This window comes from Apostichopus japonicus, chromosome 18 (genome assembly GCF_037975245.1).
Source record: "Apostichopus japonicus isolate 1M-3 chromosome 18, ASM3797524v1, whole genome shotgun sequence".
In the NCBI taxonomy this organism is placed as follows: domain Eukaryota; kingdom Metazoa; phylum Echinodermata; class Holothuroidea; order Aspidochirotida; family Stichopodidae; genus Apostichopus; species Apostichopus japonicus.
In genome coordinates this window covers 10783072-10927250 of record NC_092578.1, presented here as the reverse complement: position 1 = coordinate 10927250, position 144179 = coordinate 10783072, and the positions used below count along the sequence as shown (strand labels likewise).

Below are 144179 nucleotides of genomic sequence, written 5' to 3'. Positions count from 1 at the left end.
ATTGGATTGATCGGCACCGAACATTCGATTGTTCGGTATCGCACATTCGATTGATCGGTACCGAACATTCGATAGATAGGTACCGAACATTCGATTTATCGGTACCGAACATTCGATTGATCGGCACCGAACATTCGATTGTTCGGTATCGCACATTCGATTGATCGGTACCGAACATTCGATAGATAGGTACCGAACATTCGATTGATCGGTACCGAACATTTGATTGATCAGTACCGCACATTCGATTGATCAGTACCGCACATTCGATTAATTGGTACAGAACATTCGATTGATCGGTATCGCACATTCGTTTGATTGGTACCGCACATTCGATCGATCGATCGGTACCGCCCATTCCATTGATCGGATCCGCACATTCGATTGATCGGTACCAAATATTCGATTGGTGGCAACGCACATTCCATTGATCGGTAACGCACATTCGATTGATCGGTATAAAACATTCGAAGATCGGTACCGAACATTCGATTGTTCGGTTCCGAACATTCGATTGATCGGTACCGCACATTCGATTGATCGGTACCGCACATTCGATTGATCGGTACCGACCATTCGATTGGTCGGTACCGCACATTCGATTGATCGGTATCGCACATTCGATTGATCGGTAACGCACATTCGATTAATCGGTACCGAACATTCGAATGATCGGTAACGCACATTCGATTGATCGGTACCGCATATTCGATTGATCGGTACCGCACATTCGATTGATCGGTACCGCACATTCGATAGATAGGTACCGCACATTCGATTGATCGGTACCGAACATTCGATTGATCGGTACCGAACATTGGATTGATCGGCACCGAACATTCGATAGATAGGTACCGAACATTGGATTGATCGGTACCGAACATTCGATTGATCGGTACCGAACATTGGATTGATCGATACCGAACATTCGATTGATCGGTACCGCACATTCGAATGATCGGTAACGCACATTCGATTGATCGGCACCGCACATTCAATTGATCGGTACCGCACATTCGATTGATCGGTACCGAACATTCGATTGATCGGTACCGCACATTCTATTGATCGGTACCGCACATTCAATTGATCGGTAACGAAAATTCGATTGATCGGTACCGAACATTCGATTGATCAGTACCGCACATTCTATTGATCGGTACCGCACATTCGATTGGTCGGTACCGAACATTCGATTAATCGGTACCTCACATTCTATTGATCGGTACCGCACATTCGATTGATCCGTACCGAACATTCGTTTGATTGGTACCGCACATTCAATCGATCGATCGGTACCGCCCATTCCATTGATCGGATCCGCACATTCGATTGATCGGTACCAAATATTCGATTGGTCGGCAACGCACATTCCATTGATCGGTAACCCACATTCGATTGATCGGTAACGAACATTCGAAGATCGGTACCGAACATTCGATTGTTCGGTACCGAACATTCGATTGATCGATACCGCACATTCGATTGATCGGTACCGCACATTCGATACATCGATTCCGTACATTCGATTGATCTGTACCGGACATTTGATTGATCGGTACCGCACATTCGATTGGTCGGTAACGCACATTCGATAGATAGGTACCGAACATTCAAATGATCGGTACCGAACATTCGATTAATCGGTACCGAACATTGGATTGATCGGCACCGAACATTCGATTGTTCGGTATCGCACATTCGATTGATCGGTACCGAACATTCGATAGATAGGTACCGAACATTCGATTTATCGGTACCGAACATTCGATTGATCGGCACCGAACATTCGATTGTTCGGTATCGCACATTCGATTGATCGGTACCGAACATTCGATAGATAGGTACCGAACATTCGATTGATCGGTACCGAACATTTGATTGATCAGTACCGCACATTCGATTGATCAGTACCGCACATTCGATTAATTGGTACAGAACATTCGATTGATCGGTATCGCACATTCGTTTGATTGGTACCGCACATTCGATCGATCGATCGGTACCGCCCATTCCATTGATCGGATCCGCACATTCGATTGATCGGTACCAAATATTCGATTGGTGGCAACGCACATTCCATTGATCGGTAACGCACATTCGATTGATCGGTATAAAACATTCGAAGATCGGTACCGAACATTCGATTGTTCGGTACCGAACATTCGATTGATCGGTACCGCACATTCGATTGATCGGTACCGCACATTCGATTGATCGGTACCGACCATTCGATTGGTCGGTACCGCACATTCGATTGATCGGTATCGCACATTCGATTGATCGGTAACGCACATTCGATTAATCGGTACCGAACATTCGAATGATCGGTAACGCACATTCGATTGATCGGTACCGCATATTCGATTGATCGGTACCGCACATTCGATTGATCGGTACCGCACATTCGATAGATAGGTACCGCACATTCGATTGATCGGTACCGAACATTCGATTGATCGGTACCGAACATTGGATTGATCGGCACCGAACATTCGATAGATAGGTACCGAACATTGGATTGATCGGTACCGAACATTCGATTGATCGGTACCGAACATTGGATTGATCGATACCGAACATTCGATTGATCGGTACCGCACATTCGAATGATCGGTAACGCACATTCGATTGATCGGCACCGCACATTCAATTGATCGGTACCGCACATTCGATTGATCGGTACCGAACATTCGATTGATCGGTACCGCACATTCTATTGATCGGTACCGCACATTCAATTGATCGGTAACGAAAATTCGATTGATCGGTACCGAACATTCGATTGATCAGTACCGCACATTCTATTGATCGGTACCGCACATTCGATTGATCGGTAACGAACATTCGATTGATCGGTAACGCACATTCGATTGATCGGATCCGCACATTCGATTGATCGGTACCGAACATTCGATTGATCGGTAACGCACATTCGATTGATAGGTAACGAACATTCGATTGATCGGTACCGAACATTCGATTGATCGGTACCGCACATTCGATTGATCGGTACCGCACATTCGATTGATCGGTAACGAACATTCGATTGATCGGTAACGCACATTCGATTGATCCGTAACGCACATTCGATTGATCGGTACCGAACATTCGATCGATCGGTAACGCACATTCGATTGATCGGTACCGCACATTCGATTGATCGGTACCGATCATTCGATTGATCGGTACCGCTCATTCGATTGATCGGTAGCGAACATTCGATTGTTCGGTAGCGAACATTCGATTGATCGGTACCGCACATTCGATTGATCGGTACCGCACATTCGATTGATCGGTACCGAACATTCGATTTATCGGTACCGAACATTCTATTGATCGGTACCGATCATTCGATTGATCGGTAACGAACATTCGATTGATCGGTAACGCACATTCGATTGATCGGATCCGAATATTCGATTGATCGGTACCGAACATTCGATTGATCGGTAACGCACATTCGATTGATCGGTAACGAACATTCGATTGATCGGTACCGAACATTAGATTGATCGGTACCGCACATTCTATTGAACGGTAACGCAAATTCGATTGATCGGTAACGAACATTCGATTGATCGGTAACGCACATTCGATTGATCGGTACCGCACATTCGATTGATCGGTACCGCACATTCGATTGATCGGTAACGCACATTCTATTAATCGGTACCGCACATTCGATTGATCGGTACCGCACATTCGATTAATTGTTACCGAACATTCGATTGATCGGTATCGCACATTCGTTTGATTGTTACCGCACATTCGATCGATCGATCGGTACCGCCCATTCCATTGATCGGATCCGCACATTCGATTGATCGGTACCAAATATTCGATTGGTCGGCAACGCACATTCCATTGATCAGTAACGCACATTCGATTGATCGGTAACGAACATTCGAAGATCGGTACCGAACATTCGATTGTTCGGTACCGAACATTCGATTGATCGGTACCGCACATTCGATTGATCGGTACCGCACATTCGATTGATCGGTATCGCACATTCGATTAATCGGTACCGAACATTCTATTGATCAGTACCGCACATTCGATTGATCGGTATCGCACATTCGATACATCGATACGGTACAATCGATTGATCGGTACCGCACATTCGATTGATCGGTACCGCACATTCGATGGGTCGGTACCGCACATTCGATAGATAGGTACCGAACATTGGATTGATCGGTACCGAACATTGGATTGATCGGTACCGAACATTGGATTGATCGGTAACGAACATTCGATTGATCGGTACCGAACATTTGATTGATCAGTACCGCACATTCAATTGATCGGTATCGCACATTCGATACATCGATACCGTACATTCGATTGATCATTACCGGACATTTGATTGATCGGTACCGCACATTCGATTGGTCGGTACCGCACATTCGATAGATAGGTACCGAACATTCAATTGATCGGTACCGAACATTCGATTGATCGGTACCGAACATTGGATTGATCGGCACCGAACATTCGATTGTTCGGTATCGCACATTCGATTGATCGGTACCGCACATTCGATTGATCGGATCCGCACATTCGATTGATCCGTAACGCACATTCGATTGATCGGTACCGAACATTCGATCGATCGGTAACGCACATTCGATTGATCGGTAACGCACATTCGATTGATCGGTACCGATCATTCGATTGATCGGTACCGCTCATTCGATTGATCGGTACCGCACATTCGATTGATCGGTACCGCACATTCGATACATCGATTCCGTACATTCGATTGATCTGTACCGGACATTTGATTGATCGGTACCGCACATTCGATTGGTCGGTACCGCACACTCGATAGATAGGTACCGAACATTCGATAGATAGGTACCGAACATTCGATTTATCGGTACCGAACATTCGATTGATCGGCACCGAACATTCGATTGTTCGGTATCGCACATTCGATTGATCGGTACCGAACATTCGATAGATAGGTACCGAACATTCGATTGATCGGTACCGAACATTCGATTGATCAGTACCGCACATTCGATTGATCAGTACCGCACATTCGATTAATTGGTACCGAACATTCGATTGATCGGTATCGCACATTCGTTTGATTGGTACCGCACATTCGATCGATCGATCGGTACCGCCCATTCCATTGATCGGATCCGCACATTCGATTGATCGGTACCAAATATTCGATTGGTCGGCAACGCACATTCCATTGATCGGTAACGCACATTCGATTGATCGGTACCGAACATTCGAAGATCGGTACCGAACATTCGATTGTTCGGTACCGAACATTCGATTGATCGGTACCGCACATTCGATTGATCGGTACCGCACATTCGATTGATCGGTACCGAACATTCGATTGGTCGGTACCTCACATTCGATTGATCGGTATCGCACATTCGATTGATCGGTACCGCACATTCGATTAATCGGTACCGAACATTCGAATGATCGGTAACGCACATTCGATTGATCGGTACCGCATATTCGATTGATCGGTACCGCACAATCGATTGATCGGTACCGCACATTCGATAGATAGGTACCAAACATTCGATTGATCGGTACCGAACAGTCGATTGATCGGTACCGAACATTAAATTGATCGGCACCGAACATTCGATAGATAGGTACCGAACGTTGGATTGCTCGGTACCGAACATTGGATTGATCGGTACCGAACATTGGATTGATCGGTACCGAACATTCGATTGATCGGTACCGAACATTCGAATGATCGGTAACGCACATTCGATTGATCGGTACCGCACATTCGATTGATCGGTACCGCACATTCGATTGGTCGGTACCGAACATTCGATTAATCGGTACCGCACATTCTATTGATCGGTACCGCACATTCTATTGATCGGTACCGCACATTCGATTGATCGTTAACGAACATTCGATTGATCGGTAACCCACATTCGATTGATCGGATCCGCACATTCGATTGATCGGTAACGCACATTCGATTGATCGGTACCGATCATTCGATTGATCGGTACCGCTCATTCGATTGATCGGTAGCGAACATTCGATTGTTCGGTACCGAACATTCGATTGATCGGTACCGCACATTCGATTGATCGGTACCGCACATTCGATTGATCGGTACCGAACATTCGATTTATCGGTACCGAACATTCGATTGATCGGTACCGAACATTCGATTGATCGGTACCGCACATTGTATTGATCGGTACCGCACATTCGATTGATCGGTAACGAACATTCGATTGATCGGTTACGCACATTCGATTGATCGGTACCGAACATTCGATAGATAGGTACCGAACATTCGATTGATCGGTACCGAACATTCGATTGATCAGTACCGCACATTCGATTGATCAGTACCGCACATTCGATTAATTGGTACCGAACATTCGATTGATCGGTATCGCACATTCGTTTGATTGGTACCGCACATTCGATCGATCGATCGGTACCGCCCATTCCATTGATCGGATCCGCACATTCGATTGATCGGTACCAAATATTCGATTGGTCGGCAACGCACATTCCATTGATCGGTAACGCACATTCGATTGATCGGTACCGAACATTCGAAGATCGGTACCGAACATTCGATTGTTCGGTACCGAACATTCGATTGATCGGTACCGCACATTCGATTGATCGGTACCGCACATTCGATTGATCGGTACCGAACATTCGATTGGTCGGTACCTCACATTCGATTGATCGGTATCGCACATTCGATTGATCGGTACCGCACATTCGATTAATCGGTACCGAACATTCGAATGATCGGTAACGCACATTCGATTGATCGGTACCGCATATTCGATTGATCGGTACCGCACATTCGATTGATCGGTACCGCACATTCGATAGATAGGTACCAAACATTCGATTGATCGGTACCGAACAGTCGATTGATCGGTACCGAACATTAAATTGATCGGCACCGAACATTCGATAGATAGGTACCGAACGTTGGATTGCTCGGTACCGAACATTGGATTGATCGGTACCGAACATTGGATTGATCGGCACCGAACATTCGATTGATCGGTACCGAACATTCGAATGATCGGTAACGCACATTCGATTGATCGGTACCGCACATTCGATTGATCGGTACCGCACATTCGATTGGTCGGTACCGAACATTCGATTAATCGGTACCGCACATTCTATTGATCGGTACCGCACATTCTATTGATCGGTACCGCACATTCGATTGATCGGTAACGAACATTCGATTGATCGGTAACGCACATTCGATTGATCGGATCCGCACATTCGATTGATCGGTAACGCACATTCGATTGATCGGTACCGATCATTCGATTGATCGGTACCGCTCATTCGATTGATCGGTAGCGAACATTCGATTGTTCGGTACCGAACATTCGATTGATCGGTACCGCACATTCGATTGATCGGTACCGCACATTCGATTGATCGGTACCGAACATTCGATTTATCGGTACCGAACATTCGATTGATCGGTACCGAACATTCGATTGATCGGTACCGCACATTGTATTGATCGGTACCGCACATTCGATTGATCGGTAACGAACATTCGATTGATCGGTTACGCACATTCGATTGATCGGTAACGCACATTCGATTGATCGGTATCGAACATTCGATTGATCGGTAACGCACATTCGATTGATCGGTACCGCACACTCGATTGATCGGTACCGATCATTCGATTGATCGGTACCGCTCATTCGATTGATCGGTAGCGAACATTCGATTGTTCGGTACCGAACATTCGATTGATCGGTACCGCACATTCGATTGATCGGTACCGCACATTCGATTGATCGGTACCGAACATTCGATTTATCGGTACCGAACATTCTATTGATCGGTACCGCACATTCGATTGATCGGTAACGAACGTTCGATTGATCGGTAACGCACATTCGATTGATCGGATCCGCACATTCGATTGATCGGTACCGCCCATTCGATTGATCGGATCCGCACATTCGATTGATCGATACCAAATATTTGATTGGTCGGCAACGCACATTCCATTGATCGGTAACGCACATTCGATTGATCGGTAACGAACATTCGAAGTTCGGTACCGAACATTCGATTGTTCGGTACCGAACATTCGATTGATCGGTACCGCACATTCGATTGATCGGTACCGCACATTCGTTTGATCGGTACCGAACATTCGATTGGTCGGTACCGAACATTCGATTGATCGGTATCGCACATTCGATTGGTCGGTACCGCACATTCGATTAATCGGTGCGGAACATTCGATTGGTCGGTACCGAACATTCGATTAATCGGTACCGCACATTCTATTGATCGGTACCGCACATTCGATTGATCGGTACCGAACATTCGATAGATAGGTACCGAACATTCGATTTATCAGTACCGAACATTCGATTGATCGGCACAGAACATTCGATTGTTCGGTATCGCACATTCCATTGATCGGTACCGAACAATCGATTGATCGGTACCGAACATTCGATTGATCAGTACCGCACATTCGATTGATCAGTACCGCAAATTCGATTAATTGGTACCGAACATTCGATTGATCGGTATCGCACATTCGTTTGATTGGTACCGGTACCGCACATTCGATTGATCGGTACAGTACATTCGATTGATCGGTATCGCACATTCGATTGATCGGTACCGGAAATTCGATTGGGCCGTACCGAACATTCGATTGATCGGTACCGCACATTCGATTGATCGGTACCGCACATTCGATTGATCGGTAACGCACATTCTATTAATCGGTACCGCACATTCGATTGATCGGTACCGCACATTCGATTAATTGTTACCGAACATTCGATTGATCGGTATCGCACATTCGTTTGATTGTTACCGCACATTCGATCGATCGATCGGTACCGCCCATTCCATTGATCGGATCCGCACATTCGATTGATCGGTACCAAATATTCGATTGGTCGGCAACGCACATTCCATTGATCAGTAACGCACATTCGATTGATCGGTAACGAACATTCGAAGATCGGTACCGAACATTCGATTGTTCGGTACCGAACATTCGATTGATCGGTACCGCACATTCGATTGATCGGTACCGCACATTCGATTGATCGGTATCGCACATTCGATTAATCGGTACCGAACATTCTATTGATCAGTACCGCACATTCGATTGATCGGTATCGCACATTCGATACATCGATACGGTACAATCGATTGATCGGTACCGCACATTCGATTGATCGGTACCGCACATTCGATGGGTCGGTACCGCACATTCGATAGATAGGTACCGAACATTGGATTGATCGGTACCGAACATTGGATTGATCGGTACCGAACATTGGATTGATCGGTAACGAACATTCGATTGATCGGTACCGAACATTTGATTGATCAGTACCGCACATTCAATTGATCGGTATCGCACATTCGATACATCGATACCGTACATTCGATTGATCATTACCGGACATTTGATTGATCGGTACCGCACATTCGATTGGTCGGTACCGCACATTCGATAGATAGGTACCGAACATTCAATTGATCGGTACCGAACATTCGATTGATCGGTACCGAACATTGGATTGATCGGCACCGAACATTCGATTGTTCGGTATCGCACATTCGATTGATCGGTACCGCACATTCGATTGATCGGATCCGCACATTCGATTGATCCGTAACGCACATTCGATTGATCGGTACCGAACATTCGATCGATCGGTAACGCACATTCGATTGATCGGTAACGCACATTCGATTGATCGGTACCGATCATTCGATTGATCGGTACCGCTCATTCGATTGATCGGTACCGCACATTCGATTGATCGGTACCGCACATTCGATACATCGATTCCGTACATTCGATTGATCTGTACCGGACATTTGATTGATCGGTACCGCACATTCGATTGGTCGGTACCGCACACTCGATAGATAGGTACCGAACATTCGATAGATAGGTACCGAACATTCGATTTATCGGTACCGAACATTCGATTGATCGGCACCGAACATTCGATTGTTCGGTATCGCACATTCGATTGATCGGTACCGAACATTCGATAGATAGGTACCGAACATTCGATTGATCGGTACCGAACATTCGATTGATCAGTACCGCACATTCGATTGATCAGTACCGCACATTCGATTAATTGGTACCGAACATTCGATTGATCGGTATCGCACATTCGTTTGATTGGTACCGCACATTCGATCGATCGATCGGTACCGCCCATTCCATTGATCGGATCCGCACATTCGATTGATCGGTACCAAATATTCGATTGGTCGGCAACGCACATTCCATTGATCGGTAACGCACATTCGATTGATCGGTACCGAACATTCGAAGATCGGTACCGAACATTCGATTGTTCGGTACCGAACATTCGATTGATCGGTACCGCACATTCGATTGATCGGTACCGCACATTCGATTGATCGGTACCGAACATTCGATTGGTCGGTACCTCACATTCGATTGATCGGTATCGCACATTCGATTGATCGGTACCGCACATTCGATTAATCGGTACCGAACATTCGAATGATCGGTAACGCACATTCGATTGATCGGTACCGCATATTCGATTGATCGGTACCGCACAATCGATTGATCGGTACCGCACATTCGATAGATAGGTACCAAACATTCGATTGATCGGTACCGAACAGTCGATTGATCGGTACCGAACATTAAATTGATCGGCACCGAACATTCGATAGATAGGTACCGAACGTTGGATTGCTCGGTACCGAACATTGGATTGATCGGTACCGAACATTGGATTGATCGGTACCGAACATTCGATTGATCGGTACCGAACATTCGAATGATCGGTAACGCACATTCGATTGATCGGTACCGCACATTCGATTGATCGGTACCGCACATTCGATTGGTCGGTACCGAACATTCGATTAATCGGTACCGCACATTCTATTGATCGGTACCGCACATTCTATTGATCGGTACCGCACATTCGATTGATCGTTAACGAACATTCGATTGATCGGTAACCCACATTCGATTGATCGGATCCGCACATTCGATTGATCGGTAACGCACATTCGATTGATCGGTACCGATCATTCGATTGATCGGTACCGCTCATTCGATTGATCGGTAGCGAACATTCGATTGTTCGGTACCGAACATTCGATTGATCGGTACCGCACATTCGATTGATCGGTACCGCACATTCGATTGATCGGTACCGAACATTCGATTTATCGGTACCGAACATTCGATTGATCGGTACCGAACATTCGATTGATCGGTACCGCACATTGTATTGATCGGTACCGCACATTCGATTGATCGGTAACGAACATTCGATTGATCGGTTACGCACATTCGATTGATCGGTACCGAACATTCGATAGATAGGTACCGAACATTCGATTGATCGGTACCGAACATTCGATTGATCAGTACCGCACATTCGATTGATCAGTACCGCACATTCGATTAATTGGTACCGAACATTCGATTGATCGGTATCGCACATTCGTTTGATTGGTACCGCACATTCGATCGATCGATCGGTACCGCCCATTCCATTGATCGGATCCGCACATTCGATTGATCGGTACCAAATATTCGATTGGTCGGCAACGCACATTCCATTGATCGGTAACGCACATTCGATTGATCGGTACCGAACATTCGAAGATCGGTACCGAACATTCGATTGTTCGGTACCGAACATTCGATTGATCGGTACCGCACATTCGATTGATCGGTACCGCACATTCGATTGATCGGTACCGAACATTCGATTGGTCGGTACCTCACATTCGATTGATCGGTATCGCACATTCGATTGATCGGTACCGCACATTCGATTAATCGGTACCGAACATTCGAATGATCGGTAACGCACATTCGATTGATCGGTACCGCATATTCGATTGATCGGTACCGCACATTCGATTGATCGGTACCGCACATTCGATAGATAGGTACCAAACATTCGATTGATCGGTACCGAACAGTCGATTGATCGGTACCGAACATTAAATTGATCGGCACCGAACATTCGATAGATAGGTACCGAACGTTGGATTGCTCGGTACCGAACATTGGATTGATCGGTACCGAACATTGGATTGATCGGCACCGAACATTCGATTGATCGGTACCGAACATTCGAATGATCGGTAACGCACATTCGATTGATCGGTACCGCACATTCGATTGATCGGTACCGCACATTCGATTGGTCGGTACCGAACATTCGATTAATCGGTACCGCACATTCTATTGATCGGTACCGCACATTCTATTGATCGGTACCGCACATTCGATTGATCGGTAACGAACATTCGATTGATCGGTAACGCACATTCGATTGATCGGATCCGCACATTCGATTGATCGGTAACGCACATTCGATTGATCGGTACCGATCATTCGATTGATCGGTACCGCTCATTCGATTGATCGGTAGCGAACATTCGATTGTTCGGTACCGAACATTCGATTGATCGGTACCGCACATTCGATTGATCGGTACCGCACATTCGATTGATCGGTACCGAACATTCGATTTATCGGTACCGAACATTCGATTGATCGGTACCGAACATTCGATTGATCGGTACCGCACATTGTATTGATCGGTACCGCACATTCGATTGATCGGTAACGAACATTCGATTGATCGGTTACGCACATTCGATTGATCGGTAACGCACATTCGATTGATCGGTATCGAACATTCGATTGATCGGTAACGCACATTCGATTGATCGGTACCGCACACTCGATTGATCGGTACCGATCATTCGATTGATCGGTACCGCTCATTCGATTGATCGGTAGCGAACATTCGATTGTTCGGTACCGAACATTCGATTGATCGGTACCGCACATTCGATTGATCGGTACCGCACATTCGATTGATCGGTACCGAACATTCGATTTATCGGTACCGAACATTCTATTGATCGGTACCGCACATTCGATTGATCGGTAACGAACGTTCGATTGATCGGTAACGCACATTCGATTGATCGGATCCGCACATTCGATTGATCGGTACCGCCCATTCGATTGATCGGATCCGCACATTCGATTGATCGATACCAAATATTTGATTGGTCGGCAACGCACATTCCATTGATCGGTAACGCACATTCGATTGATCGGTAACGAACATTCGAAGTTCGGTACCGAACATTCGATTGTTCGGTACCGAACATTCGATTGATCGGTACCGCACATTCGATTGATCGGTACCGCACATTCGTTTGATCGGTACCGAACATTCGATTGGTCGGTACCGAACATTCGATTGATCGGTATCGCACATTCGATTGGTCGGTACCGCACATTCGATTAATCGGTGCGGAACATTCGATTGGTCGGTACCGAACATTCGATTAATCGGTACCGCACATTCTATTGATCGGTACCGCACATTCGATTGATCGGTACCGAACATTCGATAGATAGGTACCGAACATTCGATTTATCAGTACCGAACATTCGATTGATCGGCACAGAACATTCGATTGTTCGGTATCGCACATTCCATTGATCGGTACCGAACAATCGATTGATCGGTACCGAACATTCGATTGATCAGTACCGCACATTCGATTGATCAGTACCGCAAATTCGATTAATTGGTACCGAACATTCGATTGATCGGTATCGCACATTCGTTTGATTGGTACCGGTACCGCACATTCGATTGATCGGTACAGTACATTCGATTGATCGGTATCGCACATTCGATTGATCGGTACCGGAAATTCGATTGGGCCGTACCGAACATTCGATTGATCGGTACCGCACATTCGATTGATCGTACCGAACATTTCGATTGATCGGTACCGCACATCAGATTGATCGGTACCGCAGATTCGATTGATCGGTAACGCACATTCGATTGATCGGCACCGCACATTCGATTGATCGGTACCGCACATTCGATTGATCGGTACCGAACATTCGATTGATCGGTAACGCACATTCGATTGATCGTTAACGATCATTCGATTGATTAGTAACGAACATTCGATTGATCCGTATCGCACATTCGATACATCGATACCGAACATTCGATTGATCGGTATCGCACATTCGATACATCGATACCTAACATTCGATTGTTCGGTATCGCAAATTCGATTGATCGGTAACGTACATTCCATTGATCGGTACCGAACATTGGATTGATCGGTACCGAACATTGGATTGATCGGTACCGAACATTGGATTGATCGGTACCGCACATTCGATTGATCGGTACCGCACATTCGATTGATCGGTACCGAACATTCGATTGATCGGTAACGCACATTCGATTGATCGGTAACGATCATTCGATTGATTAGTAACGAACATTCGATTGATCCGTATCGCACATTCGATACATCGATACCGAACATTCGATTGATCGGTATCGCACATTCGATACATCGATACCTAACATTCGATTGTTCGGTACCGCACATTCGATTGATCGGTAACGTACATTCCATTCATCGGTACCGAACATTCGATACATCGATTCCGAACATTCGATTGATCGGTACCGCACATTCGATTGATCTGTAACGAACATTCGATTGATCGGTATCGCACATTCGATTGATCGATACCGAACATTCGATTGATCGGTATCGCACATTCGATTGATCGGTACCGCACATTCGATTGATCGGTCAGTACATTCGATTGATCGGTACCGATCATTCGATTGGTCGGTACCGCACATTCGATTGATCGGTATCTCACATTCGATTGATCGGTACCGAACATTCGATTGATCGGTACCGCATATTCGATTGATCGGTACTGTACATTCGATTGATCGGTATCGCACATTCAATTGATCGGTACCGAAAATTCGATTGGGCGGTATTGAACATTCGATTGATCGGTACCGCACATCAGATTGATCGGTACCGCAGATTCGATTGATCGGTACCGCACATTCGTTTGATCGGTACCGAACATTCGATTGGTCGGTACCGCACATTCGATTGATCGGTATCGCACATTCGATTGGTCGGTACCGCACATTCGATTAGTCGGTGCGGAACATTCGATTGGTCGGTACCGAACATTCGATTAATCGGTACCGCACATTCTATTGATCGGTACCGCACATTCGATTGATCGGTACCGAACATTCGATAGATAGGTACCGAACATTCGATTTATCAGTACCGAACATTCGATTGATCGGCACAGAACATTCGATTGTTCGGTATCGCACATTCCATTGATCGGTACCGAACATTCGATTGATCGGTACCGAACATTCGATTGATCAGTACCGCACATTCGATTGATCAGTACCGCAAATTCGATTAATTGGTACCGAACATTCGATTGATCGGTATCGCACATTCGTTTGATTGGTACCGGTACCGCACCTTCGATTGATCGGTACAGTACATTCGATTGATCGGTATCGCACATTCGATTGATCGGTACCGGAAATTCGATTGGGCCGTACCGAACATTCGATTGATCGGTACCGCACATTCGATTGATCGTACCGAACATTTCGATTGATCGGTACCGCACATCAGATTGATCGGTACCGCAGATTCGATTGATCGGTAACGCACATTCGATTGATCGGCACCGCACATTCGATTGATCGGTACCGCACATTCGATTGATCGGTACCGAACATTCGATTGATCGGTAACGCACATTCGATTGATCGTTAACGATCATTCGATTGATTAGTAACGAACATTCGATTGATCCGTATCGCACATTCGATACATCGATACCGAACATTCGATTGATCGGTATCGCACATTCGATACATCGATACCTAACATTCGATTGTTCGGTATCGCACATTCGATTAATCGGTAACGTACATTCCATTGATCGGTACCGAACATTGGATTGATCGGTACCGAACATTGGATTGATCGGTACCGAACATTGGATTGATCGGTACCGCACATTCGATTGATCGGTACCGCACATTCGATTGATCGGTACCGAACATTCGATTGATCGGTAACGCACATTCGATTGATCGGTAACGATCATTCGATTGATTAGTAACGAACATTCGATTGATCCGTATCGCACATTCGATACATCGATACCGAACATTCGATTGATCGGTATCGCACATTCGATACATCGATACCTAACATTCGATTGTTCGGTACCGCACATTCGATTGATCGGTAACGTACATTCCATTCATCGGTACCGAACATTCGATACATCGATACCGAACATTCGATTGATCGGTACCGCACATTCGATTGATCTGTAACGAACATTCGATTGATCGGTATCGCACATTCGATTGATCGATACCGAACATTCGATTGATCGGTATCGCACATTCGATTGATCGGTACCGCACATTCGATTGATCGGTCAGTACATTCGATTGATCGGTACCGATCATTCGATTGGTCGGTACCGCACATTCGATTGATCGGTATCTCACATTCGATTGATCGGTACCGAACATTCGATTGATCGGTACCGCACATTCGATTGATCGGTACTGTACATTCGATTGATCGGTATCGCACATTCGATTGATCGGTACCGAAAATTCGATTGGGCGGTATTGAACATTCGATTGATCGGTACCGCACATTCGATAGATAGGTACCGAACATTCGATTGATCGGTACCGAACATTCGATTAATCGGTAACGCACATTCGATTGATACATATCGCACATTCGATACCGAACATTGGATTGATCGGTACCGCACATTCGATTGATCGGTACCGCACATTCGATTGATCGGTACCGAATATTCGATTAATCGGTAACGCACATTCGATTGATCGGTACCGAACATTCGATTGATCGGTAACGCACATTCGATTGATCGGTAACGATCATTCGATTGATTAGTAACGAACATTCGATTGATCCGTATCGCACATTCGATACATCGATACCGAACATTCGATTGATCGGTATCGCACATTCGATACATCGATACCTAACATTCGATTGTTCGGTACCGCACATTCGATTGATCGGTAACGTACATTCCATTGATCGGTACCGAACATTCGATACATCGATACCGAACATTCGATTGATCGGTACCGCTCATTCGATTGATCGGTACCGCACATTCGATTGATCGGTACCGAACATTCGATTGATCGGTAACGCACATTCGATTGATCGGTAACGATCATTCGATTGATTAGTAACGAACATTCGATTGATCCGTATCGCACATTCGATACATCGATACCGAACATTCGATTGATCGGTATCGCACATTCGATACATCGATACCTAACATTCGATTGTTCGGTACCGAACATTCGATTGATCGGTAACGTACATTCCATTCATCGGTACCGAACATTCGATACATTGATACCGAACATTCGATTGATCGGTACCGCACATTCGATTGATCTGTAACGAACATTCGATTGATCGGTATCGCACATTCGATTGATCGATACCGAACATTCGATTGATCGGTATCGCACATTCGATTGATCGGTACCGCACATTCGATTGATCGGTCAGCACATTCGATTGATCGGTACCGATCATTCGATTGGCCGGTACCGCACATTCGATTGATCGGTATCTCACATTCGATTGATCGGTACCGAACATTCGATTGATCGGTACCGCACATTCGATTGATCGGTACCGAACATTCGATTGATCGGTATAGCACATTCGATACATAGATACCGAATATTCGATTGATCGGTACCGCACATTCCATTGATCGGTACCGCACATTCGAGTGATCGGTACCGAACATTCGATTGTTCGGTACCGAACATTCGATTGATCGGTATTTCACATTCGATTGATCGGTATCGCACATTCGATTGAACGGAACCGCACATTCGATTGATCGGTACCGCACATTCTATTGATCGGTACAGAACATTCCATTGATCGGTAACGCACATTCGATTGATCGGTAACGATCATTCGATTGATTAGTAACAAACATTCGATTGATCCGTATCGCACATTCGATACATCGATACCGAACACTCGATTGATCGGTATCGCACATTCGATACATCGATACCTAACATTCGATTGATCGGTAACGCACATTCGATTGATCGGTAACGCACATTCGATTGATCTGTAACGAACATTCCATTCATCGGTACCGAACATTCGATACATCGATACCGAACATTCGATTGATCGGTACCGCACATTCGATTGATCTGTAACGAACATTCGATTGATCGGTATCGCACATTCGATTGATCGATACCGAACATTCGATTGATCGGTATAGCACATTCGATTGATCGGTACCGCACATTCGATTGATCGGTCAGCACATTCGATTGATCGGTACCGATCATTCGATTGGTCGGTACCGCACAATCGATTGATCGGTATCTCACATTCGATTGATCGGTACCGAACATTCGATTGATCGGTACCGCACATTCGATTGATCGGTACCGAACATTCGATTGATCGGTATAGCACATTCGATACATAGATACCGAATATTCGATTGATCGGTACCGCACATTCCATTGATCGGTAACGCACATTCGATTGATACTTATCGCACATTCGATACCGAACATTCGATTGATCGGTACCGCACATTCGATTGATCGGTACCGCACATTCGATTGATCGGTACCGAATATTCGATTAATCGGTAACGCACATTCGATTGATCGGTACCGAACATTCGATTGATCGGTAACGCACATTCGATTGATCGGTAATGATCATTCGATTGATTAGTAACGAACATTCGATTGATCCGTATCGCACATTCGATACATCGATACCGAACATTCGATTGGTCGGTATCGCACATTCGATACATCGATACCTAACATTCCATTGTTCGGTACCGCACATTCGATTGATCGGTAACGTACATTCCATTCATCGGTACCGAACATTCGATACATCGATACCGAACATTCGATTGATCGGTACCGCACATTCGATTGATCTGTAACGAACATTCGATTGATCGGTATCGCACATTCGATTGATCGATACCGAACATTCGATTGATCGGTATAGCACATTCGATTGATCGGTACCGCACATTCGATTGATCGGTCAGCACATTCGATTGATCGGTACCGATCATTCGATTGGTCGGTACCGCAGAATCGATTGATCGGTATCTCACATTCGATTGATCGGTACCGAACATTCGATTGATCGGTACCGCACATTCGATTGATCGGTACCGAACATTCGATTGATCGGTATAGCACATTCGATACATAGATACCGAATATTCGATTGATCGGTACCGCACATTCCATTGATCGGTACCGCACATTCGAGTGATCGGTACCGAACATTCGATTGTTCGGTACCGCACATTCGATTGATCGGTACTGTACATTCGATTGATCGGTATCGCACATTCGATTGATCGGTACCGAAAATTCGATTGGGCGGTATTGAACATTCGATTGATCGGTACCGCAGATTCGATTGATCGGTACCGCAGATTCGATTGATCGGTAACGCACATTCGATTGATCGGTACCGCACATTCGATTGATCGGTACCGCACATTCGATTGATCGGTATTTCACATTCGATTGATCGGTATCGCACATTCGATTGAACGGAACCGCACATTCGATCGATCGGTACCGCACATTCTATTGATCGGTACCGAACAATCCATTGATCGGTAACGCACATTCGATTGATCGGTAACGATTCGATTGATTAGTAACGAACATTCGATTGATCCGTATCGCACATTTGATACATCGATACCGAGCATTGGATTGATCGGTATCGCACATTCGATACATCGATACCTAACATTCGATTGATCGGTACCGCACATTCGATTGATCGGTAACGTACATTCCATTGATCGGTACCGAACATTCGATTGATCGGTACCGCACATTCGATTGATCGGTATCTCACATTCGATTGATCGCTACCGAACATTCGATTGATCGGTACCGCACATTCGATTGATCGGTACCGCAAATTCGATTGATCGGTAGCGCACATTCTATTGATTGGTACCGAACATTCGATAAATCGGTACCGCACATTCGATAGATAGGTACCGAACATTCGATTGATCGGTACCGAACATTCGATTAATCGGTAACGCACATTCGATTGATACATATCGCACATTCGATACCGAACATTCGATTGATCGGTACCGCACATTCGATTGGTCGGTTAGGCACATTCGATTGATCGGTATCTCACATTCGATTGATCGCTACCGAACATTCAATTGATCGGTACCGCACATTCGAGTGATTGGTACAGCACATTCGATTGATCGGTACCGAACATTCGATTGGTCGGTACCGCACATTCGATTGATCGGTATCTCACATTCGATTGATCGCTACCGAACATTCGATTGATCGGTACCGCACATTCGATTGATCGGTACCGCAAATTCGATTGATCGGTACCGCACATTCGATTGATCGGTACCGCACATTCGATTGATCGGTACCGCACATTCGATTGATCGGTAGCGAACATTCGATTGATCGGTAACGCACATTCGATTGATCGGTAACGATCATTCGATTGATCGGTATCGCACATTCGATACATCGATACCTAACATTCGATTGATCGGTATCGCACATTCGATTGATCGGTAACGTACATTCCATTGATCGGTACCGAACATTCGATTGATCGGTACCGAACATTCGATTGATCGGTACCGAACATTCGATTGATCAGTACCGCACATTCGATTGATCGGTAACGATCATTCGATTGATTAGTAACGAACATTCGATTGATCCGTATCGCACATTCGATTGATCGATACCGAACATTCGATTGATCGGTATCGCACATTCGATACATCGATACCTAACATTCGATTGTTCGGTACCGCACATTCGATTGATCGGTAACGTACATTCCATTCATCGGTACCGAACATTCGATACATCGATATTGAACATTCGATTGATCGGTACCGCACATTCGATTGATCGGTACCGCACATTCGATTGATCGGTACCGCACATTCGATTGATCTGTAGCGAACATTCGATTGATCGGTAACGCACATTCGATTGATCGGTAACGATCATTCGATTGATCGGTATCGCACATTCGACACATCGATACCTAACATTCGATTGTTCGGTATCGCACTTTCGATTGATCGGTACCGCACATTCGAGTGATCGGACAGCACATTCGATTGATCGGTACCGAACATTCGATTGGTCGATACCGCACATTCGATTGATCGGTATCTCATATTCGATTGATCGGTATCTCATATTCGATTGATCGGTACCGTACATTCGATTGATCGGTAACGCACATTCGATACATAGATACCGAATATTCAATTGATCGGTACCGCACATTCCATTGATCGGTACCACACATTCGAGTGATCGGTACCGAACATTCGATTGTTCGGTACCGAACATTCGATTGATCGGTACCGCACATTCGATTGATCGGTACAGTACATTCGATTGATCGGTATCGCACATTCGATTGATCGGTACCAGAAATTCGATTGGGCCGTACCGAACATTCGATTGATCGGTACCGCACATTCGATTGATCGTACCGAACATTCGATTGATCGGTACCGCAGATTCGATTGATCGGTAACGCACATTCGATTGATCGGCACCGCACATTCGATTGATCGGTACAGCACATTCGATTGATCGGTACCGAACATTCGATTGATCGGTAACGCACATTCGATTGATCGGTAACGATCATTCGATTGATTAGTAACGAACATTCGATTGATCCGTATCGCACATTCGCTACATCGATACCGAACATTCGATTGATCGGTTTCGCACATTCGATACATCGATACCTAACATTCGATTGTTCGGTATCGCACATTCGATTGATCGGTAACGTACATTCCATTGATCGGTACCGAACATTCGATTGATCGGTACCGAACATTCGATTGATCGGTACCGAACATTCGATTGATCGGTACCGCACATTCGATTGATCGGTACCGAACATTCGATTGATCGGTACCGCACATTCCATTGATCGGTACCGCACATTCGAGTGATCGGTACCGAACATTCGATTGTTCGGTACCGAACATTCGATTGATCGGTACCGCACATTCGATTGATCGGTACAGTACATTCGATTGATCGGTGTCGCACATTCGATTGATCAGTACCAGAAATTCGATTGGGCCGTACCGAACATTCGATTGATCGGTACCGCACATTCGATTGATCGTACCGAACATTCGATTGATCGGTACCGCAGATTCGATTTGATCGGTAACGCACATTCGATTGATCGGCACCGCACATTCGATTGATCGGTACCGCACATTCGATTGATCGGTACCGAACATTCGATTGATCGGTAACGCACATTCGATTGATCGGTAACGATCATTCGATTGATTAGTAACGAACATTCGATTGATCCGTATCGCACATTCGCTACATCGATACCGAACATTCGATTGATCGGTATCGCACATTCGATACATCGATACCTAACATTCGATTGTACGGTATCGCACATTCGATTGATCGGTAACGTACATTCCATTGATCGGTACCGAACATTCGATTGATCTGTACCGCAAATTCGATTGATCGGTAGCGCACATTCTATTGATTGGTACCGAACATTCGATAAATCGGTACCGCACATTCGATAGATAGGTAACGAACATTCGATTGATCGGTACGGAACATTCGATTAATCGGTAACGCACATTCGATTGATACGTATCGCACATTCGATACCGAACATTCGATTGATCGGTACCGCACATTCGATTGATCGGTACCGCACATTCGATTGATCGGTACCGAATATTCGATTAATCGGTAACGCACATTCGATTGATACGTATCGCACATTCGATTCCGAACATTCGATTGATCGGTACCGTACATTCGATTGATCGGTACCGCACATTCGATTGATCGGTATTTCACATTCGATTGATCGGTATCGCACATTCGATTGAACGGAACCGCACATTCGATTGATCGGTATCGCACATTCGATTGATCGGTACCGCACATTCGAGTGATTGGACAGCACATTCGATTGATCGGTACCGAACATTCGATTGTTCGGTACCGAACATTCGATTGATCGGTACCGCACATTCGATTGATCGGTACCGAACATTCGATTGATCGGTACCGCACATTCGATTGTTCGGTAACGATCATTCGATTGATTAGTAACGAACATTCGATTGATCCGTATCGCACATTCGATACATTGATACCGAACATTCGATTGATCGGTATCGCACATTCGATACATCGATACCTAACATTCGATTGTTCGGTACCGCACATTCGATTGATCGGTAACGTACATTCCATTCATCGGTACCGAACATTCGATACATCGATACCGAACATTCGATTGATCGGTACCGCACATTCGATTGATCGGTAACGCACATTCGATTGATCTGTAACGCACATTCGATTGATCTGTAACTAACATTCGATTGATCGGTATCGCACATTCGATTGATCGGTATCGCACATTCGATTGATCGGTACCGCACATTCGAGTGATCGGACAGCACATTCGAGTGATCGGACAGCACATTCGATTGATCGGTACCGAACATTCGATTGATCGGTATCTAACATTCGATTGATCGGTATCTAACATTCGATTGATCGGTACCGAACATTCGATTGATCGGTACCGCACATTCGATTGATCGGTACCGCACATTCGATACATAGATACCGAATATTCGATTGATCGGTACCGCACATTCCATTGATCGGTACCGCACATTCGAGTGATCGGTACCGAACATTCGATTGTTCGGTACCGAACATTCGATTGATCGGTACCGCACATTCGATTGATCGGTACTGTACATTCGATTGATCGGTATCGCACATTCGATTGATCGGTACAGAAAATTCGATTGGGCGGTATTTAACATTCGATTGATCGGTACCGCACATTCGATTGATCGGTAAGGCACATTCGATTGATCGGTACCGCATTTTCGATAGATCGGTACAGCACTGCCGATTGATCGGTACCGAACATTCGATTGGTCGGTACCGCACATTCTATTGATCGGTATCTCACATTCGATTGATGGGTAACGATCATTCGATTGATTAGTAACGAACATTCGATTGATCCGTATCGCACATTCGATACATCGATACCGAACATTCGATTGATCGGTACCGCACATTCGATTGATCGGTACCGCACATTCGATTGATCGGTACCGAACATTCGATTGATCGGTAACGCACATTCGATTGATCGGTAACGATCATTCGATTGATTAGTAACGAACATTCGATTGATCCGTATCGCACATTCGATACATCGATACCGAACATTCGATTGATCGGTATCGCACATTCTATACATCGATACCGAACATTCGATTGATCGGTACCGCACATTCGATTGATCGGTAACGTACATTCCATTGATCGGTACCGAACATTCGATTGATCGGTACCGCACATTCGATTGATCGGTACCGAACATTCGATTGATCGGTAACGCACATTCGATTGATCGGTAACGCACATTCGATTGATCTGTAACGAACATTCGATTGATCGGTATCGCACACTCGATTGATCGGTACCGCACATTCGAGTGATTGGTACAGCACATTCGATTTATCGGTACCGAACATTCGATTGGTCGGTACCGCACATTCGATTGATCGGTATCTCACATTCGATTGATCGCTACCGAACATTCGATTGATCGGTACCGCACATTCGATTGATCGGTACCGCACATTCGATAAATCGGTACCGCACATTCGATAGATAGGTACCGAACATTCCATTGATCGGTACCGAACATTCGATTAATCGGTAACGCACATTCGATTGATACGTATCGCACATTCGATACCGAACATTCGATTGATCGGTACCGCACATTCGATTGATCGGTACCGCACATTCGATTGATCGGTACCGAATATTCGATTAATCGGTAACGCACATTCGATTGATACGTATCGCAGATTCGATACCGAACATTCGATTGATCGGTACCGCACATTCGATTGATCGGTACCGCACATTCGATTGATCGGTATCGCACATTAGATTGATCGGTAACGCACATTCGATTGATCGGTATCGCACATTCGAGTGATTGGTACAGCACATTCGATTGATCGGTACCGAACATTCGATTGTTCGGTACCGAACATTCGATTGGTCGGTACCGCACATTCGATTGATCGATACCGAACATTCGATTGATCGGTACCGCAAATTCGATTTATTGGTAGCGCACATTCTATTGATTGGTACCGAACATTCGATACGTCGGTACCGCACATTCGATAGATAGGTACCGACCATTCGATTGATTGGTACCGAACATTCGATTAATCGGTAACGCACATTCGATTGATACGTATCGCACATTCGATACCGAACATTCGATTGATCGGTAACGCACATTCGATTGATCGGTAACGATCATTCGATTGATTAGTAACGAACATTCGATTGATCCGTATCGCACATTAAATACATCGATACCGAACATTCGATTGAGCTGTATCGCACATTCGATACATCGATACCTAACAATCGATTGATCGGTACCGCACATTCGATTGATCGGCAACGTACATTCCATTGATCGGTACCGCACATTCGATTGATCGGTACCGCACATTCGATTGATCGGTAACGCACATTCGATTGATCGGTAACGCACATTCGATTGATCTGTAACGAACATTCGATTGATCGGTATCGCACATTCGATTGATCGATACCGAACATTCGATTGATCGGTATCGCACATTCGATTGATCGATACCGCACATTCGAGTGATTGGTACAGCACATTCGATTGATCGGTACCGAACATTCCTTTGGTCGGTACCGCACATTCGATTGATCGGTATCTCACATTCGATTGATCGGTACCGAACATTCGATTGATCGGTACCGCACATTCGATTGATCGGTACCGCAAATTCGATTGATCGGTAGCGCACATTCTATTGATTGGTACCGAACATTCGATAAATCGGTACCGCACATTCGATAGATAGGTACCGAACATTCGATTGATCGGTACCGAACATTCGATTAATCGGTACTGCACATTCGATTGATACCTATCGCACATTCGATACCGAACATTCGATTAATCGGTACCGCACATTCGATTGATCGGTACAGCACATTCGATTGATCGGTATTTCACATTCGATTGATCGGTATCGCACATTCGATTGAACGGGACCGCACATTCGATTGATCGGTACCGCACATTCGATTGATCGGTACCGCAAATTCAATTTATCGGTATCGAACATTCGATTGATCGGTACCGAACATTCGATTGATCGGTACCGAACATTGGATTGATCGATACCGCACATTCGAATGATCGGTACCGAACATTCCATTGATCGGTACCGCACATTCGATTGATCAGTACCGAACATTCGATTGGTCGGTACCGCACATTCGATTGATCGGTATCGCACATTCGATTGATCGGTACCGAACATTCGATTGATTGGTACCGAACATTCGATTGATCGGTACCGAACATTCGATTGATCGGTACCGCACATTCGATTGATCGGTACCGCACATTCGATTGATCGGTATCGCACATTAGATTGATCGGTAACGCACATTCGATTGATCGGTATCGCACATTCGAGTGATTGGTACAGCACATTCGATTGATCGGCACCGAACATTCGATTGTTCGGTACCGAACATTCGATTGGTCGGTACCGCACATTCGATTGATCGATACCGAACATTCGATTGATCGGTACCGCAAATTCGATTGATCGGTAGCGCACATTCTATTGATTGGTACCGAACATTCGATACGTCGGTACCGCACATTCGATAGATAGGTACCGAACATTCGATTGATTGGTACCGAACATTCGATTAATCGGTAACGCACATTCGATTTATACGTATCGCACATTCGATACCGAACATTCGATTGATCGGTAACGCACATTCGATTGATCGGTAACGATCATTCGATTGATTAGTAACGAACATTCGATTGATCCGTATCGCACATTAAATACATCGATACCGAACATTCGATTGAGCTGTATCGCACATTCGATACATCGATACCTAACAATCGATTGATCGGTACCGCACATTCGATTGATCGGCAACGTACATTCCATTGATCGGTACCGCACATTCGATTGATCGGTACCGCACATTCGATTGATCGGTAACGCACATTCGATTGATCGGTAACGCACATTCGATTGATCTGTAACGAACATTCGATTGATCGGTACCGCACATTCGATTGATCGATACCGAACATTCGATTGATCGGTATCGCACATTCGATTGATCGATACCGCACATTCGAGTGATTGGTACAGCACATTCGATTGATCGGTACCGAACATTCCTTTGGTCGGTACCGCACATTCGATTGATCGGTATCTCACATTCGATTGATCGGTACCGAACATTCGATTGATCGGTACCGCACATTCGATTGATCGGTACCGCAAATTCGATTGATCGGTAGCGCACATTCTATTGATTGGTACCGAACATTCGATAAATCGGTACTGCACATTCGATTGATACCTATCGTACATTCGATACCGAACATTCGATTAATCGGTACCGCACATTCGATTGATCGGTACAGCACATTCGATTGATCGGTATTTCACATTCGATTGATCGGTATCGCACATTCGATTGAACGGGACCGCACATTCGATTGATCGGTACCGCACATTCGATTGATCGGTACCGCAAATTCAATTGATCGGTATCGCACATTCGATTGATCGGTACCGAACATTCGATTGATCGGTACCGAACATTGGATTGATCGATACCGCACATTCGAATGATCGGTACCGAACATTCGATTAATCGGTAACGCACATTCGTTTGATCGGTACCGAACATTCGATTGATCGGTACCGCACATTCGATTGTTCGTTACCGAACATTCGATTGGTCGGTACCGCACATTCGATTGATCGGTACCGAACATTCGATTGGTCGGAACCGAACATTCGATTGGTCGGTACCGCACATTCGATTGATCGGTATCGCACATTCGATTGATCGGTACCGAACATTCGATTGATCGGTACCGCACATTTGATAGATAGGTACCGAACATTCGATTGATCGGTAACGAACATTCGATTGATCGGTATCGCACATTCGATACATCGGTATCGCACATTCGATTGATCGATACCGAACATTCGATTGATCGGTATCGCTCATTCGATTGATCGGTACCGCACATTCGATTGATCGGTACAGCTCATTCGATTGATCGGTACCGAACATTCGATTGGTCGGTACCGTACATTCGATTGATCGGTACCGAACATTCGATTGATCGGTACCGCAGATTCGATTGGTCGGTACCGCACATTCGATTGATCGGTATCGCACATTCGATTGATCGGTACCGAACATTCGATTGGTCGGTACCGCACATTCGAATGATCGGTACCGAACATTCCATTGTTCGGTAACGCACATTCGATTGGTCGGTACCGAACATTCGATTGGTCGGTAACGCACATTCGATTGATCGGTACCGAACATTCGATTGATCGGTACCGCACATTCGATTGGTCGGTAACGAACATTCCATTGATCGGTACCGAACATTCGATTGATCGGTACCGAACATTCGATTGGTCGGTACCGCACATTCGATTGATCGGTACCGAACATTCGATTGATCGGTACCGCAAATTCGATTGATCGGTAGCGCACATTCTATAGATTGGTACCGAATATTCGATACATCGGTACCGCACATTCGATAGATAGGTACCGAACAATCGATTGATTGGTACCGAACATTCGATTAATCGGTAACGCACATTCGATTGATACGTATCGCACATTCGATACCGAACATTCGAATGATCGGTAACGCACATTCGATTGATCGGTAACGATCATTCGATTGATTAGTAACGAACATTCGATTGATCCGTATCGCACATTCGATACATCGATACCGAACATTCGATTGAGCTGTATCGCACATTCGATACATCGATACCTAACAATCGATTGATCGGTACCGCACATTCAATTGATCGGTAACGTACATTCCATTGATCGGTACCGCACATTCGATTGATCGGTACCGCACATTCGATTGATCGGTAACGCACATTCGATTGATCGGTAACGCACATTCGATTGATCTGTAACGAACATTCGATTGATCGGTATCGCACATTCGATTGATCGATACCGAACATTCGATTGATCGGTATCGCACGATCGATTGATCGATACCGCACATTCGAGTGATTGGTACAGCACATTCGATTGATCGGTACCGAACATTCCTTTGGTCGGTACCGCACATTCGATTGATCAGTATCTCACATTCGATTGATCGGTACCGAACATTCGATTGATCGGTACCGCACATTCGATTGATCGGTACCGCACATTCGAATGATCGGTAACGCAAATTCGATTGATCGGTAGCGCACATTCTATTGATTGGTACCGAACATTCGATAAATCGGTACCGCACATTCGATAGATAGGTACCGAACATTCGATTGATCGGTACCGAACATTCGATTAATCGGTACTGCACATTCGATTGATACCTATCGCACATTCGATACCGAACATTCGATTAATCGGTACCGCACATTCGATTGATCGGTACCGCACATTCGATTGATCGGTATTTCACATTCGATTGATCGGTATCGCACATTCGATTGAACGGGACCGCACATTCGATTGATCGGTACCGCACATTCGATTGATCGGTACCGCAAATTCAATTGATCGGTATCGCACATTCGATTGATCGGTACCGAACATTCGATTGATCGGTACCGAACATTCGATTGATCGATACCTAACATTCGAATGATCGGTACCGAACATTCCATTGATCGGTACCGCACATTCGATTGATCAGTACCGCACATTCGATTGGTCGGGAACGCACATTCGATTGATCGGTATCGCACATTCGATTGATCGGTACCGAACATTCGATTGATCGGTACCGAACATTCGATTGATCGGTACCGAACATTCGATTGATCGGTACCGCACATTCGATTGATCGGTACCGCACATTCGATTGATCGGTACCGAACATTCGATTGATCGGTAACGCACATTCAATTGATCGGTAACGATCATTCGATTGATTAGTAACGAACATTTGATTGATCCGTATCGCACATTCGATACATCGATACCGAACATTCGATTGATCGGTATCGCACATTCGATACATCGATACCGAACATTCGATTGATCGGTATCGCAAATTCGATACATCGATACCTAACATTCGATTGTTCGGTATCGCACATTCGATTGATCGGTACCGCACATTCGATTGTTCGGTACCGAACATTCCATTGATCGGTTCCGCACATTCGATTGATCAGTACCGCACATTCGATTGATCAGTACTGAACATTCGATTAATCGGTACCGCACATTCGATTGATCGGTACCGAACATTCGATTGGTCGGTACCGCACATTCGAATGATCGGTACCGAACATTCGATTGGTCGGTAACGCACATTCGTTTGATCGGTACCGAACATTCGATTGATCGGTACCGCACATTCGATTGTTCGTTACCGAACATTCGATTGATCGGTACCGCACATTCGATTGATCAGTACCGCACATTCGATTGATCAGTACCGCACATTCGATTGATCGGTACCGAACATTCGATTGGTCAGTACCGCACATTCGATTGATCGGTATCGCACATTCGATTGATCGGTACCGAACATTCGATTGGTCGGTACCGCACATTCGATTGATCGGTATCGCACATTCGATTGATCGGTACCGAACATTCGATTGATCGGTAACGATCATTCGATTGATTAGTTACGAACATTTGATTGACCCGTATCGCACATTCGATACATCGATACGGAACATTCGATTGATCGGTATCGCACATTCGATACATAGGTATCGCACATTCGATTGATCGATACCGAACATTCGATTGATCGGTATCGCTCATTCGATTGATCGGTACCGCACATTCGATTGATCGGTACAGCACATTCGATTGATCGGTACCGAACATTCGATTGGTCGGTACCGTACATTCGATTGATCGGTACCGAACATTCGATTGATCGGTACCGCACATTCGATTGATCGGTACCGCACATTCGATTGATCGGTACCGAACATTCGATTGGTCGGTACCGCACATTCGATTGATCGGTGTCGCACATTCGATTGATCGGTACCGAACTTTCGATTGGTCGGTACCGCACATTCGAATGATCGGTACCGAACATTCAATTGTTCGGTAACGCACATTCGATTGGTCGGTATAGAACATTCGATTGGTCGGTAACGCACATTCGATTGATACGTATCGCACATTCGATACCAAACATTAGATTGATCGGTACCGCACATTCGATTGATCGGTACCGAACATTCGACTGATCGGTAGTTCACATTCGATTGATCGGTACCAAACATTCGATTGATCGGTACCGAACATTGGATTGATCGGTACCGCACATTCGATTGGTCGGTAACGAACATTCCATTGATCGGTACCGAACATTCGATTGATCGGTACCGCACATTCGATTGATCGGTAACGCACATTCGATTGATCGGTAACGATCATTCGATTGATTAGTAACGAACATTCCATTAATCCGTATCGCATATTCGATACATTGATACCGAACATTCGATTGATCGGTATCGCACATTCGATACATCGATACCTAACATTCGATTGATCGGTACAGCACATTTGATAATCGGTACTGAACATTCGATTGGTCGGTTCCGTACATTCGATTGATCGGTATCTCACATTCGATTGATCGGTACCGAACATTCGATTGATCGGTACCGCACATTCGATTGATCGGTACCGCAAATTCGATTGATCGGTAGCGCACATTCTATTGATTGGTACCGAACATTCGATAGATCGGTACCGCACATTCGATAGATAGGTACCGAACATTCGATTGATCGGTACCGAACATTCGATTAATCGGTAACGCACATTCGATTGATACGTATCGCACATTCGATACCGAACATTCGATTGATCGGTACCGCACATTCGATTGATCGGTACCGAACATTCGATTGATCGGTAGTTCACATTCGATTGATGGGTACCGAACATTCGATTGATCGGTACCGAACATTGGATTGATCGATACCGCACATTCGAATGATCGGTACCGAACATTCGATTTGTCGGTAACGCACATTCGATTGATCGGTATCGCACATTCGATTGATCGGTACCGAACATTCGATTGATCGGTACCGCACATCTGATAGATAGGTACCGAACATTCGATTGATCGGTACCGCACATTCGATTGATCGGTACCGAACATTCGATTGATCGGTAACGCACATTCGATTGATCGCTAACGATCATTCGATTGATCGGTAACGAACATTTGATTGATCCGTATCGCACATTCGAAACATCCAAACCCCACATTCGATTGATCGGTAACGTACATTCGATGGGTCGGTACCGCACATTCGATTGATCGGTACCTACATTCGATTGAACGGAACCACCCATTCGATTGATCGGTATCGCACAGTCTATTGATAGGTACCGCACATTCGATTGAACAGAACCGCACATTCGATTGATCGGTATCGCACATTCGATTGATCGGTACCGCAAATTCAAAGGAGCGGTATCGCACATTCGATTGATCGGTACCGAACATTCGATTGATCGGTACCGAACATTGGATTGATGGATACCGCACATTCGAATGATCGGTACCGAACATTCGATTCGTCGGTAACGCACATTCGATTGATCGGTACCTAACATTCGATTGATCGGTACCGGACATTCGATTGTTCGGTACCGAACATTCCATTGATCGGTACCGCAGATTCGATTGATCAGTACCGCACATTCGATTGATCGGTACCGAACATTCGATTGTTCGGTACCGCACATTCGATTGATCGGTATCGCACATTCGATTGATCGGTACCGAATATTCGATTGATCGGTACCGAACATTCGTTCGATCGGTAACGATCATTCGATTGATTAGTAACGAACATTCGATTGATCCGTATCGCACATTCGATACATCGATACCGAACATTCGATTGATCGGTATCGCACATTCGATACATCGATACCAAACATTCGATTGATCGATACCGAACATTCGATTGATCGGTATCGCACATTCGATTGATACGTATCGCACATTCGATACCGAACATTCGATTGATCGGTACCGCACATTCGATTCATCGGTACCGCACATTCGATTGATCAATACCGAACATTCGATTGATCGGTATCGCACATTCGATTGATCGGTACAGCACATTCGATTGATCGGTACCGAACATTCGATTGATCGGTACCGAACATTCGATTGATCGGTACCGAACATTCGATTGATCGGTAACGCACATTCGATTGATCGGTACAGCACATTCGATTGATCGGTACCGAACATTCGATTGATCGGTACGGCACATTCGATTGATCGGTACCGCAAATTCGCTTGATCGGTACCGCACATTCTATTGATTGGTACCGAACATTCGATAGATCGGTACCGCATATTCGATAGATAGGTACCGAACATTCGATTGATCGGTACCGAACATTCGATTAATCGGTAACGCACATTCGATTGATACGTATCGCACATTCGATACCGAACATTCGAATGATCGGTACCGCACATTCGATTGATCGGTACCGCACATTCGATTGATCGGTATTTCACATTCGATTGATCAATATCGCACATTCGATTGAACGGAACCGAACATTGGATTGATCGATACCGCACATTCGAATGATCGGTACCGAACATTCGATTTGTCGGTAACGCACATTCGATTGATCGGTACCGAACATTCGATTGATCGGTACCGGACATTCGATTGTTCGGTACCGAACATTCCATTGATCGGTACCGCACATTCGATTGATCAGTACCGCACATTCGATTGATCGGTACCGAACATTCGATTGGTCGGTACCGAACATTCGATTGATCGGTATCGCACATTCGATTGATCGGTACCGAACATTCGATTGATCGGTACCGCACATCTGATAGATAGGTACCGAACATTCGATTGATCGGTACCGCACATTCGATTGATCGGTACCGAACATTCGATTGATCGGTAACGCACATTCGATTGATCGCTAACGATCATTCGATTGATCGGTAGCGAACATTTGATTGATCCGTATCGCACATTCGAAACATCCAAACCCCACATTCGATTGATCGGTAACGTACATTCGATCGGTCGGTACCGCACATTCGATTGATCGGTACCTACATTCGATTGAACGGAACCACCCATTCGATTGATCGGTATCGCACAGTCTATTGATAGGTACCGCACATTCGATTGAACGGAACCGCACATTCGATTGATCGGTATCGCACATTCGATTGATCGGTACCGCAAATTCAAAGGAGCGGTATCGCACATTCGATTGATCGGTACCGAACATTGGATTGATGGATACCGCACATTCGAATGATCGGTACCGAACATTCGATTCGTCGGTAACGCACATTCGATTGATCGGTACCTAACATTCGATTGATCGGTACCGGACATTCGATTGTTCGGTACCGAACATTCCATTGATCGGTACCGCAGATTAGATTGATCAGTACCGCACATTCGATTGATCGGTACCGAACATTCGATTGGTCGGTACCGCACATTCGATTGATCGGTATCGCACATTCGATTGATCGGTACCGAATATTCGATTGATCGGTACCGAACATTCGATTGATCGGTAACGATCATTCGATTGATTAGTAACGAACATTCGATTGATCCGTATCGCACATTCGATACATCGATACCGAACATTCGATTGATCGGTATCGCACATTCGATACATCGATACCTAACATTCGATTGATCGATACCGAACATTCGATTGATCGGTATCGCACATTCGATTGATACGTATCGCACATTCGATACCGAACATTCGATTGATCGGTACCGCACATTCGATTCATCGGTACCGCACATTCGATTGATCAATACCGAACATTCGATTGATCGGTATCGCACATTCGATTGATCGGTACAGCACATTCGATTGATCGGTACCGAACATTCGATTGATCGGTACCGAACATTCGATTGATCGGTACCGAACATTCGATTGATCGGTAACGCACATTCGATTGATCGGTACAGCACATTCGATTGATCGGTACCGAACATTCGATTGATCGGTACGGCACATTCGATTGATCGGTACCGCAAATTCGCTTGATCGGTACCGCACATTCTATTGATTGGTACCGAACATTCGATAGATCGGTACCGCATATTCGATAGATAGGTACCGAACATTCGATTGATCGGTACCGAACATTCGATTAATCGGTAACGCACATTCGATTGATACGTATCGCACATTCGATACCGAACATTCGAATGATCGGTACCGCACATTCGATTGATCGGTACCGCACATTCGATTGATCGGTATTTCACATTCGATTGATCAATATCGCACATTCGATTGAACGGAACCGAACATTCGATTGATCGGTACCGCACATTCGATTGATCGGTACCGCAAATTCAATTTAACGGTATCGCACATTCGATTGATCGGTACCGAACATTCGATTGATCGGTACCTAACATTGGATAGATCGATACCGCACAATCGAATGATCGGTACCGAACATTCGATTGATCGGTACCGCACATTCGTTTGATCGGTACCGAACATTCGATTGATCGGTATAGCACATTCGATAAATAAATACCGAATATTCGAATGATCGGTACCGCACATTCCATTGATCGGTAACGCACATTCGAGTGATCGGTACCGAACATTCGATTGATCGATACCGAACATTCGATTGATCGGTACCGAACATTCGATTGATCGGTATCGCACATTCGATTGATCGGTACAGCACATTCGATTGATCGGTTCCGAACATTCGATTGGTCGGTACCGAACATTCGATAGATCGGTACCGCACATTCGATAGATAGGTACCGAACATTCGATTGATCGGTACCGAACATTCGATTAATCGGTAACGCACATTCGATTGATACGTATCGCACATTCGATTGATCGGTAGTTCACATTCGATTGATGGGTACCGAACATTCGATTGATCGGTACCGAACATTGGATTGATCGATACCGCACATTCGAATGATCGGTACCGAACATTCGATTTGTCGGTAACGCACATTCGATTGATCGGTACCGAACATTCGATTGATCGGTACCGGACATTCGATTGTTCGGTACCGAACATTCCATTGATCGGTACCGCACATTCGATTGATCAGTACCGCACATTCGATTGATCGGTACCGAACATTCGATTGGTCGGTATCGAACATTCGATTGATCGGTATCGCACATTCGATTGATCGGTACCGAACATTCGATTGATCGGTACCGCACATCTGATAGATAGGTACCGAACATTCGATTGATCGGTACCGCACATTCGATTGATCGGTACCGAACATTCGATTGATCGGTAACGCACATTCGATTAATCGCTAACGATCATTCGATTGATCGGTAACGAACATTTGATTGATCCGTATCGCACATTCGAAACATCCAAACCGCACATTCGATTGATCGGTAACGTACATTCGATCGGTCGGTACCGCACATTCGATTGATCGGTACCTACATTCGATTGAACGGAACCACCCATTCGATTGATCGGTACCGAACATTCGATTGGTCGGTATCGAACATTCGATTGATCGGTATCGCACATTCGATTGATCGGTACCGAACATTCGATTGATCGGTACCGCACATCTGATAGATAGGTACCGAACATTCGATTGATCGGTACCGCACATTCGATTGATCGGTACCGAACATTCGATTGATCGGTAACGCACATTCGATTAATCGCTAACGATCATTCGATTGATCGGTAACGAACATTTGATTGATCCGTATCGCACATTCGAAACATCCAAACCGCACATTCGATTGATCGGTAACGTACATTCGATCGGTCGGTACCGCACATTCGATTGATCGGTACCTACATTCGATTGAACGGAACCACCCATTCGATTGATCGGTATCGCACAGTCTATTGATAGGTACCGCACATTCGATTGAACGGAACCGCACATTCGATTGATCGGTATCGCACATTCGATTAATCGGTACCGCAAATTTAAAGGAGCGGTATCGCACATTCGATTGATCGGTACCGAACATTCGATTGATCGGTACCGAACATTGGATTGATGGATACCGCACATTCGATTGTTCGGTACCGAACATTCGATTCGTCGGTAACGCACATTCGATTGATCGGTACCTAACATTCGATTGATCGGTACCGGACATTCGATTGTTCGGTACCGAACATTCCATTGATCGGTACCGCAGATTCGATTGATCGGTACCGCACATTCGATAGATAGGTACCGAACATTCATTTGATCGGTAACGCACATTCGATTGATCGGTAACGATCATTCGATAGATAGGTACCGAACATTCGATTGATCCGTATCGCACATTCGATACATCGATACCGAACATTCGATTGATCCGTATCGCACATTTGATACATCGATACCTAACATTCGATTGATCGATACCGAACATTCGATTGATCGGTATCGCACATTCGATTGATACGTATCGCACATTCGATACCGAACATTCGATTGATCGGTACCGCACATTCGATTCATCGGTACCGCACATTCGATTGATCAATACCGAACATTCGATTGATCGGTATCGCACATTCGATTGATCGGTACAGCACATTCGATTGATCGGTACCGAACATTCGATTGATCGGTACCGAACATTCGATTGATCGGTACCGAACATTCGATTGATCGGTAACGCACATTCGATTGATCGGTACAGCACATTCGATTGATCGGTACCGAACATTCGATTGATCGGTACCGCACATTCGATTGATCGGTACCGCAAATTCGCTTGATCGGTACCGCACATTCGATTGATCGGTACAGCACATTCGATTGATCGGTACCGAACATTCGATTGATCGGTACCGCACATTCGATTGATCGGTACCGCAAATTCGCTTGATCGGTACCGCACATTCTATTGATTGGTACCGAACATTCGATAGATCGGTACCGCACATTCGATAGATAGGTACCGAACATTCGATTGATCGGTACCGAACATTCGATTAATCGGTAACGCACATTCGATTGATACGTATCGCACATTCGATACCGAACATTCGAATGATCGGTACCGCACATTCGATTGATCGGTACCGCACATTCGATTGATCGGTATTTCACATTCGATTGATCAATATCGCACATTCGATTGAACGGAACCGAACATTCGATTGATCGGTACCGCACATTCGAGTGATCGGTACCGAACATTCGATTGATCGATACCGAACATTCGATTGATCGGTACCGAACATTCGATTGATCGGTACCGCACATTCGATTGATCGGTACAGCACATTCGATTGATCGGTTCCGAACATTCGATTGGTCGGTACCGCACATTCGATTGATCGGTATCTCACATTCGATTGATCGGTACCGAACATTCGATTGATCGGTACCGCATATTCGATTGATCGGTACCGCAAATTCGATTGATCGGTACCGCACATTCTATTGATTGGTACCGAACATTCGATTGATCGGTACCGCACATTCGATAGATAGGTACCGACTATTCGATTGATCGGTATCGCACATTCGATTGATCGGAACCGAACATTCGATTGATCGGTACCGAACATTGGATTGATGATACCGCACATTCGAATGATCGATACCGAACATTCGATTCGTCGGTATCGCACATTCGATTGATCGGTATCGAACATTCGATTGATCGGTACCGGACCTTCGATTGATCGGTACCGAACATTCGATTGATCGGTACCGCACATTCGATTGATCGGTAATTCACATTCGATTGATCAGTATCGAACATTCGATTGAACGGAACCGCACATTCGATAGATCGGTACCGCACATTCGATTGATCTGCACCGCAAATTCGATTTAACGGTATCGCACATTCGATTGATCGGTACCGAACATTCGATTGATCGGTACCGAACATTGGATTGATCGATATCGCACATTCGAATGATCGGTACCGAACATTCGATTTGTCGGTAAGGCACATTCGATTGATCGGTACCGAACATTCGATTGATCGGTACCGGACATTTGATTGTTCGGTACCGAACATTCCATTGATCGGTACCGCACATTCGATTGATCAGTACCGCACATTCGATTGATCGGTACCGAACATTCGATTGGTCGGTACCGCACATTCGATTGATCGGTATCGCACATTCGATTGATCGGTTCCGAACGTTCGATTGATCGGTACCGCACATTCGATAGATAGGTACCGAACATTCGATTGATCGGTACCGCACATTCGATAGATCGGTACGGAACATTCGATTGATCGGTAACGCAAATTCGATTGATCGGTAACGACCATTCGATTGATTAGTAACGAACATTCGATTGATCCGTATCGCACATTCGATTGATCCGTATGGCACATTCGATTAATCAGTACCGAATATTCGATTGATCGGTACCGCACATTCGATAGATAGGTACCGAACATTCGATTGATCGGTACCGAACATTCGATTGATCGGTACCGCACATTCGATAGATAGGTACCGAACATTCATTTGATCGGTAACGCACATTCGATTGATCGGTAACGATCATTCGATTGATTAGTAACGAACATTCGATTGATCCGTATCGCACATTCGATTGATCCGTATGGCACATTCGATTAATCGGTACCGAATATTCGATTGATCGGTACCGCACATTCGATAGATAGGTACCGAACATTCGATTGATCGGTACCGAACATTCGATTGATCGGTACCGCACATTCGATAGATAGGTACCGAACATTCATTTGATCGGTAACGCACATTCGATTGATCGGTAACGATCATTCGATTGATTAGTAACGAACATTCGATTGATCCGTATCGCACATTCGATACATCGATACCGAACATTCGATTGATCGGTATCGCAAATTCGATTGACACTCATCGCACATTCGATACCGAACATTCGATTGATCGGTACCGCACATTCGATTGATCGGTACCGCACATTCGATTGATCGGTACCGAACATTCGATTGATCGGTAACGCACATTCGAATGATCGATACCGAACATTCGATTGATCGGTAACGTACATTCGATCGGTCGGTACCGCACATTCGATTGATCGGTACCTACATTCGATTGAACGGAACCACCCATTCGATTGATCGGTATCGCACAGTCTATTGATAGGTACCGCACATTCGATTGAACGGAACCGCACATTCGATTGATCGGTATCGCACATTCGATTAATCGGTACCGCAAATTCAAAGGAGCGGTATCGCACATTCGATTGATCGGTACCGAACATTCGATTGATCGGTACCGAACATTGGATTGATGGATACCGCACATTCGAATGATCGGTACCGAACATTCGATTCGTCAGTAACGCACATTCGATTGATCGGTACCTAACATTCGATTGATCGGTACCGGACATTCGATTGTTCGATACCGAACATTCCATTGATCGGTACCGCAGATTCGATTGATCAGTACCGCACATTCGATTGATCGGTACCGAACATTCGATTGGTCGGTACCGCACATTCGATTGATCGGTATCGAACATTCATTTGATCGGTAACGCACATTCGATTGATCGGTAACGATCATTCGATAGATAGGTACCGAACATTCATTTGATCGGTAACGCACATTCGATTGATCGGTAACGATCATTCGATTGATTAGTAACGAACATTCGATTGATCCGTATCGCACATTCGATACATCGATACCGAACATTCGATTGATCGGTATCGCACATTCGATACATCGATACCTAACATTCGATTGATGGATACCGAACATTCGATTGATCGGTATCGCACATTCGATTGATACGTATCGCACATTCGATACCGAACATTCGATTGATCGGTACCGCACATTCGATTCATCGGTACCGCACATTCGATTGATCAATACCGAACATTCGATTGATCGGTATCGCACATTCGATTGATCGGTACAGCACATTCGATTGATCGGTACCGAACATTCGATTGATCGGTACCGAACATTCGATTGATCGGTACCGAACATTCGATTGATCAGTAACGCACATTCGATTGATCGGTACAGCACATTCGATTGATCGGTACCGAACATTCGATTGATCGGTACCGCACATTCGATTGATCGGTACCGCAAATTCGCTTGATCGGTACCGCACATTCGATTGATCGGTACAGCACATTCGATTGATCGGTACCGAACATTCGATTGATCGGTACCGCACATTCGATTGATCGGTACCGCAAATTCGCTTGATCGGTACCGCACATTCTATTGATTGGTACCGAACATTCGATAGATCGGTACCGCACATTCGATAGATAGGTACCGAACATTCGATTGATCGGTACCGAACATTCGAATAATCGGTAACGCACATTCGATTGATACGTATCGCACATTCGATACCGAACATTCGAATGATCGGTACCGCACATTCGATTGATCGGTACCGCACATTCGATTGATCGGTATTTCACATTCGATTGATCAATATCGCACATTCGATTGAACGGAACCGAACATTCGATTGATACGTATCGCACATTCGAGTGATCGGTACCGAACATTCGATTGATCGATACCGAACATTCGATTGATCGGTACCGAACATTCGATTGATCGGTACCGCACATTCGATTGATCGGTACAGCACATTCGATTGATCGGTTCCGAACATTCGATTGGTCGGTACCGCACATTCGATTGATCGGTATCTCACATTCGATTGATCGGTACCGCACATTCGATTGATCGGTAATTCACATTCGATTGATCAGTATCGAACATTCGATTGAACGGAACCGCACATTCGATAGATCGGTACCGCACATTCGATTGATCGGCACCGCAAATTCGATTTAACGGTATCGCACATTCGATTGATCGGTACCGAACATTCGAATGATCGGTTCCGAACATTCGATTTGTCGGTAAGGCACATTCGATTGATCGGTACCGAACATTCGATTGATCGGTACCGGACATTTGATTGTTCGGTACCGAACATTCCATTGATCGGTACCGCACATTCGATTGATCAGTACCGCACATTCGATTGATCGGTACCGAACATTCGATTGGTCGGTACCGCACATTCGATTGATCGGTATCGCACATTCGATTGATCGGTTCCGAACGTTCGATTGATCGGTACCGCACATTCGATAGATAGGTACCGAACATTCGATTGATCGGTACCGCACATTCGATAGATCGGTACGGAACATTCGATTGATCGGTAACGCAACTTCGATTGATCGGTAACGACCATTCGATTGATTAGTAACGAACATTCGATTGATCCGTATCGCACATTCGATTGATCCGTATGGCACATTCGATTAATCAGTACCGAATATTCGATTGATCGGTACCGCACATTCGATAGATAGGTACCGAACATTCGATTGATCGGTACCGAACATTCGATTGATCGGTACCGCACATTCGATAGATAGGTACCGAACATTCATTTGATCGGTAACGCACATTCGATTGATCGGTAACGATCATTCGATTGATTAGTAACGAACATTCGATTGATCCGTATCGCACATTCGATTGATCCGTATGGCACATTCGATTAATCGGTACCGAATATTCGATTGATCGGTACCGCACATTCGATAGATAGGTACCGAACATTCGATTGATCGGTACCGAACATTCGATTGATCGGTACCGCACATTCGATAGATAGGTACCGAACATTCATTTGATCGGTAACGCACATTCGATTGATCGGTAACGATCATTCGATTGATTAGTAACGAACATTCGATTGATCCGTATCGCACATTCGATACATCGATACCGAACATTCGATTGATCGGTATCGCAAATTCGATTGACACTCATCGCACATTCGATACCGAACATTCGATTGATCGGTACCGCACATTCGATTGATCGGTACCGCACATTCGATTGATCGGTACCGAACATTCGATTGATCGGTACCGCACATTCGAATGATCGATACACTGTAAACATTAGTTAGTCACGAATGGCAAAAATCTAGTCACAGTGACTAGAGTTAGCTAGTCATTACCAATTCGTTAGTAGCAGACCAATTTGCATGGTCGTTCTACTAACATAAATTAGTCACATAAATTTGTATGAAATTTTTTGACACTCACTAAGCATGTCATGTATGTAAGCGTGACGAGAATGTTCTAGTCTTCTGTTTGTTTACTTTCTTTAACCTTCAGCTTTGACCAATGACGTCATTTTTTTTATCCAATCATCGTACCGTAGAATACCGTGTGCTCAGCTGATCAGAGATCAAAAATTCAGACGACGGCCGGCGATTATATATACGGTATGCACGTACGTGGTACGTCGTACGTCGTACTTGCGGCCATTGCCTAACTGCAGATAGAACAGGGCTATCAACAAAATGAGAAGATTCTTAATCATTTAGCAAACTGTCAGAAGCAGTTTCAAAATGTCGTCAGTTACGTAAGTTCAATCACAACTGAAATTCTTATAAATAATAATTGACACAATTGACATAATGTTCAAGGAAGGTTTGAATATCCGCGATATTTTTGGCTGGAAAGTATGGGTAAAGTTATAACGTTAGGCCTTAGTAAGCAAAACTGTTGCTAACGCTAGGACGAAGCTAGGCTAGGAGTTTAGTCTACCTGGTGTAGCCCACATGCCCTCGTAGATGTATAGTACTATAGTAGCAGTAATACACACTTATTTGACATATTTTATATAAATGTGTATTATTAGCTAGTATACTAGGCCTATATTCTTAGTATAATGTTAAGAGCGTCTGTGGTGTAGGCTAGCATACGTCAAGTTTCTAGACACTTCGTCGACCACCAACCCCGTCTGCATTTCGTGCACTCTGAACTGAAGATCTTCGGAGTGGGACTTACCTTCTGCTCTTGTAGGCTAAAGTACATGGTACTCATATTTTAGGATATTTTTGCTAAAGTTGGAAGAACCTGGTGTTTAACTAAGGACAAAAACTCAGTTTCAATGCATGAAATACCAATAATGTTGTTAGCTTAGGCCTAGGCCTCAGGTTCATAGTGGCGCTATGTTAGTATCCTACTTCCTACTCCTAGACCAAGTCTACACCAGCTGTAGCAATGTTGTAGGGTTCTGTATCCTAAGTGGAGTGGCTGCTGGGTGCTAATACCCTGAACAGAGAATGTTTTGAGTCTTATTTAGCAAATATTCCACAAAGGTATGCATTTTCTGCTCCTGCATATGTGCATCAAGGGGGTTTGAGCCTACTCAGCCTATCATTAATTTTCTGTTGTTTGTCTATTTGCAGAGAAAGTTGATGTGCCAAGTCCTCAGCATTCACAGCTATATACTTTGAATGGCTGTGGTATCAATGGACTCAACTGGTTAGATGAGGTAACAACAAATTCCAAACAACTCTGACAGCAGAAATAGATATCCTGATACTTCCATGGGAGATCTACTGTAGTAACTATAGGAACCAGTGCTTGCCACCCATGGAGATTAAGGTATAATTTGACGAGCAACAAATTTGAATGTTTTATCACAAATTATGCCCCCTATCTATCTCTTGTCCCCTATACCTGTCTTTAATACAGTGTAACAACCTATGCATAAACCTTTAAATGGACTGGATATGTAGTATTGAGGTGAACTGTGTACCTAGATAGCATTTCAGTAAGCTTTCCTTTAGACTAAGTATATACTGTTATAGTTAGGCTGTGGTTTACAAATCCCAATGATCCAGTTTTGGCAAAGAACACCTTCAATTCTATTCTCTTATTCTGAGTAACTTAACAGTTGCACTGGAGTGACAGGCAATATCAGTTTAACATGTTCGAAACAGATCAGGAATACATTGGGGTATGTCCTGTGGGTCAGTTTGGGAGGAATCAGCTGAGCTAAACAAAAATGGTTTTCATCACATTTCAGAGCCAGAGACGAAAAAGCCCTCCCGCTGACCCTTCTCTGGATGATGTTTCTGCAGTATGGCAAGCCAGACCAAGTGGACTGTGATCCGGATACCAATAAAACCTGCAAGAATCATAAATGCAACCAACTTGGTCAAGCTTATCAAAATTGGTGACTAGAAATGTTGCTGCAGACGTAGACCTGGTTAATGCTTACACAGTATTACACACACACTGCACAGTGCATACTGAAATGTCTGAAAAGACATCTTTATGGACCAAAAATGATAATTGCATAGAATTCTGTTCTGGTTTATATTGTAACGACTATGAAAAGTATCATTTTGGTATGAAAAAAAATTAATCTCTCACTTAAGGTGGCATACTCCTATTAGAGTCTATATCCATTCTCTCGATTGTTCTCCTTCAGGAAAAGTGCCAAAAAGCAGCGGGAGAACATCTTTTATTGACCTGTTATTAATCATAATTTGGTTTTTTGTGGCTTGCATGTTGAAGAGCATATATGGAAGTACATGTGGTGGGTAAATTGGGTCAATTAAGCCTTTAGACCCCTTTAGGCTTCACAGGAGCAGCGTAGGAAAATTGTTTACCACTGAGTGAAGAGGTTTGTTTACAAGTGACGAAAACTTCCGTGTCGAATAACAAAATATCTACATGGTCATGATACAGAAAATTGTTAGGGCCTTGAAAGGCCAACTTGTCAGCTATCCGGTGATAGGTAGCATTCAGCTAGTGAAAACTTCTATCTAGACTTAGAGACCACATTACTTTTGTGATTTAGTGTGTAAGTCAATGGGGCTTTTAATAGGCGTATGCTACCTTAAATATAAGGAACAATCTGTGATATACAGTGAGCATTATGCAATCAGTGAAATAACCACAGTATGTAAAGACATAGAGAAGTTGTGGCGGAATGGTTAGGGCACTGAACACGTGATTCCATGATCGTGGGTTCATGTACCAACCTGGTCCATAAGTATGTATCTTTAATGAAGACACTTAATCTCAATTGCCTCTCTTTACCCAGGTGTATCGGGTACCCTGGGAGGTATAACATTTGCACCACTTTATGGCTGCAATGATATGGGATGTCCCCTGGGGAACATGTAGATGTATCTCAGCATAGTGAGCATAATGTCTGATATGTGTTACCAAGGACCATAGATAGTGTTCCGTAAATACTGTGCCAATGTTGCAATATAAATGGCTAATTTACATTACATTTACAGAGTGCGGCTAGCACAAATGTTACATACTTAACCAAATGTCTTTAGGCCTTTGTTACTTTGCAACAACTGTATGTCAAAAGTGAAAAAGGAAGGATATTTTTTTGTGTAATGCAAAGAGATAGTTCACTTGAGTATTCATCATTGATTTATAGAAAAACTGTGGTGAGTCATAAACCAAACTTATGACAAATAATTTCTCAGCAGAAATTGTAGCATATACGTACACATAATACTGCACACCGGTTATATTAAATAATGTACACCGGTCATACTACTAGTATGCTATATATATTGCATGCCTAAGCCCCCACCCCCCCCCCCATAAGTGTAGTGTATAAGATCATTGTTTGTGTACTTGCGCACACCTTGGGGATCAAGCAAAGTTCAGATTATCAGCAAATGATGTTCGATATATCGGGCAAGTCTTTAACATGGACTTCAGTGTACTTGGCAAAAATTACAATCATTACATTAAATGAGGTTAGTGTGATTGAATGTGGGGACCTCATTTAAAATGTACCCCAAAAATTGACTTAAAAGGTAAGTTTCTACCATTCAAGACATAGCTTATAGTTTGTGAAAAAGTACTTTTAGAAATATTTTAACTACTTTGTTTTCTGTTCCACCCTAATGTTGCTTCAAGGATAATAACATATTCAACTTACATGTTCTGCATTAATATTGTACCATCACATCCATGGTCAGAAACTCATAATAATATCACTTCCAACTTCCTAATTCGAGATGATGATTATAAGGATATTTTCGGGCCCTTTTTAACAGCTAAGGTCATAAAGAGCTACTCAAGGCCTTTTTATACCATTTGATTTGACATGGGGTATTATTTTTATAAATAAATTTATAAATATGATATATTATTTTGTGTATATTTAATATATGTTATGTATATTTATATTTAAATATTAATTAAGATAATTTATTTGGCTAAACTTCTATTTTTGTATTTGAGCTGTGTACTTGCATTTTTCCCTTGTTCTGTCTGTCCACATCTCTTCCATGCTGCTATTTTGATGAAACTGATGGAGCCCATAATGATGCATAGTCAGTGGACAATGAGGGTCTTTAAGAAATTTATAGGTATAGGTCACCAGGGGTTCTAATTGTTTGAAAACTGTTGAACATTTCCAACTTAATGGCTTAGGAGCATTTCAAAGTAATACCATAAGTATTCTCAAGATGTTTTGTCAGAAAAGATTTTGACAATTTTGTAAAAATAAGTTTTCCCAATTGTCCCATAAACATTTATTTTAGTTTTAAATGTTCTTTAACCTTTAGTGTTTGTTATTGTTCTTTATGAAATGACTTTTAAATGAAATGCTTATTTGTCACATTTTGCATTAATACTGAATGTTAATAAAAATTACCATGAAACTTACAATGTGTGTCACTATCTCATTTCTTAACTAAAAAGTACTTAATCTTAAACTAGTCTTGTGACTTAAATAAGTAGTCACAGTTGCAATGACTAATATTTTTGGTCACTGGACTAAGCTTTGGTCGATAGAGGCATCGTAGAAGGACTAGTTTTAATTAGTCAGAAAACTCGATTTAATTAGTCACAAAACTAAGGTTGTATAGTCAAATGACTAGAAGAAACTGGTCGATAGAGACATCGTTGTGACTAATTTTTTTTAGTCATATTGACTAACTATTGTTTACAGTGTACCGAACATTCGATTGATTGGTACCGAACATTCGATTGATCGGTACCGCACATTCGATTGTTCGGTATCTCACATTCGATTGATCGGTACCGAACATTCGATTGATCGGTATCGCACATTCGATTGATCGGTATCGCAAATTCGATTGATCGGTAGCGCACATTCTATTGATCGGTACCGAACATTCGATAGATCGGTACCGCACATTCGATTGATCGGTACCGAACATTCGATTGATCGGTACCGAACATTCGATTGATCGGTACCGCACATTCGATTGATCGGTTCCGCACATTCGATTGATCGGTATTTCACATTCGATTGATCAATATCGCACATTCGATTGAACGGAACCGCACATTCGATTGATCGGTACCGCACATTCGATTGATCGGTACCGAACATTCGATTTAACGGTATCGCACATTCGATTGATCGGTACCGAACATTCGATTGATCGGTACCGAACATTGGATAGATCGATACCGAACATTCGATTGATCGGTAACGCACATTCGATTGATCGGTAACGACCATTCGATTGATTAGTAACGAACATTCGATTGATCCGTATCGCACATTCGATACATCGATACCGAACATTCGATTGATCGGTATCGCACATTCAATACATCGATACCTAACAATCGATTGATCGGTAACGAACATTCGATTGATCGCCATCGAACATTCGCTTGATCGGGACGGAACATTCGATTGATCGTTACGGCACATTCGATTGATCGGTACCGCACATTCGACGGTACCGCACATTCAATTGATCGGTACCGCACATTCGATTGATCGGTACCGCACCTTCGATTGATCGGTACCGTACATTCGATTGATCGGTACCGCACATTCGATTGATCGCCATCAAATATTCGATTGATCGAGATCGAAGATTCGATTGATCAATACCGCCCATTCGTTTGATCGGTACCGCAAATTCGATTGATTGGTACCGCATATTCGATTGATCGGAACCGCACATTCCATTGAGCGGTACCGCACATTCAAATGATCGGTACCGCACATTCCATTGAATGGTATTGCACATTCGATTGATCGGTACCGCACATTCAACTAAACGTTACCGCTTATTCGATTGATCGGTACTGCACATTCGATTGATCGGTACCGAACATTCGATTGATCGGAACAGCACATTCGATTGATAGATACTGCACATTAGATTATTCGGTACCGCACATTCGATTGATCGGTTCCGCACATTCGATTGATCGGTACCAAACATTCGATTGATAGGTACGGAACATTCAATTTATCGGTACTGCACATGCGATTTATTGGTACCGCACATTCCTATGATCGGTGTACCGCACATTAGATAGATCGGTAAGGAACATTCGATTGATCGGTACCACACATTCGCTTGATTGGTACCGCACATGTGATTGATCGGTACCGAACATTCTATTGATCGGTACCGCACATTCCGCAATTTGATCGGTACCGCACAATCCGCACATTGATCGGTACCGAAAATTACATAGTTCGGTACCGCACATTTGATTGATCGGTAAGGCACATTCGATTCATCGGTGCCGCACATTCGATTCATCGGTACCGCACATTCGAATCATCGATACCGCACATTCGAATCATCGGTACCGCACATTCGAATCATCGGTACCGCACATTCGATTGATCGGTACCAAAATTAGATAGTTCGGTAGCGCACATTCGATTCATTGGTAAGGCACATTCGATTGATCGGTACCGAACATTCGATTGATCGGAACCGCACATTCGATTGATCGGTATCGCACATTCGATTGATCGGTAACGAACATTCGATTGATCGCCATCGAACATTCGCTTGATCGGGACGGAACATTCGATTGATCGTTACGGCACATTCGATTGATCGGTACCGCACATTCGATTGATCGGTACCGAACATTCGATTGATCGGTAACGAACATTCGATTGATCGCCATCGAACATTTGATTGATCGGGATCGAAGATTTGATTGATCGGTACGGCACATTCGATTGATTTGTATTGCAAATTCTATTGATCAGTACCGCACATTTGATTGATCGGTACCGAAGATTCGATTGATCGGTACAGTACATTCGATTTATCGGTACCGAACATTCGATTGATCGGTACGGCACATTCGATTGATCGCTACTGCAAATTCGAATGATCGGTACCGCACATTCGATTGATCGGTAACAAAATTAGGCAGTTCGGTAGCGCACATTTGATTCATTGGTAAGGCACATTCGATTGATCGGTACCGAACATTCGATTGATCGGTACCGCACATTAGATTGATCGCTACCGCACATTCGATTGATCGTTACCACACATTCGATCGATCGGTACCGCACATTCGATTGATCGGTGCCTCAGAATCCATTGGTCGTTACTGCACATTAGATTGATCGGAACCGCACATTCGATCGATCGGTACTGCACATTCGATTGATCAGTACCGAACATTCGATTGATCAGTACTTCAAATTCGATTGATCGGTATCGCACAGTCGATTGATCAATATTGCAAATTCGATTTATCGGTACCGCACATTCTATTGATCGGTACCGCACATTCGATTGATAGGTACCGAACATTCAATTGTTCGGTACCGTACATTCCATTAAACAGTGCCGCACATTTCATTGATCGGTACCGCACATTTAAATAATCGGTACTGCACATTCGAATGAACGGTACCGCAAATTCTATTGATCGGTACCGCACATTCGATTGATCGGTATATACCGCAAATTCGATTAATCGGTACCGCACAGTCTATTGATCGGAACCGCACATTTGATTGAGCCGTACCGCACATTCGAGTAGTCGGTACCGCACATTCGATTGATTGGTACCGCACCTTCGATTGATCGGCAGGGGCGTAGCGAGCGGGGGGGTGTGGGGGGTGTCACACCTCCCCAATAATTTGGTTGCTGTCGGCAAATTTTGGGTCTGTCGGCAAAAGGAGAAAAGGTGAAGAGAGCGGAAGGGGAAGAAAGAAGGAAAGCTGAATAGAGAAAAGTAGAACGGGAGCTTCTTCCGTGCTAAATTTGACTTAAAATATGCACCAGATTGCATCTAAGGACGTTTCAAAACTAAAAAATTTCCAAAGGGGAGGGGTAGACCCCCTACCCTTAGACCCCTTCCCCGATTTCAGTCACCACTTCCAGATCCGTCGGCAAATCAAATTTGACTTAAAATATGCACCAGATTGCATCTAAGGACGTTTCAAAACTAAAAAATTTCCAAACGGGAGGGGGACACCCCCTCCCCTTAGACCCCTCCCCCATTTCAGTCACCACTTCCAGATCCGTCGGCAAATCAAATTTGACTTAAAATATGCACCAGATTGCATCTAAGGACGTTTCAAAACTAAAAAATTTCCAAACGGGAGGGGGATACCCCCTCCCCTTAGACCCCTCCCCCATTTCAGTCACCACTTCCAGATTCGTCGGCAAATCAAATTTGACTTAAAATATGCACCAGATTGCATCTAAGGACGTTTCAAAACTAAAAATGTTCCAAAGGGGGGGGACACCCCCTCCCCTTAGATCCGTCCCCCATTTCAGTCACCACTTCCAGATCCGTCGGCAAATCAAATTTGACTTAAAATATGCACCAGATTGCATCTAAGGACTTTCAAAACTAAAAAGTTGCCAAAGGGGAGGGGGACACCCCCTCCCCTTAGACCCCTCCCCCATTTCAGTCACCACTTCCAGATCCGTCGGCAAATCAAATTCTCCACACCCCCCCAACAAAAACCCCTTCGCTACGCCCCTGTTGATCGGTACTGCACATTCGACTGAACGTTACCTATTATTCGATTGATCGATATCGTTCATTCGATTGATCGGTACCGCACATTCGATTGATCGGAACCGCACATTCGATCGGTACCGCACATTAGATTGATCGGTACCGCACATTCGATTGATCGTTACCACACATTCGATTGATCGGTACCGCACATTCGATTGATCGGTACCGCACATTATATTGATCGGTACCGCAGATTCGATTGATCGTTACTGCACATTAGATTGATCGGAACCGCACATTCGATCGATCGGTACTGCACATTCTATTGATCGGTACCGAACATTCGATTATCGGTACCGCAAATTCGATTGATCGGTATCGCACAGTCGATTGATCGATATTGCAAATTCTATTGATCGGTACCGCACATTCGATTGATCGGTACCGCACATTCGATTGATAGATACCGATCATTCAATTGTTCGTTACCGCACATTCCATTAACAGTGCCGCACATTTCATTGATCGGTACCGCATATTCTATTGATCGGTACTGCACATTCTAATGATCGGTACCGCAAATTCGATTGATCGGTATAGCACATTAACGTTGAGATTCTTCTTTAGGCGTTATACAGCAACAAATGTATAATTGTCGCGCGCCCTCCAATAACAAATACTTTATAGTAATTTTTTATGGGGGGGGGGGGGGTGATAAATCAACCCTGTTACACTAATATTAATAACGAAACTAATCTAGGCCCAACAAAAAGTGGATTTGACTGTATATGTGTTTCAAATAATGTCATGACATGCAGACCTTTAACCAAGTAGTTACTGTTTAGTATTCATATATTGATTAACATCCCTGGTTATTCACTGACCGAAGTACCCCATTTTAAGCCTAGCATAGGCAACATGTTTACAGCGTTATGGGGAAGGTTATAGGCATAGCATATGTGTATGCCTGGCCTAAGGCTGTACGCGTATTGTTTTCCCCCAGTATAGAGTTCGGTGTAATAATCATAAAGGGGCGTGTCTACTACAAAACATCGTAGTACCCATACTTTTCTTGGCGGTAAGATTTGACGCCGCATAACATATGACGTAACATAGTGTGTAAACAAACATTTACCCTAGTGTGTAAAACCATCGTGCGCGTATCTTATTCTTAATGCATGCCATGGTAAAACACTAGGTCTAGAAACCTGTAACATAAACAGTGTTAAGTACTGAAAATGGCGGAGATGGAGACCGAGGAATGCCTAGCTGCATTTCCACGATTACAGGTAAGCTTTAATGTACATTAAAAGAATTTTACCTTAGTATGACGTTCGACCGTTGTCAGATTATGATAATCGGCCTTTTATGATGTGGTGTTGTTGCGCTATCGCAACGAAGAATTCTCAATTTGGCAATGATTGCAACGTGCAGTCGTACAGGGTCATGGAAGTATGGGACGCGGAAAGGGTCAACGTGAGGCGCCGTCCACTCAGAAATGGTCGTTCACTCAGAAACCGTCCACTTAGAGATCGCCGCTCGAATACAGCAGCCGTCCATTTTCAAATCGTCGTTTAACGTGAGGCGCCGTCCACTCAGAGAGTGTCGTTGATACACAGACCGTCTACTCAGAGATCGCTGCGCAAACACAGCAACCGTCATCCTTTCAGGAACCGTCCATTCAGAAATGGTCGTAACTTAGAAACCGTCGCGACTGAGAAATTGTCGTTACTCAGAAATCGTCGATTCAGAGATGGCTGCCTCAGAGATCGTCCATTCAGAGATGGTCGTCTCAGAGTTCGTCCATTTGAGTGACAGCCTACTTGCATATTGATATCGTGGGCGGGGCGTGAACTTTTCAATCACATATAAGAGTCGACCGCGCGCACTCGACACTCGTACCCCGTACTCGTGTATGTAATTTCGATTACAAATTAAAATTGATCAAAACGATGATTTACAACTCGAGGAATTTGTTAAAATCGGTTTCACCAACAAAAGAGTGGCAGATTTACTTGATTGCAGTGAATCAACTGTTAAAAAGGAGGCGTGCTTTTTTAGGCCTCAGGAAAAAAGATGGATCTTCAGCAATACAAGGCAAGTAATAATAGTCGTAGGCTTATTGCCTAACGTTAGGCGTAAGAAGTGTTTGTGATGAGTAAGATAAGACTAACTTTAGTATGATGAGTATATACTACTAGACTAATAGTATTACTAATAGTAATACTAATATATACTAGTAGTATCATACTAGATTTGACCCTCATACTTGGTTGTGTTGACCCATTTCCTTCAGTATCGGTTCTCACTCAATCTTTGGGAGTTTAGGCATGTTGAGCTGACGCCCAAGAAAGTCCATATGTCCCACCAAAAAGAATTTATAATTATTAACTCGTAATTACGAGTTATAATTTTCAAAACAAAATAATTGATTTGTTAGTACGAGCTATTATTTTGCAGTAATGAAACACTGGTTCGTTATAGTGAAATATTAGTTGGTAAAAGTGAGTTATTACTTCATAATGATGAATTATTAATTGTTTAAATTAATATCTTATTAATAGTACCACACATGAAGAATATTTAACATGCAATTATACACAAACTTTTTTTTTCATCATAATGAATTGCAATCTCTTAAAATGATTATTTATTGTTAATACAAATTATTTGTTTAATTAAATACTAGTACATTTATAATTAAAAGTTCATTGGTGACACTGAAAATACTTCATAATATGTAAGCGATCATTATAGTGTTTCCAATGTTTTTTTAAATTTGTAACAGCTACTGGAATTACTATTGTGTACTTATCAAATATGACTATGGTATTCCACAGTTACAATTAATTCATTCATTATTGTTAATTAAAGATTAAATTTTAACATATGGAAGGTCATTCATATAATACTTTATATAATGCATTTAAGAAATGCAATCTCTTATTTTCGTAAAGACTTCATCAATCGTATAAATTATTTTCATGTTATGTTCCTTTATAATTTATGCAACGTAAGAATGTTGAAATTATTATTTATGCAACGAAAGAATGTTGAAATAAATTTGGAAAAAAAAAAAAAAAAAAAACATATGGAAGGTCAAATCTCGGTCAAAATGATTAGGCCTAGGCCAACGGGGAAAAAACTGGGCCTTGTGGCGAATGTTACTACTTTCCAAATTAGTTATTCCTGCTTACGGTCTATGAGTTACCTGTTCCCTTTCGAAGTTACGGGTAACTTCTTCAGCATTTTCTATCCCCAACAGATGGATGATTTCTTCCATCTTAATTTCTTTTGAATTCTGGAAGTGGAAACTTTCATTGCATTTGGTCTTCCTCTTCGGTGTACCGGGTCGAAAAAAAGGGAAGGGACGCCGCAAGGGCGAGTTCAATGAGGCGGGAACAACAGCGTTCTACTATAACAGCGCTGGGTTCGGGGCGGGAGCACAGACGTGTACGGTATAATAGGCCGCGCCTACTTAATGTATACGTGAATAGCCATTGTAAAGGGGAGGACGAATTCTAAGTAGGCGGCAGCTCAGCATCGACCGGCGATTCTGAGTGGACGATTTCTGAGTCAACGGCCATTTCTGAATGAACGGTTTCTGCAGTTCAACGGCCATTTCAAAATGAGCGGCTGCTTGTATTTGAGCAACGATCTCTGGGTAGACGGTCTCTGAGTGGACGACCATCTCTGAGTGGACGGCGCCTCACGTTAAACAGCAATTTCTAAGTGGGCGGCTGCTTGCATTTGAGCGGCGATCTCTAAGTGAACGGTTTCTTGGTGAACGACCATCTCTAAGTGGACGGCGCCTCACGTTGACCCTTTCCGCGTTCCATATGGAAGATTGTGTTCTTCAGTGATGGCTATACGATCTTGGCATCTACAGTCGAGAAAACAAAAACAGGCGAACATGTTGGGGTGGGGTAGGCTGATAACTTGTAACTCCCAGTCATATATACATCCCATCTGCTCAGGAGAAACTTACTGGTACCAGTTGAGACTAGTCACCAATATCCAGTTACTTCACTGATTTTTCTCCTGGGGGGTACTGACAGGTAAGTCAACCCATATTGGGGTTCAAAAAGATAGATCACCTCTTCCTCCACCCGTGTTCTAAACTAGAATTTTCAAATTGGCAATGACTGCAACGTGCATCACAGTAACTTACTAGGCAAGTTATAAATCTAGAACTTATTTTTATTCCAATACTTATTATAAATCTATAATATTTCATCAAATTATAGTAAAATCAGTTCTAAGGAGGGTGTGACCATGTTACAATACCCTATTGACTCTGAAGTATGTATACCTTGTTAGACACGTCCCTTTATGATAATTACACCAAACTCTACTGCGAAAAAAATTACGCAGGCCGTACTTACTTAGGCTATACTACTACTACTAAGTAGTATTACTACTGTGTAAAGTAAGTTGACCTGACGTTTCGATCCTAGCAGGATCTTCTTCAGAGGCTAAACGACAAGTAACGGTAACAGAAGGGACAAAAACACGCACAGAATACAGACAAGTAGACAGGGGTGGAGAGAAGAAAGAAAGAAACCAATAGGGGAAGAGGAGAGGTAGGAGTTAAACAGAAGAGGGACAAAGAGAGGATTAAGGGAAGGGGTAAGGAATAAACTAGAGAAGGACAAAGACAGACAGATGAGGAGAAAAATGGGTGGAAGAGAGCTATGAGAAGAGGAGTGACAGGGTGAACAAGGGAAGATGGAAAGAGGGGGTGGGCAGAAGAAAAGTTAGTCATGTCCAGGGGCGTATCCAGGATTTTCTAACCCGGGGGCGCGAATTACTATCTAAGTGGAGCGCCACCATCGGTTGGCGCGCAGCGTACAAGAAAATTTCTGGTTTCGATACCCCCCCCCCCCCCCCCAGATCACCGGAAATGGCACATCTCGGGCTTGAAAATGACCAACCAGATGTACACTTTTGCCTGAGAACCAAGTTTTTCCCAATAGTGTTTTTTTCATCCATAACCTTTTTGAAGATTGTCACCAGTCACATATCATGTTCGACCTCATCGCATCTCCTTTGGGTCATTGCTTTTGTATGTGATTCTACGTCGTGGCCCACAATACCGGTCAGCACCACTTTTTAAGGTTTTAAGCCCATTATTTGTTCAGAATTTGAAAATTCACATTTCTCGTGAAATAAATTCACTTCAAAACATACCCATAATATTGCACAAATTTTCATCTGTGGACAACCAATATAGAAAAAACCTCCTTAAACCCCTAACAGACCGGTCAAAATTGCACAAGTAGAGGGAAATATGTTTAAGAATGTTGGTCAGGGAATTTTCGAAAATTCAGATACGGTTAATTTATTGGTACATGGGTGCAGATCAGTCTTGGATAATGGTGGGGACGCGTGTCTGTTCTCTGATACTATCAAAGCGGAGCGCGACCATGGGTTCGCGCGTAGCGTACAAGATTTTTTTGGCAAATATACTCCCAGATCGCCGGAAATAACACTTCCCAGACCCAATGATGCTCCCAAACCTCCTTGAGTTTTAGATCTCATGGCTTATAAGTTTAGTTTGGGGAAATACATGGGCGTCTGCAGAAAAAAAATCAGGGGACAAATAATCCAAGTAGACTTTTGTATACAATGGGTCTCCCAGAAAACAATTACTGACTGCCGCAAATGCGATTTCCGTCCTATATTTAACAACTGTGGATAAATATATAAAATGAAAACTGGACGTGAAGCTAGCTCAAATTGGCAACGATGTGTGAGTTGTTAACGATTGTTTTGTTCGCACTCAGTCCGTTAAGCTCACAACAATTTACCAGTCTCGTGTATAGATTATGTTTCTCGTGATTGAATGTTTTAAAACTTCAGCGGTAAAGTTACGCCTAACAACGTCAATAGTAAACATTCGCCTCTTTTATAGCATGTCATTTGCACAATGCGCCAAAGTTCAATACAAGGGAATTTTAAATGCAACGTTTGGTCAAGACAACTTGGTGGGGACACGGTATATCATATCCCCGCCACTGAAAAAGTTGATGGGGACGCGTCCCGCTGTCCCCGCCAGGATCTGAGCCCATGTATTGGTGTACAAATATTAAAACCTCTTATAACGGCTACTATAAAACTTTGTTGAAGGAAATGAAAAAATATCAGATATTTCCGAAACCGAACACTACACACATAGACAATTTGGAGGCTGTTCATCCTGGAATGCCATTTTCATGCTCACTTGTATGATGTGATAGGCCTATCTGCTGTTTGCTTTACAAATTCGAATAATTGAAATGAGACTGAAATAAATACTTTTTGTCTGTTTATTGGCAATGCCCCACATTCTTTTCATTTCGAAAGACGCACAGTTTTAAGTTTTTTACACACTAAAGATTTCGATTCTCTATTTGCCTTCAGTTTAGGGAAGATCTTGGGATTTTCATCCCTATAGATATCGCTAGATATTGCTAGATATCCATACAGTACAGTGTCCTTGGGATTTCTTGGGATTTTTTCGGGGCCTGATCTTGGGAAATTGCAAAATCGGGAGTGGTCACACAGTGGTCAGTGCACGACCTCTAGACGTCACTAAAACACAACCCGATCACTTGTTATCGATGAATTGGTGTGTTGCCGGAGTTTGTCAAAGTCTTGGTACTACGGGCGAAGGTCATTAATTAAGTTTCGTAACTCATCGGGAAGCGATTAGAGGGGTGGGCGTAGGGTTGTGGGCTTGCGTTTTCATGCAGATGGGAACAATCTCAAGAAGTGATGGGTGCGTCCGCTCCCCCCCCCCCGGCCATGATACGCCCTTGGACCCACTACATGATCTTCACAGGAAATGTGCTCAATTCTCAAATCGCATACGGAATTTAATTTTTAGATTCATTGTATGAGTAACGGTGTAGGTTTGGGGTAACAATTAGCATTCAAGTCGGGGTGTATAACATTTTATCCCTGGATGGCAGTGTTGCATCGACATATGTCTAGTGCAGTTCGCATGTAAATTCCTGGTCTAATACCGAAATGCGTCATGTTCCCCGACGACTCGGTCGAGTTCAAGACCAGCCACAGTTGGTTTCATAGCACAATTGTACAATTGTTTAAGGCGTCCATACACACACATGCGTCATGATATACTATATATAGTATATATATAATATATATTAGTGAGAGAGGAAACATGGAAACGTCAAAAATGGATTTGTCGGTGTAAGGGGTAGGCTGAGGCGCACGCCCCTTCCAAAATCCTCGATCCATCACTGGCTACCTTGTGTATATAATAAGGATCAGCGCTCACGGTAATTATGTCACTGTTCCTCTTTTATCTTCCCGGTATCTTGGCGTTTTTCTTGTACTCCCTCCTTTTCTCATTTTTCTCTCTTCCTTCTTTTTTTTCCCTTCCTTCCTCCTCTTTTCCCCCCTTTTTCTTTTCCCCCTTTTTCTTCTCCCTTTTTTTCTCTCCTCTTTTTCTTACCAGGGGGGCGCCCCCAACCCCCCTGGATACGCGCCTGATGTCCTTCCTGAATGTTGAGCCCATGAGGTTGAATGGTGCGAAGGCGTTGCATCCACAGTCTCTCTCTCTCTCTCTGCTGAATTGTACATGTCATTAATGGTATGGTTGGGAAGGTTAAAGTGTTCTCCAACTGGGGTCTCAGTCTTGTCTTGGTGTTGAATGTGGATCTGTGACCAAAGAACCGCTTCTTGAGGGTGGTTTTGGTTTCGCCAACATACTGGATGCCGCAAACTCTACAAGAGATCAGATAGATGACATAAGTGGTTGTGCAAGTGATGTGACCCTTAGTCTTGTGTGTGAGTTGTGTGCTGTGGGTGGTGATGGAATTGAATCCAACAATATGGTGGCTGCAGAAGATGCATCTCGCCAGTACGATCACATTTGAAAGTACCATGTTGAATGGGTGTATGGTTAGAAGTTAGAGGTGGAACAGCAGCACGCACAGGAAGGTCTCGTTGGTTGCGTGGACGTCTGTATGCGATGGTGGGTTTGAGTCTATCTGAAGCGAGGAGAATGTTGTGGTAGAGAGAGAACCGTGTTCCTTGCAAACAGTCACATCGATGAAGTTAACCTGTTGGTGAGAATTATCAGAGGTGAATTTATTGGTGCTGTGAAAAGAATTGATGTGGTTGATGAAGGTGAGCATGCTATCCTCATCACTGGTCCAAAAGAAGAAGATGTCATCAATGTAGCGTCACCAGATAAGAGGACGGCAGGGAGCTGCACGGAGAATGCGTTCTTCAAGGCTAGATATACACAGGCAAGCAAATGAAGGAGCCATCCTGGTACCCATGGCAGTCCTGTGTCTTTGAAGGTAATGCTTGTCCATGAACGTGAGGTTGTGTTTGGTGAGAACCTGTTGCATGAGAACTTTGATGTCAGAGATGGGTGGACAAGTGTGGACCTTCTTGGACAGGGCTGCACACGTGGCTGCGATACCTTCAGCATGAGTGATGTTAGTGTAAAGAGAAGTGAAGTCGAAAGTACCGATGATGCGTGCTGCACTGGGGATTTGATTCTTGATATCTTCAAGTGTCCTGAGGAAATCTGGAGTGTCATGGATGTAAGAGTTAATCTGAGGAACAAGAGGTTTGATGAAGTGGTCCACAAACAAAAATATCTTCTCGGTGTGGGACCAATTGCCTGAGATGATATGCATACCAGAGTTACCAGGCTTGTGAATTTTGGGCAAAAGATAAAACCTGGTGCCTTACAGTTCTGTGAGAGAAAGGAATGAAACAGCCTTCTTAGAGATCTGGTTCCGCTGGTACATATCAGTGATGGTCCGTTTTATCTGCTGGGAGAAAATATCTGTGGGATCAGAATCAAGAGGAGTGTAAATATCGCTGTTGGAGAGATGACGCATGGCTTCCTTGATGTAATTCTGTCGATCCTGGATAACAACTGCAGAACCTTTGTCGGCTGGCTTGATGATAATGTCACTGCGAGACATCAGTGAGGAGAGTGTTGTACGTTCATCTCTTGGAAGGTTGTCGTGTGTTCTGCGGAGAGGAGAGTTTGACTGGTTAGTCTCACAGCTGACGACTTGTGTGTAGGCTTCTAAAACAGGGACTCTGTTCTTAGGAGGGATCCAAAAACATTTCTTGCAGAAGGGTTCCCGATCAGTTTAAGGATAATCTAGGAAAAGTCACGAAGGCGAATTCTGCGAGAGAAATAAGAAAGAACTTGGCTCAGTTCCGCTTGGTGAAATGATGGAGGAATAGGACATAAGTTGAATCCTTTGGAGAGAAGCCTAAGTTCTGCACTGGTAAGGGTAGAAGAAGATAATTAACAACGGCGTTGAGGATGGTGGTTCGAACTCAGGTGGAGTCTAGGCCTTCTGAAACGGTTGCAAGCGGTACATTTGCGGCTTTTCAGAAGCTCAATCATTTTCTTATTTCTGTGAGATCAATTTTCTGCTGAGACAAACAAAAGTTAATTTTGTTAGTGTACTGAGTCCATTCGTCATCGGTGCAGCATGACTGTAATTCAAGCTTCAGCCTCAGGATATCATCGTTGAGGCTATCTAAGGACGATTGGCAGTGTTTGGTGAGGATGTTGATGAGACGGATGGAGGTGCTACGTAGGACTCGGTTGCACCCTCTCTGGAGTCCTGGAGGGAGTGTTCGTAGTACTGGTTGGTGTGTAACCTGCAGACCTGAGGGAATAATGGGGGAGAGAATAGAACCTGTAGTTGCAAAGATGGAAAGAATAGCGCTGGGATTTCTGCATCCATTTTATGAGCGTCTGAAACAAATGAAAATGGTGAGACATGGTGAAAACAGCGGGATGAGTAAATGATAAAATTTAAATGAAAAACTGAAACACAAGAACACAAATACAAGTACAAATACAGAGTAGATAAGGAGGATCACCCAACGGGATACAGTAACAGAGCAGCTGAAAATCAAAATCAAATAATACTGTTAGAAAAACTGCTTATCGACTAGAGAGCCTGTGTAGTTACTACTACTAGTTATAAACCTAGCCTAGGGGCCTAGGCAACTACTACTAGGGCAACAATTGTAGTATTCACAATCAAGTTAGCTTAGCCCAATGTTATTTCACCCCAAGTAACATATAGCCTAGGCTAGGCCTAACTGATTTATTTATAATTTTTATTTCCAAAATATTAGGATTAACTTCCAAGATGATAAAAATAAAAATAGGATTACTGTACTTCACGTTTCGTCCTCTTACTATCTTAGTCAGACTGCTGGACATGTATTGATGTACGTACGTACGTATATCCGATCGATTGTATCACGCTCACAGCTGATCGTACTACATGTGCTGTATATGCGATCGGCGTGTGGTCGTCTAGCGATAGCTCGTGATGCGATTTACTTTTGCGATCGACTCTAGGGATCGACTCTAGCGATCGACTTTTGCGATCGACTTTTGCAATTGCTCGTCATGCAAATGCTTTTCATGCTAGGTACACTAGTGCTTGTCATGCGATTGCTTCTTATGCGACTGCTTGTGGTACGGCAATTGCTTGTCATGCGATCAAATGCGTCTCGTGCAAATTGATCATTGCGCCAATGTTTCACGTGTCATTGCTCATCATGCGATTGCTTCTCGTGCGATTGCTTGTCGTGCGATTTACTTCTCTGTGATTTGCTCTCGTGCGATTGATCCTCATGCGATTGTGTCTCGTGTGTTTGCTCGTCATGCGATTGCTTCTCGATCGTGCGATTGTTCATTGTGCGATTGCTTGTTATGCGATTGATTATCGTGCGATTGCTTGCATGTGATTGCTCCTCGTGAGATTGCTTGTCATGCGATTGCTGGTCGTGCGACTGATACTCCATTTAGATTGCTCCTCGTGGGATTGCTTGTCATGCGGATGCTGGTCGTGCGACTGCTACTCCATTATATTGCTCCTCGTGGGATTGCTTGTCATGCGGATGCTGGTCATGCGACTGCTACTCCATTAGATTGCTCCTCGTGGGATTGCTTGTCATGCGGATGCTGGTCATGCGACTGCTACTCCATTATATTGCTCATCGTGTGATTGCTTGTCATGCGGTTGCTGATCATGCGACTGCTACTCCATTAGATTGCTCATCGTGCGATTGCTTCTAACGTGAATGCTTGTCATGCAATTGGCAATTGCTCCTCAAATGTGTTCGCTTCTCGTGAGGTTGCTTTTCATGCGATGACTCCTTTCCATCGTGCTCATACAACTTATACGATTTTTTCCCTTTCGGCGCTCCATAGGGGGAGAAGGGGACGGTCGATCGCAATGATAATCCGTTCGTTTGATGTGAGAACTTGCCAAATATGTCAGAATTATATATACGATATGTCGAAATTTCGACTGGATTAGATAACAATCATAACATCATCTCGAAATTGCCTCATAAACAGCCAAAATTACAACGTTGATTTTTAAAACATTCAACAGGAGAGCTAAAATAGTCCAGTGAAAATATCAATACGAAAACTCGAAATTTTTGACGGTCATTATTTCGAGGAATTAAAGTTCAAGTTACAAGAGAAAGGTCGAACTAAAACGTCGATAGTTTAGTACATTGAGTCGAAATTTGGGGGACAAACCTGTAATTTGGAGATAATTTCGAGAACATTATTGACAAAAGTGTGAGCAAAAATGTAGACTCACTACTTTGTCAAAGGAGAAAGTCCATTTTTTGGCATAAAATAGTAAAGATTTTGAGATATATAATCGAATTTTCGATGAGAAAAGTCGTAACTCCCGAGCAACGTGTCGCAATTAAGAGCATATTCTTACTCGAAACTGAGTTATATTTTCATGGAATGAGTCCAAACTTCGCTAGCAAAAGTTGAAATTTCGAGATACAGTGGCTTAATTCATCAGAAAAAAAACCTTTTGTACATAAAGTACAAATTTTTAGTAACAAGTCAAAATGTTGATGTTAAAAGCTGAATTCCGAGAAAACAGTAGAAACTTTGAGAGCGGTACAAACGTTTTGCTCTATTTCTCCATCGAAAAAAATCCAGAATTGGAATGACGAAATTTTTGGCCTAAATGTTGGAATTTCTAAATGCTAATGTTATTTACACACGGAAGATCCTCAAAACTTTCTCCGGCTATAGGGATGTCCAGTCCTTACGTCATATTTTCTCGTGTCGGAGCTATCTAGTGGCCGTGACCGGGTGTATTACGTGTGGATCAGTGGCGTAGGAAGGTACTTTTGAGTGGGGGGGCTGAAGACTGATGGCCAGCCTGGGGGAGGGGTCTAAGGGGAGGGGTGTCCCCCTCCCCTTTGGAATTTTTTGCATTTTCAGGTGGCCTCAGATGCAATTTGGTGCAATATAGCACACTTCAACACCCACTCCATTTTGTAAACTTAATTTTGTATTTTCACCTGGCCTTAGATGCAATTTGGTGCTCCAAATGAGATTTTTTTTCTCATTTGGAAATGAAAAAGGGGTTTTCTGACTTGCGAACCGGGGGGGGGCGGAATGATACTTCCGCCCCAGCCCCCCGGTTCCTACGCCCTTGGTGTGGATGATGTTTCACAGGTACGTACAAGGAGCACCCCTTTCGTTCCCCGCCAAGGACGGGGCTTAAAAGTGGGGGTATGCACCATTTCCCGTAGGGGTGTCTCCTCTTGCCAAGATGAGCAGCCCCGTTCGTTTTCGAACGAAACGGCCTGTTCCCCGCCAAGGACGTAGCTCAAACTGGGGAGAGGGGAAGGCACCGTTTCCCGGAAGAGTGTCTCCCTTCGCCGAGAGGAGGAGCCCCGTACGTTTACGACCGAAACGGCCTATTCGGCTATCCCCCCTCCCCCTCCAAGGACGAGGATTAAAACTGGAGTTAGTCGCCGTTTATAGGAGGGTATGTGCCTTCTCTATCCTAGAGGAGGAATCCCGTTTGTTTCGACCGCAACGGCCTGTTCCTAGCCAAGGACGGGTCTAAAACTGGGGTTAGCACCGCTTATCAGATTGGTGTCTCCCTTTGCCGAGAGGAGCACCCCGTTCGTCTTCAACCGAAACGGTCTGTCCCCGCCAAGACCGAATCGGCCACATCCCGGCCTCACGTGAAGCTTAAAACTGTGGCAACGTCCCATTTCCCGAAGAGGTGTCTCCTCTCGTGCGTTTTCGACCGAACGGCATGATTCCCGTCGCGCATTGGACTCAACTTGAACCCCCACGGGGTAGGCAACATACCAGTGGAAACTTTAAGGCGCGTAGCCAAGGGGGGGCGAAGGGGCAGCCGCCCCCCTCCCCTTGAGCATATATTTTGTATGTTTTTATGATATCGCTAGTAATTTCAAAAGAGAAAATGCTAAGATGCAACTTACAAGGCCTGGGAAGTGCCATTTCCAGCGATCTGAGAGGCATTTTCAGCTAAAACTTTCTTGTAAGCTTCGCGCCAACTTATGGTGGCGCTACGCTTAGATAGTTTGCAATGCCGTATCTACGACTTGATAGTTTGCCTACAGTTTCACCCAGGGGCGGCGATTTGTTTCAAATATTGGGGGGGGGGACATTTGCTTGGGTGCAGGCGAATAACTATCATAGCGGAGCGCCACCATCGGTTGGCGCGCAGCGTACAAGAAAATTTCTGGTTTTGATAGCCCCCCAGATCACCGGAAATGGTACATCTCGGGCTTGAAAATGACCAACCAGATGTACACTTTTGCATGAGAACCAAGTTTTTCCCAATAGTTTTTTTTTTCATTCATAACCTTTTTCAAGATTGTCACCAGTCACACATCATGTTCGACCTCATCACATCTCCTGTGGATCATTGCTTTTGTAGGTAAATCTACGTAACGCCCCACAATACCCGTCAGCCCCACTTTTCAAGGTTTTAAGCCCATTATTTGTTCAGAATTTGAATAATAAATTCGCTTCAAAACATACCCATAATGTTGCACAAAATGTCATCTATGGACAACCAATATAGAAAAAAAAACCTTCAATCCCTAACAGACCCGTCAAAATTGCACGAGTAGAGGGAAGTATGATGAAGAATGTTGAAGTATGATGAAGTGGGAAGTATGATGAAGTGGAGTGTTAGCTCAGTGGTTAACGCCGGTGCCTTTCAATCATAAGGTCCCCGGTTCGAGTCACTCCCAGATTAATGTATGTCGTCCAGCTACAGAGTTGTTGACAATTAACAATTCATAATCATGGACGTTTAATATGAATGTAAGAGACTGACTTCGGTCAGCTTGCGGCTTTGATAAGCCAATGAGGCTTCTTCGCGAGTTCCTGCTTGCAGGAGGATCTAATATACATACATACATACATAGAATACGTTGGCCAAGGAATTTTCGAAAATTCAGACACAGTTAATTTCTTGTTGTACAAATATTAAAACCTCTTATAACGGCTACTATATAACTACAACCCCCCTTGGCTACGCGCATGAGGTTAGAAATCTTGTAGGAAACAGGCCAAAAGGAAACCCAGTGAACCCATATCGATGTGGATCATATATATGATTTTACGTACTTACACTCATACACAAGAGTTGTACAGACATTATGATAATAATCATGAGTGACAACATATACGGTCACACAAACGAACACGAAGAGTCATTTACCTCATGCAGCATGTGTTGGATGCCACCGCCAAATATGATTTGGATAAATAATCTCACGCATTATTTTCTATTTATAGCTACACAAAACAATTTTACCACCAAATATTGGGGGGGGGGGGATATTAGATACTACCGTATATCCCCACCTAAAATATTGGGAGGACATGTCCCCCACCCCACCCCCCCCATCACAAAAAAATCTATTCGTGATAATTTTGCAGGATTCCCAGTGTCCGAACATTTCAATCTTCATGGTCATTCTCTAAAAAACCTAAAATGTATTTTAATTGCCTCGAACTTCAAATCAACTACTGAACGTAAACGTAAAGAAATCGATTGGATCTTTCGTATTAAGTCTCACATCACCGGCCTCAACAAAGACTTGGGACCCTTTAACAACTATCAGTTCTGCAAGCATATGTAATCCGTTCTTTGCTCCTTAATCCGCTTCCTGTATAGTCATGGTTTATTTGGTTTTAATTCCATCATTGCAACTTACACTTATCTAGCGTCATACTTTCATTGGGTCACATTTTGTACTTCTCATTCGACTGCCAAGTATTGCTGACGAAGGTCCCAGGGGGACCGAAAATTCCAATATATTTTCTAAAACTTACTCCTTATTTGTCAATTATAAGTCATATCTTATTTCTCTGGTTTTCTCTTATATATATATATATATATATATATATATATATATATATATATATATATATATATATATATATATATATATATATATATATATATATATATATATATATATATATATATATATATATATATATATATATATATATATATACTTTATGTTAATGCAATGGAGGTAAACGACAAAGGCAAATGAATATATATAAATGAAAATCGTAATGAGTTGGAAAATCAAGAACAGTGAAAAAACTTTCAGCCTCCACCGGGATTCGAACCACGGCCCGTGGTTCGAATCCCGGTGGAGGCTGAAAGTTTTTTCACTGTTCTTGATTTTCCAACTCATTACGATTTTCATTTATATATATATATAGTTGCTACAGCCCTATTTTCCTTTTTCATCGGCAAACCAAATTTCATTACGGATGCGGTCCGTCTAGCTATTCATTTCGAAAAAAAGTAAAAACTACGTTCGGTCATATATAGTAACAAATTGTGACACAGTTAGACAGGCGCCTTGCGAGGGATTTGCCTAGGGAGGGGCGAAGCTTGTTGGCAAACTATCTAAGCGTAGCGCCACCATAAGTTGGCGCGAAGCGCAAAAGAAAATTTTGGCCGAAAATGCCTCCCAGATCGCTGGAAATGGCACTTCCCAGGCCTTGTAAGTTGCATCTAAGCATTTTCTATTTTGAAATTACTAGCGATATCATAAAAAAAGACAGAAAATATGCTAAAAACAAACAAACTATGCCACCAAATATTGGGGGGATATTAGATACTATATCCCCCACCTAAAATATTGGGGGACATGTCCCCCCGCCCCCCCCCCCCCATGATCGCCGCAAATTCCTCGCTACGTGCCTGGTGGAAAGAAGCACTTTTCATAGGCTAGAAACTAACTAAAATCGTGACAATGGCTCCTCGCGCGTTAACAGCTACAGAGCACGATTCAGCAGAAAAGAGTTGTCGGGCTTGAAAGTGGCTGAAAATGTCCAAACTGAACCCGGCCCCTATCGTAAACTCCGTTCCTTAAGGCCGTTTACCCCATCAGCTGGAGAGCGCTATACCGATGGACAGAGGCAGATGTTAGACTCGAAAATGTTTGAAAAAGTCTAACGGGCCCATTGTCACAAATTCCGTTATGAGCACGAAACCTCCTGTTGCAGAAACGGAGGCCGTGTTTGCAGGCACTGGTAAGTTTCCAGCTGCATAGCATTATATATAGAAAGAATAAATAAAAACTTTTAGCAAACTGCTTATCCAATAGAGAGCCCGTGTAAGAGAATGTGTAAAAGTGAGTTGGCCTGACGTTTCGATCCTAGCAGGATCTTCTTCAGAGGCTAGGTTGGAACTGACTGAAAACGTTAGAATGGTGCTCTCCTGTCGCGAATCCCGTCCAAGAGGCCGTTTGCAGCACCTAATGCGTTATCAGTTACTAACGCAACAGGAGTTGCAAACGGTCTCCCTGGACGGAGTATGTGACAGAGGGTTTCCGTTTGGACGTTTTCAGTACGGTCTGGAACATGAAAACTACCTCAGTCTACATATAACACTCTCGAGTTGAAAACTCAAACATCCATAACTTTAAAACGTTAACTCGGAAAAAAAAATGCATCTGCAAGGCCCTTATAATTCGTTAAACATTTAAAGCTATCACAATGAGTTACTGAAATAATGCCTTTTTGGCATTCCATAAATTAGCAATAATAGCTTAGGCCTACAGTTAACAAGTATCATTAACACTAACTAGGGCCGAATCAAAAGTGAAGGAGAATCTGCATATCTGACTGTTTAAGTGAAGACGAAAGTACATCATTACTCCATATATATTCTTCGAAAGTTATATTTTGGGTAAGGAAACATCTCCTTGTTGGAATAAGTCCTTACGCAAGTGAATATGCTAGCCGATAGGATTACTCCTTTACGTTTTACGGCTGAGCAGATGCAACGTTAGGCTATAGACTAGTACTAGTACATAAGCTAGGACTAGGAGTAACGTTAGGCCCATGCAAGACTGCTAGTTGTAGCAAGAAATTGCAACACACTTTTGACAATAAGTTGAAAGGATTTCATCTTAATTAGTTAGGTGGGCTCTGAGGCTGCAGGAATTTGACCACACTGTGCATTATCGACCAGGTGTTCAAAATTGGATACCTGATGCGCTCCTACGGCCACCACTGAAATGTAGTATCAACTATGACAGCATGTCTGTTTTCATGACGATTGTGAGGGAGACCATTCTGATGTGGTGAGTTGGGTTCAGTGTGACCCATGTGATAAGTGGCATCACTAGATGTCTTAACAATCTGGACTAAGAGAGAAGCTGATGACTTTGACGTTTACATTTGTGCACAATGCATACTAGAGATACATGAGCCTAGTATAAGTAACCATGCTCAGAGAGAGCATGCTGGGTGCCAGTCAGTAATATTGCGAGATATCAACCAATTCATTTTGAACCAGAATAAGGATCCAAATTTAGCAATAATTCTCAGCAAGTTGAAAATTAGTGGTTCAGTGACTGAGGGGATTTGTAAGCAGTAGTGTGTATAGGAAGGGGTCCTGAAATATGCAGATGTGACCACAGGAGATAGGAAGGTTGTGCCCACACAGATGGTTCAATATGTTATCACTCATTTTCATTGCACACCAACGTGTCCACACCTAGGTGTAATGGAGACACTGACAAAAATTAAAGGCAAATATTGGTGGAAGTGTCTCAGAAAAGATGTACATAGTGGACTTCATTAAGCATTGCAGGACCTGCCACCTTGTCAAACCAGTGTATAAGAAACCACAGGGGTTTATGGTGTCAACAACAAGCACATACCCATGGGAGGTTGTTGCCATGGACTTGATGAGTCCCTTTCTTAAGAGTTCGGAGGGCAACATGTATATTTTGGTCCTGACTGACAATTTCTCAAAGTTAAGTCTTTTGTATACATTAAAGAGGCCATGACAAGAAAAATCCAACTTATCGAGAGTAACTTCCCCTGAATCTATGAGAAAATCTATGTTCAAAACTATCCTCATCACCTTGAAAACCTCAAGGACTAATTAGAAATTAACGTTTTAATATTCGCATCCGAAAATAGATATCTGCAAATGCGATTTCAAAACAAGACAATGATGACGTCATGTTAGGAACACAAGTGCCAAGCCCAGGCACGTACCGGATGCGCGACAATCATACCGTCACACATACACGCACATTTACACTGAGAGAACAACTACTGTATTACGCTATATCGTTAGAATTTTCAAGTTTGTTTTACAACATGTTGTAAAATATTCGAGAGAAATGCCGGTCCGTTGTGTTGTTGGGGGCTGCACAAAACATAACCCATGCAATTAGCCTTCATCGATGGCCGAAGGACGAAAAAAACACGGCGATTATGACCAAGTTAGTGCACAACACCAGCGCCGATTTCACTGGGCCTAGCCAGTATGCAGCTCTGTATGAAGCGAACACTTCACGGAAGCATACTACGATAAACAAATGGACTTTAACGGTTCGACATAAAAGAGTCGTTCTTCTGTCAAGTAATCCACATTAAAACTACTCTGAAGACCAGATCGAGGAACAGGAAACCTCCAATGGGGCAAGTGGCGATCCTTTGGAGGTAGCGCGGCTGAGCACTAGTAGTACTAGTATTAATTAGCGTTGCTACACTGAAGTCGCAATAGACAAAGAGATTTTGCTGTGTCATCTAAATTAACACACCCTTCATTGCTCTATTGTATACTAATAACCTATGAGGTTAGCTTCAGAAGTGATGGGTTACATCTTCTTGTGAAAAATCTCAGTGCCCCAATTTATTTCTGGAATATGCTGGATCAGTTAGTTATAGCAATAATTTCTTATTCCTATTCCAGGAAAACCATTTCTTATGTTGGGGAGGGAGTGGGGGTAATGGGGATGGGTCAAAATAGGTAGGTAAAAAGATTTTATTCCAAAGGGTGTTTAAATCTAAAAGCGATTTATTTTAAAGTCACAGAGCCAAAAATTCACTCAACGTAGTTCAAGTCTTAAATCATTGAACAAAGTTTATTCAATATCAGTTCTAGACAGTCATTCTGGACAATCTGAACAAGCCTGTGACTAAACTAACATTAACAACAATCATTGTATTATATGACATAAAAGTAAAACTGTACTTTCCATAGATTATCATTCTTAAATTACACTAATGTAATTTGTGACATCAAAGGAGGTTTAAAGAAAAACAACTCACATGAATTTTTTTGCTATAAGCCTACAAAGCAGTTGCATGTCCATCGCTATCAATCGTTGTTGTGACAAATTAATTAGAATAATCCAGAAGCAAATAAAATAAAGGGTAATTTAAACCAAGAAACACTGCACGACGCAACTCACATGCAAAAATGTTACCCACGCACGACGACACGTACAACACTGACGGGCAACATGAAACACAGCATCTCACGCATTAAAACAATCAGAGACCATTAACAGGGTGTACTGCTGAGTTTCTGAAGAAAGATTGTGAAACAAACCAATTGCTGCTGAAGAAACAAAGTCTAAACATTCAAGAGTTCTGCTGCCTCCATTGGTCTTTATTATGACTTTTCTGTCAAATATCATTGGTGATATGGATATTTTGGCTTCCAGATTAAAGGTACGAAGCAAACATGTCTGGGAGGTAAATGCTCCTAAAAAGGTCAATGCCCATTCCCTTATGCACATATTATATGACATCACGGTCACGCCAATACTTGTGTTCAAATGCTTCAAAACATGCCTTTTCTTTCATTGTTGATGTTGGGTCTGGAAAATAACCATTTCATCCTGAATTAAAAGTCTTGAATTTCAATATATCAACACTGAGGGAACCCTGACGGATTGATAATCCTACACAATCGTAGAATAGAAAAGGTGTTCCTGGAGGAATTTCTCAACCAAGGCTTCCTATACAATGAGTTTTCTCCTGGCAACTTGAATCCAGTGTAATGACCATTGGCTGGAAACTCACTTCTGATCCTTTGGACTGCACATGATGGTAGCACAACCCTGACGTGTCTTGCTAGGAATCCCCAGTATTGAACCTGTTGACCGTAGGCTATGTATCTGTACTGCCTGGGGAAAAAAATTATGAAAGTTCAAAATGTATTAATGTTGGCCCATGATGTCCACAATAACAAGCAGGCATACAATGTACAGTTATGGTTACATTTGTTGTGAATTTACATGTATCATGAAACATTCTTTTGTTTCAGAAAATTGATTTGCAAAACTCCAGGCCAAAGTACTAGCCTAGTAATAATGAGTATGAAATAACACATATGCCTACCTAGCATGGTTGCATAATGCAACTTACATCCCCGAGCCAAACTTTCAGTATGCAACCAACCCTACTACTACTATAAAGTAATGTAATAGCCAACACACTGTACATATGGGTTGTAAGTTACCGTAACACAACGCACAATACGGTTTAGGGAGTTCCGCGAATTTCAACACACATGCACAAAATGGACTGGATTTTGTTTTTAAATGCTTCGTTAATAAATTCTTACCACGTTGTATGTTCCTTGCAATCGTTTTGAACTAGTTTCTTCTTCGATATGTTGTGGAGCTTCAATTTCGGCTCGTTTAACAGGCTCGAACTGATATGGTTCTAACACCTCAGGTCCACCCTCAACGTTCGGTTCAATATTGGCATGATCATCGCCTTCACTCTCTGCTTCGAATATGAGAAATGGCACTCTAATTATAGCCCAATTTCACTGCCTGGTGAAGAACCACTATCACTTTGAACTTCAGTTGCCGCAATTGGTTCTGGATCCGCCATTTCACAGGAAATTTTGATTTGATATCGCACTTGTGATCGGTGTTTTGTTTAGTAACTACTAGTGGTATGTGTACTTGTCTAATGTGTACGTGAATGGTTTGTTCGGAGGATCGTAAACAGCGACAACAAACGTGTTCATAACATGACGTCATGCGAATCGGAAAATTTTCGAGTAAACAAAGTTTCAAACGCCAAAGAGGGTAAATTCATTCTCAATTTTCGACTTGAAAAATCAAGTTTTAAACTGGCAGATTGGTTGATACATGTTCTAGAGAACATTCTTTGATGGATCCCAAAAATATAGGACTTTGAAATTTTCGTGTCATGGCCACTTTAAGAGAGCGACAGGAAAAGTGTTAGCTGCACATTGAATCAAGTGTTCTGTACTTGGGCGGCTTGTCAAACCTTAGTATCGGATAATGGACTGCAAATGGTTGGAAGACGTGGCTGAACTGTGTGTTTTCTGGGCAGTGAGGAGTGTATTCAATGCACCATATGTATCACCCACAGTAACTGGGTTGAGAGAGTAAACAGGAATCTAGTTTCCATGTTATGTTGCTTTGTGGGGGATCATCATACCAGTTGGGATACCTATGTTATGGAGTTCATGTTTGAACTAAATTCTTTTCAGCATGAATCGACAGGTTTAACTCCATCAGAGCTTTTCCTTCAACAGAGAATTCAAGGACCAGGGGTGTGGGTGGAGGAAACCCCATTTGACGGTGAGGAAGGATATGTTGAAGATAGCATGTGAAAACATGAAAAGACACTACAGTAGGAATAAGGTAGCATATGATGCAGGTGGTCCATGGTAATTGTTCAAGTTGGAGATAATGTACTTTTGAAAAGTCACCCTATATCAAATCTGAAAAGGAATATTTTAGCTAAATTGATTCTAAAATGGAGAGGGCCATACAAGGTATTACAGTAGTTGTCACCAGTCAATTTCTATATCCAATTCGAGGATGATAAGAGAGTTGCCCATGTCAAGCAGTTGAAGATTGTTGTTTAATCTGTAAGTTTGAAATTTGTTCTTTCACTTTGTTTATATTCAATTGCTATTTCCAACTTCTCAGAGTGGATGATTTTGTAAGTTGTGTGTTCACTTGGATATCTATTCACATTTAAAAGGGAGGGGTGTTGTAGTAACTAGTATTATGTCCTCATAATGGCAGGTAGGCCTAGGCCTAAGTTTGAATGTAGTTAGCACGTAAAGCAATCTGGAATATTGATGCTTGTATATTCTTCTGGTTGGTTCAAAATATATAGCAGAGTGACACAGATATCCAAAGTGTTGAGTCCTATTTTATCTCGGCTCTACAAAACAATGTCTACTGAGTCCAAAAATCCATAGCACAAAAGTTAGGCTAGAGCCTACAAACTATAGGTGGATAGCCTAGTACAAGTACTACTATAGTGGTCTACATTGACTTCACACATCCCAAAATTTGTGTACTTTGCTGTCAGTCTAGGCTAGGCAAAACTTTTCAAACAACTGTTTTGCCAAATTGCTTTTGAGAACGACTCAACATACATCATTAACAGCTTTGATTTGAAAAATATTTTAAGTCCAACATAGTTATCTTACCTGGCTACATCGCCAAGGGAAAATTTTAAGGTATTGGCATTTTGTACAGGATTTTTAGTCTAATGTTAGCTAGCTCTGTTGCTATTGCATGCTGGCTGGGGAGCTAATTTAGCCGGCTACGTTGATTAAAAGTTCAAGTACAGTAGCATCATATTCTGCAATTGTGCCAGTCTACGACGCCTGAACTGAACCGGCCAAACTTTGCCAATTGCCACAGTGCAAGGAACAGACATCAATATTGTATTCTGAGACACTTTTGTGGATTATTCCACCATGTTAACAGAAGTTCAATGCATGTGCAAAGTTTTTCATTGCTTCCAGCATGATAATTATTTATTTCTGGCAGAACTTGGTCAAAACATTGATGAAATTACATCTGCTGAATGATAGAACACACCACTGAGTAAAATCAAGTTTGTCAAACACACATTAATGCCCTTACTTTCACAAATTTACCATATGCCATCATACTACTAGTACTAGGCTAGTATTAGCCTAACGTTTACAGAAGCTGGATAATTACTGTTTGTTTCTGCCCCTATGAGCTTACGCTGCAGCAAAATGGTTTGTACAAGAAGTAGTAGTATGGTAGAATTACAGAATACGTTGTTCAGAAGGTCACTTATTTAAGTAAAGTTGTAGCTCTGACTCTTCTCCTAAAATCCTTAAGGAAGATGTGTTGTTTTCAAAAGCATTTATGAAGTTATAGTTATAGGCCTATCTTATAGTGACTTCCCCATTGCAGCTCCCACTCAAGCAAAAAGTATCCTTCAAGGAAGATGTTTTGTTTTCAAAAGCATTTCTGTAGTAATGTATCTATAATGACTTCCTCACAGTGAATCTGACTTCAGCAACAAAAAAAACTTGTTTGGGAGATGTGGGAAGGTATGGAAGATACTGTATGTTTGTTTCAAAGAACAAACATATTTTTAGCAGTGTTGGGAATCAGAAACTGGTGGCTAACCGAAGAAATGTCCCAGGTCCAAGCTGTTACTATTCAGTCTGGAAATTGTAAAAAACCATTAACATTGTATATACTCCATTTTCACAGTTTTATCCGGAATAATGAAAGAGAGGAAGAAACTCATGTGCATACTTCTCAGGGTTTCCCCTGGGCTTTCTCCTGTAAGAGACAGTAACTGGTTTGTGACACTGGATGGTGTGAGCATACCTGGAGGGTGGGGGGGGGGTTGGGCGAGGGTCTGGGGCATGGTTGCCTGGTACATTTTGTTAAACGTCCTTATTTCAATCATCCGAACAATAAATAAGATAAAATGCTATATCACAATAGGAAGAAGAACCTTTAACTGTTGCTATAACTTAGTCTTCACAGCCAATTTTTAAATGTCAGATTATGGGATTGGTTAAGAAACGTTGGATTGCAATCTTGCATATTTTACTTCTTCTCTGAAGCAGTGTCATGACGATGTTGGTAATATTTTTGCGAGGAGGTCACAAAACACAAGAGTGGTGGCCATCTTACAAAGTTTATACCAGGGGAAACCCTGCTTCTGTAATTTCATCATTTGGTGATATACAGTACCCATCTATCATGATGTGTTTCAGTGTAAAATTTGTTACTATACCCACCGGAAAAATTTTTGATCATTATTTGTTAACCTACTGTATGCATGTGTACACTTTACTGTATAACCTAAGCAATCTCTCAGCTAGCTAAATAAGTAATAGCCCATCATTGTTGAACTGATGATTGGGTAAATAATTACCAGTTTCAATGCGTATTGAACTGATAATATTTTCCCCCACTTTTGCCCCGGAAACATAGGTCAGTCTTACAGTAATGGCATAGCCCATAAGTTCAAGTTGAACTAGGGGAAGGAGATCAATGTTTGATGGCATTGTATTGTTGTTTAATCCATTTAGGTTCCAGAGGAACCCAGTTACAGTAGTATCCAAGTAAAGTATATATTACCATGCTTCAATTCCTTTTCAATCAAAGACATGGCTAGCAAGCCATGATTCAATATGAACTCCAACAATACATGTTCCTAGGCCTGTTACGTGCACTGATTACTCTTCTTTCTTACTGTATACAAGGCCCCCAATGAATGTTATTGGATAAACGTATACTTTGGCTAGCTACTCAATTGTCATATCACTTGAACTAAAGTGTTAATGTGAAATCCAGTAATGTTAAGTAGAGGAAGCAAGTTTGCTTCCCAGGGATGCAAGTCCCAAAAGTTTGTTTCCTGTAAACAAAAACTTGCTTCCCCATTTTTCTATCTTGGAAAAGGTAACTAAAAATTATCGGAGGTTCCAAGGCGTGAGTATTAAAGAATGTACTCAGACATGAGTTTCTTAGTTGAAAGCCAGCGTGTATCTCTCTCCTGTATATTCTATCAGGTCAGAGTTACAATGCAATGGAATGTGTATTAATTAGCATATGTAGTATATAGAACTTTCTATTACGTAATTAGGCTGGCACTGTGGCACAGATATATTTAAAGGTACAGTATATGTAACATTCCTCCCCTGTAGCTAAATGATTCTGCAAAGTGCATAGGTGTACATCGGCGTATTTTTAAGATCGTTAAAAAATGGACATCATATTTCTTGTGAAAATAAAGTTTGATTCGCAGGATTTTAGTTTTCGTACCAAAAAGCTTATATTCTCTATGAATCCATTTCGGTGTTGTAAGACTTAAAGGGAACAGCGGCCAAGGCAATTAGGGATTACGGCTTTTATGGCTGTGACCTATGCGTGATTTTAAAGGGCACTAAGGCCATCAGCACAAATATGACGGCCATGGCCGTCGTTTTATCTCCAGCACTGCATATTGGTTTGAGGTATAATAGTGGAATCATTTGGTAAGGGTTCACTGGGGTATCTAGCGATGGGGACTCAGACACTGTAGACGGCTATGTCACCCCAGGATAGTTTGCACTAGCTGCAACCTGGATATCCCAATTCGGATGATCGGTATCCATAACCAGTGTCTCTGTTTTACAGTGCGTATTGTCATGCCTTAGATGATGCGCATGTATGTTCCTACGATTGTTGATGTTCTTTCCACATATATGAGTTGACCCTTCACTTCCACAATTGTCCCAGGTATCCACTTCCCTTTTCCCCCTCTCAGATGTCTTACTCTTACAGTACTGACTGATAGATATCATAGCACCTCATTCTTGGGTTACAGCCATCATATCAAAACTTAGATTTAGTCTGACATTGTTCTACTGACCGTTTAAGTGACGGTTTTACAAGGGAAAGTTGAGTTCGGGGAGCTCTCTTTAAGAAGAGCCCTGCTGGCGTCTTGCCAGTTGTTGTATGTGGGATGTCCCTATACTGAAACAGAATATGAGAAACATTATGCTGTAAGCTTAAAACTTTTAGATTTCTTAAACATTCTCTTAAATGTCTGAACATGTTTTTCTGCCAGGTTGTTGCTAGAAAGGTGATAGGGTGGAGTCAAAGTGTGTACAATGGAGTTATTTCTAAGGAATTTTTAAACTCTTTGGCTATAAGCTGGGGCCTTTATCGGTTACCACTTGCATAGGGAGTCCGAATTGGGCAAAAACGGTTCATAACCGAGAAATAGTAGCTGAAGTTGTAGTACTGGTCATAGGGAAAGCTTCAAGCCATTTAGAGTCAACCAGTAACTAAAATTGCTCTCCATTAATTTCTGTAAAGTCTAAGTGAATTCTTTGCCAAGGTTCTGTAGCCCAGGGCCACAGAATATGTGGGGTTTTCTTGGGAGTATTTTGCTCACTCGAACAAACAGAACAAGATCTTACCAGATCTTCTATCCTTATCCATCCCTGTCCACCAGGCAAATGATCTTCCTAAAGATTTCAACGTGACATTCCAGGATCACAGTCATGTTATTTCACTTAATATGTTGTTGAAATGCCTGAGGAATAATAACACGTCTACCCCAAAGTACACAACCATCTTCTAATGACAACTCAAGACGGCCTCAGTGTTTCATTGGTACCATGCTTTGGCCATCCTGACAAGGTTCATTCAAATACTGTGGACAAGACCACATCTTTTCTAGTGGCCTGTGCAATTTGAACGGCAGTAACAGGTAGCTGACCGACTACAGTATTAAAGACATACAGTAGCTCTCATCTGGATCAACAGTTTCATTTGAGCTGCGCTGTATTGGCAATTTACTTAACATATCCGCATTTGCATATTGGGCATAAGTGCGATAGACTATATCATACTGATAGCCTGCCAAATTGAATCCCAGTGTTGTATGTGCACTGCAGCTAAAGGCGGTATTGCTGAAAATACGGTTCAAGGGTTGGTGGTTTGTAAACTTTCGACCATACAGATAAAGATGAAATTTCTTTAACCCAAAGATTATAGCAGTGACTATAGCAGTCTCTCTTTGTCTATTTGGGCATAGTTTTTACTCCGCAGCACTTAGTGTACGAGAATCATAGGCGATAGGGCGGTCAGAACCATCACAAACTCTATGACTGATAACCGCACTTAATCCACACGGACTCGCATCTCACTCAGCACCAAAGGTTTTGAAGGGAACAAAATGAGCTAGAACTTTGTCAACTGTAAGTATCTTCTTGGCATACATAAACGCTTCCTGACAAGCATCTGTCCAAAGACCGTCCAATTCTATTCGGATTTATGCTCAAGCAAAGCGTACAACGGATGAAATTTGGAAGCTAAATTGTGGACGAAAATTACCATAGTAATTTATCATCCCCAAAAAAGACTTCAGCTCTGAGGTATTACTTGGTATTGGCGCATGCCTAATTGCCTCTATTTTGTCTTGCACAGGTTTAATGCCTTTGCCAATGAGAATATGCGCAAAATAGTTTACCTCTGACATGAAGAAATGACACTTGCCTGCATTTAAGCGCACTTTAAACCTATCAAGTCGGTCAAAAAGAAGCTCCAGATTATTTTTTCCAGAACATTAAAATGATCTTCGACACTGTTTGTCCCTACTAGAATATCGTCTACATAGCAAAATACATTGGGAATACCATGCAGTATTTTGTCCATAGTGGACTCGAACAGCGCTGGGGATGTTCTCGCACCAAAGCATAGACGTTTGGGGACTAATAAACCCTTATGGGTATTTAAAGTTAGCAACTGCACCAATTCTTGGTCTAGATGCAATTTATTGAATGCACCTACAAAATCAATAACAGAATACACTGCAGGTTGAGAACCTTCCTGCACCAATTTAGCAAACAAATTTGTAGATTTGGAAGCTTATGTCCATCGTCTTCAATCAGAATATTTACCTTTTTGTAGTCCCACAGACCCTGACAGATCCATTTGCTTACTGTAGGTAAATTTATTGTAGAGACTCCCATTCACTAAATCTAATGGGATTAAAGATATCTGCCTCGATTAGTCTATTATACTCTTGTTCTACTTGGCCAACAATACGGAACTGCTCTACTCTTTTGATACACCTGATTTGCATTGGGTCTCAGTTTTAGGGAAGCCGCAAACCCCTTGATACCTGAATCTTTGTCCAAGAAGAGTTTTCTATGCTTCTATGGAAGCTCACAAAAACCTTGTGGATAATTAGGTTGGGGGGGGGGTGTGGGAAGAACCGTACTAACAGTATTACGTTTGCTATAGGCAGAAGTGGCATTCTTGGTACCAAGACTATTCAGATTCGTTGGCTTAGGTTCAGAATTGATAGACAATATTTGGTTCCAATCTAACTTAATATGGCTTAGCAAACCTCTACCAACCAAGTACGGGCATGTACCTCGTACAACAATAATATCAGCAATTTGGGTTGGGCCAGCTTTTAAACTTAACAGGTACACTAATGTAGCCTAATGTAGAAATTGACTCTCCTGTGTAACCTATTAGAGCAAACTCACACATTTTTAACGGATACATGTCTGATAGTTCTACCTTATACCACGGGTCAGAAATTGTTGACCTTGTGGCACCAGTATCTAACTGTATCTCTATCCAAACGTTATTGGTCTTTACTTACCCAACTGACATAAGGATCATGTAAGGCGTTATGTTAGAACCTCCAAAGTGATTGACATTGTAAAGTCCAAAGCCTTGATTCTGGTCCTCTTCTTAAACACTGTTGAAGTATACGCTGTCTTCTGGTTGAGCTTCGTCCACTGCAATGTTTTTGGTGTTGGCCGGCGTCCCCTTGGCAAAACATTGGAATCCTACTCGGTTTCTGGTCTTCGTGCCACTAACTTCATGTGATCGACAGACCCGTTGTAGGTGTCCTTTCTACTTACATTTATATGGACAATCTGCACGCTTGTGTTCACCACCACAACCTCTGCACTTGTAATGGAATGTTCCACAACTTCCAGATGGTTTAGAGTGAAACAGCGACTTTCCTGTATAGACAGCATTACTGACATGTATGGGAGACGGGTTAGGGTAATCGTTGGTAGCGATAGAAGCCATTTTGTTGGATTAGCACATGGTCTTTGCATCTTCGAATGTTAGATCAGCCCTTGAATACAACTGCGTTTGAGTTTTAGACATTTTGGCATGTAATCCAGACACAAGACGGTCCCGATGTGCTTATTTGTAGAAAGTTCCCAAAATTGCAATGAGTACTAATATTTAGCCAATTTTCTATCGTGGAAAATTACCAGAGGTTCCAAGGCGTGGGTATTAAAGAACGTGCGCAGACATAAGTTTTTTAGTCCAGAGCCAGAGTGTATTTCTCTCCTGTATATTCTATCAGGTCAGAGTTACGATACAACGGAATGCTTATTAATTTTCATAGTATGTATTAGAACAGATATATTTAAAGGTATGGTATACTGTATGTTCTTGAATATATAACACCCATCAAATAGCAGTTGCGTTTATTGTATGACCTATTTTTACCGGTGTAGTGTTAAACATGGGATTGTATCACTGCCCACACTTTGTGGATGCTCCAGACAATATATAGTCCAGATACCAGTGCCCTAGCATCAGTTCACTCCTTTACACAGGCTGCCAGGCCCTGATGTACTGTAATTATTCGCAATTTGGTGATGCATTGAACTGCATCTTTCAAATCCAGGTGATGACAGTATATTCTTCTCATTGCATGTTCAAAGACTCTTAATTTAAGGAGAAATAAACCCTGAGGTTTTGCAGTGACCTCTTAGTAGAAACTAATATTCTTACACTGTCTGTGAAATAGCTAGTCAAAAGTACCTTTCCCCGAATTTCCAGGAATTTTCTAACTACTGTGATGGCGGCCATTACATTCATTTCAATAATGAGGGTGCTTCAAAATCGGTGAGCCATATCGTAAGTTAAAAAATTCCAATCTCTTCATATGAATTGTACACTTGCTCTTGGAGATTGTTTGAAAGTTGGTGCAAAATGCCGGAGTGCCAAGCATTTGGTTGTGTTAACAGGAGAGGGGACGAAGGAGCAGGGAACGAAAATGATATTATGTTATTATTCCAGAGAAAAGGAATCTACAAAGGGCTCAAAAGCAACAGCTTACCCCTCTGTTGTAGGTGTCAATGTGTTGAAATGTGATGTGTGGCTCGATAAGTCACGAAACAAGCAGGAACTGTCGGAATTCAAACAACAATGGCAAATGGTCGACCGTCGACAATTAAATAGATTTTTAAGGTTGAAAGAAATGTTTTCAAGCATTTGTGTTGCTTCAGTCGAAAAGAGCGCACTGCAAAACAGTATTCTCTAAGCAGAAAAGTCTAGCGTTTATTTCTATTTTTTTTTTCTACAGTTCTTTTACAGTTCTGCTTTTACAGTACAGTTCTTGTGTTATACTACTGTACTGCAGTCTCTAGGGAAGGGCTACACGAATGTCATGGGTGTGTTAACAAGTTTAGATTTCACAGGGCTCAGTTTCCCCAGTGCTTTGGCTTAAAAAACAATGGGTTTCTGATTGATCTACAGTACCTTCTGGGGAACTAAAATCAATATAATCCCTTCACGAAAGGAAAGAGTTATATGCGATTTCCTGACGCTTTTTGGTTACTTGCTGGAAGCAAGGAACCTATGCAATCATGTTGGTGTTTGTGTGAGCATCTGTGATATTTGCTTGGTTTGCAATAACTCAACAACGGAGTGATGGATATTTTTCATACTTGCAGACTTTGTACTACAGTATAGTGAGGTGTGCCCTGTTGTTTTCGGCACTGATCTTATTTATGTGAATGAGGTTATGGGGTCAAACATAAAAATCTTTACATTGCACTACTGTAACTCCTCAACAGTAAGTCAGATTGTAACCAAACTTGATATACAGTTGTTGGTTAAAAGCTGGTACATGTATGCCTCAAATTTTTATGGGCAATCTGTTGTGCCGGGTGGGCCCAAATTTATTTCAAGCTCAAAAACTTTTGGGGTACATTCTTTGGGCTAGAATTTGTCGGGCCCAAGATTTTTCAGACCATTTGGGCTCACACTTTTTGGGGTTCCAATTTTGGGGGCCTATATTTTATATATAGAATTTTGGGACCAGTTAGGTGCAAACTATACAGCTTAATTGTCTGGGGAGAGTCCAAAAATTTAAATTGCAATAACTCCACAACCGTAAACCCGATTATATCTAAACTTGGAATGCAGTGGTTGGTTACTGTATTACTGGTACATACAAATATTATGATATTGGGTGATGACATACAACACCATAATATTCCACTAAGCAAGGAAGCATAATGCCTGTTGCGCTATTGTTCAGACGTCAAAATGTGTTGGGTTTTGTACTTTTATTGCAAAGTGTGGCCGTTGCGCTTTGTCAATTTCTTGACCTATTCAAAACAGCTGCTATGCAGTGATTGTAAAGCAGAGTCTTCCACAGTTTGGTATTTTTGTTTGCAAATTGGGAACTGGGTTGGGTTTTTTTCGAAACAACTTCCTTCACCGTATCTGCACTGCAGTGATGATGAAATAGAGTGCCTTGATCAGTCTTACTGTTTGGGCAGTTTGCACACAATTGGCCAAGTTTGAACTTTGAGCTCCTTTGATCATGTGACCCTTGGCATTTACATTAGTGGATGGTTTTGATTCCTTGCTGGAGGCAAAGGGAATCTTTACAGTCATGTTGTGGATGTGTATATGTGACACCTACTTTTAAAGATGGTAACTAAAATTAGGTCAAGGTGGATTAACTTCATATTTGGTATGTGGATCTGTCCAATTGAATATAAGAAACCAATTTTTTCTCTGAAAGTCAAGGTCAACAGAGGTCAAAGTCTGAAAAGTTTGTAAACAAGATAACTCAAAAATTCCAACATCTTTGAAAGTCATACTTAATATGTAGATACATTTTGGTGAGTACAAAAACACTGTTGAAATTGGTGGATGGCAAATGTCATTTGAGGTCAACAGAAGTCAAAGTCTGAAACTCTGTAAATGTGATAAACTCAAAGCTGCTTGGCTGCAGTTCATACATGATACATAATATATTTTATTATATATCCACCTTAGTAAGTGCAAAAACCCTAATGTTTTCTGAAGTGGCCAAAGGTCACATGAAGTAACAGACCTGTGTCAAAGTTTGAAATCTTTGTAAACATGGTGACTCCAAAATTGAAGCTACAATTAGTCTGTGAGTTATCACATTCTATAATTTTCTTTTGGTGTCAAACTCTTACAGTAGCTTCAGTGGGTTCTGTTGGTAATAGCCACATAGCAATCACAGTGGTAGAAGATGTCCTCAAAGCTCTCAAACTGTTCTTTGTAGGTTGCTAGAATTTCATGAGCAACAAAGTGTGGGCCAGATCATTTGCACCATTCCTCAGCACAGGCATTAACCTTTTAGACCAACTGATTGGGGTGAACCTTGTTAATGGTCCATCCTTCCCAGCACAGTTGACTGTCCATTTGTGAGAAGTCATCATCAAACTGTCAGAGAAATAGCAAAATAAAACAAAAAGATGAAGGCATGGAACTTGACTAGTTCACATATTCATAATTATAGCTAGTCGATATAGAGACCTTTAACCTTGCAGGGCTTGTCTGGTTGTTTTGTGTCTCTTATTGATTTGTGCAGGCCTAGCCTTATTGCATCTAATGTACAGTTAATTACAGTTAGGCCATCAATCAAGAAATTTTGCAAAAGGATAAAGTCTATCATCTATGCCAGTATGCTAATCACTACTGTAGGGTTGGTCTGAGCATGTATGCCTACTAAGTTATAACGTCAGTTAAGTTAGCCCAGGCCTAGGATGGTTTTGATCTTTGTTATGTTAAAACTAACAGGAGCAATAACTCCCCCGTTAGAAGTAAGCCTATGTCAAGGCCTACACAAAGTGATACGAAAGTCAACCATAGTTTAACCTTGTTTCTTTCTCTTTTAAAACCCTGCCATTGCAGCATTTCCTTGATTAGTGTTTAGGAATTACCAACATCGATCAGATGTACTAACGTCTTATCATCCATAATATAAGGCCATCATAACCTAGGCCAAGCATAGGCATAGCCTATAGGCCTATGTATTACTTGATAAATATAACGTCAACTTTGCAGCGTAGGCTTATGCACATAATCAACAGAAATTTCGACATTTGCCTACAATATCATACAAGTGTACATATATTTTTTACCACTTTTTGGCTAAGTTATTCTATTCTTACCTTTGTCAAACGTTTTCCGATCATTTGGACTGCCATCTCTGTTAGATTGGAGCAAGGGATGGGCTGTATAGCCAGGCCCTTTATTTACAGGCAGTGCGTAATCGAATCTAGGCTAGCTACAGTAGATATAAACAAAGTTTGGGCCGGGTCAAAAGGTCACGAGAAGCAGCCCTATGATTGGTCAGTTGCCCAATATCAGTCATGTCCCACAATCAAATACCACTATTTTACTACATTTTACAGTAATGTGCAAGAACTGTTTTGTTGACATAGTAAATTATGAATCTTATGATTATTTTCAAGATTATTTCCGCATTTTAAGCTACAATCACACCACTCACCAAAAAAAGTGGGCAAAGGAACCAAAAACAAGACATGGAAGACGGCCTATTTGTGGCACAGTTCCATTCAACAAATCAGCTTGTAAAATCCAAAACAGTTAAAGTACTGTTTTGTAAAGAAAATCTTGTAAAAATTTGTAAAGAAAAGAAATCGTACATTGCAAAGAAATACTGCCCTCATAAATTCAGATATATACAGAAATACATTTTAACTAAAATCTTCACACATTCACTTTGTGAACAAATGCTATTTTTGTACACTGATGTTGTCACATTTTGTCAACCTGAACAGTCCAAAAAAGGGTTTAACATTATTTTATCCATGTGTTACTGTAAGTCTTTTTCACATTACAACCAAACATAACTTCTCATTTGTGTCAAAACATCGGAGGTATTTTACTTCAGTCAGCACAAATTTACCTTGAAATACTAAAACACTCAATAATATTGAAACAAGAGAAGTGATTTTGAGGGTGCTGTTCATTCCCAGAATCAAGCTTTCAGCCTTAACAGTCATAATGCAGTGAGTGTGGAGTGTTAGAATAGTACCACTTAGGTTATAGTACTTTAACCACCACAGTTAGGGGGGGGGGTGTGGATTTCACTGTAACATTAATATATCTGTGCATACTAGTGCTACAGTAAGCATATTGACCAAAGATTACTGTTATTCTTGACAAGTATGCTTTTAATTGCAACATTTTACAAAATAAAACATATATTGATTTTATTTCTGACATAGTTATGTTGAAATATATGGATATTGATCTTAATATTGGCTATGATCTCTACTCACACTAATAATGAAGAACAAGAACAGAATATTTTGTGTAGCAGTATGTTTGACAGATTTTGTAACAACAAGCAGATATCACCCCATTATCCTGAAAGTTGGAAAATAAACAGGGTGAACCCCATTCCAGGTGATTACATCACTGTCTAAATTAAACTCTAGCAGTTGCGCTTCACTTGTGGAGAGGTAATTGGTCTACAGCTAGTTCTGCTGAGACCATTTTTATCTTAACAAAGAAGCTGTTCAACTTGACAATGACATCACCAAACCGTCATTTGTTGGAAATATATGGTGATCCTTTTTGCTGTATGTGTGATTGTAGTTGTTTAGTGGGAAGTGCTGTGACGTTAGTCTGTTGTTAAGGACATACAGTTTGGTAATACATAGCTCAAAGAAATCACACCATTTTGGTTTACTGTGCTTGATGTGTGCTTCATTTCTTCATGAATTGTTAGTTTGTTAAAACATTTCAGTTTGCAGCCATCAAAGATGTGTGTGGTGATTGTTACAAGATTATGTCGTTATGTTGTATCATGTCTTAGATCAACACAGGTAAGAAATATTGACTACACTGTGTTTTGCTATGCAGGTATCACTAATTATCTTTTAGTCTTTATGTCAAGTAGTACATTTTGTACTCTGAATGTCTATTTACTTGTGGCCTATGTTGCAACTTTACTTGCTTACATACATGTAATGTGTATTTTTGTTTTTAATGTACCTTCCTTCTAGCACGTTGTATAAATAAAGATTATGGTAGCTCTGTGGTGATTGAGCACTCTACATTGCAGGTGCGGAAGTTGGACGTATGGTCATATATTCATGCTGTAATGTTGATTGTACATCTTACAACCAAAACTGACTGAGCCATTTTCAATGCCAAGAACTTTTCATTGGTTTAGTGCTGATCATCCCAGGAAAAGTTAGAAGGTTGTTGAAGAGGACTAATTTAGTTCACACTTAGACTAATGCGACATCACCCACTTTACTTAATTTCTGACTGCTTAACAAAACTGTTGAAGATAATTGGTATCCTAAATTTTAAAAATTCAAAATCTCATACTCATATAATTTTGTATGGCTCTGTCAATTTTGATAATTTCATGATTGCATCTGACAACAACTGAGTGAACTGATTGTTGTCTTCATGATATCTAAATTATTTATCTATTTTTCAACTCAATATTACTCGCTTTAAGATAAGGTTCATATTGTCTGCCACTGATATACCCCTGTAATTGAATACTGATTTAAATTTTCTTTTATATGGCAAGTTACCACTGTGAGACTTGTCCCTCTGGCTATGCCATGTCAATATTTGCAATTTTCACCTCTTTACATAGACCACCAGGCTAAGCCAGTAGGCACATAATTGCAATGAAAAGTAGTTCTCTTTAGTAGTGAATGAAGGACATGTGTATAAATATGGTATTGCTACAAATACAGTTGTGTATAATTCATTCTGACAAAAATTGTCTTGTTTTACTTCATCAGAAAGAAACGTGGGGCCAACTTGGGCACGGAAGCACTAGAGAGAATGGTAGCTTCTTGGGAAGACTTCAGTGGTTTTGCATTTATCACTTGTTGCTAATGCTCCATTTCATCTTCGGCCCTCAAATGAGGTTCCTCAAATGGATGCAAGAGTTGGTGTCCACCACTTTTTTCCGCCATGGCATGTTTTGTGCTAAACATCCAGAGGTCATGATTCTTCTCTCTGCTATAATGGTCATCTTTTGCTGGTGAGAGAAAAGATTGTATGTCTCTGTATTTACTGGGCAACAGAAATGTATACCCCAGTAGGTTGTCAGTATTGGCCCCAAAATGAAATAGCTGAATATGTTCCTAAGTTGTCAGTGTTAACTGGAGGTTTGTACCTGCCCTCAAAATTATTCACATACATCAATGAGGGTACTGTACTGACAACATTAATGAACATTGAGAATAATTGTTGATGATTTAATGAAGAATTGTTTGTGATATACTTTCCTGTGCATGTCAACATGGAGGATTGTATTGAGGTCATTTTATTTTTCTTCCAGTGGGTATTTGTGGTAAGTTCCCTATATGGTAATGTAATTGTAGTCTATGGATGAATTATTGTATGCAATAAACACCCAATTTAATGCAAATGTTTTGTATTGTACTTTGAATTTTGGGTTTCTGAATGTACCTGAATTGTATGAATCTGATAAGTGTCCATACTTGCTCGTTTCTGAACAATGATTACTTGGTACTGCCTCTTGTAATGATTTAAACACTCATCAATTCAAATATAACCACAAACCAACCGATCCCTAACTCTACACCCTTTTTCTTTTGCACTATTGAGTAGCACACAATCATGACTATTTATTTCTTTCACCAAATGTTGGCTCATTCGCAGAGATAACACAAACAAAAAGTTAAAACCAAGACATGGTGTCCAGCCTTTGTTATTGTTTATGCTGATATGAAAACATCAATCTGACGTATGTGCTGACAGATGTATTGACCTTTCAGTTCATAACTATACTATAACTGTACTGGCTACCCTGTATATGCTGGGCATGTATTTTATGCAATCACCTTGACTAGCTCAATTACCATACATAATGACTTTCACAACATCATGCAGTAGAGAGAGAGAGCCATTCAATGGACACATCTCAAATACACTGACTCAAGTCATTAGTTGCTTCACTTGCACTGATTTGTTCTTCATGAGGTCAAGACATCCACATGCGTCAGGGTAATGTTTGGTACACCAACAGGGTTTTTTTGTTGAAATTTTTAATTCGCTTGATCTCTGCAAATCGACCAACAACTTTGCAATTTTTGAAAAAAGTGTAAGTTTCATGATTGTGTGATTATTTACTACAGAATAGTACCAAAACTTCTTTTAAATTGTCAGGATCGGTAGCATACTGTAAGAGGCTTGAAGGTAGCCTTTATAATGGTCTGTAGAAAATTTAAAAGTACCTTGTATTTACAAAATGTTTAGAGTAAACTTTGTCTGCTTATGAACACATACAGAGATCTATAATATGTATTATAATAATGTCACAGAACCACTAACACTTCTCATTCGAACAATCTACATGCTTTTTGATGTCGAGTCTACACTTTGTGCATATTTGTATGAGCTTGTAAATTCAAACAAAAAAGTGCATGGTGATTTAACTTCATACATGGTATGTAGATGCAGTCTAATCAATACGAAAACCTTTTTTTTTACCTGTGTTGGTCAAAGGTCAACAGAGGTCAAAGTATGAAAACCTTGTACACAAAGTAACTTCAAATGCAAACCTTGTATGGAATTCATACAAAGTATGCGGACCTTATAGTCTTTCGTATAGGGAGGTTGAAGGGCATTGAGGTCATCAGAGGTCAAGTCTGAACGCATTTTAACTCTATAATTTCAAACAAAGCTTGGATGAACGTCATGCATAGTATGTGGATCTTGTAAGTACAAGAACCCTATTGAGGTCAAAGTCTGAAACCTTTGTAAATGTGATAACTGCAAACCCAAAGTGATTTCAAGAATCTTATTGTTTTCCAAAACGGTCAAATGACCAGCAACTTCAAAAATAAAGTGTGGATGAACTTCATACTTGGTATGTGGATCCACCTCTGTCAGTAAAAAGAATGTTTTTTGTTTTCCTAAGAGGTCAAATGTCATTTGATGTCAAGACAGGTCAAAAGTTTTTACTTTTACAAACATGGCAACTTCAAATGTTTGGCTTGAATGAACTAACATGGTATTTTAATCCATCTTCATGAGGACAAGAACCTTGTTACAAACCAAAAATGGTAACTTAAAATTAAAACATTAAAGTATGGACTTCATACTTTGTTGGATCCACCTAAATGAGTACAAGAACCCTACAGAGGTCAAAGGTCATTTAAGGTTAAGAGAGGTTAACATTAGAAAACTTTGTAACAGGATAATTTTAACAGCAATGTGAAATGTGTATGTACATATACATGAGTGAGGACAAGAACACTATTAATATTGTTTCCCATAGAGGTCAAAGGCTATTAAATGCCAAGCTAGGTTGATGTCGGAAAAACGATATACATGATAACAAAAGCAAAGCTTGGATGAAGTTCATACTTTGTACGTTATTCCACCTTAGTGAGTGCAAAAAGTCAAGAACCCTATTGTTTTACAGTCAAACTTGAAAGTTTGTATTCATTGAATGTCCTCATAGAAGACATAGCAAGGAATCACTTAGCCTGTTGTTTTGTTTTCCTGGGTCAATACTAATGCATACTGTAGACAATAGTCACACAATTGTGATGTACACATTTGTGGTTATTTGCTACAAAATAGAAACCCCAATTTTTTTTCAGACTGTCAAGAATGAATTAAAGATTGAATACATAATGAGGCTTTAACATGAATTAATGTACTGATAGCCATATAATATCATAATACCTGAGTATTTATCCAGTGAAATGTTTTGTCCATTGGCAGCTGTCATAGATTTAATACCTTTAGTAGTCCTTGGACACACAGATATGCTTTTCAGGACTGGTTTGGCATATGACAATAGTAAACAGTAGAGCTTAACATGGTACTTCCTAAAACTCACAGGGCATTTTCCCCATGTTCTGATGACATTTCATTTTCATTTTGCAGCCTACCATTTTTGTCTCTACCAATGAGCATGACAGTGTTCCATCAGTACACTACACCTCTGACTTGGTTCCATGACCCTACCAGAAATTTCCACACAAATAATCACTTGGAGAGCGAGACATATCTGGACAATCAAGCAATGCAGCCACAATGGGTGAATATCTGCATAGCAAGTTATTATGATAAGCGTCCAAATTAATGTCATAGCTAGTATAAGTTGGTATACATAGCCCCACATTCTTATGCTTGATGACTGTTTGCCTTTCACCAAAGTTAAGCAACATTTCCAGATTTGGATACGATTATGTTCTGACAACAATATTTGACTTTAAGATACCACACAGGATGGATACCAATCATTCCCACAGAAATTCATTGGCAAATGGAGGTGGCATTTCAAGATGCTGGCTGGTTAGTTCTACTCTAATATGGACCTTCTTCTATATCTTCTTTTGCTTTTTAGTTTTCTAAGCCACCTGTTGGCTACGTGCTTCAGGTTGTTGTCAATACTACAGTGTTCCCTTGGCATGCTGGCTTAGACAAGCATGATGCATTTCGTGGACCACTAGCAAAGGCATTTGACATAAATAATGACATTCTGCAGTATGTGTCATCACAAGGGTAAGTGCAAGTTACACACCTTAGTTTCAATTGGTTGCTCCTTTATTTTACATAATTTACATTGGAAGGAACATTTTTTAAATGAACTTCTTTGAAGCAATGATGTCATTGACATTATTTATCATATGCTGTGAGTGTAACTTAAACTTTGAACATAAATATGACCAAGGTACCAAAGTAACCAGCAAGTAAATGAGACAAAAGAAAGTTCAGCATTTGACTGAAGGACTTGAAGTTTCATGGACTCTCTTTCTTTAGAATTCACATGTAAATTCATTCCTTCTTTATTTTAAGGTAAGTGAATGGCAATGCGAGGCTGTTTATCTACGTAGGTGTTCAGGTTGAACTTGGTAATTAATGTTATTTTATTTGCTCATTCAATTTGTTGGCTCTGGTTTATGTATGTTGTCCGAGGTATTAAAATCTTGAACAAATGTACAGGTTACTCATACACACAGTAGATTATTGCAGTTAGATATCTGTTAAGCCTTCGTCTTTTGAGTTCAGTCATTGCGAGTAAGTTCATATTTATAAATAACAAAAGATCCAATTGATTTCTTTTAGTTTACGTTCAGTAGCAGATTTGAAGTTTGAGGCAATTAAACTACATTTATACCTTAAATGTATACTACTACTGCAAAGGGGGAAGAAAGGTTTTGATCACCATTTTAATAATACTGAAAAACAGTTTCATGAATGAGCGATGAGATAAAGGTACTTCATGTTTCATATATTTGCCACTAAAACGAATGTCTGCTCATGGTGAAAAAAGATTGCTCAATGTAGTAAGATTTTCTAACTAAAAAGATTTTATTAGCAAAAAAACACTTCTAACCAATAAAATGCCAGCATAATTCGATAGCATGACAAGTGAAGACACTTTGCCCCTTTTCTTGTTTAATTCTCAACAGCCAAGCCACAAAATCTCTCTGTTACTATGTAACTCAAACAGCCAGGGAATTACAGCCATACTTTCCACAGCACAGTTGTTTGGTTATCTCTCCTGCCAATGCATGGACTTTGGATTATAATAGCTTCCTGTTAGATGCCAAACCTGTCAAATCCCTCCTCGATGTGGAGAGGGTGGTGCCCAGCACTGTTAAACCAGATTTGTCAGGTAAATGTTAATCCTCAGTGTCATGAACAAAGTCTAATTTAGTTTGCTGTCTCATTGCTTTGTTGTTAAGCAGCTTTTAATTCACTTGAATGTGGTCCACGATGTTAATCTCAGTTGTGTGAAGCTTTATCATTACCTACACATAGTTCCCTGCAAATTCATTACAAAACAGGATCTTCCTTTTCATGTTGAGTGTTTACAAGTTAATCTGCAGGTTGCTATGCTCTGTATATAGATGTGATTTAATTCAGTCTTCTCCTACCTGTCTCCAATCAACAGATGCTCCTTCCCACATATTTATTTACTGTAAGCACTGCATCCTCTTTGACCCACCTCCAGGTCACTCCTCACTTTCTCCTCATTTGGAATCTGCCATTAAGGAGTGAACAACCTACAGTAAAAAACCCTGACTTGTACTTTAGTCTGCTCCTGTTTAGGGAGACAATGTTTTTATTTGCCTCTCATATCATATAGAAACCAATTTGCAACTTAATCAGAACAACATCATTCATAGTAACCAGTTTTAACTTCAATTTGAAGTTATTGTTCCAAGATAAAACTTTGCATTGGTTCACAGTTCAATGGAAGACTCAGTTGATGAATTAATCTTATAGATTATTGTAAGTTCTTTTGTACAGTTCTCTTGTGATAGTTAGAGTTATTTGAAGCATTCATAATTTCAATAGCAGAAACAATATGTATATTCTGCTGACAATGACTTTGTGGTTCTACCGTTTCTTCTTTTGATTTCACCAGAATTATTGATTGGGTTTTCTCCATGGCAGTCTGGGTTTAAGCGACACACCATACGGAGTAGATCTCGTCAAATCACATACGCTGTCACAGTCATATTACACACTTACAATGAAAGGTAAGCTTGAGTCCTACTGGGAATCAATTTATTGCTGGGATTATATCCAACATGTCATATGTTGTTTGGTAGTTTCTATGTGTCACAAGTTTGATCCAGAGGAATCAAGACACAGAGGAGAAATTAAGGAAAGGTTGCTCTGATGAGAGACCATGTCAAAAGAATACAACAAACACTCAATTTTAGGTTTTGTAAATCCTTATCAGCTTCTTGGATTATACAACCATAGAAATACACATATAAGAACATATAGAATTATAATTTAAATTTAATGTTAATTCTAACTTTAGGTTGTCCTTGTGAGGCCATCTCAACTCTGGCACGAACAAACAGTTATTAATGGGGCAAATTAGTTGGTGGGTATAATCAGCTGGGGCGATATGGTTAATGTCCTTTATGTATGTGGTGATGTTTGGAGTGATCGATACACCCTAGAAGTAACCATGGACATATGTAAAAACCGGGAGGTTGTCCCTGACCAGGTAGGATTAGGGGAACCTGGCGTCAGCTAGTTTACTCACAATTGGAACCCTTGAGTACTTTGGTTGACCCTCTAACAACAGTTGATATAATATAAAATACTTCCTCGTGTCCTCAGCGAAACAAGCAAGATTGCTTTCAGGTCCTCAGCGACCAGAAACTACAACATCCAACCCTCAGCAGTACGATGAAAAATATCTAGGCTAGGATAGTTTCTCCTCATTGGCAAATCCATTGTCTTTTCCTTAAGTTTAGTGCTTGCACGTTGCTAGATTTTGTGCAACTCAACGCAACCTTATATAACCCTGTCGTGCTGGTATTACATAATCACATCGATATAACAAAAGCGAAAATTCATAGCTTCAACAACACAAAAGATAAAGCTGGATGCCAACATCTGCATTTGTGCATAGTAACATTGTACTATCGTTTGGCTATTTAACAACTTGGCAATGTCGTATCATTGACAAAACAATAGACAAAACTTATAGATGCCAACATCTGCATACTTGTATATTTTACATTGTCAAATATCATTACTTAACAACCTAAGAACTCTGTATATTTTCCATAATAAAATTGCATATTTGACACTGGGATAGATGTTAATGCTATATCCTGCTAAACTTTATTTTGTCTTTTATTACTAGCTTCGTGAGAGGTTTACAGCATCATTTACAGGAAAAGCACAATCCTAGTAACTTACAAGAGAAGTGGAGTACTGATGAAACTATATTACACATCCATTACAAGGTACATATGTTACTTGCATATTTTCATATTTCACAGAGATCCTACAAGAATCATGAAAGTGATAACGTGTAAATGCATTTTGTAAAATCTTGTTAATACTGATGGGTGCAGGTAACAAGCCTTTCTGTGGCATAGAAAATTGAAAACTTATCTTTTCATTTTGATTCTCCAGAACATTTTGAACCTGCAAGATATTTCAGCCCTGGGAGCTGTTTACTGCCTTCTACTTCTCTATGTTTATTTTTCAGTCAGTGAGTAACCAGCTGTTTTCTATTCAATAAATATACTACTTATTGAGTTATTGCAAGCTTGACAACAACATGTATTTTTGTTTCTGCTCCAGGACCTCTTGAGCAATTTGTGTTAAATTTTGTGATGGGGTCATATGTGGAATTGTTTCAGCAAGGTACTTAGCCTTGCAGTGATAATAATATCAAAGACAATCTAGAGGCTGTTGTATCATGGCAGATATGTCTAAGTGCCAATCACACAGGTTTATGACCTTAAGTGTCTTACCATTACTATCTTATATGCTTGCTGACCTTCCGAAAATGTCCTCAAAGCACACCGAGTGATGGACGTAAACCATAGGATGTTTATCGGTACTGTCAGGTGCAAAGTTCAGAACTGACCCAGTAGCTACTGACACACATGACAGAACAACTTTGTAACAAGTTGTGATAAAAGTGATGGTGATAACTGTAGCCTGCAATAAAGCCTTGTTTTACTAGCCAGGCTATACAGCTTGACACTGTATCCAAATGTTCACGTTATGTACTCCTGAAAAGGAAGTTGATGCAGGAAAGTGTTTTCTACACAAAAGGATACCAATTGTAAAATCATAGGTTTTTGCTACCTTTCAACTTTTAAGGTAAAGCTTTAGATTGCTGATTTTGTCCTTGAAACATTCTGTGTTATTTGGTATTGCCTTTGTAGCGTATACTCTGTACATGAAAATGTCTTTTAACAAACATGCCGTAAATAACTTCTACTTATCATACCTTGCAATACCTGTCTTAACTGATACACTGAGCATCAAAGTACAAGCACAGCAGTAGAAATAATAATGAGATTGCATTGCTACTCTGTTCTACTTTGTCATTAATAATTACACAAATGTGGAAATACTTGACTATTTTGCATGTGAAAAACAAAAAGCCTCTACAAAGTGCAGATGATTCAGCTTTCTTATCTCATAACCTACTTTAACTTGAGTCAGTAATGAAAATTGGAGAGTTGTTGGCAGTATTACCAACCAACTGAAATTTGTAATATAAAAGAAAGTTTTGGTACATGATGGCCATATTTCTATATGCAGACTGTTATTTTCTAAATTGCAATGCTGCTCTTGTGCAATTTTTTTGGATACTAAACATAAACTTTTTGTTTGTCAGGTCGTATAGACATGGTGAAGTCTAAATGGGGACTGGCTTTCAGTGCCACGATACTAGTATCACTGTCACCATTGATGGCTGTGGGAGTAACTTTGCTCCTTGGAGTGGAGACAACTCTGAATGAAGGGTAAGGCTTGGACAGTATCTGACAGAGAAAATACCTTCCTTTCTTCCTGTTCTTATCATCTGTCAGATGTCATAGTTCAGCATGATTGGTTTCAATGTAAACCGTAGCCTTTGCAATCATGGTGACGTATGTACTGTATGTGTGTGTGTTGATGTACATGTGTGAAGAAGCCTTACTTGTAAGCATACTTCAAAAAGGGAAACTAAGAGGGATCTAAAAGTTTGTATGTAAATTCCTCTTACTGGAGGTCAATGATCAGAGGCGAAAATATGAAAAGCTGGTAAATAGACATCCTCAATCTTAGATCAATCTCAAATTTAGCATGTGGATGTTCCATATGGAAATGATGAACCATATTGCTTCTGTTGGTGGTCATAGATCATTTGTGGTCAGCAGAAGTCAAAGTTTGTAAACCTTGTAAACACAATATCTCAAGAATCGAATCTTAGGAGGATCTCATAATTAGTATGTTGATACCACATATTGTGGTGATAAATCAAATTATTTTTGTTGAAGGTCAAAGGTCATCAGAGATCAGAGTCATGTTAACATGATATCTCATATAAGGAATTTGCAATGAATCTCACATTCCATATGTGTGCCCTAATATTTCAGCCTTACTATGTTTAACTTAATTAGCATTGCCAATGGAGCTTATGCCACAGTGGTAGTGTATATCTACCTATGTCTGTCAATTTTCCAACCCATTTGCTCAATCCTGATGTTGTTGCCCATCTAAGATCATGAAGTCAAGGCAGGACATGAAGTACATTAAATTCTTCTTTTCATTGGGTTTTAATCTGATTGAGATGAAAATTATTGGCAGTGGTCAATTGGTGAGTCCTCACTCACCAAAGTTTACTAAGATGAGATGTCAAAGCAGAAGTAAGCCCAAAATCTTTGAAAAGTTCCTACTCAAAAGACTTATCATACTTAGTATTGAGGTTCACCTTTTTAAGTAACACATTAGTTGTTTCTCATGGATGTCAAAGATCATTTAAATTAAACAGAAGTGAAAGTTTGAAAGTCTTGTAAGCAAACTAACTCCAAAGTAAACTGATATGAACACCAAAGTTGGTGTTAAGATACAACTAATTGAGCATATTGAGATTTCTGTTATTCTCTGATGAAGTCTAGTGTCATTCCAATTTGACAGTGATCAAAGTCTGAAAAATTTGTAATCACAATATTTAAATATTTGATACTTGGATGAACTTCATATTGGTATTGGATCCAACTTTAGAAGTACAAGAACCATGTGTTCACAGTTTACATGCATTTCTGTGCCTCATAGAAATGTGGCAAGGAATCACTGAGACTTTTTAGCTTTCTGGTTTGTTTCATTGTTTGATTCCTTGCTGGAGGCAAAAAGAATCTATGCGATGGTGATATCCTGTGTCTATGTATGTGACACTTGTAAACACTGTAACTTAAAAAGGTATTGGTGGATTAACTTCATACTTGGTCGAGGATCCATCTAATTGAGTACAAAGGAGCCTATTGTTTTCTGTGAAGTTCAATTGTCCATTTGGGGTCAACAGAGGTCAAAGTCTGAAAACTTTGTGAACTTGAGTTATCATGTTCACAAAGCAGTTCAAGTCAACTTAAATGTGTTAAGTTCACTTAGGTATGTATCAAACTGCATCTTGGTTAGTACTGGGTTCTTATACTGTTGTCAAATGAGAGGTAACAGTACTTGGAATGAACACATGCTGGTGTACAGATGATCAAAAAAAGTGTTATATCACAGAGACAGCAGTATTCTCAGTCATTCCTTGAGAATGATTCATCACTACATATAGTAAACCTGATCAAACACATACATACACACATGTATGACTGGTGAGCTTTTGACATATTCCTTAGGCCTTAATCAAATTGTTAGCAGCAAAATTGGTTGATGTTTTGTGGAAGAGCCATGATTCCTCTATCAATTTCTGCCAACTAAGCATTTTATTTGTGAGAAATTTACCTCTAAGGGTTAGGTTGACCTACGAGTGAAATGAAACTTAAAAAGCCCATAGCTTTCAGAATGTTCATTGTGGCAATTGCTCAATACACATCTGCCATCTATATATAATGATATGGATATTCACTTGGTCATAAATAATTGTTTAATCTTGGTCCATTTCAGGTCAAAGTTAATTTAATGTTCCTTTTGAATCACTTTGGCAACGTTTGGAACTACCACAGCATCGGTGATTACTGATCAAAATTATTAATAAAAACTATTCAATTGTGTTTTAATCTGGAGGAGGGGAGGGGTGTGGGGAGGATTGGGGCCCAAGGAGATGGTGTTCTCTAAGGATGATTTTTTTTTTGTCAGTATTGAGTAAACTACCTGTACTCAATGGAATCTCTTGTTGAAATACTTCCTACTACAGGCATGCCTCAATATTCACCAAAGTTTTCAAGATCTTGAGTAGTAGAGTAGCCCATGTGGGATTCTCAAGACTTTGAAGTCACAATTTCTATGAATCTGTGAAAGAATTTTTGGTGTGAAAAAGAAATTGCTAGAGTGATATTAATTTCTTGTCTTCAAACATTGTATACCTGTAAACATACAAGTTTGAGATTGTAGATGTAAAATTAATGGAGACTAAGCATAGTATTTTTATTTTAATGTACACATTAAGCATAATTTTTTTTAAATCCACAAATTAAGCATACATTAAAAATGAAAGATATCTTGTCATGAAGAATACTTTTGCAAGATGTGAGAGATTGTGTTATCAGTAATGTTATATCAATCTTCAGGGAGGTTTTTCCATACTTGGTAATCATCATTGGACTTGAAAATACTCTGGTCATGACTAACTCTGTGGCATCCACCCAAATGGATCTAGATGTACCCACCAGGATAGCTACAGGTAAAACTCTCTTTGATTTATGTCTTTTCTTCATCCATACTTACCTATTGACATGTTACATTAAGTATCATTTGAGTCAAGTTGTGCGGTAGAATATTTTGCTAGGTGATTGTGATTTGTTATGCTTGTGGAAGTATTAATTACATTGTACTTTTGTTGTATCATCTATGTTGTTGGCTGGCTCATTGCATAGTTATTTTGTTTCTTGTTACTTTGTTACAGGGTTAAGTGGAGAAGGCTGGTACATAATGAAGAATCTCTGCACAGGCTTATCAATTGTGTTTTTGGGTCACTTTACATTCGTTCCAGCTATACAGGTAAATTATATCAGCATCTTTTAGAAATGTAAACTCGCTATTGAGAAAATCCCTTGGTTGTGTGTACAAAGTAGTAAACATAGTGCCTGTGGTCTGCCTGGAAGTCAGAAGTGACCAAAATGTGGTACAAGTATGGAAGTCCAGTGTCAAGAATTGATGAGCGAAGGCTTTTGTTTAAGATTTAATCTCATAATTTATCCAGTGTTGTTGAATCATGTCAATGTCTTGAACTCGAGTTAGACTCTAGCCACATTGTTTCTACTTGTGACTTGACTTGACATTAATGACTTGTGGCTTGACTTGGCATTAATGACTTGTGACTTAACTTGACATTAATGACTTGTGGCTTGACTTGACATTAATGACTTGTGGCTTGACTTGACATTAATGACTTGTGGATTAACTTGACATTAATGACTTGTGGCTTGACTTGACATTAATGACTCGTGGCTTGACTTGACAAGGGATGGACTGTGGCTTGACTTGACTTGAACTTCTTGACATTACTAGAGTAGATGCTTGTTATAAGAAAATGGTAAAGCCAATTATGCAATCGTTGAACAAATATTGAGTTTAATTCTTTCTGACACTGACATTCCACTTGAAACGGTTCAGTTCGAAGGGGGCACAACCATCAAGTGCCAGTGAAACGTGTCAATGATTTAAGTCGGTAAACCACAAAGTTACCTCCAAATGTTTAAACAAGGGGGATCATATGCACTCAGTGCCACCAATTGCGGTATGTGAATGTTTTCCACATAGGGGGCACTAAAGGGCACATTAAACTTACAAAATTGGAAAAAGTACTTTGTATTGCCAAATTGGGTCACACATTATGTATGACAAGAACACTTTTGAAGATTTGTACAAAATGGGGGTGTGGTTGGGGAGGGGGGGTAGGCCTCCTGTGTCCTTCTTGGCTCAGCTGCCCCTGCTTGATAAGGTCAAAGTTTAGCATTATCAGTATCTTTTAGCATATTCAAGCCTGTTTCAATCTGGTATTAATTAGGAAAGTTAGCAGTGATCTTCAGAAAACTTTGTATTGACACTAGCATGTCATCTAGCAACCCTTGACTGCATCAAGGTAGGATGGTAAAAGAAAATTCGTAACTGACAATATCACAACATTAGTATTTTAGTATGATTCACAAGGTCAACCTTGGATAAAGTTCTACCGTGAAATGTTGATCCATCTTGGAATTCAAGGATTTAAAACCTTTTAACATGATAACTCACAAAGTGAAGATTGAATGAGCTTAATACTTGGTATATAGATCCAACTTGGTGAGTGAAAGAACATTAACAAATTGGTGTAGGTCAAATGTCATTTCAGGTCAACATTGCTCAAATATTGCTCAAAAGTGTGGCTTGCAGGAAGTTAATACTTTTGCATGTATATCCATCTACAATAAAGTTAAGTTGCTGTCAATTGCACAAGATTATTACTGTTGTTAAGTGCCTCATAACATTGTAACTGGAGCTCACTGATGTACCAACAGACTCACATCAGTTCACATGTATATTTCTTGCTGAACCTTAGCTGTTGATGTGTTGTTTGGCTTATGCCTTTAGTATGACTTCATATGTTGCTTTTATATTTGACTTGATTTGCAATAGAATCAAATGACCTGTGTCTTGAAGTGACAAAAATGCTCGGTTACAACACTGGTTCTTGCTGAATTCAAAGAGTACCATTAAGGTGATCTGTGTGTACATTCAGATCACATTTAACATTATGTTGGTTACCTTATGGCTCTGTAGTGATATATGGAAGGCCCTATGCTGGTGAACATAGGTTTAACCTTACTACATTTTCTTCTGCACTCACTACTTTGACTTGGTGTTGCATTTGGCATGATTCCTACCTACAGAAGGAAATTATAGTGATAACTACTGTAGAGTGCACAAGTTTTATTTTCATATGTTATTGCATCATAGGTTATATCAAGAATAAAGGAAGCACTTGCAATTGAAAATATTAATATGATTTGATTACTCCCAGTGATATTACTTTCCTTCTTTCTTGTTAGGAATTTTGTCTCTTGGCATTAATTGCAATGCTAACAGATTTCTTCCTTCAGATGTTTTTCTTTGTCCCAGTTTTATCGCTTGACTTTAGAAGGACGGAGGTGAGTAATTAGTCACAACATAGATGCATTTACTAGCTCTACATCAAGTAATACTATTTGTGTTCTTCAGGTTGTAATATGTGGATACTCACTTATCTGACTGAATCAAAATCTGAAAGACACATTTTCATAAAATGATTCAGCCATTTGTTCTTGTTTAATAACATGTTAGTGTATTCAAATGTTGTGTGTACCCTACAGTGATGTTGTCATTATACTTTATGTAAGTTAAATGTAATGATGTTGTTTGACAAATCTCATTGTTGTTGGGTTTTAAAAAAAAATTTAATCAATTATCTTGCTAACAGTGTAACCTATTGTTTATGTTAAAGCATACCTTCAGGGTGTAGTTACCAGTGGTATTAGCTATGTTCTTTTTAGTCTTTTACATCTTTTTTCCTCAGTGGGATGTGGCTGGTAGTATCAGGGGCACAAAGGATGTGGCCATAGCAATTGCAGATGAAAGTGTTGCTAAAAAGACCCAATCCCCATTTGACACTCCTTCACCAACACATGTTCCAGGCAAACCCAGTCTTCGCACAAAAGTACCATTTGGAATCCTGTTGGCCAGTCTTCGAATTCTTCAAAGGCTGATAATGGTAACACTGCTTGCCTATCTGGAGTTTAATGATTAAAAGCTTCAGATTTCTTAACTTAAAGATGTAATTATTGAGGCACTATGACACTTTGGCAAGGATGTTGGAGTTGTACTGATTATATTCTTGGGCATTAGGGTTGAAATCATGTTTTTTAGACATTAAGAATACTGAAAAGGTTATAATGACAATGCTGTAAATACTGTATAAAGAGTAATATGTTTTACACAAAAGTAACAAGTAAAGAACATTTTTCTTCCTTTTTACAGGCCTTTCTTCTGTTATGGATCATTGTATCATTTCTATTCATCTACCATTCTGGAATCGCACAGTACATATATGACTCCATAAACAATAATAATTCCACCATCTCCTCGGCAACCAATAAAGTACCTCGAGTCAAGGATCACATACAATATCTCAGCAAGGAGTTCATGGATGATAATCCCTTATCCGATCATAAACTCAATGGCGAATTGGAGAGAGGGATTAGCAGTTTTCCATTACCCTTAAAAGAACTGCAGGTGACTCCTATAACCTATCAGGAACCAGAGAGTTCTTTAGCTGAAGGAACAGAGAGGTTTCTGTTGAGTCTCTGGCTAAGCAATAAGCAACACTGGAGATTCTCAGCCTGGCATTGGCCAGCACTCCTTAATTTCTATAACATTAGTTTGTCTAATAGGTGAGTAAATTATGTAAAGTTATTGAGATGTATGGCTAACATGTCAGTGTGTGAACAGTATTGATGATGAAAGGTTACCAGGTTTTTACACTTCTTCATATATAGTATGTGTATCCAGGCCACATGCGAAGATATTTTTTACAAAACTACTGGAATATGGTTCAAAAGTAAAGAGCTTGAGATTTGTTCAGTTGAATCACCTGATAGTTTGATATTGGGTTTAGGAATTCATTAATTCAACTACATTGTGGCTAAGACATGCATTAGTATATAGCTCTAGTCCCTAAGTTGATACCTCTTATCATCAAGTTTTTATGAGGTGCAGTTATGCTACAAGAGAGAATCCACTTCACAGGTTCCTAATATTTGGCAAAATTGGATGTTTATTGATTGAATTTTTAACTCAACACAATATGAGTTAATTTCCCCAAACAAGTTTACACACCTGTAATGTTTGGAGTTTTTGAAATAAGATGGTAAAGTTTTTGCACATTCAGCAAAGGGTTAATTAAGTTAATTTAAAAAATGCTAGTCATTATTGGTGTATCCTGATGTCTAATCTATTCTCCCTTCCATTGTCAAGCTTACATACATTGCCTATGCTGAACATATCATGAGAGTTCTGTGTGGTCATGTGATCTCACTTACATATTGGAAACTGTACAGGCTATCGCTTATGAGAAGTACAATTCTATTTGTGTCTTAAATAGTAGCACATTCTTGGTCACTCTTACCTGGAACAGCAAATAAGTAGATATAAAAATAAACTTTTCTGAAAATTGCTGCTCAAATACTTTTACAACTAAGAAATTGTATCACTGAGTTGCATATCTTTATACAGCACGACATTTTGAGTGCAACTTTTGAAATCATCCTGATTTCTGCCAAACTCTTGACAAACAATGCTCCAAAATGTTGATTTTGTACAGAATTAGATAAATAACCAAATTCATAATCTAGTTTACTTTGGATAGTACTACCTTAAGTGGAAACAGTTATAAACAATATATGCACCCCTGGCATGCACTGGAAAGGATTACCAACATCTAGGCTGATTAGCTCACTTGATAGAGCAATGGATTCATATTTCTGAGATCACTTATTCAATCCCATTTTAACTAAAAGTTCTTTTCTCTTTAAAAATTTGTTTATTACTTGCCATTAATATTTCTATATGATTGACTTACTTATATTGCAGCATTATTGCCATTCAGCCATTGAATGAGCCAATATATATACATTTTTCTTGCAATATTTATTTTGAAAACTACCAGTGAGCATTTTGCTAACCAAGTGTACCATTTAATAAGTTTGTATCTTTTTGACATTTCTCTTCTACTTTTGAATCATGATTGTTAAGCTGAAGGTGATTGCTACCTTTTTGGCATCTGATAACCATTTTCTATTTTGTCTTAAAGGTACATCAGTATTCTTCCACCAATTAAACTACACATCAATATACCTCCATCAGATGCGATAAATCTTCGTCTCAAGTCTGAAAAGAAACGATTTGAAGACCTTCAAGGAAGAAGTAAAAGTGTTGATGAAACTTTTTACACAAACATTAGATTACAGGGAGACTTACCAGAAGAAATTCCTGAATATAACTTTTACTTAACTCTCATATTTGGTGTTGCCAGTGGTGCATCATTAGTCATTTTAATGTTGCTCCTATTCTGGTGCATCAAAGTAATTCAGAATCGAACACCAAAGCAATATATGAACACAGCGATTCCAACAGGTGACAGTCATCTAGAGCAGTTCACATTGTGCCTCAAAGGTCACAAGCAGGTCAGTCAAACACACCATCTTGGCATAGTGAGTTGAGCAATATTGAAAAGTTAACTTGTTGAGAAGTGATATCTGCTTAAATATCAAATTTCTCAGTGATCTATTATTGTCAGGTTAAAGGATCCAAGTTCCCATTAAGTGTTCTTGTCACTTTTCTATAGTTTCTCTTCTCAGTTGATAAATATATTCTTCTTCCCTCATGAGCTGGAAGCTGTAAGTAATAAGATAGTCGCACATCTTTTCCTAAATTTGTTCATAACTCAACAGAGAGCAAACTGTTTAGAGATTCAGTACAAACCTAAGTTGATGCACTCAGTTGCTTTATACTGCCTTTTCCTAACATCCTATTTTCAGGAGGTTGAAATACTTGTTTATCGGAATGGCCAATTTATCAGCGCCTGTTTGGGAGGAGAGATTCGATTTTGGAACCAGGATGGTAGAGAAGTCATGTATTTGGATCGCAGAAGGTATGATATTGAAATGATCATGATGAAGTGAAGACTCAGATCTAAAACTGTATATTTGTAACAGTAATACTTGTTATCAAGTTAGTAGTTGGGCATATGTAACACCATGGCGTGTCAACACAAAATCTCACCATGCATATCTTGCCTAAGCTTCATACTTGGTATGTGCATGTCCGATAGAAAGTTCTTGGCTTTTGTCATGGTGAGGTCAAAGCCAATGGCAACATCTGCAAAGCTTTGCAAGTAAGCTTTATACTCAAAACTGTAGCTGTATGGTAGTTGGGTGGTAGATTCATCCTAATGAGCACTATCCTTCCAGTTGTTTTAATGGGTATGGTAGTTGGGTGGTAGATTCACCCTAATGAGCACTATCCTTCCAGTTGTTTTAGAGGTATGGTAGTTGGGTGGTAGATTCACCCTAATGAGCACTATCCTTCCAGTTGTTTTAGAGGTATGATAGTTGGGTGGTAGATTCACCCTAATGAGCACTATCCTTCCAGTTGTTTTAGTGGGTATGGTAGTTGGGTGGTAGATTCACCCTAATGAGAACTATCCTTCCAGTTGTTTTAGGGGGTATGGTAGTTGGGTGGTAGATTCACCCTAATGAGCACTATCCTTCCAGTTGTTTTAGGGGGAATGGTAGTTGGGTGGTAGATTCACCCTAATGAGCACTATCCTTCCAGTTGTTTTAGGGGGTATGGTAGTTGGGTGGTAGATGAACCCTAATGAGCACTATCCTTCCAGTTGTTTTAGAGGTATGGTAGTTGGGTGGTAGATTCACCCTAATGAGCACTACCCTTCCAGTTGTTTTAGAGGTATGATAGTTGGGTGGTAGATTCACCCTAATGAGCACTATCCTTCCAGTTGTTTTAGTGGGTATGGTAGTTGGGTGGTAGATTCACCCTAATGAGAACTATCCTTCCAGTTGTTTTAGGGGGTATGGTAGTTGGGTGGTAGATTCACCCTAATGAGCACTATCCTTCCAGTTGTTTTAGGGGGAATGGTAGTTGGGTGGTAGATTCACCCTAATGAGCACTATCCTTCCAGTTGTTTTAGGGGGTATGGTAGTTGGGTGGTAGATTCACCCTAATGAGCACTATCCTTCCAGTTGTTTTAGAGGTATGATAGTTGGGTGGTAGATTCACCCTAATGAGCACTATCCTTCCAGTTGTTTTAGTGGGTATGGTAGTTGGGTGGTAGATTCACCCTAATGAGCACTATCCTTCCAGTTGTTTTAGGGGGAATGGTAGTTGGGTGGTAGATTCACCCTAATGAGCACTATCCTTCCAGTTGTTTTAGGGGGTATGGTAGTTGGGTGGTAGATGAACCCTAATGAGCACTATCCTTCCAGTTGTTTTAGAGGTATGGTAGTTGGGTGGTAGATGAACCCTAATGAGCACTACCCTTCCAGTTGTTTTAGAGGTATGATAGTTGGGTGGTAGATTCACCCTAATGAGCACTATCCTTCCAGTTGTTTTAGTGGGTATGGTAGTTGGGTGGTAGATTCACCCTAATGAGCACTATCCTTCCAGTTGTTTTAGTGGGTATGGTAGTTGGGTGGTAGATTCACCCTAATGAGAACTATCCTTCCAGTTGTTTTAGGGGGTATGGTAGTTGGGTGGTAGATTCACCCTAATGAGCACTATCCTTCCAGTTGTTTTAGTGGGTATGGTAGTTGGGTGGTAGATTCACCCTCATGAGCACTATCCTTCCAGTTGTTTTAGTGGGTATGGTAGTTGGGTGGTAGATTCACCCTAATGAGCACTATCCTTCCAGTTGTTTTAGAGGTATGATAGTTGGGTGGTAGATTCACCCTAATGAGCACTATCCTTCCAGTTGTTTTAGTGGGTATGATAGTTGGGTGGTAGATTCACCCTAATGAGCACTATCCTTCCAGTTGTTTTAGGGGGAATGGTAGTTGGGTGGTAGATTCACCCTAATGAGCACTATCCTTCCAGTTGTTTTAGGGGGTATGGTAGTTGGGTGGTAGATGAACCCTAATGAGCACTATCCTTCCAGTTGTTTTAGAGGTATGGTAGTTGGGTGGTAGATGAACCCTAATGAGCACTACCCTTCCAGTTGTTTTAGAGGTATGATAGTTGGGTGGTAGATTCACCCTAATGAGCACTATCCTTCCAGTTGTTTTAGTGGGTATGGTAGTTGGGTGGTAGATTCACCCTAATGAGAACTATCCTTCCAGTTGTTTTAGGGGGAATGGTAGTTGGGTGGTAGATTCACCCTAATGAGCACTATCCTTCCAGTTGTTTTAGGGGGTATGGTAGTTGGGTGGTAGATTCACCCTAATGAGCACTATCCTTCCAGTTGTTTTAGTGGGTATGGTAGTTGGGTGGTAGATTCACCCTCATGAGCACTATCCTTCCAGTTGTTTTAGGGGTATGGTAGTTGGGTGGTAGATTCACCCTCATGAGCACTATCCTTCCAGTTGTTTTAGAGGTATGGTAGTTGGGTGGTAGATTCACCCCAATGAGCACTATCCTTCCAGTTGTTTTAGGGGGAATGATAGTTGGGTGGTAGATTCACCCTAATGAGCACTATCCTTCCAGTTGTTTTAGTGGGTATGGTAGTTGGGTGGTAGATTCATACTAATTAGCACTATCCTTCCAGTTGTTTTAGAGGTATGATAGTTGGGTGGTAGATTCACCCTAATGAGCACTATCCTTCCAGTTGTTTTAGGGGGTATGGTAGTTGGGTGGTAGATGAACCATAATGAGCACTATCCTTCCAGTTGTTTTAGTGGGTATGGTAGTTGGGTGGTAGATTCACCCTAATGAGCACTATCCTACCAGTTGTTTTAGGGGGTATGGTAATTGGGTGGTAGATGAACCATAATGAGCACTATCCTTCCAGTTGTTTTAGTGGGTACGGTAGTTGGGTGTTAGATTCACCCTAATGAGCACTATCCTTCCAGTTGTTTTAGTGGGTACGGTAGTTGGGTGGTAGATTCACCCTAATGAGCACTATCCTTCCAGTTGTTTTAGTGGGTATGTTAGTTGGGTGGTAGATTCACCTAATGAGCACTATCCTTCCAGTTGTTTTAGTGGGTATGGTAGTTGGGTGGTAGATGAACCATAATGAGCACTATCCTTCCAGTTCTTTAAGAGGTATGGTAGTTGGGTGGTAGATTCACCCTAATGAGCACTATCCTTGTATGGTAGTTGGGTGGTAGATGAACCATAATGAGCACTATCCTTTCAGTTGTTTTAGTGGGTATGGTAGTTGGGTGGTAGATCAACCATACTGAGCACTATCCTTCCAGTTGTTTTAGTAGGTATATTAGTTGGGTGGTAGATTCACCATAATGAGCACTATCCTTCCAGTTGTTTTATTGGGTATGGTATTTGGGTGGTAGATTCACCATAATGAGCACTATCCTTCCAGTTGTTTTAGTGGGTATGGTAGTTGGGTGGTAGATGAACCATAATAAGCACTATCCTTCCAGTTGTTTTAGTGGGTACGGTAGTTGGGTGGTAGATTCACCCTAATGAGCACTATCCTTCCAGTTGTTTTAGTGGGTATGGTAGTTGGGTGGTAGATTCACCCTAATGAGCACTATCCTACCAGTTGTTTTAGGGGGTATGGTAGTTGGGTGGTAGATGAACCATAATGAGCACTATCCTTCCAGTTGTTTTAGTGGGTATGGTAGTTGGGTGTTAGATTCACCCTAATGAGCACTATCCTACCAGTTGTTTTAGGGGGTATGGTAATTGGGTGGTAGATGAACCATAATGAGCACTATCCTTCCAGTTGTTTTAGTGGGTACGGTAGTTGGGTGGTAGATTCACCCTAATGAGCACTATCCTTCCAGTTGTTTTAGTGGGTATGTTAGTTGGGTGGTAGATTCACCTAATGAGCACTATCCTTCCAGTTGTTTTAGTGGGTATGGTAGTTGGGTGGTAGATGAACCATAATGAGCACTATCCTTCCAGTTGTTTTAGTGGGTATGGTAGTTGGGTGGTAGATGAACCATAATGAGCACTATCCTTCCAGTTCTTTAAGAGGTATGGTAGTTGGGCATTAGATTCACCCTAATGAGCACTATCCTTGTATGGTAGTTGGGTGGTAGATGAACCATAATGAGCACTATCCTTTCAGTTGTTTTAGTGGGTATGGTAGTTGGGTGGTAGATCCACCATACTGAGCACTATCCTTCCAGTTGTTTTAGTAGGTATATTAGTTGGGTGGTAGATTCACCATAATGAGCACTATCCTTCCAGTTGTTTTATTGGGTATGGTATTTGGGTGGTAGATTCACCATAATGAGCACTATCCTTCCAGTTGTTTTAGGGAGTATGGTACTTGGGTGGTAGATTCACCCTAATGAGCACTATCCTTCCAGTTGTTTTAGTGGTATGGTAGTTGGGTGTTAGATTCACCCTAATGAGCACTATCCTTCCAGTTGTTTTTAAGGGTATGGTAGTTGGGTGGTAGATCCACCCTAATGAGCACTATCCTTCCAGTTGTTTTAGAGGTATGGTAGTTGGGTGGTAGATTCATCCTAATGAGCACTATCCTTCCAGTTGTTTTAGTGGGTATGGTCGTTGGGTGGTAGATTCACCCTAATGAGCACTATCCTACCAGTTGTTTTAGAGGTATGGTAGTTGGGTGGAAGATTCATCCTAATGAGCACTATCCTTCCAGTTGTTTTAGGGGGTATGGTAGTTGGGTGGTAGATGAACTATAATGAGCACTATCCTTCCAGTTGTTTTAGTGGGTATGGTAGTTGGGTGTTAGATTCACCCTAATGAGCACTATCCTTCCAGTTGTTTTAGTTGGTGCGGTAGTTGGGTGGTAGATTCACCCTAATGAGCACTATCCTTCCAGTTGTTTTAGTGGGTATGTTAGTTGGGTGGTAGATTCACCCTAATGAGCACTATCCTTCCAGTTGTTTTAGTGGGTATGGTAGTTGGGTGGTAGATTCACCCTAATGAGCACTATCCTACCAGTTGTTTTAGGGGGTATGGTAATTGGGTGGTAGATGAACCATAATGAGCACTATCCTTCCAGTTGTTTTAGTGGGTATGGTAGTTGGGTGTTAGATTCACCCTAATGAGCACTATCCTTCCAGTTGTTTTAGTGGGTACGGTAGTTGGGTGGTAGATTCACCCTAATGAGCACTATCCTTCCAGTTGTTTTAGTGGGTATGTTAGTTGGGTGGTAGATTCACCTAATGAGCACTATCCTTCCAGTTGTTTTAGTGGGTATAGTAGTTGGGTGGTAGATGAACCATAATGAGCACTATCCTTCCAGTTCTTTAAGAGGTATGGTAGTTGGGTGGTAGATTCACCCTAATGAGCACTATCCTTGTATGGTAGTTGGGTGGTAGATGAACCATAATGAGCACTATCCTTTCAGTTGTTTTAGTGGGTATGGTAGTTGGGTGGTAGATCCACCATACTGAGCACAATCCTTCCAGTTGTTTTAGTAAGTATATTAGTTGGGTGGTAGATTCACCATAATGAGCACTATCCTTCCAGTTGTTTTATTGGGTATGGTATTTGGGTGGTAGATTCACCATAATGAGCACTATCCTTCCAGTTTGTTTTAGTGGGTATGGTAGTTGGGTGGTAGATGAACCATAGTAAGCACTATCCTTCCAGTTGTTTTAGTGGGTACGGTAGTTGGGTGGTAGATTCACCCTAATGAGCACTATCCTTCCAGTTGTTTTAGTGGGTATGGTAGTTGGGTGGTAGATTCACCCTAATGAGCACTATCTCACCAGTTGTTTTAGGGGGTATGGTAGTTGGGTGGTAGATGAACCATAATGAGCACTATCCTTCCAGTTGTTTTAGTTGGTGCGGTAGTTGGGTGTTAGATTCACCCTAATGAGCACTATCCTACCAGTTGTTTTAGGGGGTATGGTAATTGGGTGGTAGATGAACCATAATGAGCACTATCGTTCCAGTTGTTTTAGTGGGTATGGTAGTTGGGTGTTAGATTCACCCTAATGAGCACTATCCTTCCAGTTGTTTTAGTGGGTACGGTAGTTGGGTGGTAGATTCACCCTAATGAGCACTATCCTTCCAGCTGTTTTAGTGGGTATGTTAGTTGGGTGGTAGATTCACCTAATGAGCACTATCCTTCCAGTTGTTTTAGTGGGTATGGTAGTTGGGTGGTAGATGAACCATAATGAGCACTATCCTTCCAGTTCTTTAAGAGGTATGGTAGTTGGGTGGTAGATTCACCCTAATGAGCACTATCCTTGTATGGTAGTTGGGTGGTAGATGAACCATAATGAGCACTATCCTTTCAGTTGTTTTAGTGGGTACGGTAGTTGGGTGGTAGATCCACCATACTGAGCACTATCCTTCCAGTTGTTTTAGTAGGTATATTAGTTGGGTGGTAGATTCACCATAATGAGCACTATCCTTCCAGTTGTTTTAGTAGGTATATTAGTTGGGTGGTAGATTCACCATAATGAGCACTATCCTTCCAGTTGTTTTATTGGGTATGGTATTTGGGTGGTAGATGAACCATAATGAGCACTATCCTTCCAGTTGTTTTAGGGAGTATAATAGTTGGGTGGTAGATTCACCCTAATGAGCACTATCCTTCCAGTTGTTTTAGAGGTATGGTAGTTGGGTGTTAGATTCACCCTAATGAGCACTATCCTTCCAGTTGTTTTTAAGGGTATGGTAGTTGGGTGGTAGATCCACCTTAATGAGCACTATCCTTCCAGTTGTTTTAGAGGTATGGTAGTTGGGTGGTAGATTCATCCTAATGAGCACTATCCTTCCAGTTGTTTTAGTGGGTATGGTCGTTGGGTGGTAGATTCACCCTAATGAGCACTATCCTACCAGTTGTTTTAGAGGTATGATAGTTGGGTGGAAGATTCATCCTAATGAGCACTATCCTTCCAGTTGTTTTAGTGGGTATGGTAGTTGGGTGGTAGATTCACACTAATGAGCACTATCCTTCCAGTTGTTTTAGAGGTATGGTAGTTGGGTGGTAGATTCATCCTAATGAGCACTATCCTTCCAGTTGTTTTAGTGGGTATGGTAGTTGGGTGGTAGATTCACACTAATGAGCACTATCCTTCCAGTTGTTTTAGAGGTATGGTAATTGGGTGGTAGATTCACCCTAATGAGCACTACCCAAGAAGTTGTTTTAGAGGTATGGTAGTTGGGTGGTAGATGATCCATAATGAGCACTATCCTTCCAGTTGTTTTAGAGGTAGGATAGTTGGGTGGTAGATTCACCCTAATGAGCACTATCCTTCCAGTTGTTTTAGAGGTAGGGTAGTTGGGTGGTAGATTCACCCTAATGAGCACTATCCTTCCAGTTGTTCTAAGAGGTATGGTAGTTGGGTGGTAGATGAACCATAATGAGCACTATCCTTCCAGTTGTTTTAGAGGTATGGTAGTTGGGTGTTAGATTCACCCTAATTAGCACTATCCTTCCAGTTGTTTTAGAGGTATGGTAGTTGGGTGGTAGATTCACCCTAATGAGCACTATCCTTCCAGTTGTTTTAGAGGTATGGTAGTTGGGTGGTAGATTCACCCTAATGAGCACTATCCTTCCAGTTGTTTTAGGGGTATGGTAGTTGGGTGGTAGATGATCCATAATGAGCACTATCCTTCCAGTTGTTTTAGAGGTATGGTAGTTGGGTGGTAGATTCACCCTAATGAGCACTATCCTTCCAGTTGTTTAAGAGGTATGGTAGTTGGGTGGTAGATTCACCCTAATGAGCACTACCCTTCCAGTTGTTTTAGAGGTATGATAGTTGGGTGGTAGATTCACCCTAATGAGCACTATCCTTCCAGTTGTTTTAGTGGGTATGGTAGTTGGGTGGTAGATTCACCCTAATGAGAACTATCCTTCCAGTTGTTTTTAAGGGTATGGTAGTTGGGTGGTAGATTCACCCTAATGAGCACTATCCTTGTATGGTAGTTGGGTGGTAGATGAACCATAATGAGCACTATCCTTCCAGTTGTTTTAGTGGGTACGGTAGTTGGGTGGTAGATCCACCCTCCTGAGCACTATCCTTCCAGTTGTTTTAGTAGGTATATTAGTTGGGTGGTAGATTCACCATAATGAGCACTATCCTTCCAGTTGTTTTATTGGGTATGGTAGTTGGGTGGTAGATTCACCATAATGAGCACTATCCTTCCAGTTGTTTTAGGGGTATGGTAGTTGGGTGGTAGATTCATCCTAATGAGCACTATCCTTCCAGTTGTTTTAGAGGTATGGTAGTTGGGTGGTAGATTCATCCTAATGAGCACTATCCTTCCAGTTGTTTTAAGGGGTATGGTAGTTGGGTGGTAGATCCACCCTAATGAGCACTATCCTTCCAGTTGTTTTAGAGGTATGGTAGTTGGGTGTTAGATTCACCCTAATTAGCACTATCCTTCCAGTTGTTTTAGAGGTATGGTAGTTGGGTGGTAGATTCACCCTAATGAGCACTATCCTTCCAGTTGTTTTAGAGGTATGGTAGTTGGGTGGTAGATTCACCCTAATGAGCACTATCCTTCCAGTTGTTTTAGAGGTATGGTAGTTGGGTGTTAGATTCACCCTAATTAGCACTATCCTTCCAGTTGTTTTAGAGGTATGGTAGTTGGGTGGTAGATTCACCCTAATGAGCACTATCCTTCCAGTTGTTTTAGAGGTATGGTAGTTGGGTGGTAGATTCACCCTAATGAGCACTATCCTTCCAGTTGTTTTAGAGGTATGGTAGTTGGGTGTTAGATTCACCCTAATTAGCACTATCCTTCCAGTTGTTTTAGAGGTATGGTAGTTGGGTGTTAGATTCACCCTAATTAGCACTATCCTTCCAGTTGTTTTAGAGGTATGGTAGTTGGGTGGTAGATTCACCCTAATGAGCACTATCCTTCCAGTTGTTTTAGGGGTATGGTAGTTGGGTGGTAGATGATCCATAATGAGCACTATCCTTCCAGTTGTTTTAGAGGTATGGTAGTTGGGTGGTAGATTCACCCTAATTAGCACTATCCTTCCAGTTGTTTAAGAGGTATGGTAGTTGGGTGGTAGATTCACCCTAATGAGCACTACCCTTCCAGTTGTTTTAGAGGTATGATAGTTGGGTGGTAGATTCACCCTAATGAGCACTATCCTTCCAGTTGTTTTAGTGGGTATGGTAGTTGGGTGGTAGATTCACCCTAATGAGAACTATCCTTCCAGTTGTTTTTAAGGGTATGGTAGTTGGGTGGTAGATTCACCCTAATGAGCACTATCCTTGTATGGTAGTTGGGTGGTAGATGAACCATAATGAGCACTATCCTTCCAGTTGTTTTAGTGGGTACGGTAGTTGGGTGGTAGATCCACCCTCCTGAGCACTATCCTTCCAGTTGTTTTAGTAGGTATATTAGTTGGGTGGTAGATTCACCATAATGAGCACTATCCTTCCAGTTGTTTTATTGGGTATGGTAGTTGGGTGGTAGATTCACCCTAATGAGCACTATCCTTCCAGTTGTTTTAGAGGTATGGTAGTTGGGTGGCAGATTCACCCTAATGAGCACTATCCTTCCAGTTGTTTTAGTGGATCCTAACATTTGATGTTAGAAATAGTCAAAAGTCTAGCTTTAGTTATTGTTTTTAACAGTGCAGTGATCTCTTGGTTGCTATTGTGCCTTTGAAGTCATAGGTTCTTTGAGATCATCATTGGCTAAAAAACTGAAATGTTGCAACAAGCTACTAAACTCAAATCAGTTCTACTTTGGTGAATCCTATACTGTGTATGGATGCCCCTTAGTGACTTCTTGATTGCTATTTCTTTATGGTGGACATAGTTTGGCCAACAAGTTCATTTCATACATGGGTGTGGAACCATCTAATTGAGTGTAAGAACCATGTTGCTTTCTCTAGAGGTCATTCAAGGTCAGTAGAGGTAAATATTTGTATATGAATGCAATATATTAAGTACAAGATCCTTGTGTGTAAATTTTACATTAAATATTCTCAGGTAAAATGTGGCAAGGACTCTCTCAGCCTGCTGGCTTTCTGGTTGAATTCTTATTTACAATTCATTTTTAGCTCATACCAGCATGCTGGTGTGAGCTATTGTTACAGTGTGGCGTCTATCACTCTATCCGTCAACAATTGGTAAAACCGCTCCCACTCGCACAGTGTTTAATGGAATTTCATGAAACTTGGACACAAGGACCATTGGGTATAGGGCCATCAGAGATGGTCCAAAATTTGGGGTCAAAGGTCACCTGTGGGCCGTAATGGGCCATTTTGTGGAAATACGCAAAATGCTTCTTCTCTTACAGATTCCATGGTACAATGTTGAGGGTTTGTCACGATAGTACTATGGAAGTTTTACCTTCAGGGTGTTCATGAATTTGAGATCAAAGATCAACTAGGGGTCTTTTGTGGCCCGGACCGCGGCCCTATATTTTCAAATTGCTTCCGTTCGTACAGTGTATGGCCGGTTATAATGAAACTTGGTTACAACGTTCCTCGGGATGAGGATTACGAGGGGTGTTCGGAAAATTGAGGTCAAATGTCATTTAGGGGGTCATCGGGGGTCATTCTTTGTAATATTTTCAAATATCTCAATCTCCTCAAGATTTTGATGGATCACATTCAAAGTTGAACTGATGATTGTTGGATTGTGTATGAATAAGGTGATGCCTAATAATTTTTGGTCAAAAGTTAATTAATTTCAATTAATCCCCATTGTTTAAAAAAATCTGAGCCTTCACCTTTTTGCCAAAGCTCCTTTAATTTGTCTCCCAGTCTCTGCAGTGTTTGTTTACATTTGTGGTTAAGCTCTGCAGAGGCTGTTAGTGGAATTAAAGCAGGATTGGGAGTTGTTATTAACTGTTGAACTGTAAGCATGAGAGCCCTATAGCCAATCAGCACTTGCCGATTCTTAGACGTCTTTGAGCCTGAGGTATGTAGGCAGCCAGCCAAAATTTTGGGAAGGCGTGCTTGTGAAGTTATGTCTGCTCAAGTAGAGGGGAGAAAGTTTAATAGGGTAGGTCAGTGGTATTGTTTGAGAGAGTGGGTAAAATAGGATTTAAAGGGGCCAGGATTCTGCAACCGGGGGGGGGGGGGGGTTATCACCGTTTTGAGCTAGGGGTATAAATTTGTCTTTGAACCTAAAATGTTTGGCCTCATGGGCCCAAAATTGGTGGAATCTGAAAAATGGCCTGAAATTTGGTTGGCCATAAAGTTTTGTGGGCCCTACGTTTTTGAGCTCGAAAAGGTATGAGCTCTGCACCATTGGTGCTCTAGTTGCTAAAAGTAGGAGTGTTTCAAATAGCAGTTTGCAAAAAACAGATCTGAAAGTAAATTGGAAACTCCCCACAGTATTCTTAAAAGTCTAAATAGAGAGCTATAATTAGATAGGTCTTGCATTGACTTTCAAAATATGTTTAAGTTTGTTATAACTTTCCTCAAATCCAATCATTACCTCTTCAGTCAAAATACCAAGATGAGGAAATCAGTCAGTCATGGCAGCTTGAGATCTTTATGGTCACCTTCATCTATGGACAAGAGCAGGTCACTTCCACGCAGCTCATACAGTACCAGGTGTGAAACAGTTGACCAGTGTTACAGTCCTGATAATACAAGTTACTCACCAGATGGTCTTGGAGCCCGAACTCCCTCTGTAGGTAGCTTAGAGGTAGGGAACTGCTTCTCTTTTGAAAGTCCAAATGCAAACCAGGAAGAAGACAGAAAGCTCTCTGCGTCGACTGCCAGAAGCGTTTCACCTCAGTCTCATGAAAATATTTATGATGGTGGAAATGTGGTGACTGAGTTATGCTCACCAATTTGGTGCTTAGCCTGTGATGAAGAAGTTTTGATTGTTGGATGTTCAGATGGTAAGATAGAGGTAAGTCTAATTATGGCTGTGCATGCTCATATTCATTGAGTCAGTGTGGACTCCTGCATTTATTACAGAATCATTTCCCTATTTCCTATATTGTGGGACTCTATTACTCTGAATTTGTAGCTCTAAGGCACAAAGAGTGTGGTTATTTTCAAACAGCTGTATTAATTTTAAATAGGCCATCAGTAAACCCCCAAAAACTTCATATCAATTTGTATGAGCAATTGTTTACACTTTCATTTATGACAAAGCAATGGCCTGTATTGTTCAACATCTGTGCCAGTGTAACCTTAAGTTTTGACTTCTTAATGAGCAATGGTGGTTGGTAATTGTAAGAAGCATACTAATTAGGTAAAATTATTATGGAACTGACTTGGATAGGTGACAAATGTTTTTTTGGCAGTGTAAAGGTTCAATTCCGGTTTAATAAGGTTAGGTTTTATCTGGGACATTTATGGAATGCACCTACATTGTAATGTCTCAGTCAGAAAAACAAAAGTTCTAGACTTGTGTTGAAAAGGACTTCATTAACATTCCAAGGTGGTTCCAACTCCATCAATCCCTCTACCCGTCCTTTGGACCGCTGGACAATTGGTTGAAAAACACCTAAGAAACAATAGATTAGAAAAATACCAAACTAGTAATATAATCATAAAAATTCAAATAGGATAACAAAAGTAGTCTGCAAACATATACACTCAAGCTACTGATGCAATCTCATTGTTGAGCCAAGGTTTACTGAGACAAGATTTATGTATGCTTTAAGGAACTGAATCTATGTGATGGTGATGGTGTGTGTGTTTATGTGTCTGTATATATGTGACACTTGCTTTTAACACTCAAAAAGTTAATGGTGGATTAAATTCATACTTGGTATGTGGATCCATCTTATTGAGTACAAGAAGCCAATTGTTTCTATGTGAAGTTCAATAGCCGTTTGGGGTCAACAGAGTTCAAAGTTTGAGAACTTTGTGAACACAATAACTCAAAAAGTACATCTTTGTTGTACTTCATGCATGGTATGCCTTCAGATTGTTGAGTACAAGAACCCAATCGGTAGAGGTCAAAGGTCATTTGCAGTCAACATTTAAATGATAGTCTGAAAGTCTTATAAACACAAAAACACAAGAAATACATTCTTTTGTGAACTTCATACGTAGTATGTAGATACAACTTGGGGAGTGCAAGAATCCTATTAAAATTGGTAAAGGTCACATAAGGTCAGCAAGGCATCAAAGTATGAAAACCATTTAACATGATAACTCTAAAACTAAACTATGAGATTCTTTTGGTGAACATAATTTGGTGTAATACAGTTCGGTTTAGTTCTGTGAAGAGGCTCTGTATGTCTTCCAAGAAACATATCTGACATCCAGGTAATGAAATCTGCGTCAGAGTTCATACTCTTGCTTTAAACCTGCTTTTAAACCTCCTATCAGTTTTTACCCTGTGAGCTTCAAGGGGTCAACAATTCATCTAAAATTGTACAAACTGGTTCAAGAGGTCAAAAGGTTATCTCAAATGGTGGAAAAATTGGCCATTTTCTCAAAGATATTTCACAATTCTAACCAATGTCATGTAACTTGCAACGGTTATTAAAGGGATTTGCTTGCTCAAAATTGGCAAAATGTTTCTGTATTTCACATTGTGAGACTGTTCTTTCTGGATATTGAAAATTTTTTTTTTTAAATTCTATACTGTAAAATCCTTATGAGTGATTGACATGGTTGGCGCCCAAGAAGGGATTGCTACAAATCTTTTCTGGCACCCACATAATTCTTGGAAAAATTTATCTCACTTGCTCTACATTAGTCTGTTCTTTTAAATTTTGAGCAAATTGTATGGCAAGGAATCACAAAGGTAACTGGCTTTCTGGTTCTTATACAAAGTAATTCTGCCTTGCTCTGGCTGTGAATTGGAGACTGGGGCTATATGAACTCAATTTTTTCCATTACTGTTTAAGGTCTCTCTTGGGTAACAGCAATCCTTGAAAAGTGTTAAACATCTACCAGATGTACTAACCTGGCAATGTCTGTGGAGTTAGCATCAAGTAGGTTGACAAAGCTCTAGTCAGCTGAGGGATATCTTTAGTGAAGATAATCTATATTTCTTATGTCTTTTGGGGCATCATTAGTAGTTCTGGCAATACAACAGTCCAGATTTAAAATATTTGTACCTTAATTCAGAAATGGTATTTGGTACTCATTCAGAAGAGATGAGAGAATTGGTAATGTTGATGTTGAGCACTGACATACTGTTTTAATATTTTCAGTTGTGGGATGTGAACTATGGCCTTTTTCTGTCATGCTATGAGGAATCTAACATTGGTGTGACGGACATGATGCTGAGACGCAACCAGCTGGTGGTATCAAGATTGGATGGTACCCTTCAATTCCTCCTAATTTGTCGGAAAGGAGGCAATTGCAGCTTCCCTCACAATCCTCTTTCTCCTGGCATACCTGTTCAGAGTATGATTCTTTATTCTTTTACTATTATAAAATTCATTCTAAATAAACTGCAAGGGCTCAAACTGAATCTGTGATCACAGGTGGAGATTGCAAGGAACTAGGATTAATGCTACTGGGGTGACCAAACCCCTCCCAATTCATGAAATATGAAAGTAAATATTAAAAGTTACTTGTACTGCTTAATTGAAGCTTTTATGAAGTCTGGTAAATTGCTTTAAGAAAGAAAAGCAAGGGGGAAACTGTAACTTACCGACAAACCCCATACCATTTCCCTATATACACAGCCTAGACGTTTGTGTTTGTTTATGTAACACTTGGCCTCTATAAGAACTATGAATTGTAAAGGCATTTTTAGCTTGAGAATATGTCAAATCTGGTTTGTTTAAGAGACAATCATCATTGAATTTTGTTTTCGTTGATGCTTTTAATACCTTGACTGGTTAGTGATTGTTAATTTGCCCTTTGTCAAATTGCCCCTCATATTTACAGTTTTCACACTTGCATTGACTTTTTCACAAAAAGATTGGTAGCATTAAAGGTATTGTTATTTCAAGTCTTTGAGGTCACTAGCACCATTTCCAACAGTTCAGGTTGGTTTTCAGATGCCACAGATTCTTACCTATCTGAATATGAAGTAGTCTAATCAAGCAGAAATCTCCATCTGCTCTTTTGATTTCAGTTGACTAGAGCTTTCATTCCTTCCTCATTGAGGAGATGACAATATACACATGTAATGAGTTATTAATCTGTCACCCTGTTTCAGAATTGATTTGTCCACTAATGGTCATTTGACATAATAGATAGAGAAATTGCAATCACTGACTCAACTGAAATCAATAACTAATAATGACTTGACAGGACCTTAAAATGAGGTTTACTACTGAATGATTTACTTTCTTGGTTTAGAAACTATTCTAAGCTATTGGTGTTTTTCTGCATATTAGATGGAGTCAACAGTAGCAGCTATGGTGTAGCAGTGGATGCTGAGTTGTTCTTAATCAACACTTTAAGGGAGCACAAAGGACCAATCAACAAGTTGCTACTAACAAAACACAAAGTGATCTCTGCTGGACAAGATCACCTCATTAAAGTAAATTTTTTTTATACAGTTTAATCATTTATGCCCTTATCCATGCTATACTGTAACTTCAAACTGTCCTTAAAACAAAATTGCTTTTTCTAGGAAAGAGATTGAGATGTCATACTTCTTGCTGTAAATGTGTTACACATCTTGAAATATTGTTCACTTAATTTCCGTTTTTCTTGTAATAAAGATGTTGTTGGCATTATTTGGATGAAATACAAAAGTGACAATAAAATCATAGTTTTTATTCTTCACTGAAAGCAAAAAGATTGAAATATATCAAGAAGGTATTTTTTAATATTAATGTGTATCTTGTCCAACCCTTGTCACGTAAGGTCCACAAGTAATTTTTACACACAAAAATACCTCTCTGTGATGGTCAGGGGAGCTGGAATACTATCATATTCTGGTTTTGACTTGTGGCATTTCAGTCAATTTTAAGATATGAATGTGAAAGCCTCTCGGCTTGTTCGTATTTGTTGACAAATTCAACTTCTGTAGTTGTTCATCAAAGCATAACTATAACTCCTTATCATTGCATAACATCAGCTTAATATTCTTTTTATTCTGCTTTAACAGGTTTTCTCATTAGATGGTAACGAGCATCATCACACTTTCTATGGTCACATGGGGAGTGTTACAACCCTTGGCTACAATGGGGTATGTTTCTATGCTGTTAAGACCATGATTCTAATGTACCATAGCAACAAAACAGATATTGGATACTTGAATATCTATGGATAAAGTAGAAATCAGATAACATAATTACTACAGAGGATGGGGTATCTTTCCATAGCAATGAACACTTCATATCCATGTAGGGTTATCGTACGTCCCAATCAATCTGGATTGTCCCGGTTTTCTAAAGGTCTTTGTGGCATTCTAAAATATCACTGTTTTGAAGATATGCAAACTAAAAAAGTACACATGCAGTATGCAGCACTATAGGTGACACACAAACATGATTGATGGCTGCATATTATCTCCACAAATTTGGTAGGAAAAGCTTTGTGACATGGTCTAATAGTTGCAACAAGTACTAACAATATGTTAATGTAGCTATTTCACGATACTATTACTTTGCTGTAACTTTGTTTAGATGATACTGCTAAATTTAGTTAGTACTAACTTGTTAGTCATCCAGCTGCACTGTCAGATAGTGTCAACTTTTCAATAAAAGCAAAAATAAAGTTTGTTAACCCTTTATCCATGATAGAAATCTTGACCATGATGTTATAGACAGAGTCATCCTTTGACTATTAGCAGCAGAGCATATCCATTTGATTTTTTATAACAGAAGAGTCTAGCTACTATCTTCCTTTCTTGAATCTTCAGCTGTCTCCTAGCATCATTGCCAGTGGCTCCACAGATGGTACAGTATGTACATGGGACCTGGAAACAGGTCGCCAGGTTCATAGGATGAAAGGTCATCATAGCACTGTATTAGATGTGAATCTGACCAAGGCCCACATTGGCAGCATTGGTATGGACAGTAAATTCTGTATCTGGGACCAAAGGCAGGGCCTTCTTCTGCACACAATTCAGTTTGTGAGTTTTTACGTTTTCTTTTTACTTTTTGTGACTGTCTGATATGTTTTGCAATGTGGTAGAGGGCATGAGTAATAGCTAGAGTCCCTTTATAGACAAACTGTAGAATTGTTGATCCCAAAAGTAGCAGGCCAGGTAGTTAATACCTCCATCTGTACTCCAATTGATGCTTACCACATGTTTTTACACAGTATACAACATATATGTCTTGGTATGAGGCAAGCCGAATGTTTTTCAAACTTAGTTATGAATTTTGGGGTTTTAAGCTGTGCCAATGTACATGAATGGACATCCAATGATTAAGACTTCCAAAAGCACCACATTTTGATGTGATGTTAATAATAAGTAGCCCTCAAGTATTTGTTCATCTAGTCGTACATGAAGTTAAGAAGCCAGGGGGATTCATTCCTGTACAATGTATTGTTTGACTAGTGGCATGGCATCTAAGTCAGAGAAGCATCTCCTGCTTAGCTTGTTTGCTTGCTTTCAAATTGCTCTGAGAATACAGGAAATAATAATAAGAATAATATATGTACTTGTATTGAGTGTTACATCCAAAAATATCTCAAAGCACTTTACATGGACTTTTGTAAAATCCTAAGAAGTACAAATATAAGCTACATACAGAGTAATAAAAGGTTAGAAAGTAGTCAAATCAAAATCAGAAAATAAATCAATCAATCTATCTATTACTGAAACTAATGCAAACAAGGTAAAGACAAATAAAAACAAGATCAGTCATTAAAGTACATTATAAATAGATGAGATATAAGTTGGGACTTAAAGGTGGGTAAAGACAAAGTGCCAGCGACAGGGCATTTCATAGATGTGGTGTACAAGTATGAAATGCCCTATGACTGTAAAATGTAGATTTACTGCATGGTTGGTGAAGGGCTGGGGCTTTCCAGTGAATAACGCACCCACTACAGCCCCATGTCAACAGTTCACACAAGTAGGTCGGAACAAAGCATAATGTATTGAAAATGATTCACGGTTTCATTGGCAGCCATTGCAGTACTCTCAATACTGGAGTAAACTGATCACCTTTCTTGGTTTTGGTGATTAAACGAGCAGTTCGTTGATTTCATAGGCTGGGAGACAAAACAGAACACTATTGTGGTAATCTAAACGACAAGTTACAAAGGCATGGACCAGTTTTTCAGTAGAATGTTGGTCAAGAACATAACCAATCTTACCAATTATGTAAATTGCAAAAGATGCTGACCTTCAAGCACTCACAACATGAGCAGACATGACAACCTTTTTTTTTAAATATAACACCAAGATTATGGACTTGAACAGAAGTGATACTGATGCCACCTTAACAAGAAGGAGGAACATTTGCCTTACTACCAAACTTCAAATTCACCATCTCAGTTTTTTGTCATTCAAAACAAGCATATTATTATGCATCCACTGTGGTGGATTTCTTGAACACACGATGCAATCATGGCAACAGGAGCTAAACTCCCCTTACAAGTGACATACAACTGACATCATCGGCATGTAGCATGTACTTCAAACCATGACAGAGTATGATATCCTCCAGGGGTGCAGAGTATAAACTAGAGTACAGGTCCTAAGACCAAACCCTGGGATACACCACAACCAAGAGGCACAGTTTTCACAAAACCCATCAGGAACAATTTATTATCCCAACACAGTAACAAATGTGCTCTCCTGTGCCTCTGTAATCTGATGGGATTTTCGACATCTGATTTCATGTAACTGAACTTCTTTGTACTTTCTAGTATATTTAAGAAATGTGAAACATTTACTTACTTAACTTTTACTTCCAAACTTTGCTTTTGACATTGGAGAGTCCATTTTCAGGAATAAGAATTTCAGTCGTTTTCTCAGGATATGATCAACTTCCCTAGAAAGGTGTCATGTTCATGTGAAGGAAGCAAACTACATACAGAAATATTAAGAATGCAGCAAGTAGCTAGATTCTAACAGTCTATAACATTGAGTAAATGTAGGGTTACCCAGAGCCTTGTATGTCTCTGGAGCAATATCTACAGTGAAACCAAGTTATATGATGATGAAGTTTGTTGTTACTTTCAGGATCCAGGGTGTAGCTGTACCTTGGTACCATTAGCTGACAAGCTCTTCATTACCGCTGCTCAGGTAAGTACAATTAAGTGAGAAGTGAATAGTCTGTTCAGTTAATTCTTACTCTACTGTGGCCTTTTAAGGCTATCAGCTTCCTAGTTGTTCTTCTAGTGGCAATACATGCTCTCTTTGCAGGTTCTGAGCAAAATGTAATTTACTACAGTAAACCTAATATATTGTATTGCTGTACAAAAACCTAGAAGCAAAGTTGTGTACCAATCAAAGTGAACAATGTTGAATTTATGGCCTGATTATTCAGTACTACTCATTCATTTGAAGCAGAAGCCCCAAGCCTGTACAATATTTGGGACAAGGTTTTGCAAGCAGAGCTTTGTTGTACAGGTATCCATAAACATGTAGAAAAAATATCAATTTTGTTTTGTCTTACTTGATAAGAATCGTTAGCATTAGTCTGAAGTTAACTATGCCATTAGTTGCTATGCCTATGAGGTGTCCGTATTATTTGTAGGAAGAGAGGTGATAACAAACTTTGCAGAAGGCACTTGTGACAAGCAATATTTTGAACACCTGTTTATTGACTACTTATCAAGAATGGTTTTACATCAATTGATGTCTTTTAAGAGAAACAAATGCAACATACATATGTTCTTCAAGATAATCTATATATAAAAATATATATATATATATATTTCATTTGTCACTCAGTTTTTTCTTATTGAAGAGCTCAGAAAAATTTCCTTTTTTCCCTTGTACTCAACTATACTCTGTGAGACTTTTCGTGTAAGGCATCTGTACAGCTTTTGTAGTAAAAGGAAAGAAAAAAAAGGAAAAGGAGTTGAAAAGTTATGATTAATGAAACATTGATATGCATAAGCTTAGTGGAAATCTAATATGCATTGTCAATCATTAAGTAACACAAATCTGTTATGAAACAGATCACTTATGTAAGCTTGGCCACTTTCATTAAAACATGCTTAATTTATCACTATATTAGGGCAAACAAGCAACTGGAAACCCAATTTTTAAAGTATCAACAAGTGCTTGCAAGAGCACAGTAACTGAGACAAGAATAAAAAATTGACCATAACCCTTGCTCTAGCAACTCAGCTATGCAATCCTGAGAAGATTGCAGTGGGTAGTGTGTGGACAACTTAGTCAGATGCCACAGTATCTTTCATTCTTTGTTACAAGCAGTTTCACCCCAATTGCTCAATTGATACAACATGTAAATCAGAAAAGTGTAAACAGACATGATCAACAGGAACCTTACCAGCAACATTGAAATAGCCAGCACACCAGTGTTAACAGTTAAAATTGACCTACTTTGGTGGTATTTTGTGATTGTACCTGGCAACAGTAGAATGATTGATGGAATCATGGCAATTGAGTTGGAAATGTTTTGATTTTTCTTTATAATTTTTCAATCCTTAATCATTTTTCCATGTTTTTACAAACACAGTTACATTTTGATGTAGTTCAGACTACAGAGAAAATTGACAGCTACGTTAACATTCCAAACATTCCAGGTTTCAAGTGTAAATCAACAAAAAAATATAATAGCCTTACACTGTGTTCACATCAGATAATGTGCTCCTCATCAGGTCACAGTCTGCAGATTACAGGCCAAAAACCCAATGAATGCACTCCAGCTCATGATCATGATTAAGAGTAGACAAAGGATCAGCTCACTGACGTGTTATCAGACCATGAGTCAAAAAGCATATGAACCTTTGTAATCTGATAACATGTTAACATTCTGTCTCCATGGTTACTAAATATCAAATCTGCATCTCGAGGCAGGACTTGGCAAGGTAGACTGGTGTCCATGCTTAATTTATTTAAACTAAAAGCAAAGCTTCATCAGTGACTGTCTTGCCTTAACGATTATTTTGCTGGTGTTCCATCTTGCTAAAAAATCTGATGTGATAAGGGAAAATCTTTCAGGTTATATGGTGGATAGTGATTTGTTAAACACTTGAATATTATTGTCACAGCTTTTGGGACTGCATATTTTAACTCTTTGCACACTATAATGTCAAATATTTGTCATATCATTTGACCAATTAGAGTTATGGTGGAGTAATATTATTGAATTGCTTGTAATGTACTCATCATCAAATTATGAGAGAACCATTTGAACATACCAGTGATCCGATTACGAGAGACCAAATCAGCCTTGCTTTTCATCACAATTGTCTTATCTCATATGAACACATTGTTATTAAAGTTTTTGAAGAACATCTTCTATGATTACATCACATACCACCATGCTGTAATCCAATTCCTGGAGTCATTAAAGGCTTGACCAGTCAAAGCAGGTTACATTCAATCAACCGTCGCTCAAGTTAAGATCATGGTTCTGATATGGGGCTTTCAATTTATAGTTTTGAATGTTTTTCTCTTCAAAATAACTTTTATATTGTCACTGTAATATCCCTTTATATCTCATTAGGGCTCTTTGATTGTTTGGGACATAGAGAGTGGTCAGCCTGTGCAATTGGTAGATCTTGGAGATTGCCATCAGGCTATTCATCGAATTGTGATTGATTCTGATTCTGGCTCCACTGTGATGTGTGATTATGGTCGTGAACTACGAATGGTGCAATTCCACTTGGAACGAAACAAAGCAGAATGAAAACAATTCATCAAATTCCTTGCCAGAAGTATTCGTGGAATTAGAGGAGAAAAAGTGATGGCAGTACTTCATTTCACCAAAGATCTATGTGACTCACAACGGTACTTCCAGATGAATGGTTCACTTATTCTTTGCGGATCCTCATAGGAAAGAATTGTGACAGAATCTCGGATGGTCAGTGGCTCAGTCTGTTCTTTTATTAAAGAGAACTTTTGGGTGAGTGGTGAAAGGTGTGGTAGTTGGAGGTGAGAAAACATTGGGCATGTACAAATGTTAAAGGGATAATTATAGAAGATATGAGTTATTGGTGCTTCTGTGATCTTCGATGCAGGCAGACATGGCACTGAGTATTCATTACTGTCTGTATCCTTTCACCTATGCTGCACTTGTGTTTCTCAGTAAATGAACTCATAATGATGAACCATAGATGAATGGTTTGTATTATCACTATGATTACAAGTTTAGTGATTATAACTGCTGTAAACTATGAACAATGTCTAGTGTCTAAATGTGCTGTCTGTACAAAGTCAGAAGGTTCTCTGTATGGAATTAAATTGTCAACGTAAAAGCAGCTGGTTGGCTTCATTACCAAGACTGTTTTATTGGTCCAATTCATACAAGTGGCTAGTGCAATTGTTGTTACAAAGGTTTTCGTAGCCCAAAATGGGGCATTTAGCTGGTAGGTGGGCTTACCACTTAAAAACAATAAAAGCATCTGCTATCACATAGTTTGTTTTGAGAAGTAATAGACTTTGTCATTCCGTCAGTAATTACTGCCAAAAAGAAAGAAAGGAAGAGAGATTGAGAAAGATATACTGCATTGCAATTAAATTTAGGTTTAAGTGTTATGGTAAACCCAAGTTATGAATGGAAAGGATATAAATGAAATATGTACGGAAATATTAAAAGTATCTTACCTTTATTAACATCATTCCTTCCTTATGTGAGTAAAGCTTTGTCTCAAGGACATTAGGCTGTATGCCATAGTGCCCCAAAGAAATGTTAATGACACTCATCTTTATTCACTGCTGAACCTCAAAAAATGCTTCTCTCAGATCAGCCTGTCTAACCTGGGGGACATGTACCCTCTTGAGGGGGAAGGGAAGATGAAACGTTCAAGTAACCCTATATTAGATGAAGAAATTTCATTGATTACGAAAAGAGAATACATTTGATTCATGATAAAGACTCCTGCATTGTATGCTACAACTTTTTCATATATTGCCCTATAGTTTCAGTCAATGAAACTTATGCTATAAAGTGTCTATTTTCAGTCTATCTGTCTGCATTGGTTCAAAGGCAATGAACTTGATCCTAATGAAAGTTTGGCCAAGTTTTAGCCCATGTCAGGGACTTCTTTAATGTTTTCGCAAAAGATTTAAGGTCCAGACATTATTTAAAATTTAATCTGGTGAAAATTGGTGGCAATGGTTGGTCAGGAGTGCACAAAGGTGGCAACAAGATACAGAGTTAAAGGTTGTTGAAGGGCATAATTGGCTGAAATGTGAAATATATTTGAAAGGGATCTACTTTGGCTTCAAATAATGGCTTCAATGGCAATGACTTCAAATAAATTTTGACCGAAATAGGTAAGACTCATTAGTTGTTGTGCAGTAAATGGAAGTTAACAGAAAGAAGTAATCAAAGGGGCATAGGAAGTTAGTGGGAAGGGCAAGAGTGTTTCAAAGTGGATTAATATATGTAGCTTGTACACACAGACAACATGGAATGATTTTCTTTCAAGGTCTGTTATTTAAGCTACAACAGTGATGGCCTAGAGACACAATGATCTGACTGTTGCTTCACCAAATGGTATGGCTGGAGTGAAATATGTTTTGCATAATGATAGGCTATTATTACCAATAAATATGGCCTCTTAGTTACATATGATCAACTGGTTTGTAAAACAGTTACTGTTGGACTTAGTGACCATGGAGGATCTGCATCAATCAGTTTGAAAAGGAAAGTATAGCAGAAATAGCCTCAGTGGACAGGTTGCACTTAATGACCACAGAGAGGCTGGATAGTCTCTGCACATTCTCTTGCCACGTGTGAAAGAAAGATAAGGGAAGTACACAGTATTTGTTTTATTATACGTTTGCCAAGATTCTGTGACTTTATTTTTGTTGAATTGGTGCAAACATCTTCATTACTTTTGTATTTGTATCTTTCCTATTATTTGTTAGCTACATAACATATTGCCCTCTACGAGTTTATTTTCCTCTTAAAGGAGAAGGGGAGGGATGAGAAATGGGGAGAGGAAGGGAGCACTTAAAGTGAATTAGATAATATTTAAAAAAGATTGAATAAATGACATGGATGCCACCTGAATATTAAATTAGCTTATGAACTTGGAAATTGCATAATGGGTGTAACAACAACTTTTGGATGAATGCAACTAGTATTTGCATTTGTATCACAGATGTATATAGTACTACACTGTATACTATGTGGACATCCCACTCTATCATGTGAAATTTGTCTTGTTTCTGGAGACAACAAAAACAATAACACAATTGCTGCACTGAGTTGTATCTGTTATGGTCAAGTTGATTTATTACCAGTGACATTCCAGATTAGATTTAAGTTCATGACTTCAATCAGTGTAATATCTCCTCAGTGAAGACCTTGACAAGTTGTATTCCAATCATTCACTTTCAGAGTGGCTGATGATTTCTGTGGGGTCAATTTCTATTAAGCACAAAAGCACAGAATATATCATTTGAAGTATAAACATACACTTTTGTATTTTGTAGCTATATGCGATATTGAAGTGTGGACAGCATTATTCAAGGTCTGTCCATATCTTGCTCATTGATTAAATGCTATGTGATTCCTAATATATCAGCTGATAAGAGCTTTCAGCTTACCATATCTGTTTGAATTTATTTTCTTTCAAAACACTTCTTTACTTCTTTAAATACTTCTTTAAATAATTGCAGGGTCCGTAGTTACGTGTAGGATGATGTTATTTGCTATGTTATGTTGTCATCTATGACCAGTACAATCTCTGTATGCTATTCCTTTGGTGCCACACTAATATTGATATTATCAATGGGTGGTACCTTTAAGTTTGTTTTATTTCTAATTCCTGTATCATTTGGAGTGGCTAGCACATAATTTTTTTTGTATTTATGTAAATAAATGAACTGAGCATTGTGCACGGGGGCAGGAACCTCTGTACAAATGCCAGTGATTTGTGTACATTTTTACTGATGATTGGTTGACTGAATATTACATAATAAACTATAAAATCTTATCGAAGTTTGCCTGGTTTTTATTGGTTCCTTTTGGAGGCAGAATAAATATGAGCATGTGTCAATGTTTATGTGACACTTGCTTGTAAACACTATAACTCAAAAAGTTCATGGTGGATTAACTTCATTCATGTCTTATTGAGTGCAAGATTCTTTGTTAGAAGTTACCTGGTCATGTTGGGTCAACAGAGGTCAAAGTCTTAAAACTTTTTACACAGATAACTCAAAAAATATGTCTGTTGAACTTCATACTTGGCATGTAAATCCAGCTTAGTGAGTGCAAGAACCCAATTGAAATTGTTGGAGGTCGAAGTTTATTTTGGTCAACATAATTCAAAGTCTGTAATCCTTGTAAGCATGTTAACTCCAGAATTGAAGCTATACAATTAAAATTCCATGCTATGATTTTCTTTTGGTGAAGATAGTTTGGTCAATTTCAGTTCAGATTAGTGAACAGTTTAATAATATAAAATATGTTTCAAATGGTCTGCAACTATACATTTATAGTCATCCTGGAAATGAAATCTGCTTCAAATAGTTGATACTCTTGCGTTGGATGCTTTAAACAGACATGTGGCCTTTCTCAGTTTGCACACTCTGAACTTCAAGGAGTCAACAGGTTATCTTAAGTGGTCTCAAAATTGGCATTATTCAGATTCAGATTCAGATTCTCTTTATTGCATCCCAAGCTGGGCAATTGATTGCTCACAATATAAAACATACGTACAGTACATAAAATACACACAAAATATATCAGACTTTCAAATACTAAGACATAAGACATAAAACAAAGCTGGCAAGATACGTAAAAACGATAAAATACAAAATACAGTAAAACAGCACCAGAGATACTTGTGAAACAATGGATTGCACAATGAGCAAGATTACTGACCTAACGAGTAAAAGATTCATTATGAAGTTTAATACAACGAGGGATAAAGGAGGATTTGTAACGATTCGTAACGGCAAGGGGTAGTCTCATCCGCCCACTGCGGGGTATTATTGCACTTTCCAAATTAATGTGTAGAGGGTGGCTAGTGTTGTTGAGAACCCCAGCAAGTTTACTTTGAAGGTGAAGATGATATGACGTGTTCACTGACTGCTGACGTTCGCCTAGGATGCGACTGACTTGGCTTATACTAGAATCTATCCGTTTTCTGTCGGTACCATTGACATTACCTCCCCAACAATTAATGCAATATGACCACACACTGCAAATCACAGAATTGTAGAAAATAGAAAGAATGTTTCTACTGATGTTGAAGGTGTTCAATTTTCGCAAGCAATAGAGTCTTGGATTGATCCGTCTTACCAAATAATCAATGTGGTCATGCCAATTCAGCTGATCATCCAAAACTACGCCAAGGTACTTATAGGACGAGACACGGTTTACAGCCAGGTCTTTGATAACAACAGGAGGAGGTTCATGATCTCCTTTCCTAAAATCAATCACCATTTCCTTTGTCTTCTCCACGTTAAGCTCAAGGAAATTTTGATCACAATAGTCTACAAACCAATTTATTTGAGACAAATATTCACCTCCATCATCTCTTGTAATCAAACCCACTAATGCAGTGTCATCAGCAAATTTAATTAGAGGGCAGCTGTCATGTGATGATCTAGCATCTGAAGTATAAACAGTGAATAAAAACGGGGCAAGAACAGTTCCCTGTGGTGCACCAGTGCTCGAAACTAATGTGTTGGACACACAGTTGGACTGGTTGATCCTAACATACTGCGACCGATTAGTGAGATAATTGAATAACCATGTGACCAGGTTATGCGGGACGTTCATATTTAGCAACTTATGTACCAAAACATGTGGTTGGATCGTATTGAATGCAGAGGAAAAGTCAAAAACGTAATTCTAGCAGAATGACCTGCATTTGACTTTTCCAGATGGGAATACACTTTCTCTAAGCAATAAAGAATAGCGTCCTCAGTATTGCGCTTTGCACGATAAGCAAATTGCAGCGGATCAAGGTGTTCACTCACTAAGAGTTTCATGTACCTTAACACAATGCGCTCGCAGGATTTCATCGCAACAGAAGTCAGGGCCACTGGCCGGAGGTCATTCATGCATGTGATCTTTGCCTTCTTTGGCACAGGAATGATACATGACTGTTTCCACAAAGCGGGAATTGTTTTCTGTCTAAATGAAAGGTTAAAAATAAACGTAAAAATGTAGGCCAGCTGATTGGCGCAGTATTTCAATACCCGGGGACTAAGCTGGTCTGGACCAGCAGCCTTTGCAGCACTCGGGCCAGCAAATTCTTTACGAACATCGTCTTCAGCAACATTTAAAAATGGTTCAGTACTCTCTAGCCCTGCCAACATTTGTGTCAGCTCATCAGCCTGTGATGAAACATCAACACAGTCATTATTCTGTGTGATTTATACTAGATGACTTTGGCAGTAAGTTGTGAAAATATATCACAGTGTATAAACAATGCCATGTAACTCTCATTCAATATTAACAATTGTTAAAGGGATGGTTGGTAGCAGAGCTTGTTCGCAAGCTCAAAATTGGTAAAAGAAAATGTCCATTTGCTCATACATCTATGTGTCTATATTTCATCTAGGAAGACTCCTTTCTGGATATTGAAACATTTTGGAATACAAATTCGATACTGTACTACCCTTTTCTCTCACTATGGTGCTCTGCTCTAAGGTAGGTCCACTCATTGATTTGTCAGTCTCCAGCTGTCATGATCTTGGGCAAGCCGTTTAATCTCATGATAGCTGAAGCTCCTACCGACTTTTAAGGGTTGCCGGACAAATACCCCCCGGACAAATACCCCCCGGACATATACCCCCCGGACTCATACCCCCGGGACAAGTACCCCCCGGACAATCACCCCCCGGACAAAAACCCCCGAGGACGAATACCTCCGAGGACAACTACCCCCCGGACAAATACCCCCCGGACAATCACCCCCGAGGACAAATACCCCCGAGGATAAGTACCCCCCAGACAACTACCCCCGGTACAACTACCCCCGGACATACACCCACGAGGAAAAATACCCCCGAGGACAATTAACCCCACCCCCAGCAATTGCCTCCGGGAAAACTCTACCCGCACAAATACACCGGCACAGATACCTCACCCAGCTTACTACCCGAACTAAACCAGAATACGCCCCAGCCCCCCCCCCCCCCCCACCACGAGTCCGTTAACCAAGCGGACCTTTAGCTGGTGAACTCCGTAGTACGAAAGCCCATTAGGGCCTGAAAGAACATTTTTTTAATCTGGTATATCAGATTATTATTCTGATATATCAGATAATTATTCTGATATATCAGATTATTATTCTGATATGAAACGTTAAAGCATCTGACAATCAAAAAAAGCATGTAGTAATTATACTGCGAAAGGGACCACTGGCGTAGCAAGCGGGGGACAGAGGAAATAATACCATCAGAAATGTTGGGATCGCAAAAGCGATTGTGAAAAGAACGAGCGATCAAAAACTATTTTAGTACATGGATGTGTAACTGATTGCTCCGATTTGCATCCAAGGGCATTTCGAAAAATGAGATATATGCAGGCCCATACGCCGGGGGGGGGGGGGGGGTGGTCGAATGGTTCGGACGACCATCATATAAATAAATATTGAAAATAAAGGGGCCACCCCTCCCCTATAAGACTCCTCCCACAGGATACAGATCAGTATCGTGAATTCGACCCCCATGGCGAAATCATGCGTGCGTGTCTGATTTACAAAGCAGAGTGGATATGGGGAAATGGTGATGGTCGTGGGGAGGGGTATAAGGGAAAAGCGCATTTTGCACATAATGCGAAGAACGCGTATTGTATGTAGAATGTATGTAGCTCTAGATCTCATTTGAGAATCACGTTACATGCCAGTGATATCCAAAAAAAAACCCACACATGACAAAGTTCTCCTATCCCCAGTCTCTTTTCGGTCCAACAACAGCGAATAATTGTCGAACAGTGGCACTCCAGGCTTCTGTGAATATTTAGTTTAAATGAGAGTTAAAGATTGGAATAGAAAGTAAGAATGCATATGATGTCATGCATGTATTACAAGTTGCAAGTCTGATTTAATCATTTTTACTGCAACTGTTTTCATTTATGACAACTGATGTCTCTAACTTTGTTTGTTTAGCCTACCTTCTGTTTGTATTTCAACATGACGTCATATGACCGTAAGATCGGACACGATAATACGGCTGAAAAAAAACTTTGCGTTTCGTGCGTAATCGAGCTCGTGCCGCAGTCGAAATTTATGGGCTTTAAAGACTAACCCTAGTCGATTTTTTTTTAACTCTACAACCCCAATCCTAGTCCTACCAGTCCTAGGTACTTCCCTGCCTATAAGCTGATACAGTATCGGTATTCTGTAGCAACTAAGATTAAAAATATAACATTGTTAATAAAATAACATTTTACATAGGAAGATTTATTGCACATGCCTCAATTTGTTTCTATTGGTGCGTCCAGGGAACTGCTACTCAGAGTAGCAGTTCCATGGAGCGACGTCGCGCAAGTAATTTTGTGTGTATAACAAATTTACATATACCAGACTTGCGTGTATACTAATTTTGTGTTTATATACCGGGGCCCCTTGTCGACTTGTCTCGTTTGTGATTTAATCTTCCTTGTAGTTTCGCACAGAGCTCAGAGTACAAGAGAGGTATGGCGGGCCATCGGTCTCAAATCATGGGAGATCGACTTATACCGATTTAAATCGACATATACCAGTTTCCTTCGACTTATACCAGTTTCATTCTACATATCATCGATTTACTTCGACATATACCAGTTTACTTCGACATATCATCGATTTATTTTACTTATCATCGATTTAAATCGATGATAATTAAATAAATCGATGATATGTAGAATGAAACTGGTATATGTCGATTTAAATCGGTATAAGTCGATCTCCCATGATTTGAGACTGATGGCCCGCCATAGAGAGGCAGGTCTGTAACTATTACAATATGATCCTGTTCCCGGGGTCGTCATTTAATGTCCCAATCCGACAGACGTGAGTCAATTCTCAGCCTTTAGCCACTTTCCGGAATGCTGAGAGAGTAGGTAGCAACCTGTCCGTCGCCACTGCAGGAAAGCCTTGTCGAACCTAACTAATGAACACAGTTAACCCGAATCACAGTTAATCCACTACAATGGAATCAACAAAAACTGCAGTACAGCTATATTGGACTGCACCGGAAATTGAAAAAAAAAATAACTTTACAGCTTTTGACAGCCATACTCGAGATGGGAATTGAACCTGTGGGACCAGCGTCACAAACACACAAAATGGAGGCGTGAAGAAGCGAAGACCTTAGGAGACATTTTAGTAGGGGTGGGGACCTTGAGGTGTAGTTAATAAAAACACACGCTCAATGCTGATTGTGTATATGTGACATCACCATGAATTTGGATGCCCCAAATCCCCCAAATTTACCAGAAACTCCTGGCGGCGCAAATGATGTTAGTATAGTCTTGCCTTAGAAGGGTAACATATTACACCATTTGGCATCTAAGCACACTTTCGTACAGTAGAAAATCTCTTAAAGGTGAAGGGACACCCCATGAAAAATCCCGGGTAAGCGCCAGCCCCTACCGGCCTTGGTAAAAATTATTACAAGGAAAACATATTATTTTTTGGCTTATGGGTGGCAATTTGTGGGCAATGTAGCAATCACTAATCTGTTTATAGTTGGAATGTAGAATTATTATTTCTAGGGAAAATTAAATTGATTTCTTAGATTATCATCATTCTTTTTGCAAACAGAATGACCAGAGAATAGGGTTTTTTTTCAAATGGTAGTGACGTCGTGGTCTCAAGCCTCTTTCTTTACTTATGTTTCATACAATCGTACATACTATATATTATGAAACCTTACAGGCAATTCTGCTGGAATAACGGGCTACACCGTAACCGGGTTTGACTATGATAGCCCAGCGGTCCATGAAACAATGAATGGGGGGGGGGGGTTATGGATGATTATGCACACCAAACTAGAGGGGTGGACGTGGTTGTGCTTGCCCCGCCCCTCCCTTCTGCTCCTCCCATCCTAAAATGGCGTGCACTCACAGGAAAATAGCTTAGAATAAGCAAAACAAGAGGAGCGTGGAGGCCGAGAGGCTAATGCTTTTGTTTTATATACAATACTGTTATGTTGTGTCCTTGGGCAAGGCACTTTTATCTCGACTGCCCCTCTCCATCCAGGTGTATAAATGGGTACCTGTGAGGTAACTAAGGTGTGTGCGCTGGATTCTCAGCAGCCAGCCTGATGACCAGGGATTCAAAGTGCTATGCGATGGCTGTGCCATATAAAGCGCTATACAAAAACTAACATAACATAACAAATCATCAAGTAAAATTACTCAGAAGAAAACTTGAAAATGGTGAGTCGCAATAAGCCGGAATTGTTCGGAGAATAATAATACAGAATAGTGTCACTATAACAAATAGTAAATTAATAGTTACTACCAGCAGTGAGCAATTCCCAACCCAACCCCCGGGCCTCGGTCCATTGTCAAACCCTATCCAGGAGTTTTGGGGCTTATATATGAAAAGCTCGAATCTTTTTAAAAATCGGGAGGAGGTTATAAGGGCCAGGTCAAACGACGAACCTAGTGGTGCCAGTTTAACCGTCACCCTGACCCAATTGTAAATATGCTCTCGGAGTTGCCCGAGGGAACAGAGTATATGCTGAGGCCCGCGGGAAACTAAACTCGAAAAAAAGACGGGCGTATCCGTCGCTGCATCCGTCTCCTATAGTTAACGGCATATGTCCAGGGGTATATTCGTCCGGGGTATTTATCCGGGGGGTAATTGTCTAGGGGGTATTCGTCCGAGGGGGTAGTTGTCCGGGTGGGTACTTGTCCGGGGGGTTTTTGTCCTCGGGGGTACTTATCCGGGGGGTATCTGTCCGGGTGGTAGTTGTCCTGGGGGGTAGTTGTCCGGGATGGTATTTGTCCGGGGGTATCTGTCCGGGTGGTAGTCGTCCGGGGGGTTATTGTCTGGGGGGTAAACGTCCGGGGGGTATTTGTGTGGGGGGTATTTGTCCGATCACGCTTTTAAGTCATCCAACGATATTTTTTTCTTTCGTCCTACCCTCCACAACGCCCTTCATAATCCTCCCTTCAAGATATGTCCCATCCAATTCCACTGTCTCACTTTTAAAACTTAAATTATATTCCTCTCCAACCATTCTTAGCACCTCTTCTTTGCTCTCATGATCTCTCCAGTTAACGTTTTGGATTATATGATTCTCATTCCAAACTTTCTGCTGTTACTTTAACGGCATCTACCATTCATTGCAGGCCACTTTCTTTACTGCTGACAATGGCGTTATCATCTGCAAATCTGATTGACTTTACTAAATCTCCCCCAACTTTGATTCCCTCTTCTTGATGTTCACATGCCTCCAGCATCATCGCCTCATTTCAGTTTGGGGGGCAGAAATTATTGTGCCCGAAAGTTCCCGTGACACTATCTAAGCGGAGCGCCACCATCGGTTGGCGCGTAGCGCACAGGAAAATTTTTGGCAAAAAATGCCTCTCAGATTGCCGGAAACGGCACTTCTGAGGCCTTGCAAGTTGCATCTAAACATTCTTTATTTTATAATCTCACGCTTTAGAAATTTACACTTCAGCAAAAATTTGGTAAATTAGAAGAAGAAAAAATGGTAACATCACTTTGAAGGGGAAAAATAGGACAGTATATTTTTAAGCTCCTATTTAGTTACCGTATTTATTATTTTAACACAGTACTCAGCTACCTCCAGAAAAACATACATTGTTCAACGACACGTAGGCGGTTTAATGTCGCTGTGTCGGGTGAGACTGCAATTTGCCTCACAAAAAAGTATAAAATTTAACGAAGAATATGATAAACCTGTAATTCTAGGCTTGTAGGCACTCCCCCCCCCCCCCTCCACCATCCATGAAAAAGAAATGTTTCTTATATAGGCCTACACTCATGTCGGGGATGCCCAGGTATACAATTGACTAGTAAGAAAAAATTTGATCGTGCAAAAAGCGTGGTAGCCCAGATGAGCTGCGCTTACGGTGGTGTTACACGGAAATATTCGGGCATCATGATGCTAAATAAAGAAAATCATGGAATTGTCGGGCAAAAATTTGAAAAGATTCGGGCAAGCTACTGCATATTTATATATATATATATATTTTCTCCTCTTAGGCTGCCCGAATTTTTCAGGACTTTTGCCAGAATTTCTTATCCTCTGGAAATTTTTGGGGGCACTCTGCCCCCCTGCCCCCCCCCCGCCTCGTACGCCTATGATTGTGACTTTGTAATAAGCAGAAGCCATTCATAGCCTACTATGAATAATGAGTATAGTTTTAATATCCCATAACCTACCCCATCCTTTCGTATTTTGACATATATATTTCATTTGCTTTCATGCGTGTATCGATCGCGTACGTGTGCAGGGACTTGGACTTTATAATGATTTCACCTCATTTTGTCTCGAAAGCAATTTGTTCCTTGTTTCCCAATTTGCACATTGGATTTTGCAGTGCTAGTATGCATTTTTTCATTGAAGGGGGGGGGGGGGGGTTGATGGAGTGATGTGCATACGCAAATAAGATAATACAATAAGAGTGATAGTGGGTACTAAATATCAGGCTGCATCAGTCCAATCGAATTTCTGCAAAGTGCCCTTCGACGTTGGTGCCCCCCAGAATAAAAGTGCTTCCGCCGCCCTTGACCAATTGCCTAATTGATCCTTACCTATAAACTCGTGGCTTTCGTTGGCAATCTTATTGCCAAGTTTCTCAGTAGGATCTTTGATTCGTAGCTAACCAAGCATATTGTTCGATGATCTGAGTATTTCGTTGCTCTCGGTTCTTTGGGATTGTAATCATTGGGATTTTCAGGAATTCCTCTGGCCATTCCCCTGTATTGTAGATACTATGCCACAAGGTCCAGTTCAACTCTAGCAACCACTTCAAGACTTCAAAAATTCCGCTGGTATATTGTCCGGTCCTGGTGTCTCAGCATTCTGCAGATCGTTGTTGAAATATCAATTTCACTGGTCAGTAAGTCGGGTCCTATATGGTCTTCATTTAGCTGATCTTCTCCTTCGATTGATATACTCTCAGGTTTGATGTCTTTATCATACAGTTCTTCAATGTACTCAATCCATCTCTTTGTTATATCTTCAGGTTTAGTGCCTTTCTTGATATTTCCCTTCTAACTCCATAATTGCCACACTTATCAGCAGTGATATCTTACACTTTTCTGTGCACTAGATCTGATCTTCCTCATCATTCCAGTTCTTGTATTTCTATGCATTGCTCTTCCAGTCGTCTCTCTGTAGCCTTATTAGTTTCCATTCTGACTTCGGTGTATATATCTCCTACTGTCTTCGTTCTTCATTTGTATATATGTTTATCCATTTCCTATGCATTTTTTTCAATCAACTTCGTTTCTTTGTTTCATTTTGTAACCAATATTCTCCTATGCTCTTCTCTTTATTGCATCGCCAATTTGTCTCCATCTGCCGTCACTTGTTAATTCTGCATTTCCCTCTCTCCGTTTTCGCTGTATGCCTATATTCACTTTCCTATTGACTGCCTCCTTCTGGTATCCAACCGACCTATCCAATCCACCTTCATTCCTTTATACCTCTTCTCAGTTTCTTGAGTTCACTACGTTTTCCATCACCACTAGGTTATGGTCAGATTCTTTGTAGTCATATGTATATCTGCTCTTGGGTTTTGATTTTGCATTCTTTACAGCATTCCTATGTATCTACATGACCATTACATAATCAAGTTTGTATCTTCTTTGGTCTCCTGTTGCTTTCCAAGTAGGTCTCCTTCTATAGTGGTTTTGGTTTCGATGATAATCGTAACCTTTGCATTCATGATGGCGTGCGTGCGTGCGTGTGCGTGTGTGTGAGTGGGTGAGTGAGTAAGCAGGGGATGAAGGGTGGGGTGGAGGGAAAACGGAAAGGAGGAATAAAAAGCCTTATATATGGAGGACATTTTTGTAAAGATTGACTGAGAATTTTGTTCATATTGGTCTGTAGAATCTAATGCCGTTGTTTGTAAGTAATATAAACTGTTCCCACGTATATTTGCATACCTCCTCAGACATGCAGCTTCGTATACAGGCATGTACTGATTGTATAGGCTTAACGCTTTATATATCACTGTTACTAAGTACAACCTCAACGCACGAATAGACAACGTTCAACTAATGTATGTGTGGGTGTGTGTATGTATGTATGTATTTTAGATCCTCCTGCAAGCAGGAACTCGCGAAGAAGCCTCATTGGCTTATCAAAGCCGCAAGCTGACCGAAGTCAGTCTCTTACATTCATATTTAACATGGGTGGAGAAACAGGGGGGTTGGGGGGGGGTTTAACCCCCCACTTTTTGAAGAGGGGGGTTGGCCCACACAATCAACCCCCTAGTTTTGCCAGTAATGTTCTGTTATAGCCTATGTTATGTGCTCCAAATGGCATAATAAATCAAATTATTAAATTTGAAATTGTTAAAGTCATTTCAACCTTTTACCTGGTACATCAACAATTAACGACCGAAAACCGAGTTAGAATTGACCCACACATTATTTCTAGCCCCTTTCCCCCACCTTGCGCATTGGAACTTGTAGCTCATAGCGCTAACTTCACCCCACAACAGACATACACAAAATAACGTTTTGTTGCTGTTGAATAGTTTTGGAACTGTATAGCCTACACTTGCCAACTTCAACGAGGTGTTTCTAAGTACATGTACGTAGGCAATATGAGTGTCGAAATCTGTCGCTAGGCTAGCGCGCTTTGGCACTATCAATGCGAGGTCGATTTCGCCGCACGTGCCTTACGTCTTACACAGCACCGTTTGGTAAAAATGTACTCTTATTGTTTTTAGGCATGAATTGATAATTACATTGGTTGTGTTGTAGGGGACTACCTTAGGAGTTAGGACTATTTTGGCAAAGTTTGGAGTATGTGATGACTGTAGATTGAAATAACTGCCTGTTGCTAACTTGCTATGGCCAACCCAACAGCATTCAAGACGCAGCTGGATATGTTTCTACAGACAACAAATGCCACATCCATACATGAAGCAAGGCTGGCTTTTCGTGGAATGTCAACAGAATGTGCATGTATAGCTCGTTTTAAGGCCATAAAAATCTTATGCTTTCCTATGGAATTTTTGTGTTGAACCCGACGAACTAACGGTTATATGTTAGACTTAGTAGTCCAGTCACTCAATAAATTAGTGGACATCTCAGATGTTTGAAGAATCATTTCTTGGAAACAACATATATAATGTAGCATTAAAATACAACATAGACTAAAAGTATTGTGCTTGAATGATCTACAAACATCAACATTAAGTTTTAGACACTACCATCGATCCCAGAAAATGCACGCACAGCTTGCTACCGTCGGTACATATAGACACTAGTGTACAGTCAATACATACAGGTATACGGTCAATACCCACAACACAGTGTACATAGCAGCGACGGATATCTCAGATGTTTGAAGAATCATTTCTTGGAAACAATATATATAATGTAGCATTAAAATACAACATACGCTAAAAGTATTGTGCTTGAATGATCTACAAACATCAACATTAAGTTTTGTACAGTATGTAAATGGTTCAACAATTAAAGGGAGTGAAGACTCGCGCACAAAGATGCCGGTAATGTGACCTATTTCCGAATGAGGTGTAACAAAAGTGTTAGACACTACCATCGATCCCAGAAATGCACGCACAGCTTGCTACCGTCGGTAATTAGACACTAGTGTACAGTCAGTACATACAGCTACGGTCAATACCCACAACACAGTGTGCATAGCAGCGTGGACATCTCAGGTCTAGATAAAAGATAACAAGGTAACCACGTTTCATTACTGTCTGCATTTTTGTAGCAACAAGAAAAAACTTCACTTGCAAGCAAAGGAAAGTTAACTTTTTCAGAGGGTGGCACGCGGTTTAAGGCGAGTCTTTAATGCCTTTAAGCCAGTACTTCGATATGTATACTTTAATTATTTACTGAGACGAAAGTCATATACTCTACGAACCCCTTTCTAACTAATAAAATTCCATGAGACGGAATCAAAGAGAGGATTGTAACAAAAGCACCTCGCTCTGTATAATGTAAATATTCGTCGTTTTCCATCGACATTGTCAAAGAGTATCGGTTTACATAGACAACCAGCAACATGAACGAGATAAATGTCGAAAACTACAACCCCAAAATATTTAGTAAGAATTATTATATTCGGTAAAGATTCCACAAATTTTATGTTCCGTCACACACTGGGCTGAATCTAAAATACTGAAGATCCTAACATCTTAAAGTCGGTTAGGTTCTGGTACGTAGACCCCGTACCGAACTCTGCTTCTTCTTTTTGTCTCTCGTTCTGTTTTGCAGATGCTACGGTGGCCCACTAGGAGCATTGGCAATACAATAAGATAAACGACTGTAATGTCGACATTTCGAGTGGCTGTTTGACGATTTATCTGAAAATTACGACGCTTTATCTCGATGTTTTCCCTCAAACTCTCGACCTTGCACCTCGAAATTTCAATTTTCGGTTGAAATTCGTTTGGACAAAATGTTCATAGGATGATCGAACTTTCGACGGATTAAAGAGGTATAACGAAGTACAAATAGATCACTTAATTGTTGAGTTGTTCATCATGTGGCTCAGGGAGATGTTGTTGCGTTGTCGAGAAATTTGAAACTTTCTTTCGGACAAACGGGTAAAAATGTTAGCAAGTCATCACTCCATCTCCGTACTCGAAGCTCAGTGACGGCCCTGCGCATGAGGCATGTTCTATGTCCTTCCCCTTGGTGATGGTATAATGGAAACTATCACATGTTATCTATATATAGCGCCTTGTACCAATTGGTTTGCAAAATTCGTCATTTCTGTTCAGTTGTGATACAATTTCGTGTTTTGTTGGATCGTTGTTTACACACGAGCTGGCAATAATCAGAAAATGAACACTGTTTCAGAGATAACTGATTACGAATTTATGTTGACTGATTAATATTTCTATGATATGCACACAAAAACTGACATGGTTGATTGTATGAACTTAATGTAATGTGACAAACCTAATATGTCAAGGATGAATAACATGGAATATTTGGTTCTTGTCCCGTGTTCAAAATGCATTTCTTGCAATTTGATGAAAATTAATGGCATAAAGTTGGAGACGTCATGAAGATGTGCTTACTATGTACTAACATCTCCATATATACTAGTATGAACCAAGTTTAACGTTAAGCCCCGCCAATTAATCAATATTTATGAGATGAGAACCAAGAACAATAGAGCACATCTACTCATCATGTTGCATCTATTTACCAAGTATCAAATTGATTCAACCTGTGTTTGTTGAGATATCGTGTTGGCAAGCTGGTTTTGACGATTTCCCCCATAAAACCACCCACCATGAACATCTATGGGGAAATTGTTGTTAAAAAGAACATGAACTTAATGTGTAGTTACATTACCATACCGAGTAAGAACTAAATCGGACATACGGTTGCTGATATATTAACATTTTAAGAATTGTATGTTGAACCCCGCCTACTCATTGATATTCTTGAGATAAGAACCACAAACATTAGGGCACATTTACAAATCATGGGAATGTACACACACGCACGCCAGCACGATTGCAAATCTTACTGAGCCTTGTGGTTTAGTATTATTCTTATTTTTTGTTAATTTTCAGTTGACCATTTGGGAGTTTTTGTCAAGGTTCTTTAAATAGAGATGATGAATCTACACAATACGTACATATTAAAAACCACACCGCAAACAACACATTAGCAGCAGTTGAATTTGAAGCAAACAATCTATTAAGTTTCTTCTATAACTATGCAACTATAGATATAAGCTATCTGCGAGCCTCTTAGTACTTTAAATTGTTTACAACATCAAATTTAACAAGGAATACGTTTTGGTCCAATACACTCTGATCTGCAGTCTCAAGAGCTAGAAAAGTGATCCGTCTCGGTGATTCTGCATAGATACAACAATGGTATTTAATCGGAGAACAGACACGTGACAGATACCTGGTTTAAGAAACCCTCTGTAACTTCACGATTTTGCGAGACGTACGTCGACATAAGCCAATGCTTTACTAAAGATTCTTTGTGGCAAATTTGAGTCGAAACTATAGCGTAATGTTACACCCAATGTAACTCAAGATCATAGATAGGACAAACATAAGTATAAACAATTGCAGTACTGTTGACCCTGTTTTCTCGGCATTGCCTATAATTTTCTAGATTAGTGGAGAGTTCAGGCTAACAACTACCGTACATCTTGCTTCGCCGATTAC

At 40.9% G+C, this 144179-nt stretch overlaps 2 protein-coding genes and 1 long non-coding RNA gene across 4 annotated transcripts in view; 2 read left to right on the top strand and 1 right to left on the bottom strand.

The window, feature by feature from the left end:
- Positions 1 to 43487: 43487 nt before the first annotated feature.
- Positions 43488 to 48064, top strand: LOC139958953 (uncharacterized). Its single transcript, XR_011789914.1, has 3 exons — positions 43488 to 43701; positions 44534 to 44732; positions 45157 to 48064. It is a non-coding gene; the product is annotated as an uncharacterized lncRNA (long non-coding RNA).
- A 20665-nt stretch (positions 48065 to 68729) lies between these two features.
- On the top strand, positions 68730 to 129840 carry LOC139959092 (sterol regulatory element-binding protein cleavage-activating protein-like). 2 transcript variants are annotated; one of them, XM_071956666.1, is made up of 23 exons: positions 68730 to 68887; positions 87617 to 87861; positions 90744 to 90897; positions 91207 to 91364; positions 92276 to 92481; positions 93238 to 93352; positions 94483 to 94585; positions 94758 to 94836; positions 95980 to 96106; positions 98864 to 98976; positions 99199 to 99293; positions 101324 to 101422; positions 101827 to 102021; positions 102288 to 102700; positions 104119 to 104491; positions 104846 to 104958; positions 116359 to 116773; positions 119043 to 119238; positions 120183 to 120328; positions 120902 to 120982; positions 121658 to 121870; positions 123938 to 124000; positions 126399 to 129840. In XM_071956666.1, the coding sequence occupies exons 2-23, from the start codon at positions 87713 to 87715 to the stop codon at positions 126579 to 126581; spliced, it is 3789 nt and encodes a 1262-aa protein (XP_071812767.1). In that variant the 5' UTR covers positions 68730 to 68887; positions 87617 to 87712; the 3' UTR covers positions 126582 to 129840. The 2 variants fall into 2 exon arrangements, with proteins under 2 accessions (XP_071812767.1, XP_071812766.1); XM_071956665.1 differs by lacking the exon at positions 68730 to 68887 and adding an exon at positions 86442 to 86674.
- A 13831-nt stretch (positions 129841 to 143671) lies between these two features.
- Positions 143672 to 144179, bottom strand: part of LOC139959090 (monocarboxylate transporter 12-like) — a 15569-nt gene continuing 15061 nt past the window's right edge. The window contains exon 6 of the mRNA XM_071956664.1: positions 143672 to 144179. This exon is cut by the window's right edge and continues 700 nt beyond it. The gene's annotated coding sequence lies outside the window, so the exon portion shown is untranslated.

Coding starts and splice junctions, on each gene's coding strand:
- LOC139959092 (XM_071956665.1), top strand. CDS start 86,612: ATGTGTGTGGTGATTGTTACAAGATTATGTCGTTATGTTGTATCATGT. Junction 102,701..104,118: donor AACATTAGTTTGTCTAATAG/GTGAGTAAATTA, acceptor TTTGTCTTAAAG/GTACATCAGTATTCTTCCAC. Junction 120,329..120,901: donor GACAAGATCACCTCATTAAA/GTAAATTTTTTT, acceptor CTGCTTTAACAG/GTTTTCTCATTAGATGGTAA.